Below are 113,247 nucleotides of genomic sequence, written 5' to 3' on the forward strand. Positions count from 1 at the left end.
TGAATAAAAATATAAATGCAACATGCAACAATTTCAAAGATTTGACTGAGTTACAGTTCATATAAGGAAATCAATCAATCTAAAATAAATGTATTAGGCCCTAATCTATGGATTTCACATGACTGAGAATACAAAAATGCATCTGTTGGTCACAGATACTTTTTTTTTTTTTAAAGGTAGGGGCATAGATCATAAAACCAGTCAGTATCTGGTGTGACCACCATTTGCCTCATGCAACGCGACACATGTCCTTTGCATAGAGTTGATCAAGCTGGTGATTGTGGCCTGTGGAATATTGTCCCACTCCTCTTCAATGGCTGTGCAAAGTTGCTGGATATTGGCGGGAACTGCAACACGCTGTTTTACACTTCGATCCAGAGCATCCCAAACATGTCTGGTGAGTATGCATGCTATGGAAGAACTGGGACACATTCAGCATCCAAGAATTGTGTACAGATCCTTGAGATCCATGAGGTGATGGCGGCAGATGAATTGCACGACCATGGGCATCAGGATCTCGTCACGGTATCTCTGTGCATTCAAATTGCCATCGATAAAATACAATTGTGTTTGTTATCCGTAGCGTATGCCTGCCCATACCATAACCCCATAGCTACCTACCTGGGGCGGCATGTGCCTAGTGGTTAGAGTGTTGGGCCAGTAACCGAAAGGTTGCTAGATCAAATCCCTGAGCTGACAAGGTAAAAAATATGTTGATCTGCCCCTGAACAAGGTAGTTAACCCACTGTTCCTAGGCTGCCATTGTAAACAGACTCACCCCATCGCGACGTCCCCCAAAGGCTAACTCTCTAGCCCTTGCTATCTCCCTGCTTGCTAATTCGGCCTGCTAACTGCTAGCTTGTCTAGCTCCGGTCCGCTAACTGCTACCTTGTTTAGCCCGGGCCTACGAACTGTTAGCTTGTTAGCACAGGCCTGCTAACCGTCTGAATCGCCGCGTCCCAAACACTCACTGGACCCATATTTACTTTCTATCTATTTTTAATTTTTTAATTTGTTTATACCTTCGGGAAACCTGCCTCACCCAATGTGATACGTAATCGCTATTATTTTTAATTTTTAGAACACACTCAAGAACCTCCAGAAGCTAACCAGCTAACTAGCTACAAGCTATTTAGTCATTGTTATTTTATTTTTTTAACACTCGCCAGTCCAGCTTCCCTGCCCCATCCACCGCTGCCCCCTGGACACTGATCTCTTGGCTACATAGCTGATGCACGCTGGACTGTCCATTAATCACGGTACTCCACCTCTGACCTCAGGCCACCTCTGGCCTGCTCGCCTCCCTACCACTGAGGAAGTACAGTTCCCGCTCAGCCCAGTCAAAACTGTTCGCTGCTCTGGCCCCCCAATGGTGGAACAAACTCCCTCACGACGCCAGGACAGCGGAGTCAATCACCACCTTCCGGAGACACCTGAAACCCCACCTCTTTAAGGAATACCTAGGATAGGATAAAGTAATCCTTCTCACCCCCCCCCCCTTAAAAGACTTAGATGCACTATTGTAAAGTGGCTGTTCCACTGGATGTCATAAGGTGAAAGCACCAATTTGTAAGTCGCTCTGGATAAGAGCGTCTGCTAAATGACTTAAATGTAATGTAAATGTAATCTGTTGGCCCCGTTGCCTAGTCAACGCCATTTTACCTGCTGTTGTTGTGCTAGCTGATTAGCTGTTGTTGTCTCACCAACTGTTTTAGCTAGCTTTCCCAATTGAACACCTGTGATTACTGTATGCCTCGCTGTATGTCTCTCTCAAATGTCAATATGCCTTGTATACTGTTGTTCAGGTTAGTTATCATTGTTTTAGTTCACAATTGAGCCCCTAGTTCCACTCTTCATACCCCTGATAACTCCTTTGTCCCACTTCCCACACATGCGGTGACCTCACCCATTACAACCAGCATGTCCAGAGATACAACCTCTCTCATCATCACCCAGTGCCTGGGCTTACCTCCGCTGTACCCGCACCCCACCATACCCCTGTCTGCGCATTATGCCCTGAATATATTCTACCATGCCCAGAAACCTGCTCCTCTTATTCTCTGTCCCCAACGCTCTAGGCGACCAGTTTTGATAGCCTTTAGCCGCACCCTCATACTACTCCTTCTCTGTTCCGCGGGTGATGTGGAGGTAAACCCAGGCCCTGCATGTCCCCAGGCACCCTCATTTGTTGACTTCTGTGATCGAAAAAGCCTTGGTTTCATGCATGTCAACATCAGAAGCCTCCTCCCTAAGTTTGTTTTACTCACTGCTTTAGCACACTCTGCTAACCCTGATGTCCTTGCTGTGTCTGAATCCTGGCTCAGGAAGGCCACCAAAAATTCTGAGATTTCCATACCCAACTATAACATCTTCCGTCAAGATAGAACTGCCAAAGGGGGAGGAGTTGCAGTCTACTGCAGAGATAGCCTGAAAAGTAATGTCATACATTCCATGTCCATACCCAAACAGTTCGAACTACTAATTTTGAAAATTACTCTCTCCAGAAATAAGTCTCTCACTGTTGCCGCCTGCTACCGACCCCCCTCAGCTCCCAGCTGTGCCCTGGACACCATTTGTGAATTGATCGCCCCCCATCTAGCTTCAGAGTTTGTTCTGTTAGGTGACCTAAACTGGGATATGCTTAACACCCCGGCAGTCCTACAATCTAAGCTAGATGCCCTCAATCTCACACAAATCATCAAGGAACCCACCAGGTACAACCCTAACTCTGTAAACAAGGGCACCCTCATAGATGTCATCCTGACCAACTGGCCCTCCAAATACACCTCCGCTGTCTTCAACCAGGATCTCAGCGATCACTGCCTCATTGCCTGTATCCGCTACGGAGCCGCAGTCAAACGACCACCCCTCATCACTGTCAAACGCTCCCTAAAACACTTCTGTGAGCAGGCCTTTCTAATCGACCTGGACCGGGTATCCTGGAAGGACATTGACCTCATCCCGTCAGTTGAGGATGCCTGGTCATTCTTTAAAAGTAACTTCCTTACCATTTTAGATAAGCATGCTCCGTTCAAAAAATGCAGAACTAAGAACAGATACAGCCCTTGGTTCACTCCAGAGCTGACTGCCCTCGACCAGCACAAAAACATCCTGTGGCGGACTGCAATAGCATCGAATAGTCCCCGTGATATGCAACTGTTCAGGGAAGTCAGGAACCAATACACGCAGTCAGTCAGGAAAGCTAAGGCCAGCTTCTTCAGGCAGAAGTTTGCATCCTGTAGCTCCAACTCCAAAAAGTTCTGGGACACTGTGAAGTCCATGGAGAACAAGAGCACCTCCTCCCAGCTGCCCACTGCACTGAGGCTAGGTAACACGGTCACCACCGATAAATCCATGATTATCGAAAACTTCAATAAGCATTTCTCAACGGCTGGCCATGCCTTCCGCCTGGCTACTCCAACCTCGGCCAACAGCTCCACCCCCCCGCAGCTCCTCGCCCAAGCCTCTCCAGGTTCTCCTTTACCCAAATCCAGATAGCAGATGTTCTGAAAGAGCTGCAAAACCTGGACCTGTACAAATCAGCTGGGCTTGACAATCTGGACCCACTATTTCTGAAACTATCCGCCGCCATTGTCGCAACCCCTATTACCAGCCTGTTCAACCTCTCATATCGTCTGAGATCCCCAAGGATTGGAAAGCTTCCGCAGTCATCCCCCTCTTCAAAGGGGGAGACACCCTGGACCCAAACTGTTACAGACCTATATCCATCCTGCCCTGCCTATCTAAGGTCTTCGAAAGCCAGGTCAACAAACAGGTCACTGACCATCTCGAATCCCACCGTACCTTCTCCGCTGTGCAATCTGGTTTCCGAGCCGGTCACGGGTGCACCTCAGCCACACTCAAGGAACTAAACGATATCATAACCGCCATCGATAAAAGACAGTACTGTGCAGCAGTCTTCATCGACCTTGCCAAGGCTTTCGACTCTGTCAATCACCATATTCTTAACGGCAGACTCAGTAGCCTCGGTTTTTCGGATGACTGCCTTGCCTGGTTCACCAATTACTTTGCAGACAGAGTTCAGTGTGTCAAATCGGAGGGCATGCTGTCCGGTCCTCTGGCAGTCTCTATGGGGGTGCCACAGGGTTCAATTCTCGGGCCGACTCTTTTCTCTGTATATATCAATGATGTTGCTCTTGCTGCGGGCGATTCCCTGATCCACCTCTACGCAGACGACACCATTCTATATACTTTCGGCCCGTCATTGGACACTGTGCTATCTAACCTCCAAACGAGCTTCAATGCCATACAACACTCCTTCCGTGGCCTCCAACTGCTCTTAAACGCTAGGAAAACCAAATGCATGCTTTTCAACCGATCGCTGCCTGCACCCGCATGCCCGACTAGCATCACCACCCTGGATGGTTCCGACCTTGAATATGTGGACATCTATAAGTACCTAGGTGTCTGGCTAGACTGCAAACTCTCCTTCCAAACTCACATCAAACATCTCCAATCGAAAATCAAATCAAGAGTCGGCTTTCTATTCCGCAACAAAGCCTCCTTCACTCACGCCGCCAAGCTTACCCTAGTAAAACTGACTATCCTACCGATCCTCGACTTTGGCGATGTCATCTACAAAATGGCTTCCAACACTCTACTCAGCAAACTGGATGCAGTCTATCACAGTGCCATCCGTTTTGTCACTAAAGCACCTTATACCACCCACCACTGCGACTTGTATGCTCTAGTCGGCTGGCCCTCGATACATATTCGTCGCCAGACCCACTGGCTCCAGGTCATCTACAAGTCCATGCTAGGTAAAGCTCCGCCTTATCTCAGTTCACTGGTCACGATGGCAACACCCATCCGTAGCACGCGCTCCAGCAGGTGTATCTCACTGATCATCCCTAAAGCCAACACCTCATTTGGCCGTCTTTCGTTCCAGTACTCTGCTGCCTGTGACTGGAACGAATTGCAAAAATCGCTGAAGTTGGAGACTTTTATCTCCCTCACCAACTTCAAACATCAGCTATCTGAGCAGCTAACCGATCGCTGCAGCTGTACATAGTCTATTGGTAAATAGCCCACCCATTTTCACCTACCTCATCCCCATACTGTTTTTATTTATTTACTTTTCTGCTCTTTTGCACACCAATATCTCTACCTGTACATGATCATCTGATCATTTATCACTCCAGTGTTAATCTGCAAAATTGTAATTATTCGCCTACCTCCTCATGCCTTTTGCACACATTGTATATAGACTCCCCCTTTTTTTCTACTGTGTTATTGACTTGTTAATTGTTTACTCCATGTGTAACTCTGTGTTGTCTGTTCACACTGCTATGCTTTATCTTGGCCAGGTCGCAGTTGCAAATGAGAACTTGTTCTCAACTAGCCTACCTGGTTAAATAAAGGTGAAATATATATATATATTTTTAAATAAGAATTTGTTCTTAACTGACTTGCCTAGTTAAACAAAGGTAAAATAAAAATATATATAATAATACACAGGGTCTGCGGGTTGTGAGGCCGGTTGGACGTACTGTCATCATTTTCTAAAACGACGTTGGAGGCGGCTTTTGGTCGAGAAAATAACATGAAATTCTCTGGCAACAGCTCTGGTGGACAGTCCTGCAGTCAGCATGCCAATTGTACCCTCAAAACGTGAGACATCTGTGGCATTGTGTTGTGTGACAAAGCTGCACATTATAGAGTGGCCTTTTATTGTCCCCAGCACCAGGTAGACCTGTGTAATGATCGTGCTGTTTAATCAGCTTCTAGATATGCCCGATCTGTCAGGTAGCTGGATTATCTTGGCAAAGTAGTAATGCTCACTAACAGGGATGTAAACACATTTGTGTCAACATTTTTGAATAATAACCTTTTTGTGCACTTTACATGTTGTCTTTATATTTTTGCTGAGTGTATATAGCCTTATCACCTGACAACTGGCAGTTCCAACCAATCAAACTGTCTTATCATGTTGCTGGGTAAAAAACATTTTCTCAGGTGTGCAATCAATGGAACTTGTCAGCGGCAACAAAGAAGCATCACAATATAAGGGCTGACAGAACTAGCCTACCATTAAACAGAAAGTTGGAGTCGTCATCAATAACATGAACATAACATTAAAAAACATTTATATTTTGAAAGTCGGTGAATAATCCTATTTTTTATATTTAAGGTGCAGCATATCAAAACATGAACTTCAGTCCACTAATATAATAGGCTAGTCACTGAAAATGGCTTTTTAAGTTTATTATTGATTTGATAAATAATGTAGGCTATATACGGCTTTGCCAAGAGCTTTTACTTTAACTTGTGACACATTTTCTAGAAGTAAAATCATTCTTACCACTGTTCACCGTTGAAAGTGTCCCAAACAAGAGCAAAACTACGACAAAATACATTTTGAATCCTCACGTATTGTAAATTACCCTAAAATATATAAATATCTTAAATTCTGTGTCAAATTCAGATTCCCCCACAGTGCTATGACTGCGCACTCTTAGCTTTTTCTAACAAGGAAACTCCTGTGTTGAGCCTGATCATAAAGTGGAACAGGTGTTGGTACAAAGTCCAAAGTCTTTTCTTTGATATGACTGTACTTCATAAGCAATTGTCAGCCATATCCTTCACTTTTTCCACATTTTGTTACGTTATAGCCTTATTCTAAAATGGATGAAATCATTCCCCCCATGACTCTACACACAATAACCGATAATGACAAACTGATTTAAAAATATATATATATATTGTTGCAAATGTTTTAAAAAATTGAAACAGAAAATACCTTATGTACGTAAGTATTCAGACCCTTCGCTATGAGACTCGAAATTGAGCTCATGTGCTATTGATCATCCTTGAGATGTTTCTACAACTTGATTGGATTCCACCTGTGGTAAATTCAATTGATTGGACAGGATTTGGAAAGGCACACACCTTTCTATATAAGGTCTCAAAGTTGACAGTGCATGTCAGATAAAAAACCAAGCCATGAGGTCGAAGGAATTGTCCGTAGAGCTCCAAGACAGGACTATGTCGAGGCACAGATTACATTTTTATTTAACCTTTATTTAACTAGGCAAGTCAGTTAAGAACAAATTCTTATTTACAATGACAGCCTACCACGGCCAAACCCGGACGATGCTGGGCCAATAGTGTGCCGCCTATTGGACTCCCAATCACGGCCGGATTGTGATACAGATCTGGGGAAGGGTACCAAAACATTTCTGCAGCATTGAAGGTCCCCAATAACACAGTAGCCTCCATTGGCCGCCCTGCCAAACTGAGCAATCAGTGGAGAAGGGCACCAGAGTTCCTCTATGGAGATGGTAGAACCTTCCAGAAGGACAACCCATCTCTGCATCACTCCACCAGTCAGGCCTTTATGGTAGAGTGGTCAGACAGAAGCTACTTCTCAGTAAAAGGCACATGACAGTTCACTTGGGGGTTTGCCAAAAGGCACCTAAAGGCTAAAAGGCTCCGGGACAAGTCTCTGAATGTCCTTGAGTGGCCCAGCCAAACCCCAACTTGAACCCGATTGAGCATCTCTGTAGAGACCTGAAAATAGCTGTGCAGTGACAGAGCTTGGGAGAATCTGCAGAGAAAAAGCATATACCATCCAGCAGCTTACCACCCTGCATACCACTGCTGGCTTGCTTTTGAAGCTAAGCAAGGTTGGTCCTGGTCAGTCCCTGGATGGAGACCAGATGCTGCTGGAAGAGGTGTTGGAGGGCCAGTAGGAGGCACTCTTTCCTCTGGTCTAAAAAAAATCCCAATTCCCCAGGGCAGTGATTGGGGACAGTGCCCTGTGTAAGGGTGCTGTCTTTCGGATGGGATGTTAAACGGGTGTCCTGACTCTCTGAGGTGGTTAAAGATCCCATGGCACTTATTGTAATAGTAGGGGTGTTAACCCTGGTGTCCTGGCTAAATTCCCAATCTGGCCCTCAAACCATCATGGTCACCTAATAATCCCCAGTTTACAATTGGCTCATTCATCCCCCTCCTCTCCCCTGTAACTATTCCCCAGGTTGTTGCTGTAAATGAGAACGTGTTCTGTCAATTTACCTGGTAAAATAATGGAAGAAACTCCCCAAATACAGGTGTGCCAAGTTTGCAGCATCATACCCAAGACTCAAGGCTGTAATCACTGCCAAAGGGGCTTCAACAAAGTACTGATTAAAGGGTCTGAATACTTATGTAAATGTGCTATTTCAGTTTTTTATTTGTGATTCATCATTATGGGGTATTGTGTGTAGATTGATGAGGGGGAAAAAACAATTTAATCCATTTTAAAATAAGGCTGTAAAGTAACAAAATGTGGAAAAAGTGAAGGGGTCTAAATATTTTCCAAATCCACTGCACATATATATGGTAGACCCTATTTTGAATGATAGAATGTTAAAAAAATAAGGTATTTTATCATAATTATTTTTATTTTTCTGTCATAAAAAAAATAAATCATACAGGATATTTCAAAAGCATTTACAGGTTATAACCATTGTGTGTGTGTGTGTTTCTGCGTGCATCCGTGGGCATGTAATAAGTGATGTAACATACGGGTTAGTACATAGTAACAGAGCAATGCCATGCAAAATTATTGAAATAACACAACAGGCCCTATTAAAAAAAAACACTGACCAGGTTTCTGTGATAAGAGAAACTATTTAAGTCCTGCACTTCAAGACTGCATGTTGGGATTATTTATGTCCTCGATAAAACAATGTTTACAATGTGATATTAACAGATATTCCACTACGTATTAATTCAAGAGTGTAGATTTGTCTTATCTTAGCAGCCCAGTGAAAGGTTTTGAAATGGCCCTAAGTTTAAAAAAACAATCTTAAAATATTATATTGCAAATACCCAAAGTATTAACAATACGTTACAATATTAAAGATCATATTTTTATATATATATTTGCAGGAACTTAAAAAAAGATATACAATATGGTAAAAACAGTCATGAAACACATACAGTAAATATGTTGTAGAGCTTTTTTGTTACTCAAAATATTACTGAAGATGTTTGTCTAGAACTCTTTTGAAATGTTCCTTAAAAGAAGAGTTTGTCACCGATTGGGCAGAGACCAGAGGTATGAAAATATACAAACATACAGTATACTTCTCAGCCTATATAACCCTGATCTAGTACAGGTCTAGTTATAATCCCTGAAGACTGATACAAATACTGTAAAGATGCCTTTTCATTGTGTGTTAACCTCTCTCCATACAGTAACATCCAGTGTAACAGTAAAACATGAAATGTACGACAGAATAAATTCATTGAAGAGAAATGTACACATCGACCCGACCCCGGTACCTAACCACCAACTATTGAGTGTATTTGGAAGTACAGAACCTTACCTAAGAACAGCAAACACTATTAAATGCAGCACTTTTCAGCACATACTAACTGTAACTATAAGTAACTATCATTTCCATCACAAGCTTATAAGAATTGAGCAGTGTAACTGAATAACAAGCATTATCAATAGCCATAATATGAAATGAATTGACCGGTCCGGTCAGGATGTTTTCCCACCAAGTCATCTAGCCACCTGCACATAAATACACAACATGGAACAGATGTGCATTATTAGATTGAACACATACGTTACAGCGCAATGTTGTAAAATATTTTCTTATGTATTACAATATGTGACATGAGTAACACATAAGTCCGCTCTAATTACAAATAGATGGTGTCAAATACTGCCGATGGCTTGGCCTCACATGAACCAGTTAGAATCTTTAACTTCCTCTTTTAGGTGATAAAACAAAAGTGTTCCCTGTTGACATTTTAAAACCGATGTTCCTTATGTTCAAAACTGTCAATTTATCGAACATGCCAACTTTGTAGAATAAACAGGGAATACATTTTGTACATAAAAGTAACCAATTCTATGGAGGCAAACTAAAGCAGCATGTAATTCCTAGTTATTTTATTCTATCTTCCTAATTACCTCAGTAAATCATTTCTGTAATAAACTTGGGACAGTTGGAGAAGAGGTGAAAGAAGGGTTGATATCCATCGACTTACTTCAATTAGGCAGCATTAACTTCCTCCTCACTGGCTCCATCTGAAGACCTTTCCTTCTGGCTGCCTTTACCTGAAATAGTGTCAGAGGGAAACGGTCTTTCTAATGTCTCAAAATCATTTGTAAACAAATAGAATCTACGTTTTTGATTGATATTATGTATGCACACGACTGTATGTCGCTTTGGATAAAAGCACCTGTCTGCTAAATGTATTTATATTTGTTATTTATTATTATGGGTCAAGGGAATATTAGATTACCAGAGTCTGATGAGTTGATGCTTCCACCGTCTTTGCCTAATAAAAAGGCAAAAACACAGTCAATAATTTCACTCTAAACATTACATAATCATAAAAAAGAAATAGAAAAGCTAACAAAGACAACCATAAACAAGATATGCCATTCTTCCATATTGTTGTTCATAGTGCCGCATACAACATACTGTATGTGTGCCTTTACATAGCATGTGATGTGTCTTTGTACTGTCTTATTTATTTATCTTCTCTGGCATACTGAAACTAACAGATCTGTTGCCCTGCATGTTAATTTTCACAATGCATCAGACACACAGCTCATAAAAGAGACTACAATCACACTAAAAGGGCTTGTGTCTGAGAGTAAAGAAATAAATCTTTAGACCTTTGTGTTTGGCCCATGGCCCTCTTTCTATCCGATTCTCCCTGAGAATCTTGTCGCTTGAACATTTATCGCACTGTTCTAATTTGTGTGCCGGCAGCGTGGGGAAAAATTTGAAGGTATCACGAGCTGGGACAAAAGCAAAAGCAACATAACTGTGGATATATGTTGCCCTTACCGAGTTGTACAAAGTGATAGAATCTTATTTAAAATGATTCACATCTGTAATGGCTGCCAAGTATTAAATCAGGGGTGTGAAGACATATGCAATCATGACATCTTCGTTTTAAATGTTTAATTAATTAAGACCAATCTAGAAGAAAAAGAAACGCACAGCTATTTAGGCGAGGTGCTGGCTAGCGGAGTAGAAAACTTGAAAATAAAAGAGAGCCGCACACTCTAGGAGCTCAGATGCAAAAATATAATTACCAACGTTTCCACAGCCAAGCTGTTTTCATCAGGGTAATTAATTAAGACCCCCCCAAAAATTGAATTGAAAATGTGGAGTACCGCTAGTTTGTGTAGGAAATAAATCCAGTTGAATCCCTTTTTAGATTCAATTTAAGGCAGAAAAATGTGAAAACGGTGCAAGGGGTATGTAAAGTTTCACTAGACACTGTATATGGTATGTACTGTCAATGGGCAGGCACCAGTAGCCTAGTTGGATGCAGGATGTTATGGCTGCTGGCACCAAATCCGTTAAGTGCTCAGATGCATAATAATACACTCAACAACAATTAACACCAGAAAAAAAATGTACTTTGAAGAATGAGACTGGGAGGACATGGAGTTTGCCAAAAGGCACCTAAAGGACTCTCAGACCATGAGAAACAAGATTCTCTGGTCTGATGAAACCAAGATTGAATTCTTTGGCCTGAATGCCACGCGTCATGTCTGGAGCAAACCTGGCACCATCTCTACGGTGAAGCATGGTGGTGGCAGCATCATGCTGTTGGGATGTTTTTCAGCGGCAGGGACTGGGAGACTAGTCCGAATCGAGGGAAAGATGAACGGAGCAAAATACAGAGAGATCGTTGATGAAAACCTGCTCCATAGCGCTCAGGACCTCAAGCCAAGACAGCGCAGGAGTGGCTTCGGGACAAAACTCTGAATGTCCTTGAGTGGCCCAGCCAGAGCCCGGACTTGAACCCAATCTAACATCTCTGGAGAGACTTGAAAATAGCTGTGCAGCAACGCTCCCCATCCAACCTGACAGAGCTTGAGAAGATCTGCAGAGAAGAATGGGAGAAACTCCCAAATACAGGTAAAGGGTCTGAATAATGATGTAAATGTGATATTTCTGGGGGTGTGGGAGGGTGTTTATACATTTGCAAAAAGTATTTTAAAAAACTGTTTATGCTCTGTCATTATGGGGTTTTGTGATTATATTGATGACGGGAAAAAAACTATTTAATCAATTTTAAAATAAGGCTTTAACGTAACAAAATGTGGAAAAAGTCAATGGAGTATGAATACTTTCCGAATGTACTTTGTAAGATAAAATAACTGGCAATACTTTTGAATAACATTACCTGAGTCAGAGGAAGTGCCTCTAGCGCCATTCATTGTCACTGGAAAAAGATAATCAATCTTTAGTTAGATACAGCTATATAGTGATGATCATTGGTCCTCTATAGGAATGCATATTCCCAATTGAAATTCAATTCATGAACTGAAAAATCCTCATCGCAAACAATGGCCAGTTTCCATATGATTCATTTAATTCACTTCCTGAATTGAAAAGTAAATATGTTACATTTACTTTTTCCCCTTTTTACATTTGACTTCAGTGTTATAATAATCATACTCAGAACTGATAATTTATTTAAAATTAATTTGTCATGTTGTTCCCCACTAGGTTGTTGACAGTGTGTAAGAGCTTTTGACACTAGAACTGCCTGGCCTTTCAGCATATAAGTACCCAATAGAGAACATTGCCAGGAGTCCCGTTGAACATATGCACAAGATGCATTTCAACCTGCAAGGTGCGCAAAAACATGCTCGATAAATAAATGCTTGATAAATAGTGCATTAACTTTTGTAAAGGATTAATTGCATGAAGAAGTATTCATGGAAATATATATTTAAAAAATAACAATAGTTTTGTTTGGGTAGAGTCAAGGATATATTTTGTATAATTCTATAAAGTCATAGAAAAACAACATAGGCCTATCGTCTATTTTTGTTTCCCTTACAATAAAACATTACAGTGTAATCCATTTGATCACCTTTATTTGTAGATTTGATTAGTAATAAAGGCCAGTTACAGCTTCTTTTGACAAAGTAGAAACTAAAAATATAATAATAATAATATAACCAGCCAGGTGTGGAGGTGAATTATTTGCTGTATTCCTAAAACAAAAGCACCAGGGAATGAACAATAGTAAAGGATTAATTGCATAAATAAATATTAGTGGAAATATATTCATGACAAGATATAAAAACAGTAATTGGTTGATTGTAGCAGACACTGTATTGTGCCCTTATATCTGTGCCTTTATACACAAATCAATTGTGTCTTCTCTTTATGCATTGGGTCCACAGTCAGCACACAGCTTCGGGGCTTTGTGTGAGCTAGCCCCACAAACAAATCGGTTGCACTGCACAGTTTTCATGGGCCTTGTTTCGTGTGCACCTGACGACTTGACATTGTGTCTTATTCTTCCCGAGTGGGAACTGTGGTGCTGGGGGAAAAGAGAGAGCAGGACTTGTTGCCTTGGCGGCCTGCTTGGCTGCTGTAGCTTCTATCTTGCCGTTTATATGGTTCTCACAAAACTCACATGCCAGATCCAGTGGGATGCATGGTGCTGAGGATGCAAACACTCTTATTACATTGTGAGTGTTGCTTTACCACTCTCCATCACAGAGGTGGACTACAGCTCTGCTGGTAGGTTGTTTTGCGCAGAGGGGGGGCAGCTCCCACCTTTGTTTGTTCACTGTTCCGAGCAGGCTAGTCTTCTTTGCAATCAACTTGTCTGCCAGGGAAATTGATGTGAACATGGTCACATTTCTGCCTTTGCCCATGTTAAGGCTCCATGAGTCTCAAAACCACAGTCTCAGACAGTCGCTCACCTGCTAGCCTGGTTTCATATTTCCTCAGATATGAAAAGCCATTGAGCAAGGACTTGGTTTTGACATTGGTGGCTAACCAGAACTTAACTGAAGTCAAATGCACCATTATCACTTTCTACCGGGTTTCTATCACCCATTGATGACAGAATAGCATATTTTAATTTTATGTTAATTATGTTATTAGTTTTTGCTTCGTAGCCAGGGGAATGCTGCCAGACAAGTGGTCATGTGCTGAATGCATGGACACCACAGATATTCTTGTAAAAAGTGACATTTGGAAAAAGAGTTGCACCTCTTGAATTTTGAGAGTTATTTGAAAAAGGTAAGTGTCATAGAAACGACAGAATATGCTCTTTCAGATACTATATAAAAAAATCAAAATGTTTACCTGCATGTGACTCTGAAGGACAATTTGATAAAGCGATGCTCCGTTCCCTGCATCTGTCAATTACAAGATGCGCCCATCTCTTCATGTACAATTTGACAGGCCTAATATTCTCTCTCCTCAAGTTATTGTCAACTGAATCTTGTCCGTAGGCTAACTCTTATTATGTATGAAATTAGTTTTGGTATAGTTTAGGTGTAGTTTCGATCGGCTGACTGGTATTGTTTGTTTCCTGCTCATCAACCTGGATAATAGTCAAGGATATGTTTTACATTATTCTAAAGGCTGCAACATGTAGCATGTTTTACTTTCCCTTACAATACATTTGATTAGTAATAGAGTTATAGTAAATAAAACAGTCCCATAAGAGCCTATTTATAACTAAAATGTAAACGAGAATGGGATCAATTTAGGCCAAATTTGAATTAGATTGTGAAGTGACTTGTACAATTATCGCCAATTCATCCATTTGTCATTCATTCAGTGAGAAGAGAGCATTAGCTGGCTGCAGCACATTGTCTTGGCAGATTAAGTCAGGAATAGTTGTGAAAAAACAGGTAAAACGGCTCTAAATACTTTTCTGTTTGTAATTTCTAAATTCTGACAAATGAGCAGTGTGAAGTACAAACATTTAGGTAGAGTCAGGAAGGAGCAGGCCTTTTTGGGGGGCAGAATTTTCTAAACTTACAAAATCAAATGTCAGTGGCCGTTGGCCTATGGCAGTTCTAGTGTTAACTCCTAGTTCTTGATTATGACTTATAGTCCTTCCATTTTAGGTACACACTCTTAGAAAAAAACCCTCTAGAATCTAAAAGGGTTCTTTGCCTGTCCCCAGGAGAAGCCTTTGAAGAACCATTTTTGGTTCCATGTAGAACCATTTCCGCAGAGGGTTCTACATGGAACTGATGGGTTCTGACCTATAAACTTCAAACATCCTTAATCATGTCACAGAGGGAGAGAGAGGAAGGCAGGATGTGTAAATACTGTCTGAACATGTTATTGTTAGATATCAGGGATCCGATGGGAAGGAGGGGGGCCACAGACTGGTACAAGTCAACAGGACAGCTATGAGTGAGGAGAATTGAGGAATGCGGGCTGAGGCAGGTCCGATGAAGTGAGAAAGAACAGCCATCACTGCTGTTCTGCCTAGCAACAAAGATGCATTGGCTGACCATATGTGTGAGGAGACTCTGCGTAGGAAGGGTTAAATACCAGTGCTTGTGTGAATATGTTTTTTGTTTTATGCATCTGTGACCCAGTGGGTGAATGCACTTGGTTGGAGCTTCACTAATCGTCCGTGAGTTTTACTCGGTTAATTTAGAACCTAACAAACTCAAAAGGGTTCTATCTGGAACCAAAAAGGATTCTACATGGAACTCAAAAGGGTTCTACCTGGAACCAAAAAGGGTTCTCCTATGGGGACTGTTGAATAACCTATTTTTCTAAGAGTGTAACACATGATTTGTGATAAAGGTGATAAAAGCAAATATGACAGGTCTTATTGTATGGTTCCTTAACCTGCCTTTGGAAAACACCTTGAAGCCGTATTTGCTTAAATGCCAGGAATTCATGTTAGAAGTCAATCATTCTTATTTGTAATTATAATCTTCTCAGAAAATAAAGAAATGGAACCTTTTCTGCTTTTAGCAACTATTATAACAGTAAAACATAATATGTCCTCTACAAGTTTTGAAATAATGTCTTACTTGGTGTGGTGGTCAAGTTCGAATTGGTCGCTCCAATCCCACTGCCTGAAAGTAACAGAGTCATATGAGCAGAATAACTTTGTAAGTACATGGTTAAGTCTGATTCATTGATGATGTGCTATATACTGATCGGTATTGTCCAGAAAAGCATGTAGACAATATGGGGCTATTAATCAGTATGGGAACATGATTGATGTGTAAAAACATGGATTGGATGGGCTGTCATTAATTTAATCCTCTCAAGATGTTATTAAATCAATGCAAATGACAATCATGAGATGGACCATTATTAAACACATCCCAACCAGATCATTGGTATTGCTGTGCTACTGCTATACATGTCAGACTGCTAGGGGTAAAACACATGATATTGTATCAACAGTACCATTTAGAGGGGCCTGGATCCCAGTAGGTGGTAGAGCTCCTGTATTACCAGCACCTAAAACAATGGAGTAAGGTGTTAAAACCAATTATGAGAGTGGACAAAAACAGTGGAAACACACGGGTAGGAAAAATAATTATTCAATACTTCAGTTTGTTTAACCTCCTGACTTGAGATTTACTAAAGTCATGCACTAATGCCAAAAAGGGCACTGACAACCCTACTCTGTACAGAAATGACCATAATCGCTCCAGTTTCTCTCATACACAATATAAGAAACGTACATATTTTGCCCTTCTTCCAAAGAAACAGCACGATAATTATGCCAATGGCAGCAGCGCCACCAATGATGATGATAGCAATGATAGCAACTGTGGATTGGCTACAATCACGGCATGTTCCATCTGTATGGAAGACAAGAGGACATATTAAGCATTCACTAAGTACAGAACACACCTTCAACATAGTAGTTTGAAATTTGAAATGTCATTGTAATGGAATGGGGGGGTAGTTGAGGTAGTGAAGAGGGAGCGTGACGCTCGAGGTAGGTAGAGGTTTGTCTGTCCGTAGAAACAATAACAAAGTGGTCACACCACCTGTATTTTGGTAAAAAGCTGTGCGATGGGCTTGGAGAAATGTAACCACTCCCAAGTTCATAGACAGAGCTATGGATGCAAGGACCGACCATCCACGTTATACAAATTATAGTTTTAACCATGTTCTGAGGCCATATAGTGTTTGTTTACATTTACATTGTTTACAAAACACTGGAATAAAACAAGCCTGTATCTTGGGATTTGATGGAGAAGGACACTATAGAACTAAGCTCATGAGGCATTCATAAGTTATATTCTTCAAGATGCAATGGGTATATATCATTAATTTAAGTCCAAAAATGGATGTAGCAACTAAGGAGTCCAGCTTTAAGAAAGAAATCCTAGACATTGAGCTTGAAACAACTGTTGATTCACATTTAAATAATCTTAATTTGTGACCTTACAACAGACTCAAACATTTTACTAATTGATTTTTATCATAATTTCTAACCATGATAATAACTGGTTTGTTGAAAATATATAAAGTATATTAAATACTAGGACAACCTTACCCCATTTTTCCACAATTGACTCGTTCAACGTTATATGGTTGACAAAGCATTCATAAGTTTGCTTGTCTGCCTCTGGGATCTGCACACTAATCCTGATCTGGTAGGTGTCATCATTATTGGGTCGGGCTCCTGTAGACAGCACTCCATCGTTTTTGTTCAGTTGGATACCATTCTTCTTAAAATTAATTATCACATCTTTGGGATAGAAACCTGTCGCCATGCAGGTCAGGCGGACATTTCCAGCAGTTTTGACCTTATTAGCAAAAACATAGATATTTGGTGGGGCTAGAGGGGGAATAAACAGAGAACATGAGTGCTTTATTTCTTATCTCATAGGTCCTTTTCTGTTAACCAATCGTTACGCTACACTATAAGGAGATGAATAATCATAAGTACTCACAGTCAGCTTTACTGAATTCTTTGTCCCCATATGCCATGAATTTGGACAGCCAGTCCACACACTCCTTCTCCAGGTAGCCCTTGGTGTACTGGTTGAGGATCTGCACCCCGTCCCACTTCCTCTTAGTTGGCAGAGCTTGATCATCTGGGGCCACCCACTGCATAGTGGCATCGTCAAAGGCCAGGAAGTCATCACCATCGTAGCTGTATTGGTCAGTGCCCTTTATGAATTTCAATATGCCGCCTGGCTGTTTGTCAATCTCACAGCCATGCCTCCACTGAAGGATATGGACATCTGAAACAAAAAACTAATAATGAAAAAGAAGGTCGACAACTAATTACCCACAATTTAAGAAAAATATCAATGTTGAGCGGAGGACAAAATGCAGGTGTGGTTTCTCACCAGTGTTGTTGTGCCTCATGCGGTTAATCAGGATGTCGACGTTGACTTTGAACCACTGCTCCTTGCTCTTGCGTGACTGAGTGCCTTTTTCCCAGTAGTCTGCTGGCAGCTTCTCCCTCATCCAGTCCTGTTTGGGAATCTTCTTTTTATCCACACTGTCATAGTAATCGATTTGTCTGTTATTCATCAAACCCATGGCAGTGAACTCATGGATACCAGGTAATTCAACTGGCTTTGAGAGGGCAGTGTAGATGTAATTCAACGAGTAGATCTCTGTCGGGGAAAAAAATTCAGATTGAGATAATTTGTCTCAATTTGCCTTCTCTCCATGTTAATCAGCAGTGCTGTAAAACATTCAAATTGCAGTACGCATAAATAGCTTTGCATTTCCTGGTTGTTAAAACTCTAATAGTTAACCTAATTTCAGTTTGTGCAAAAATAAGCTAGTATAGTGTGTAGAGAATCATTGTACCATATAAACGGCTGTTAAATATATTTTCCATAACCAAAAATAATGTATTTTCAGCTGCTTGCCTTGTGTACAAAAACAAAAATAAAAGACGCAAAAACAAAACTTAAGAACAGGAAGCATAGAAATAGAGTACATTGAACATATCTACTGCTTCTTAGAAGTGCTTTCAATTAGAATGATAGATCTATAACTGACATTTCTATGGGAATTTGGTCGTGTAGCCCAGAAAGTTACATATTGCCACTAGGAAATAATTGTCAAATACTTAGGTCTATCATCTCTGTAAGGGGCCAACTTGTCAAAAAAATAAATGTCTATGAAATATCATAGCAGAGAAGTCATACTATGGCCTTGCGTCATGATGTCTAAATGGTAGTTTAGGTTACATTGATGTAGCCCTTATAACGTTAGGCCTATTAAAATTCAAATCAAATGTCATTTGTCACATATAACAAGTGTAGACCATACCGTGAAATGCTTACTTACAAGTTAGGTCTACACCTGTTGTATTCGGCGCATGTGACAAATACAATTTGATTAGATTTTTAATAGGCCTATAAGGACTACATCAATGTAACCTAAACTACCATTTAGAAGTCATGATGCAAGGCCATAGTATGACTTCCCTCTGCTATTACATGCATTGCCTATTGAAGTAGAACACATTCTGCAATTTATCAAAAACAATGGTATTAACCAAATTATTAATTAATTAACACTATTGATTAAGTTAAACTATTGTCGGAACTTCATTAGGCATGAGTCGTCAAACTATTAAGAAAACAATGCATTTCCTGTGTGAGCGTTTCATATTTTTGTTAAACAGCAGGTCATTTAGCTACAATGTAAAATGTCAAACATATCAGCTAACAACATGATGTGGCAGCATATGTGTTTTACGAAAGGTTGATCATGGGGGATTTCATAAACCTAAACAAAGTAGCTGTATCATCTTGCCTTATGGCTGGCATGTAAGTGCGCATTAGCGAGTAACGGTAATCAATAAAATGGAATAACGCAGGTTGACTACATAGCCTATAAAACGCAATAAATCAAATATATTGTATACCATGCTACAACAGACCGCTCAGATCAGTTGGAAAACCATTTTTATTATGCGTTTTATTTTTATCCAGCAGTCAACTTTTACTTTCACTTTTGACAACTTACCGCTTTGGCTCTGAAAAATACATTCTGTCGAGAAATAAAAAACAAATAATATAAACGTATACATTTTGTGAACTACGTTTTTACAGTTTCCTTGAGAGGTACAGCATGTGTTCGAGGTACAGCAACGGAATACACCCAACCTCCACAAAATCCGGTCTGTTACAACCGATTACCCTTCGCGTTCAAGTACTAGTCGAAATGGGACATTTCTACCTTGCTAACTGGTTGTAGTTATAAACGTGCCGTGTACAAACGTTAGCAAATTGGACATTTCAGTTTCCTAGTTACCAACTAGCGGTTGAACGCGGCATAAATCGTTGCCTAAAGTGCTTTTATTCATCCAATGATTTTTGAGGACTGAAAAACCTAAACTGTTGTCAAGTGAAATAGACGAATATACGTTTCAGTGGCTGTGAAGCCTATTTGTTTCCCTTATTGGTATCAAATCAAACTTTGCCACATGCGCCGAATACAAGTGTATACAATACCTTTAAATTCTTACTTACAAGCTCGTAACCCACAGTTCAGTTCAAGAGTTTAGTTTATTTGGAAAATATTAAAAAATAATAAAAAGTAACACAATAAAATAACAATAATGACGTAATATACAGGGGGTGCCAGTACCGACTCAATGTGCGCCGAGGGTACAGGTTAGTCGAGGTAATTTGTACATATGAGTGAAGTGACTATGCATAGATAATAAACAGCAAGTAGCAGCAGTGTACAAAACCAACGGGGGTCAATGTAAATAGGTAGAAGCTGTTAAGGAGCCTTTTGGTCCAAGACTTGGTGCTCTGGTACCACTTGCCATGTGGTAGCAGAGAAATCAGTCTATGACTTGAGTGACTGGAGTCTCTGACAATCTTTTGGACTTTCCTCTGACACGCCTAGTATATAGGTCCTGGATGGCAGGAAGCTTGGCCCCAAGTGATGTACTGAGCCCTACGCACCACCCTCTGTAGTGCTATATGTTCTATTCCCATTCATTAATTGTGCAGACCTGGAGAAAATAAACACTATGACAATACTGTTTTCACTGTAGGCTTGCATTGATAACTTCAATCATATTCATTCACATACCCTCAATAATTTTATTATGTAACAATTATGATAGACTGGATTTGACATTTTGTTTAACGGTTTGGAAGTCTCTATTTCATGATACAGATCTAATCATAATCTCACAATTGATTGCTCTGACATCTCATCCCTCTGACTCACTCATTTCCTAGTTCCCCACACTCACAATTCTAAGCTCCTCCTTTTTTACTTCCTTCCAAAACCTCCCTTCTCTCTGCTGAAAGCCTGAAGCCCAACGGTGATGTAGGAGCCTTATTCCCGTTTCCTCCTCTCTCTTGGTAGTGCAGAGTGTCCATGGGGTGGCCGGGGAAGGGACCCAGATCCCCCCTCTGGTCCCTCCTCATGCCCTCCTGTCTCCAGCTGTTCTCAGCCACCAGCTCCCTGAGCAGGCCCGGGCATGGGTCCTCTGACCTAAACTCCCGGAGTGGACCCCTGGGGCGGAGGCCCGCCGCAGCTACAGCCCTCGGGGACATCCAGGAGTCCTGGAGCTGGAGTAAGGCCACCAGGGTTATCCAACATGGGCAGGATGGCAAGGGGGAAGTGGGATGGCCCGTGTGCCCCCGGGATGGGAACCAGACAGTGGTGGGCCGTCAGGGCCAGCAAGGCCTTCTCTGCTGGCCTAAACATCATCAGAATATATATATTTTTTAAAATATATTTTCCCACAAATATGTATTAAATTATTCCCCAGAGTAAGAGTTATGCTCTTCATTTCATAGCTTTCCTCTTGGTTGCACTGCTTCCAGCCCCAGGTTGAGATTTGGAGGGCTGGTCTTTATGTTAGATCTTTTATCCAATCATATTCAGCCATCATGTGTTGCCAGGGGTCTAAAATCTGCCCTCAGGCCTTCAGAATCAACAGTGCCCCAATCAGCTTTAGAGTTGGCTATTGTACGCCTGCTGGCTGGCTCCAGTGTTACACAGGAGCCAGCTAGCAGGCGTAGTGCGTGTACGTCTTTTGATTGGATTACCAATATTGAGAGGCAGGTCCTATATGGGCAGGTATATGCAAACCTCAGAACTAGGAAACTGAATTTGATAAACTAATTAATTTGCGTACTACTAAGCTGTTTTTTTAACCCACAATACATTTTGGTTGTTTAGCAGACGCACTTATTCAGAGTGACTTACAGTTGTGAGTGCGTACATTTTCATAATTTTACGTACTTGTCCCCCCTGGGAATCGAACCCACAATCCTGGCGTTGCAAGTGTCATGCGCTAACAACTGAGCCACATAGGACCTCGTCCTATCCATCCTTAACCTGGTCTGTTAAAACCAATATATAGGGTGCCTCTTGAATGGCGATAAGAAACCCTGCCTCCCGAGTGGTGCAGTGGTCCAAGGCATTGCATCGCAGTGCTAGCTGTGCCACTTGAGATCCTGGTTTGAGTCCAGGCTCTGTCGCAGCCAGCCGTGACCGGGAGACCCATGGGGCGGAGCGCAATTGGCCCAGCATCGTTAGGTTTGACACATTAGTGCGGCTGGCTTCCAGGTCAGGCGGGCATTTTGTCAAGAAGCAGTGCGGCTTGGCTGGGTTTCAGAGGATGCACGGCTCTCGAACTTCACCTCTCCTGAGTCCGTACAGGAGTTGCAGCGATGGGACAAGACTAACTACCAATTGGATACCACGAAATTGAGGAGATAATGGGGTTAAAAATAATCTAGTAAAGTATGAATTATCAGATTTGACCGACTGATTGCTGAAGAACTGTATTACCTTATCGGTTGAAAAATGCTTTTAGACAATGAGTAAACAGACAACCTATACTTCCATCAGTTAATACAGCCCATTTATTAAAGTACAAAGAGCTCGTAGTCATATTTGTGGTGGGATTCAGATACATGATCTTACACACATTCCCTGACACTCAGTGTGTACAATATCATAACAAACACAAGCATCTATACATCTCTAAACTACTTGCACATATTGATATCATAACAGCCATGACAAACCGTGGAACAAAACAAAGAGCGAGGAATAATCATAAAATGCTTAATTTACCATAGCATTATTATAACTATCAGTTCACGGAGCTGTACCGTCAACATGCCTAACATTGACCACGTTTACATGCACACAAATATCCACTTATTATTCGGGGATACTCAAGTATTCTGTTTTTGAGTTGATCCATATAAACATCCTATCCCGATTACAATAACCTGAAAAAGTTTCCCGGTTATGAGACACCCGGATAAGAAGGCTGGGACATGCTGATCTTCGACGGGATACTGTAGCATGTAAACATCAAATTCAGTTTACTGTTGTTTTTCGCGGTCTGCGCAGGCTCAGTTTCGCATAGTATGGGTGATGTTTTTATCTGATTGTCAAACTCACTTGAAAAAAATAGGCCAACTGTGCAGTTCGATCCATCATAATTCCATAGTAATTTGTTTTGCTGATACTCTGTACCGGACTGCATAGCCTACTGGCTTAGGCTACTTTCCCCCATAATTTAGATACATTTCTGCAGGCCATATTACAATTTTTGACATTTGGTAGGCCATTTGTTTGTCAATTATAGTTAGACACTTGTACCTTCTCTTCTGTCATAACTTGTTGTCCTGGTAGATTAAATAGCGTAGTGCTCACCAGAATAATGTAAACATGGTCAATAATATGGTTGAAGTACCGTGTCAGAATCGCCTTCTCTCCCCAATCCAGACTCCCCAAAATCATAGGTCATCAAAGGGGAGAGCCTTGGTGCTCCCTGGGAATTGTAGTCCAGGAAGAACGAGTCTTTAAAGCCTGCTGATTGGTCGGCGGGGCTTTGGGGCGGGTCACTGAGAGGGGCGGTGAGCAGAGAGAGCTCCAGTTGGTCGATGGTGCTGGTCTGGAAGGACTGGTGGGAGGTCACTAGGGACGGGGAGGCTGTAGCCATGGTGTCGAACCTCTGGGGGGCGGGTGAGTTGCTCTGCGACTCGTCGGCTGAGAGGGAACGCCTCAGCTTGGCCCTTGCATTCTGGAACCACACCTGAGAGCGTGTGTGTGTGTGAATGTATAAGAGAGAGATAGAGATGAGAAATCACAATAATTTTAAGCATGACCTTAATGTCCATTGGTGACAGTTTGTCTGTCTGTACTGATTTTTTTTTTTTTGGGGGGGGATCTACTCCGGTCAAAATTTGTTCACAGTTAAAATCCTATGTTCTATGTCTCAAACCTGAAGCACTCTCTTGGGCAGACCGGTCCTGTGAGACAGACAGCTCCAATCCTTGCCATCAGGGTTGTGTTTCAGGGCAAAATAGGACTCCATGGCTCTCAACTGTTCGCTGCGGAAACATGTTCTTATTCGCTTAGTCCGCCTGCGGGCCCGGCCACCTGTAACACCATCCTCCAGTCGTGGCTCAGGGCTGCTGACAGACTCCTCCCCTTCTCCTGTATCAAGGTAGGTTGATATAGCAGACTGTCCATTTGTAAATGTGAATATCATCGGTCATCTTCGAATAACTCACCTTCTCTCTGCTTGAGGTGGAGCTTGTGAGAGGGTGGCACACTGCTGTCATCATGGTAATGTGATTGACAGTACAGGCTCTGCCCGTGTTGACTGTATAGGTTTCCAGGCATCAAAGTGACATCACACTCCTATGAAATATAGAATTACCACCATTGATGTAATTAAAACCGGTGCCTGGAGAGAGACTTCAATAGCCTCCTGTTATGTTCCTATTAAAGTGTATTCAAGCTTACGTTTGGGCCTCTTGCCTTCGTCAGAGCTTTTAAAAGTGAAAGTGTACCCAGATTGACTAATACAGAATTATTTGATTTGATGCATTTCACGTCACCATTACCACAGGTTTCAGTAATAAACAAGAATTCTCCCCCCTAGCTTACGGTGGGGGTAATTGCTCCACCTTATACTCTGAAAGGCTAGGGCAGGGTTTCTTTATTTTCTTTACCCCTTTTTCTCCCCAATTTCGTGGTATCCAATTGGTAGTTACAGTCCTGTCTCATCGCTGCAACTCCCGTACGGACTCGGGAGAGGCGAAGGTCAAGAGCCATGCGTCCTTTGAAAACACAACCCAGCCAAGCCACACTGCTTCTTGACAATGCCCGCTTAACCCGGAAGCCAGCCGCACCAATGCGTCAGAGGAAACGCCGTACACCTGGCAACCGTGTCAGCGTGCATTGCGCCTGGTCCGCCATAGGAGTCCCTAGTGCGCGATGGGGCAAGAACATCCCTGCCGGCCAAACCCTCCCCTAACCCGGACGACGCTGGGTCAATTGTGCACCGCCCCATGGGTCTCCTGGTCGCAGCCGAGCTGTGACAGAGCCTGGACTCGAACCGGGATCTCTAGTGGCGCAGCTAGCCCTGCGATGCTGTGCCGTATAGACCACTGCACCACAGAGGTGGATCACGAGTTATGAAAAGACATCCAAAATCTCACACCATTTCTTCTTAATTTGAGTCATTGGAGGATGCAAATTTCTAATTTGGGCCTCGAGCTGAAAAAGTTATACAGAAGTGTCTAGGAGGTAGGGTAGGGGTTAGTGGTCAAAGTAGAATTGGACAGGTACTGCAAGTGCCAATTATAGATCCAAAATAGCTAACCTGGCAGGAAAAGCATTCAGGGTGAAACGTCAGATCACCAGACCTCATGACCATAGCTGACGACGGGATTGGCTGGGAGCAGCGGGCACATCGTCCCACACTGAATAACCTGGCCAGTTAGAGAAATAAGATCTCGGTTAGCACTCATCATTCTTGAACAATATGAGGACTGAGCATGTCTTTTACAACATTAACATGCTCCACTAAAGGAAATCCTCTTAGACAGAAGAGAAAAGTGTACAAATAGAAGACTGTCGTCAGTAGCCTGCAGAGTATTACCGTACAAGAAAATTAAGACGGGACCAAAACAACCAAATGAGTAGTCTGGTGCAGATAAGTAGGTAGAATCAAAGCAACCAGGACACAAGTGTCTAAAATGGGTGAAGACTGGAGTCACCTGCAGTAGTCCTGCTGACAGTAGATGCTGCCGTCACGGCAGTAGAGTGTGAGGTGCGTCTGGAGCTCACACTGGCATTGGCTACAGCGGAGACACGCCTCGTGCCATGCCCGCCCTGCAGCCAATAGGACAAAGCGGTCGCAAACACGTCCCTCGCAGCCGGCACACACCAACGGCTCCTCTACTAAGCCCGTAGCTGGAGACTGCAAAGCAAGAATAGAAAAAGGTCGTTCCAGGTCACAAGGGCTCCGTTGTAATACTTTACAAATGCATCCCTCCTTCCGACGTTACTTGAGGTAATCACTGATTTGACATGACCGGAAAGGTGTAAACAGACTCATGTCAGATCAATGATTAACACTAGATAATTTAACAGGGTCATGAAGACACATTTTAGGGGATCGTGGAGGCCACTGTGTATAAAAATAGAGCCACATTTCCTGGTTTCCCTGCGATCACCATTACTTCCATCAAACAAGACAACTCAGAATGTAGGTCATGGATTTCCTGCTTACTTTATGTACAGTGGCTGTGTGGTCTATCAAACAAACTGAAGCGTGTACATGTACGTTCATTATGTTGAACCCAGTTTATACCGGGAACCGTTTTCAGACATGCGCTACTGGAGCGGTGCAAAAAAGGAGCAAAGCTTCTCTTTATGGGAAGTCATGAACTATTCATAAAAACCCATAGAAGACAAATGGAGTGTAGGGCCCTTAGACATGCATTGAGACTGTTCTCACATGACTACATTGTAAAAATACGGTCAAAATGTTAATATATTTAGTCAAGAATTTATCCAATTCCATATTATTATTATTTGTTTTACAGATACAATGTTGTTAACATTCCTTGACAGGCAAAAAAAATGGGGTATATGCTATTATATAGTCCACATATACAGTACTGTATGGGTTTTTAGACAACTCCTCTATTGTTGTTATAACATGCATGTATGGACGTCAGAATAGTCTGGGACCAGGCTACAGACATGCATAATTCTTATCATTGGTTCAGGCTGGCTGGGGCTTACACTGGCTTTTGAATGATCCTCTCCTAATTGTCTGCTCCCCTGGTTCACTGACTCCTCCCCCTCGTCACCATGGAGGCTGCCATACAATAAGCCCTCCAGGGTGCTGCTGTCCTCTGGTGACATCATGATTGCCCTTGTGACAAGAGGGAAAAAGGATGGATATGGATCACATCAAATAACAGACATTTAAGAGTGCTTGCTTATTCATTACACGACTTCATTATGTTTATTTCTAACACTATCCTTGCAGTTGATACTTCCATCTCCAATCCTAAAATGCACCTTTTACAAACATTTACAATAGATGCAAGTAGACAATGTGGAATTAGAACGGATTTAGACCATCTTGGCAAACAAATGCATTGCTCTTAACATAACTATTCAATGAATTGGCTTGACTTGACCCATGAGCATAAAATGATCTTACCTGACGTGTTGATGTCCTGAAAGAATGCACTTCTTTTGGTTCCCTGAACAATATCCCCTTTAAAATGACAACTTAATGTGCATTATGGCACTTGAATAAACAGTACTATTCTCTGTCCAACCCCTTCTCTTTGACTCCAAAAATCCTCATGTCCACACCATTATTGTGATAATACGCTAAAACAGTGTTCCCGCTCCTCTGTAGTCGTTCAACTGGTGTGCCGTTAACTTTAAACATCGAACTCCCTAAATGTTGCCTGGTGTGATTCTCGGTCCCAAGCGAAGCCTCAGCACACCTGTAAACAGGACCATCAGGAGCTGTTTCAGGCAGGTGTGAGAAGATTGGATTGGCTGCGCTGCCTGCTGGGAAAGCGGGTAGATCAGGGGCCAGGAGGCAGCAGAAAGCTGTCCCAAGAGACCAATTAAAAAAAAAAAGAGAGCCAAAAGGGGCATCTTGGAACACCACACCATAGGCTGAAAATACAATGCGACAAAGGCAGTGGATAAAACCACATGCACACAAACACCACAGATGCATGTTAAATTTGGGCATGAAATATAACATGAATAAAATGAATTTCCGGGTTCTAAGTATAGATCTGTAATCCTACAATAGCTGTATGGGAACAGGTATGCAAATGTGAGGCATTTCTAATTGTTTATCCTACTGAATAAAAACATTTATTCAAATCCCAAATTACAACATTATTTACAGTAAATCTCATATTTGACCACTATACTAACTTGTCTTTGGTGGCATGAGGGCCCAAAACACAGATGAACTAAAGCAGTATACCCAAAAGTGTTTTTCCTTCAACGTACAAAAACACCTTTTTCTAAAATCAAAACATTGGTCAACAGTCCTTGCCTGGGTGAGCATTTTGTCATAGAATATACTGAGTTTATAACTGGCATGAACGTAATGCATGTGTATTTGGGGCAAATTAGATCCACTGACGCTTTGCATCAAAACATAGCATTGTTAGAGGTCCTCAGCACCCAATGGTCAGTAGTTTAAAAAAATATATATTAAAAAGAGGCTATAACAGGCCCACTCCAAGCCACACTGCTCGCTCCTCAATGGCTCATCTGAGTGTTCTCAGAGATGATCCACTCCTCGAATTCGCCGGGCAAGCTGAATGTCACGGGGGAATAGCGTTACACGCTTGGCGTGGATGGTACACAGGTAGGCATCGGAAAACAGTAAAACGAGGAAAGCCTCTGCAGCCTGGAAGAGAAAGAATGGTGTCAAAAAATTATGACCAGGAAACAATGACAATAGTTAATAAGGATACCATTTTTTTTATATTGCAGATATGTAAATAAAAACGTTTTCAAAATAAGTGTACTATGATGTTATTATAATCAAACATTTTAAAACTGTAAGAGAAGGGTTTAGAGTATTGATATAACAGTTCTTCAAATAAGCACAGGAGTGGGAACCAACCTACCTCCTGCAACGCCAGAAGAGCATACACCTGCCATCTCATGAAGTCCCTGCTATACGTCTGGCACACCTCCCGAACCTGAGTAGACAACCTGAGTAAACAACCTTGAAATTCACTAAATAATCACTAATAGGAAATATTAACTCAGGGTAGCAACTTTAATTGTAAAAACAAGCACTTTAGTTCATAATGCCCTGATGTGTGTCTTCATTGGTCTAAATAGCAAGCCCCCTTTTTGAAGTACGTGATTGGTCATTTTCATGTGATAATATTGAGATGATTTGACTATTGTATGCAGTAATAGTGACGTGATAGGTCAAATATGCAAGCTCTCGCATATTATGTGGGGAATTGTCGATTTTGCAAAGAAATATGGAATCCTGGAGAGACTTGTTTACCCACATACACAGCAGAGTTCACAGGGCTTTACAGGATTAACTATTCATCATCAACAACAGGTAATGTATTGTTAGAGAGTGGCAGCATCCATCTAAGAATGTAAGGTGGTTGTAAAATCGGTCCACAGGAGCCATGTGCTAATCAACCTCTACTATGCAAGACAGTGATGCGACAAAGCCAGTGGTATTGTACCAGGCGTGCAAACGGTCCCTTGCGCAAAAGCAAGTCCGTGCTCTTCTGGTACTTGCGAATTTCCATCAGAGCTCGGGTGCCAGGGCGAAACCTCCTCCTCTTTTGCAGGGAGGGAGCTACACCTGCAGGGGCTAGAGAGATCCAAATCATCTTTAAAACAATGAGAACCTTATAATAATAATAACATATTTATTATATTGCAACACTTTCAACTAGTGGTCACATACATAGCAGAGAGTAATAGGATACGGCATGTGTCAAAATTGATTGATTGCTGACCTTATGACCTGATGACGTGTACTGAATATGTGCCCCCGCCCCGCCCCCCCTGTTCGTGTGGTCATGTGTTAGAGGGTGTTTGAACTTTTGGGGCCCAGGAGTTGACAGTAGGTCAATGAGATGTATAAAGGCAAATTGACATAACGGACCTCAAAGACCAACAGCCTACTTAATAATATAGAATGCAGGGGCTGTGGGTTTGCGCTAAAGCTGTGGTAACAGTGTTAAAGTATATGCTCCACGTTCTGTCCCCAACTATGTGTGTGTTTCGAGACATTTTTTTTATATTTTTTTTAGTTTTATAATGGTTACATGTTCATTACACACCCCTGCATTCTATATTATTAAGTAGGCTGTTGGTCTTTGAGGTCCGTTATGTCAATTTGCCTTTATACATCTCATTGACCTACTGTCAACTCCCTCAGTTGTAAACATCTACAATAATCAATGGTGGAACAAACTCCCTCACGACGCCAGGACAGCGGAGTCAATCACCACCTTCCGGAGACACCTGAAACCCCACCTCTTTAAGGAATACCTAGGATAGGATAAAGTAATCCCTCTCACCCCCCCCCCCCCCCCTTTAAAAGATTTAGATGCACTACTGTTCCACTGGATGTCATAAGGTGAATGCACCAATTTGTAAGTCGCTCTGGATAAGAGCGTCTGCTAAATGACTTAAATGTAAATTAGACGTACGCGTCAGTTATCATACCCCGTGTCGGGGTTTGACAGAGTTGGTTAAATCCGCTCTTTTGCTCCCCGCTTACATGGCTAATAATCTCCAAGCTGCTCTAAGCGGTGTTGTTTGTGTGAATATTGTTTTCCATAAAGTTAATAACCCCCCCCTAAAACGAAATATGAAATGACCTCTTCCCCTATCGTTAAAGCGTGAGATACATTTTTAAAACCAGTGATTTAATTCAAAATATTTAGTACCTACATTTTAACACATGTTATAATTCCAAAATGTTTACTATTTCTTACAGATAAAGGGTCCTGTTAGCCCCGACCTGTAACTGACAGTTAGACTTACAGGTTATGTCGTTGTCTTTTGTTTGTATTGTTTATGTGTCCGCTGTGCGGGGAAAATGATAATACAAGCGGAACTACGTAGCTAATACTGTTGTAACTGGGGATCCTTATTGTAGCAACACACTTTTGTAGGGAAGGCAATCCTGCGCTGCGTTAGCTAAGTTTTCATGTCATCGGGTGTAGTTCATAAAGGTTGAAGAGTGTATGTTAGGATGAAGTGTGAATTCATGCCAGGAATAATAAGTGTGAAGTTTGATTTCCTCCCTTCTGTAATAAGCAGCCAATGAGGTATTTTTTCCTTTATTCATGTGTTTAATCTGAACCCGTTATAACGCCGGTTAAACTGTTATGTATGTAAGCACTTCAGAGTTATACCAAGCTAATAAGTCACTCCTAAGATAATGTTGTAAGAGTGTGCTTAACTGTATTTTTAATTTACTTTATAGTTCTCACTGAAGGGGATAATTCTCACTGAAACTACAGAATAAAGCCGCCAGTTAAAATCATGGAACGGTTGTGCTCGTGGTTACTGAAGGGAGCTACAAGACCATTATTCGTTTCGAATTCACCAACTCAAAGACGCTTGCCCGCTCCATCATAACTCCGTAAGTTTTCCCTCCCTGTGTAGATCAAACGTCCTGCCTGTAAATCCTGGGTATGCCCACATCATTAATGAATAAGATGTGTAGAAAACTGTTTAGCCATAGTTAAAGGCCTTTCATAAAGAGCCTGTCATGATTGCATGTCCCTTATGTTTAACACGTATTGCTTGTTACAGAATACTACTGTTGTACATTTAATATCCCCTAGCAGATTTCGTTGTTTCACATTTTCCAGACCTTTGCACAAATTCTGTCATGTTACTGTGGTCTTTTTAAAAGTCAATAAATATGTGTGTAGAGTGTACATGTTTGTTTCACTGTAGATCTGTTTAAGACCTCCTAGAAACACCTAATTTCATCCCACAGCATTAATTAATAAGCTGTGTAGAAGCTGTTTAGCCATAAGTAAAGGCCTTTCATAAAGCAGCTGTCATGATTGCATGTCCCTTATGTTTAACACGTATTGCTTGTTACAGAATACTACTGTTGTACATTTAATATCCCCTAGCAGATTTTGTTACAGAATTGCCTTTGCACAAATTCTGTCATGTTACTGTGGTCTTTTTAAAAGTCAATAAAAATGTGTGTAAAGTGTCCATGTTTGTTTCACTGTATATTTGTTTAAGCCCTCCTAGAAACACCTAATTAAAGGCCTTTCATAAAGAGGCGGTCATGATTGCATGTGCCTCATGTTTAACACGTATTGCTTGTTACAGAATACTACTGTTGTACATTTAATATCCCCTAGCAGATTTCGTTGCCTTTGCACAAATTCTGTCATGTTACTGTGGTCTTTTTAAAAGTCAATAAATGTGTGTAAAGTGTACATGTTTGTTTCACTGTAGATCTGTTTAAGACCTCCTAGAAACACCTAATTTCATCCCACAGCATTAATTAATAAACTGTGTAGAAGCTGTTTAGCCATAAGTAAATGCCTTTCATAAAGCGGCTGTCATGATAAACCTGAATCTGAAAGTACCTTTAGGATCTTTTCTTTGGGGTTCTAATCTCCCCGTGTGTACATGCACTGAAAATCCTTAGGCTGGAGCCATCTGGAAGCTCTGTGCCTGTACATATAAAGAGAACTCAATAGGAAACTAGGCTGAGAAACATTATTTAGATGGCTGTTTAATTGTTGTTTAAAGCCTGAAATGGACACAATGCCCAAGGGACCTTGTTTCTAACACACACACACACATTCCTTGTTTCTCACACACACCCACACACACATATTCAGGTCTTAAAAATGGCTTGTTCTGGACATTTATAATGCCTATGTCCCAGCGCTATCTATAGCCCCAGACATTCCTGCTTCATAGATAACAACCATAAGGGAGATAAAACTGGGGGGTGGAGGGGGGGCATGGGCCCCAAAAGTTCAAACACCCTCTAACACATGACCACACGAACAGGGGGGGCGGGGGCACATATTCAGTACACGTCATCAGGTCATAAGGTCAGCAATCAATCAATTTTGACACATGCCGTATCCTATTACTCGCTCTCATAGCTAAACAAAAAGTTTGCTTCAGTGTCAGGATTGAGAAGGCATGAGTCAACCGACATTTCCCCTCCTCCCCATCTTCCTCACCTGATGGTCCGCTCAGCCGTGCTGCCGGTGATGTTGAAGCAGGCGCGGTTGGGGCTGGAGGCCGACGCTTGGGTGTTGCACCCTTGCGCCGGCTTGCAGAAGAGCTGTCAGGATCGCGACGAGGCATGCTCCAATACTAGTTCACAACACTGAGTTAAAGCCACACCTTTGCCTGATGGCGAAGAGAATATGGAGAAAAGATGCATTTAGTGACTTGATCCAGTATTGACCATATAAGTTCTTGGACTTCATCATTAATCTTGCATGTCATCATCACACACCTGACCTGTAAGCCAATAAGTAAAAAGGTTTGGACTCAGACTGGATAAAAAATAAAAAGCATAATTTATGTCTTTATGACAAGGGTAATCAAACTCATTCCATGGAGGGCCTGAGTGTCTGCTGGTTTTTGTTACTTCCTTTCAAAATTGTATCAAATTAAGACCTAGACAACCAGGTGAGGGGAGTTCCTAACTAATTAATGATATTAAATTGCTTAATCAGGTACAAGGAAGGAGTGAAAACCTGCAGACACTCGGCCCTCCATGGAATGAGTGAGGGGTTTCGATTAATCTCGGGCGAGTGCAAGTGTAGGTGTGTTTTGCACTGGCTGAAAGTTGATTGCATTCGATCTGAAGTGAGCCAGGTGCCCCACTCAGGGCGAAGTCAGTACAAAATTAAAAGTTACATAAGTAAGCACTTGTAGTAATGAATAGGATTTCACATGATTTCAAGTGATTGATTTGATAAAGGTTTTCTATCTGCATTCCCAAAAAAAAAAAAGTTTTGGGATGGAAAAACACTTTCAGTGTAAACTTAAAACTAAAACCAAATATAAAGTACTTGGAACAAAAATATTTGACCGACTTACAGAAATCAATTGATTTTTAATTTAATTAGCCAGGCCCACCCAATCAGAATGAGTTTTTCCCGACAAAAGGTCTTTATTACAGTCAATACTCCTCAGTAACCCCCGCACCCTCAGATGATACCGCAAGGTAAAAGAAGCTGGATGTGGAAGTCCTGGGCTGGCGTGGTTGCACGTGGTCTGCGGTTGTGAGGCCAGTTGCACGCGTTGCCAAATTCTTTAAAACGACGTTGGCGGCAGATTATGGTTGCTCTGGTGGACATTCCTGCAGTCAGCATGACAACCCAACTTGAAACATCTGACATTGTGTTAGAAAACTGCACATTTTAAAGTGGCCTTTAAATTCGAGAAAAATACGTTTTTTTGTGCATATGGAAAGTTTGAGATTTTTTTTAAATTTTAGGTCATGAAACTTGGGACCAACACTTTACATGTTTATATTTTTGTTCAATGTATGTAGAAAAGATACACAAAATACATTTTTCTTATACTATAATCGTTGAGAACTAACAATCACCGAAATAAATGCCAAACGGTCACGGGAAATAAATTCCAATGGATTGAACAGTATTGATTTTATTTGTTAAATTCGGAGCAAGAACACAGCCTTAGCCATGGAAAAAGGCATAGAATTGCAGGAAATTCTTGGCAACTGCTAAATGTGGTCTCAGTTACATGGCAGAATCCCTGGAAATGAGCTCAATTGTGAAATTCTGAGAATTGCAGGAAATGTTCTTACAAATGCTAAAATGGCGCACAAAAAAATACAAAGATTGGGGCGTCTGGACGATGCACCATGCTGCCTTGTTGACAAAGAGGCGCAGATTACTGTTCTATTTGAGACCCCAAGCCTCTCCCCCCAATTTTCGCTCGATAACGTGACCGCCATAGTCCGGTGTACCCACAGGCCAGATTAACCGAGCCCCCTCAGTGACACATGCTATCTTTGAGTGAATGTTGTTATGCTGGGGGAAACCTGGAAACAATGCAAAACAACATTCACTCAAAGATAGCAGATAGCTAGCGAACTGGCCACACAACAAGCTAACTAGTAAACGGGCATCGGTATGAAAGCAAAGAATTTGTCAAATCAAGAATAACAAAAGTTGGCTAACTGACAAATTCATTTAAGGGAGGAAAGAAAGCTAGCGATAGTTCTTCAGAGAGCGTTGGGCAGCTAACGTTATATTGAGCAAGCATGCCATATCTAACATTGCAAAAAATGCAGGGCTAGCATAACTTTATAACGTGCAAAAATTACACACTTACCAGCCGACACTCATATTTTCCGTGACCAAAAGACCAGCTCAAAATTCAAACGACGCACGTTTGGTGTCCTTTTCTTTGCAGAGCCAATGAGATTCATGATTGGCTTGTAAAAACGCCCTGTTTATCGTTACTCCAATGGGTGGTGTTGGAGAAAGTGAAGCTGTTCTTTTGTGGACAAGTAATCACCCGTTTTATCGAGCATCTGCTTTTCCATGAGGTAAACGCATGTATGGTCACTCAGCTGTCTGTTTTGGCCATACAGCATTTACTGCGATCCGGGCCTCTGCAGAAGTCAGGGCATTCATACTTCTTGAGCTTCGCTCAGCAGCGCAGAGCCATCAACCAATTATGTCAATGCGGAGCTATACAGAGCCCTCTGCATTGTAAACGTTTTTTGGGGGAAGCAATGACGATGTGGTATGGAGCTTGATTTGGCCTATGCCAGCCTTCTGAGCCTCCGACACTGCGTGTCACACGGGGCTTCCGGTACACATTGCCAGATCAAGCATAAATCGGTTTCAAAGAACAGTAGTAACCGCATATATAGCAGTAATATGTAATAACTCTAGTAATACAAATTATAGAGACAGAAATATTCAACATGATTAGATTCAGATGTGTGTATGGTTTGGGGTGGGGGTTATCACAGTGAGTGCGGATACGTGCTAATATAATAGTTTGATGAAAACGTTTACATGCTTTGCAAGAAGAACGATTTCCCTAATAAACCTGTTTACATGGACACACCTGAATTCAGGTTACCTGATGGAACTCTGATAAATGCAGAAAATCGCCAATCAAAAATAAACATTCTACCACTTTATTTTTGGGAAGAATATTTGATTCGGGGGTTTGGACATATATAGGATATAATGTGAAAATTCTAAGCAGGGGTGAAGGCATGGGTGGGCCCACTGGGGAGCCAGGCACTGCAAGGCCCACCCAATCAGATTGAGCAAAAACAAAAAACAAAAATTTATTTTTTATTCTCCTCTGCATAAATCGACGTTTAGAAGTAGTTTTCACTTTAAAACGTTATATGTCCGAACTCAGAATCAAATATTCTTCCCAAAAAATAACATGGTAGAACATTTATTTTGATTGCCAATTTTTTCGCATTTATCAGAGTTCCGTCAGCTAGCCTGATTTCAAATGTGTCCAAATCGTTCTTCTTGCAAAGCGTGTGAACGTTTTAATCAAACTATTACATTAATCTGACAAGCCACAATAGTCGCATTATTGAGTGCATGGAACCGTACTCAGTGATGTACTATTGCATGCATGTTCTTGTAGAACCTGCTAATACATGTAGGTCTAATAAAAATGTCTAAATGCATTCATTGTATTTTGGTATTAAGTACCAGTAAGGCGATCGCAATGCAAATTACCAATGCTTGTTAATGATACTTAATGCCATTATCGCATGTAAGAAATATTTTATTGCCTTTTAATGTTTCATACACTGCAATACTGTTTTGAAAGTAAATGATTGAATTAAAAAAGCTGCCAAGTATGTATAATAAGCTATGCAAAACCCAATGCCATTATCAATTCACAAGTTCATCTTGGCTATTTAGAATTAATGTAGATACTTTTGCTAATGAGTGTTGGAATTCACAAGTGTGTTTGATGATTCCTGCAGCAGCATACATTTCACTGAGTGTCCATGAGCTGAATTGATTCATCAACAACATCCAGAGGCAGGGGTGTGACAGTCTTTGTCAAAACTGCAGTGGTGCCAGGCTTGTACTTGTACTGCCCTTCTCTGGAAACAGACAGAGAAAGGAAAGAGAGAGAGAGTATATTGTAAATTCCCGTTATGAATAATCAAGTAATATTCACAAAATGTTGTTGGTTGTAGCCCAGTAGAAACTTGTATAGCTCACCTTTTCCCCTTCTGGGCAGGCTGGTCATAGCCCCTAAGGTACTGAACCCCTGCCTGGGTGATGACACACAGGTCCACGTTGCTGCCAGAGCCCAGGTCACAGAAAATCCCAGCAGTAATGGCATCCCGCACCAGCTTTTTAGCCTCTTCCAGCTGAGCAAGATAGACAATTAAGACAGGTGAGCAATACATTTTATGAAATGAACAACTGTTCAATGAGAATAACTGCATCTCACCTCCATGTTTGGTCTGTATCGGTCCTCAAATATTGAAATAGCTGCCCCTGCTCCTGATCCTGCAAAAACAATGGCAGTAATGTTACCTTATCTAATGTTTCAGTATTCAATACAACTTCATACCATTAGAAGCTCTTCACACGGCCCAGATTAATTATTTGATGGCAATAGACAATGACCAAAGACAAACAATACAGACAACACTATCTGTGATTACGATGAACTGAAACGCATGGACAGATGGTGCAAAAAAAAATCTACAATGACAGAGAGTCAAGAATTGATGAGATAAACTAATGGGAGAGCATACCCATGGTAAGGAATGGTAGTTTGTCGTAGGAGCCGTGTGGGTAGACGCTATAGAGGTGAGCGCCAGTCACATCCACACCTCCAACAATCAGAGAGGAGCCAATATGTCCCTGGTACCTGGAGTGGAAGTCACAATTCAGGTGTAGAGCGCTACAATGTAACAGCATCATCAAAATGTTCTTGATAAAAACTGGTTGTTGTAATCAAATGAGGGATGTGCTATCATTGACGAAGGCACTGCTGTGTCTGTTATTTTATATTATGGTCTGGAAAGTAACTGGATTGTCAGCATTCAAACCGTGTTATGAGAGTGGCCACTGTAGTGGTCTTATTTTGCCATCGTCACAGACTCATTCATGCTCTCGCTCACCTGAAGAGCATCTGTTTTAGTTGTCGGGTAACCGTGACAACAAGGGGAGGGCGTCCTGTGCTGAGTGAGTGCAGCTCCACATTGGATGACATCATCTGAGTGGTGACTTCTGCATCTGCAGCCACACCTGCTCCACAACAGCTACAATAAAAACTGAGATTAGTGGGTGAAGCATGGTGACTCAAATAGACTTCAACAAAAGCCCCAGTCTTTACCTACCATTGTGCAGGGGCTGATGCTGATCTACATAGGGGTTACACAAGCTACACTATTATACTGTACGAGGTGTATTCTTTGTGGCACTTACTAAATGTTAGGTGCAATGTAGTGGATCTTCATGCAATTCTTGTCAGCTACTACCATGTCATCAGTGGCTCTTGTGTCAGCTCCAAGTATCACCCCATCCTGTGGAGGGAGGAAACCCAAAGTATAATCATACTTAGGGTATTGATTGTGCTGAGCTCAACCCTGAAACAGCTACATCACAGGAAGCGGAAAATGTGTCATGACTGATTCTCACCTTGAAGACTATGCCAGCGATGGTGGTTCCAGTCTTCCTTGCCTTAGGAGAACTGTAACCAAGCTCAGACAAATTCCCTTCCAACACAGCATTCCTGCAAAGTGAGCACTTTTTATGCAATGTTGGGTATATTTAGAGGAACTGGCATTGTGTTAGCCTATGTAGAGCCAGGCCGATATATATCGATTCACTGATATTATCTGCCGATATTGGCCTTTTAACGCTATATCGGTCTATAACCCCACTGATGTGTCATTATTGTCACAAAGTATGAAATCAACATTTGAAGCAGTTATTGGATAATTGCTCGTTTGGATGGCAATTTATGAAACTTTGAAACGTTTTAATTTCCCTGCTGTAAAATAGTATGCCAGGAGATATATTGGTATCATGTTTGCCCCCCCACACAAAAAAAAACAATCTGAATCGGACCCCAAAAAACATATCGGTCAGGCTCTAAACCTAAGCCTATTAAAAGCAGAGATTATTCAGGAAAGCTTCCTCTACAGTCTCTGCTAAAACTATGCATTTACATGGTAACAATATGTAGGCTTGCAGTAATTAACCGGTTTTAAACTGTGCTATATTCTTAGTAATGTCTGTAGGTTCACAATTTTACAAAAATGAGTCATTCAGAAGAAATAACATATTTTATCAGTTTCTTTAACAATTTCAGACCGGCACAGTAATTAAAGGACAATTCTGCCACTTTCCAACCTCATTCATCTCCTGCACCAAACCAGTGTCTACATACAGTACCAGTCAAAAGTTTAGACACACCTACTCATTCAAGGGTTTTTCTTTATTTGTACATTTTTTTTTACATTGTAGAATAATAGTGAAGACATCAAAACTATGAAATAACACATATGGAATCATGTAGTAACCAAAAAAGTGTTAAATCAAAATATATTTTATATTTGAGATTCTTCAAAGTATCCACCCTTTGCCTTGATGACAGCTTTGCACACTTCTCTCAACCAGCTTCATGAGGTAGTCACTGTATGTGAAAACAGCACGTTTCTATGATATGTGGTTAAAAAAATAAGGTCCTGAAACATTGCTAATCACAGGGCAGGGTTAAAAGTAAAAAAGTGAATTTTCAAAACCTGCAATGAGTTTCTAGCCCAAGGGAGGGTATTCTTGCTCCACACGTCACCGTGAATCTCTGTTTTATCTTTTGATGTCATTGGGTAGAACTTTAACGTTATATTTTTTTCAGACAAAACTTATAAATGTGCTGTTTTCACATATGTTGACAATCCAGAGGCGGCTGGTGGGAGAAGCTATAGGAGGACGGGTTCATTGTAATGTCTGGAACAGACTAAATGGAACTGGGTCAATCATGTGGTTGAGATATGTTTGATACAGTTCTATTCATGCCATTCCAGCCATTACAATGAGCCAATAGTCGCCTCCCACTAGCCTCCTCTGGTTGACACTTGTATTGTGCTGGAGAGAATGAACATTTGGTTGAAAAGTGGTGGAGTTGCCCTTTAATTGTGCATGAATTGGGTCTTGACTCGAGCCCCTCACATCCACCTCAAGACCTCGAGATCTTTCACAACACTGTGGTACAAACATAACATCTTATTAAACAGAGCTGCCAACTCTCAAGCACTGGCCGTGAGACACATTTGACCCTCTCATGCTCAGACGCCGCACCTCACGCATTGAAAAGTACTGCTTTTATTTTTATAGTCACGTCCTGACTAGTTAGTGCCTAGTCAGTGCGTTGACTTTTCAACTGTGCTCCGAATCGTTTTTAAATCGGAGCATCTGCGTCTGCAATTTAACATCACGAGCGGAACCTCTATCATTGTCCTATCACAGCACTGTGAGCCACGGCACCTTGAAGCAGATGAGTCTAGTTATGTAAGGGACCAAGAGGATTAATCAAGATCAGAGTGGAGCTGGATGGAGAGAGCAGCACAGTAGCACTGTTTTATGTACAATGCCAACAAAATTAGGTTGCTGTTACACCTCGATCACACCGACAGCGTCATTGCGCTAAATGGTACGCAGCATCATCTGGATATGTGTGCAACAAAAGTTTAACATTCACCTTTTACTACCTTTTCTGTCAAGCCGTCTATGCATACAGTTATATGTATATGTTCAATATATCCAACGTATGCACCACAGAATGCACCGCAACTGCCTCTGCAACTTAATGTTGCAAGGCAAACACAGCATTCCATTGGAAATAAAGGTACTTCTGGTGTACCAAAATGCAATAACGCTATCGGTGTAATCGAGGCGTTACTCCCATGCCTATTGCAGAATGCATCTGTTTGACAGTGTTTACTAAAGTCGATTTAATCCACACTTGCATTTGTCCCCTCGTTTGGTGATTGGCATTAAGACTGTGCTTCTACACCTGCATTGCTTGCTGTTTGGGGTTTTAGGCTGGGTATCTGTACAGCACTTTGAGATATCAGCTGATGTACGAAGGGCTATATAAATACATTTGATTTGACTGTGACAATGATAGGGCAGTAGACAGAGACCTACAGTATGTTTTAGCAGGGAAGGTTTGGTAGCGGGACCTGATGTGTAACTATGCCAGTGTAATCACATATTTGAAATCTGATATGCCTACTTGAGTGTTTGAAAATGAAGTATATGAGGCTATGTATTTTGCAGCCATTCATGGACAGTTTTGAATAAGTCTTACAAATAAGCATTGGATATAAAATGCTCCAGGCCTCAAATATAATTTGACATTTTAATATTGTGCGCATGCTAAGCAGAGATGGTAGGGGGACTCACAACACAAACACATCATATTATGTCTATGTAGAGTACGATGATGGCAAGGATTTTAAACTAGTGCGCATAAACCACCTGAATAGTGATATTCATTAGATCTTTCTTGAAGGTTTGTGATTGATAATTTAGTTGTTGTTATAATAATAACTTCTTTTTTTTTTTTTTAAACGGCACTTGGGAAACATAGATTGTTGGGGTGGCGAACCCTCCTGGAGACCAAGCAGGATTTTCTTCCAGACCTGTTTTTAAAGAAAGTTCACCCAAATTACAAAATGTATGTCCTTAGCTTGAAAGCAGTCTATTGACAAGGAGACTGAAATCTATGATTTGGTTACCCACTGCCATCAACCATTAATATTTCCTGTGCAGAGCCTTGGTGTAGTGCAGGAATAACCAACTAGATGCAGCCGCAGGCCGATTTTTTGTCTGGAGCGGATGGTCAGAAAATAATTACAAATCATTTGTAGACTGCGAATTGGCAGCAAGAAGCCCAAACAGATATGTTTGACTAAAACATAAGAATTTCAAACCGTGCTTACATTTATATACGATCACGCGTCTCTCTATTATGCGTGGGAATACTTGGGAACAGACTTCTTAAATTAAGATCACTTGGAGATGATTTCCTGATGATTTTAGTCTTTTATGTCCTACAATGGAAATTCCACACAAATGTTGTATTTATGTTTGCACCGAAAACTTGGGGGGCCAAATAAAACCACCCCCGGGCCAAATTTAGCCCTTGGCACATGTCACGTACTTTCCACCTGAGAGCGAACAGTCCCTGCTTCCAACCTTCCCACGGTTTCTCCCATTTGCCTGTTTCCTCATCTCATTTCTTTACTGTCTGAATAATGTGTCAAACCACCTCAAAAAAACATATTAGCATACTTTAAATGTAATCCCAAAGATCTCAAAGTTGTACAATTGAGTGTTTATTTAATGTTCAAAGCATCTTGAATACACCTGACCTGTGGTTTTATTTTATTTTACAGCCTGGTCATACAGTAGGCCTAAGCCCTGTCAAAATACGTAGAATTGCAGGACATTAACTTTAAAACGGTAAAATCTGTCTAGGGGTTGTGCCAGAGGACAATGAAAGTCACTCCAAGCTTTCTTACAAAGCTGACGGCCCTGATTATTCTAAAGATTTTTTCGTCGTTGCTGTAAATGTTTCTCAAATTACCATGTGAGCCTCAGAGAAATGAACTCACCTGCGAGTGTTTTCGAAGGAAAAACCAGCGCTTTGAGGTTGGCAAGGTCGAAAATTACTGAGCATCTTCAATCAAGATGGGCGAACGAATCCACAAACCGAGACCCCTTGTGAAAGGTGAGACAGCTTACTGCACTTTACTTTTCTACCCCTATTACTTTGTTAAACGCTGTCAAGGTAAACTGTCTTAGCTGAATGTGTCAGCGTTTAGTGGGGAGAACTCTTTCACTTTCAATTTTAACACATCATAGCCTCAGACGAATCAAAATACCATACAGGCCAGGGAGAACAAAAGGGTCATGGCAAGAAGGGATACAGCTTTTGTTAAGTTAACGTCAAAGGTAGTTTTTTTGTTGCATTTTTGCAACCCATTTCCTAACATTAACCTAATTCCCCTAACCTGCTGCGTAAATTCTAACCTGCTACGAAAAGTCAAATCTGACAAACTGTTTACCATCTTGTCAAAACCGAACAAAATGGATTCTCAATGGCTGGTTGGCTGATAGGAACGGGATCCTTGGGCCGTCCCAACTCGGATGTTTTAAAATGGTTAAGGTTAACTAAGGGTTAAGGATAGGTAAGGGTTACGACTAGGGTACGGCTGAAGTTTAGAGATGTCCGAAGGATAACACTAACGTTGTTGGATCACAACCAGCACTAACGTTGTAGGATCATAACCAGCTGTTTGGAAAATTAACAGCTGTATAATTGGTGCAAAAAGGTATTGAATTATAGAAAATAAAACGAAAGAAGCAATGAAGACGTGTGAATAGGCCTACTTTTATATGCATGTATATGGCGTGTAAAAAAAAGTCATGTCTTCTATGGTCATACTATCAGTAGACTATCAATGGCATATCCTAGGCCATTTGCACCATTATCAGTTTGTGGAGTGTGGAACATGTTATGGAAATGACAAGGCCAGTGTAAATATGCTGTATGTTTAGTATTAGTTTAAAATACAAAACAGTTCCTTAACATAATTATATGTAGGGTAAAGGGAACTTTCATTCTATTTTCTTGCACTTGGTCTTTGTTGCTCAGGGGAGAATGGACATCAGTTCTCCTGCTTGGTAGCAGAAACACATGGGAAACAACATCCTGCGCAGGGAGAAGTCCAAGGAGAAAGCCCCATATTTCAGGAGACTTGGATTCATAGCAGGTATACAGTCCCTTCAGAAAATATTCACACCCCTTGACTTTTTCCACATTTTGTTGTGTTACAGCCTGATTTAAAATGGATTAAATTGAGATTTTTTTCCTCACTTGCCTCACTCTGTGCAATAAGAGTTTAACATGATTTTTGAATGATTACCTCTTCTCTATACCCCATTCATACAATAATCTGTAAGGTCCCTCAGTCAAGCAGTGAATTTCAAACAGATTCAACCACAAAAACCAAGGAGGTTTTCCAATGCCTCGTGTAACAGTATAACTTTAGACCGTCCCCTCGCCCATACCCGGGCGCGAACCAGGGACCCTCTGCACACATCAACAACAGTCACCCCTCGAAGCATCGTTACCCATCGCTCCACAAAAGCTGCGGCCCTTGCAGAGCAAGGGGAACTACTACTTCAAGGTCTCAGAGCAAGTGACGTCACCGATTGAAACGCTATTTAGCGCGAACACCGCTAACTAGCTAGCCATTTCACATCCGTTACACTCGCAAAGAGTATGTATTGCTAGATGGGTTCAAAAATTACAAAAGTAAACATTGAATAACCCTTTCAGCATGGTGAAGTTATTAATTATCTTTTGGATGGTGTATCAATACACCCAGTCATTACAAATATACAGGTGTCCTTCTGAACTCAGTTCCCAGAGAGGAAGGAAACCGCTCAGGCTACCTTGGTTAGCGCGCACTGCGCCCGACCCGTCACAGGAGTCGCTAGTGCGCGATGAGACAAGGATATCCCTACCGGCCAAACCCTCCCTAACCCGGACGACGCTAGGCCAACTGTGCATCGCCCCATGGACCTCCCGGTCATGGCCGGTTGCGACAGAGCCTGGGCTCGAACCCAGAGTCTCTGGTGGCACAGCGACCACTGCGCCACCCGGGAGGCCCCACATACAGAGTTTAATGGCTGTGGTGAGACAAAACTGAGGATGGATCAACCACATTGTAGTTATCCTCTACCCAAGATGGCGTAGCAGTCGGACGTGTGTTTTGTCTTGTCCCGTCCTGTATAGTGTAAATATAGTTTTTCCTCGTTTTTTTTTTCTGTATATATTTCGTACATATTTTAATCTCACTTTCCAACTACAGGCTGAATATACTCTCCTGCAACCCGCATCACCCAATGTGGTACGGATCTGCTTTTTCTATACTTTAGAATCGGAACCCTCATCAGAAGCTAGCCGCTAACTAGCGGTCTTCAACGCTAACTAGGACACCAGCGCGACATCTACCCAAAGCATATCAGACTGCTTTTTCTCTACCACATCTCCGGATTCCTACCGCAAGCTCTGAACCTTTTATACCGGATCATCGTAAATAGCTAGCTGCAATCCGAGTGGCTACTCCTGGCTAACGTCTCTGTCCCAGAGCAAGCACCAGTTAGCCTGGAGCTAGCCTCGAGCTAAGCCCATCTCCCGACTAGCCGAAGAGGTCCAAAAATACCTAATTTGCCAATTGGCCTGGACCCTCTACTGACCCTCTACTGCCGACACGGAGCCCCGCCGATCCATCACGACTGGTCCGCCGACATAATCGTCCGAGGGGGTTTCAACAGGCTTTTCCGCTGCGACATCGCCAAAGATCCATCTGCTGGCCAAGGCCCGCGAGCTTTCTGAATCGCTGTATCTCCAGCTCACCGCATGAAGAGGAATAAACAGACTCACCCCATCGCGACGTCCCCCAAAGGTTAACTCTCTAGCCCTCGCTATCTCCCTGCTTGCTAATTCGGCCTGCTAACGGCTAGCTTGTCAAGCTCCGGTCCGCTAACTGCTACCTTGTCTAGCTCGGGCCTACGAACTGCTAGCTTGTTAGCACAGGCCTGCTAACCGTCTGAACCACCGCGTCCCAATCACTCTCTGACCCCATTTACTTTCTATCTCTTTTTGATTTTTAATTTGTTTATACCTTCCGGAAAGCTGCCTCACCCAATGTGATACGGAATCGCTATTACTTTTACTCTTATTTTTATTTTTATGACACACTCAAGAACCTCCAGACGCTAACCAGCTAACTAGCTACAAGCTAGTTAGTCATTGTTAGTTTTTTTTTTTTAAACCTGGATAACACTCGCCAGCCCAGCCCCCCTGCCCATCCACCGCTGCCCCCTGGACACTGATCTCTTGGCTACATAGCTGACGCACGCTGGACTGTCCATTAATCATGGTACTCCTTTCTGCTTGTTTGTCTTACCTGTCGGCCCCGTTGCCTAGTCAACGCCATTTTACCTGCTGTTTGTTGTGCTAGCGGATTAGCCTCGCCTACTGTTTTTAGCTAGCTTTCCAAATTCAACACCTGTGATTACTGTATGCCTCGCTGTATGTCTCTCTCAGATGTCAATATGCCTTGTATACTGTTGTTCAGGTTAGTTATAATTGTTTTAGTTCACAATGGAGCCCCTAGACCCACTCTGCATACCCCTGTTACCTCCTTTGTCCCACCTCCCACACATGCGGTGACCTCACCCATTACAACCAGCATGTCCAGAGATACAACCTGTCTCATCATCACCCAGTGCCTGGGCTTACCTCCGCTGTACCCGCACCCCACCATACCCCTGTCTGCGCATTATGCCCTGAATATATTCTACCATGCCCAGAAACCTGCTCCTCTTATCCTCTGCCCCCAACGCTCTAGGCGACCAGTTTTGATAGCCTTTAGCCGCACCCTCATACTACTCCTTCTCTGTTCCGCGGGTGATGTGGAGGTAAACCCAGGCCCTGCATGTCCCCAGGCACCCTCATTTGTTGACTTCTGTGATCGAAAAAGCCTTGGTTTTATGCATGTCAACATCAGAAGCCTCCTCCCTAAGTTTGTTTTACTCACTGCTTTAGCACACTCTGCTAACCCTGATGTCCTTGCCGTGTCTGAATCCTGGCTCAGGAAGGCCACCAAAAATTCAGAGATTTCCATACCCAACTATAACATCTTCCGTCAAGATAGAACTACCAAAGGGGGCGGAGTTGCAGTCTACTGCAGAGATAGCCTGCAAAGTAATGTCATACTTTCCAGGTCCATACCCAAACAGTTCGAACTACTAATTTTGAAAATTACCCTCTCCAGAAATAAGTCTCTCACTGTTGCCGCCTGCTACCGGCCACCCTCAGCTCCCAGCTGTGCCCTGGACACCATTTGTGAATTGATCGCCCCCATCTAGCTTCAGAGTTTGTTCTGTTAGGTGACCTAAACTGGGATATGCTTAACACCCCGGCAGTCCTACAATGTAAGCTAGATGCCCTCAATCTCACTCAAATCATCAAGGAACCCACCAGGTACAACCCTAACTCTGTAAACAAGGGCACCCTCATAGACGTCATACTGACCAACTGGCCCTCCAAATACACCTCCGCTGTCTTCAACCAGGATCTCAGCGATCACTGCCTCATTGCCTGTATCCGCCACGGAGCCGCAGTCAAACGACCACCCCTCATCACTGTCAAACGCTCCCTAAAACACTTCTGTGAGCAGGCCTTTCTAATCGACCTGGCCCGGGTATCCTGGAAGGACATTGACCTCATCCCGTCAGTTGAGGATGCCTGGTCATTCTTTAAAAGTAACTTCCTCACCATTTTAGATAAGCATGCTCCGTTCAAAAAATGCAGAACCAAGAACAGATACAGCCCTTGGTTCACTCCAGACCTGACTGCCCTCGACCAGCACAAAAACATCCTGTGGCGGACTGCAATAGCATCGAATAGCCCCGTGATATGCAACTGTTCAGGGAAGTCAGGAACCAATACACGCAGTCAGTCAGGAAAGCTAAGGCCAGCTTCTTCAGGCAGAAGTTTGCATCCTGTAGCTCCAACTCCAAAAAGTTCTGGGACACTGTGAAGTCCATGGAGAACAAGAGCACCTCCTCCCAGCTGCCCACTGCACTGAGGCTAGGTAACACGGTCTCCACCGATAAATCCACGATTATCGAAAGCTTCAATAAGCACTTCTCAACGGCTGGCCATGCCTTCCGCCTGGCTACTCCAACCTCGGCCAACAGCTCCGCCCCCGCAGCTCCTCGCCCAAGCCTCTCCAGGTTCTCCTTTACCCAAATCCAGATAGCAGATGTTCTGAAAGAGCTGCAAAACCTAGACCCGTACAAATCAGCTGGGCTTGACAATCTGGACCCTCTATTTCTGAAACTATCTGCCGCCATTGTCGCAACCCCTATTACCAGCCTGTTCAACCTCTCTTTCATATCGTCTGAGATCCCCAAGGATTGGAAAGCTGCCGCAGTCATCCCCCTCTTCAAAGGGGGAGACACCCTGAACCCAAACTGCTATAGACCTATATCCATCCTGCCCTGCCTATCTAAGGTCTTCGAAAGCCAAGTCAACAAACAGGTCACTGACCATCTCGAATCCCACCGTACCTTCTCCGCTGTGCAATCTGGTTTCCGAGCCGGTCACGGGTGCGCCTCAGCCACGCTCAAGGTACTAAATGATATCATAACCGCCATCAATAAAAGACAGTACTGTGCAGGCATCTTCATCGACCTCGCCAAGGCTTTCGACTCTGTCAATCACCATATTCTTATCGGCAGACTCAGTAGCCTCGGTTTTTCGGATGACTGCCTTGCCTGGTTCACCAATTACTTTGCAGACAGAGTTCAGTGTGTCAAATCGGAGGGCATGCTGTCCGGTCCTCTGGCAGTCTCTATGGGGGTGCCACAGGGTTCAATACTCGGGCCGACTCTTTTCTCTGTATATATCAATGATGTTGCTCTTGCTGCGGGCGATTCCCTGATCCACCTCTACGCAGACGACACCATTCTATATACTTTCGGCCCGTCATTGGACACTGTGCTATCTAACCTCCAAACGAGCTTCAATGCCATACAGCACTCCTTCCGTGGCCTCCAACTGCTCTTAAACGCGAGTAAAACCAAATGCATGCTTTTCAACCGATCGCTGCCTGCACCCGCATGCCCGACTAGCATCACCACCCTGGATGGTTCCGACCTTGAATATGTGGACATCTATAAGTACCTAGGTGTCTGGCTAGACTGCAAACTCTCCTTCCAGACTCACATCAAACATCTCCAATCGAAAATCAAATCAAGAGTCGGCTTTCTATTCCGCAACAAAGCCTCCTTCACTCACGCCGCCAAGCTTACCCTAGTAAAACTGACTATCCTACCGATCCTCGATTTCGGCGATGTCATCTACAAAATGGCTTCCAACACTCTACTCAGCAAACTGGATGCAGTCTATCATAGTGCCATCCGTTTTGTCACCAAAGCACCTTATACCACCCACCACTGCGACTTGTATGCTCTAGTCGGCTGGCCCTCGCTACATATTCGTCGCCAGACCCACTGGCTCCAGGTCATCTACAAGTCCATGCTAGGTAAAGCTCCGCCTTATCTCAGTTCACTGGTCACGATGGCAACACCCATCCGTAGCACACGCTCCAGCAGGTGTATCTCACTGATCATCCCTAAAGCCAACACCTCATTTGGCCGCCTTTCGTTCCAGTACTCTGCTGCCTGTGACTGGAACGAACTGCAAAAATCGCTGAAGTTGGAGACTTTTATCTCCCTCACCAACTTCAAACATCAGCTATCCGAGCAGCTAACCGATCGCTGCAGCTGTACATAGTCTATTGGTAAATAGCCCACCCATTTTCACCTACCTCATTCCCATACTGTTTTTATACTGTTTTAAAAAAAAAAATTATTTACTTTTCTGCTCTTTTGCACACCAATATCTCTACCTGTACATGACCATCTGATCATTTATCACCCCAGTGTTAATCTGCAAAATTGTATTATTCGCCTACCTCCTCATGCCTTTTGCACACATTGTATATAGACTGCCCATTTTTTTTTCTACTGTGTTATTGACTTGTTAATTGTTTACTCCATGTGTAACTCTGTGTTGTCTGTTCACACTGCTATGCTTTATCTTGGCCAGGTCGCAGTTGCAAATGAGAACTTGTTCTCAACTAGCCTACCTGGTTAAATAAAGGTTAAATAAAAAATTAAAACATTTACAAAATTAACAGAGTGAAAAGGAGGAAGTCTGTACAGAATAAAACATATTCCAAAACATGCATCCTGTTTGCAACAAGGCACTAAAGTAATACTGCATAAAAAATGGCATGTTTTGGCCGCGTCCGGGAGGTCCGTGGGGCGACGCACAATTGGCCTAGCGTCGTCCGGGTTAGGGAGGGCTTGGCCGGTAGGGATATCCTTGTCTCATTGCACACCAGCGACTCCTGTGGCGGGCCGGGCGCAGTGCATGCTAACCAAGGTTGCCAGGTGCACGGTGTTTCCTCCGACACATTGGTGCGGCTGGCTTCCGGGTGGATGCGCGCTGTGTTAAGAAGCAGTGCGGCTTGGTTGGGTTGTGTATCGGAGGACGCATGACTTTCAACCTTCGTCTCTCCCGAGCCCGTACGGGAGTTGTAGCGATGAGACAAAATAGTAGCTACTAAAACAATTGGATACCACGAAATTGGGGAGAAAAAGGGGTAAAATTCAAACAAAAAACAAACAAAAATTGAATGTTTGGAGAAAATTCAATACAACACATTAGAGTACCATTCTCCATATTTTCATGCATAGTGGTGGCTTCATCATGGGAAAGGGTGATGCCTAGTCAGTTGTACAACTGAATGCACTCAAGTGAAATGTGTCTTCCGCATTTAACCCAACCCCCCTGAATCTGTTATGGGTGAGCTTGTAATCATTAAGGACTAGAGAGTTCTTCAAGCTAAAAAAAGAAACAGAATGGAGCTAATCACAGGCAAAATCCTAGAGGACAATCTGGTTCAGTCTTCTTTCCACCAGACACTGGGAGAAAAATTCACCCGTCAGCAGGACAAGAACCTCAAACACAACACTGGATTTGCTTACCAAGAAGACGGTGAATGTCCCGGAGTGGCCATGTTACAGTTTTGATTTAAATCTATGGCAAGACTTGAAAATGGTTGTCTAGCAATGATCAACCAATTTGACAGCACTTTAAGAATTTTGAAAAAGAATGGGAAAATATTGTACAATCCATGTGTGCAAAGCTCTTAGAGACTTCCCCAGAAAGACTATGCCAAAGGTGATTCTAACATGTATTGACTCAGGGGTGTGAATACTTATGTAAATTAGATATCTGTATTTCATTTTCAATACATTTACAAACATATGGGGTATTGTGTGTAGATGCTTGAGAAAAAAATCTATTTAATCCATTTTGAATTCTGTCTGTAACACGTGTAATAAGTCAAGGGCTATGAACACTTTCTGAAAGCACTGTATGTGTAGCTAGGGTGTGGTTTATTTGGGACAATACCCCACTACTGGTCAAATTGGAAATTGTGTCCCCCTCTGGCTGCGTAACCAAATGCTGATATTTTTCCACAAATTGATCTTTTGACCAATCACATCAGATCTTATTCAGAGCTGATCTGATTGGTCAAAAGACCAATTGGTGAAAAAAAGATCAGAATTGTCTGGCTGTGCTTTGAGAGGCTAGTCAAAGACTACATCACCTTCTCCATCCCTGACACACTAGACCTTCTCCAATTCGCCTACTGCACCGACAGATCCACGGTATCGCCATTGTACTGCACACTACCGTCACCCACCTGGAAAAAAAGGAATGCATGTGAGGATGCTGTTCATAAACTACGTCTTGGCCTTCAATACAATTATGCCTTCTAAGCTCACCACAAAGCTTGCGGGTCTGAACTTCTACCTATGCAACTGGGTCCTAGACTTCATGACGGGCCGTCCCCAGGTGGTGAAGGTAGGCAACATTACCTCCTCGACACTGATCCTCAAAACGGGGGCCCTACAGGGGTGCATCCTCAGTCCCCTCCTGTATATCCATGACTCCATGGCCTCACACAGTTCCAACTCCATCATCAAGTTCGCTGATGACACAACAGTAGTAGGCCTGATTACCAACGAGATGGCCTACAGAGAAGTGGTAGGCACTGATGGCGTGATGCCAGGAAAACAACCCCTCCCTCAACGACTGCAAATCAAAGGAGCTGATTGTGGACTTCAGGAGGAACCAGGCTGGGCGCGGTAAAGTTCCTCAGCGTACACATCAGCTGGGAGCTGAAATGTGAAGGCACGACAGCGCGACTCTTCAACCTCAGGAAGCTGAAGAAATTCAGCCTGTCCCCTAAGGTTCCACAGGACGTACCACAGCGCCGATAAAGGCCGATATCCATCCAGACATTTGCCACCTAGGAAATGTGTATCACTGAACCTTCTCAAATAGTAGTTGAGTACCCCTGCTCTAGTGGCTTGATAAGGAACGTGAAGCAGAAGACACCACACTGATGTATGTCTCTTTATGTTCAGTTCCTTCCCCTGCTCCAGAATTACAATTAGTAGCTCATTAATGTTGAAGCAGGCCTACATTTTGAGTTTGGCAATTCAGCACTGAGAGCTGTCCATGTGCAACAGTGTCAACAGTATTCATAGGCTACTGTTTAGTTGAAAAACATGTGAAAGAGGGATTCCACTAGGCCATTGTGCAACTACATTGAGGGCAACCGTTTCCAATCAACACAAAATACCACATTTTTCTAATGTAGTAATATAACAGTAGCATGACAAAAAAGACTGCAAATCTTAACACCCATACTGTTACGGGACTAATTGGTAATGGAACCATAAACCTGTGATCTCTTTCTGTCCCTGCTGCAGTTTGGGGCATCTCTGTGTGCTACTGGCTACCTGACTGTGGCTCTTGGAGACTAAGGGCCCCAAGGACTCCTCTAAACCTCTTTGTGGATGTGAGAGCACTCTCAGGCGACGGCATTGGTCGTCGATGGTGCTTTGGCCAACAGGCAGTGGTCCCGGAGTGCGACTGATCTCCTGCCCGTTTACTACGGTCATGCTAACTACAAAATTCGCCCATCCACAAAGAAAATTGCAATCGTCCATGTTGACACCCAGGTCTGTCAGACACTCGTGCTTACTGATGTCCCCCTGCACTCCTTCATGAAATTATTCATGATGTTATTGAGGACGAGCCCAGTCAGACAGCCAACAATCAAGGTAAACTCATCCGTTGTGTTGTCCTCCCACTGCTTAAAGCCTCTCTGATCGCCAGCATCTTGAATTGAAGCGAAATGAGAGAGATCTACAGGGATCCTTTTAGACTTGTAATCCTGCATACATCATTGATGAATCTATCTGCCACATTGAGCCAGAAGGGTGTTATGCTGGTTACTTGTTCAAATTTGTTCACGTTGTAGCCTTGTCGCCTAGCAGCTTCTAATGGTTTGGCAACGGCTTGCTGCAATTAATTAAATAACTGACAGGGATTTTGAAAGTAATTGTCATTTGCTATACAAATGAATATCCTATGTCACTCTGTTAACATATTATTCTTATGTAACACATTAGACTCTTAAATGACCTAGTACGATACGTTACAGACTTATTCTAAAATGGATTAAATAGTTTGTTTTTCACTCCTCAATCTCCACACAATGCCCCATAATTACAATGAAAAAACAGGTATATAAAAAAACAGAAATCACATTTACATAAGTATTCAGACCCTTTACTCAATACTTTGTTGAAGCACCTTTGGCAGCGATTACATCCTAGAGTCTTCTTGGACAGGACGCTACAAACTTGGCACACCTGTATTTGGGAAGTTTCTCCCATTCTTCTCTGCAGATCCTCTCAAGGTCTGTCAGGTTGGATGGGGAGCATCACTGCACAGCTATTTTCAGGTCTCTCCAGAGTTGTTCGCTCGGGTTCAAGTCCGGGCTCTGGCTGGGCCATCCAAACTATTTAATCTGATCTGAAACGTGATCAGAAACCTGGTTTGATACAGGAACCTCCACCTGGTGTGTTACAGCATCCCTGTGAAGAGTTGACCATATAACCAGGTAAGATGGACTCCCAGGTCATTACCTGGGAGTCTCAGTAGATTTAGCCGGGATTCTTGTTCTCTTCTGTGTATTGTGAGAAATGTGTACACGTTAACACAGTTTATCGTATTTACATTAGCAGTACATAAATAAACGATGAAAGTTTAAGAATAATCTGTAATGTCAATGTTTTCTACAATTTTCTTATTTGATAATTCTACAACCTAAAAATCATACCTTTCTCCCCCTCCTCAGCATGGTGGATCTGAAGGAAATGTGTACCTGTTTGAGGAAATGTGTGTGCTTGGAACATTGCATGTAGTGATACATGAAGTGAACCTTGGAAGGTCAGAGAGTAATAGGATACGGCATGTGTCAAAATTGATTGATTGCTGACAGGTGTCAAAATTGATTGATTGCTGACCTTATGACCTGATGACATGTACTGAGTATGTGCCCCCGCCCCGCCCCCCCTGTTCGTGTGGTCATGTGTTAGAGGGTGTTTGAACTTTTGGGGCCCATGCCCCCCTCCACCCCCCAGTTTTATCTCCCTTATGGTTGTTATCTATGAAGCAGGAATGTCTGGGGGTATAGATAGCGCTGGGACCTCAGCATTATAAATGTCCAGAACAAGCCATTTTTTAAGACCTGAATATTAAGCATCTAAAATATGTCTACAAGGGGAATTCTCGGAGTGCTCTGTAGCTCATGTCACGAACCCAACGCCAAAAGCTTGGAGGATATTTTGGTAGAGGCTCCCGAATGTTTTAACGGATTTCTGTGTACAAGCGAGGGCCATATTTCGTACATATTCAACCCGGAGGAATCTACGGTTAAGATATTCACAGACAGCGTGTCCCAACCCTTTTATCGTGCAGAACCCGAGCCTTTTTCTCTAGCGCTAAGGATGCGAGAATGGCTTAAAATAAGGCTAGCTTTGTGTCAAATGGAACGTGCCCTGAGTGCTTCAAGGCTGCCAGGATATGCGTTGGAAGAACAAGTCTGTGGACGCCAGGATCTAATGGCCATGGGGTATACCCCAGACTACCCCCTACGTCATGATGACGTGTACTGAATATGTGCCCCCGCCCCGTCCCCCCCTGTTCGTGTGGTCATGTGTTAGAGGGTGTTTGAACTTTTGGGGCCCATGCCCCCTCCACCCCCAGTTTTATCTCCTTATGGTTGTTATCTATGAAGCAGGAATGTCTGGGGCTATAGATAGCGCTGGGGCCTCAGCATTATAAATGTCCAGAACAAGCCATTTTTTAAGACCTGAATATGTGTGTGTGTGTGGGTGTGTGTGGGTGTGTGTGAGAAACAAGGAATGTGTGTGGGTGTGTGTGTGTGTTAGAAACAAGGTCCCTTGGGCATTGTGTCCATTTCAGGCTTTAAACAACAATTAAACAGCCATCTAAATAATGTTTCTCAGCCTAGTTTCCTATTGAGTTCTCTTTATATGTACAGGCACAGAGCTTCCAGATGGCTCCAGCCTAAGGATTTTCAGTGCATGTACACACGGGGAGATTAGAACCCCAAAGAAAAGATCCTAAAGGTACTTTCAGATTCAGGTTTATCATGACAGCCGCTTTATGAAAGGCATTTACTTATGGCTAAACAGCTTCTACACAGTTTATTAATTAATGCTGTGGGATGAAATTAGGTGTTTCTAGGAGGTCTTAAACAGATCTACAGTGAAACAAACATGTACACTTTACACACATTTTTATTGACTTTTAAAAAGACCACAGTAACATGACAGAATTTGTGCAAAGGCAATGAAATCTGCTAGGGGATATTAAATGTACAACAGTAGTATTCTGTAACAAGCAATACGTGTTAAACATAAGGGACATGCAATCATGACAGCTGCTTTATGAAAGGCCTTTACTTATGGCTAAACAGCTTCTACACAGCTTATTAATTAATGCTGTGGGATGAAATTAGGTGTTTCTAGGAGGGCTTAAACAAATATACAGTGAAACAAACATGGCCACTTTACACACATTTTTATTGACTTTTAAAAAGACCACAGTAACATGACAGAATTTGTGCAAAGGCAACGAAATCTGCTAGGGGATATTAAATGTACAACAGTAGTATTCTGTAACAAGCAATACGTGTTAAACATAAGGGACATGCAATCATGACAGGCTCTTTATGAAAGGCCTTTAACTATGGCTAAACAGTTTTCTACACATCTTATTCATTAATGATGTGGGCATACCCAGGATTTACAGGCAGGACGTTTGATCTACACAGGGAGGAAAACTTACGGAGTTATGATGGAGCGGGCAAGCGTCTTTGAGTTGGTGAATTGAAACGAATAATGGTCTTGTAGCTCCCTTCAGTAACCACGAGCACAACCGTTCCATGATTTTAACTGGCGGCTTTATTCTGTAGTTTCAGTGAGAATTATCCCCTTCAGTGAGAACTATAAAGTAAATTAAAAATACAGTTAAGCACACTCTTACAACATTATCTTAGGAGTGACTTATTAGCTTGGTATAACTCTGAAGTGCTTACATACATAACAGTTTAACCGGCGTTATAACGGGTTCAGATTAAACACATGAATAAAGGAAAAAATACCTCATTGGCTGCTTATTACAGAAGGGAGGAAATCAAACTTCACACTTATTATTCCTGGCATGAATTCACACTTCATCCTAACATACACTCTTCAACCTTTATGAACTACACCCGATGACATGAAAACTTAGCTAGCGCAGCGCAGGATTGCCTTCCCTACAAAAGTGTGTTGCTACAATAAGGATCCCCAGTTACAACAGTATTAGCTACGTAGTTCCGCTTGTATTATCATTTTCCCCGCACAGCGGACACATAAACAATACAAACAAAAGACAACGATATAACCTGTAAGTCTAACTGTCAGTTACAGGTCGGGGCTAACAGGACCCTTTATCTGTAAGAAATAGTAAACATTTTGGAATTATAACATGTGTTAAAATGTAGGTACTAAATATTTTGAATTAAATCACTGGTTTTAAAAATGTATCTCACGCTTTAACGATAGGGGAAGAGGTCATTTCATATTTCATTTTAGGGGGGGTTATTAACTTTATGGAAAACAATATTCACACAAACAACACCGCTTAGAGCAGCTTGGAGATTATTAGCCATGTAAGCGGGGAGCAAAAGAGCGGATTTAACCAACTCTGTCAAACCCCGACACGGGGTATGATAACTCTGACGCGTACGTCTAATGATTATTGTAGATGTTTACAACTGAGGGAGTTGACAGTAGGTCAATGAGATGTATAAAGGCAAATTGACATAACGGACCTCAAAGACCAACAGCCTACTTAATAATATAGAATGCAGGGGTGTGTAATGAACATGTAACAATTATAAAACTAAAACAAAAACAAAAAATGTCTCGAAACACACACATAGTTAGGGACAGAACGTGGAGCATATACTTTAACACTGTTACCACAGCTTTAGCGCAAACCCACAGCCCCGAATATTTAGCTGCCAGGACAGATTAAAAAAGAGATGTGAATAAGGGAATCCCTCCTAATAGATATTTCTGAAGGCTACTGGACATAGGTGACTGGGAAGCGACTGTTAGACGTAGATTCTCAGAAGCAATTTATAGTCTTTCCTACAATGGTATGTTATAAAGTTTGTAATAATGTACAACTGTAGGTCTCCAATGTTTTTACATAAAAACACTAATGATGCATGTTTAAATAGTAGTACAATTTGGTAATTAATTCGAACATGTCTTTAAAAAGTTAGTACTATATATTTTGGGTCTTAAATCAATGGTTTTAAAACAGTATCTCACCCTTTAACGAAGGGAAAATGTCCTTTCCAGCCATCAACCACGTCTGTCACGAAGAAAAAAATACAGAAAATCCGGGTGCGTGCGTGCCAACATAGAACACAATAGTGTATATCATGGGTAACTCCCGTTTTCATGGTTAATTGATAGGTGTTCAATTCTGTGGCCTGAGAATCCAAAATACTTTGCACAACATATACATTAACCATGAAAACGGGAGTTACCCATGATATACACTATTGTGTTCTATGTTGGTAGGTCTAATAAACAGATACATTGTATACATTGATAATATTATTTTGTCAGAAATTCAAGCCGTTGATACAGTTGTGTACTCTATCGCCCGCCCTGCTGCTCGTGCTCTATCTGAACTACATTATGCATATTATTCTAATGATTGAAGTGTATCAAGCTATTAAGCTGACTTAAAAACATATTTATGATTTAGTTAATTCAGAAGCTGAATATAAAAAGTGTGGCTTCTTACATAGAAATGGGTCAGGCCTCTTGCTCAATAGCACAAAGCCGATCATTCACTCTATGTTCTTACTGGTTCTAGACTATGTTGAAATAATCTAAATGAATGCAGCGACCCCTTCATTAAAAACTATTGATGCATTTGACCGTAGAGGTAAATCAGCTCCGTAGAGGGAAAATGATAATACAAGCGGAACTACGTAGCTAATACTGTTGTAACTGGGGATCCTTATTGTAGCAACACACTTTTGTAGGGAAGGCAATCCTGCGCTGCGTTAGCTAAGTTTTCATGTCATCGGGTGTAGTTCATAAAGGTTGAAGAGTGTATGTTAGGATGAAGTGTGAATTCATGCCAGGAATAATAAGTGTGAAGTTTGATTTCCTCCCTTCTGTAATAAGCAGCCAATGAGGTATTTTTTCCTTTATTCATGTGTTTAATCTGAACCCGTTATAACGCCGGTTAAACTGTTATGTATGTAAGCACTTCAGAGTTATACCAAGCTAATAAGTCACTCCTAAGATAATGTTGTAAGAGTGTGCTTAACTGTATTTTTAATTTACTTTATAGTTCTCACTGAAGGGGATAATTCTCACTGAAACTACAGAATAAAGCCGCCAGTTAAAATCATGGAACGGTTGTGCTCGTGGTTACTGAAGGGAGCTACAAGACCATTATTCGTTTCGAATTCACCAACTCAAAGACGCTTGCCCGCTCCATCATAACTCCGTAAGTTTTCCCTCCCTGTGTAGATCAAACGTCCTGCCTGTAAATCCTGGGTATGCCCACATCATTAATGAATAAGATGTGTAGAAAACTGTTTAGCCATAGTTAAAGGCCTTTCATAAAGAGCCTGTCATGATTGCATGTCCCTTATGTTTAACACGTATTGCTTGTTACAGAATACTACTGTTGTACATTTAATATCCCCTAGCAGATTTCGTTGCCTTTGCACAAATTCTGTCATGTTACTGTGGTCTTTTTAAAAGTCAATAAAAATGTGTGTAAAGTGGCCATGTTTGTTTCACTGTATATTTGTTTAAGCCCTCCTAGAAACACCTAATTTCATCCCACAGCATTAATTAATAAGCTGTGTAGAAGCTGTTTAGCCATAAGTAAATGCCTTTCATAAAGCGGCTGTCATAATAAACCTGAATCTGAAAGTACCTTTAGGATCTTTTCTTTGGGGTTCTAATCTCCCCGTGTGTACATGCACTGAAAATCCTTAGGCTGGAGCCATCTGGAAGCTCTGTGCCTGTACATATAAAGAGAACTCAATAGGAAACTAGGCTGAGAAACATTATTTAGATGGCTGTTTAATTGTTGTTTAAAGCCTGAAATGGACACAATGCCCAAGGGACCTTGTTTCTAACACACACACACACCCACACACATTCCTTGTTTCTCACACACACTCACACACACACACATGTTCAGGTCTTAAAAAATGGCTTGTTCTGGACATTTATAATGCTGAGGCCCCAGCGCTATCTATAGCCCCAGACATTCCTGCTTCATAGATAACAACCATAAGGGAGATAAAACTGGGGGGTGGAGGGGGGCATGGGCCCCAAAAGTTCAAACACCCTCTAACACATGACCACACGAACAGGGGGGGACGGGGCGGGGGCACATATTCAGTACACGTCATCATGACGTAGGGGGTAGTCCGGGGTATACCCCATGGCCATTAGATCCTGGCGTCCACAGACTTGTTCTTCCAACGCATATCCTGGCAGCCTTGAAGCACTCAGGGCACGTTCCATTTGACACAAAGCTAGCCTTATTTTAAGCCATTCTCGCATCCTTAGCGCTAGAGAAAAAGGCTCGGGTTCTGCACGATAAAAGGGTTGGGACACGCTGTCTGTGAATATCTTAACCGTAGATTCCTCCGGGTTGAATATGTACGAAATATGGCCCTCGCTTGTACACAGAAATCCGTTAAAACATTCGGGAGCCTCTACCAAAATATCCTCCAAGCTTTTGGCGTTGGGTTCGTGACATGAGCTACAGAGCACTCCGAGAATTCCCCTTGTAGACATATTTTAGATGCTTAATATTCAGGTCTTAAAAAATGGCTTGTTCTGGACATTTATAATGCTGAGGCCCCAGCGCTATCTATACCCCCAGACATTCCTGCTTCATAGATAACAACCATAAGGGAGATAAAACTGGGGGGTGGAGGGGGGCATGGGCCCCAAAAGTTCAAACACCCTCTAACACATGACCACACGAACAGGGGGGGCGGGGCGGGGGCACATATTCAGTACATGTCATCAGGTCATAAGGTCAGCAATCAATCAATTTTGACACCTGTCAGCAATCAATCAATTTTGACACATGCCGTATCCTATTACTCTCTAAGGTCTAATGGTATCAATCCGATAGAATGAAATATTAAAACTCAGTCTACAGAATTAAATGGAACACAGTACATACAGTTGAAGTCGGATTTTTACATACACTTAGGTTGGAGTCATTAAAGCTCGTTTTTCAACTACTCCACAAATTACTTGTTAACAAACTACAGTTTTGGCAAGTCGGTTAGGACATCTACTTTGTGCATGACACAAGTAATTTTAACAACAATTGTTTACAGACAGATTATTTCTGTCACGACTCCCACTGAAGGTGGCTCCCCTGCCTGTTCGGGCGGCGCTCGGCGGTCGTCGGCGCCGGTCTACTAGCTGCCACCGATCCCCTTTTCTGTTTGTTTTGTCTTATTGGTTGCACCTGTCTCTTATTTTGTTTTTTGATTCAGTACTATTTAAGCCTGTTAGGCCCGCCTGTTTTTGTGCGGGCTTGTTTCCTGTTAGTCAGGTTGTGCGTGTAGTGTTCCTGTCCGTTTGTGCCCTGTGTTGGGTTGGACATTTTGTGATAATTTTCGCCTGTTGTTTTGGGCGTTCGCATTGGAAACCGAAATAAAGTCCGGTTTTCCCAGTATCCTCTGCTCTCTGCTTTTGACTCCGCACCCACCACTCCAGGCGTTGTGACAATTTCACTTATAATCCACTGTATCACAATTCCAGTGGGTCAGAAGTTTACATTCCAGAAAATTATGTCATGGCTTTAGAGGTTTCTAATAGGCTAATTGACAACATTTGAGTCAATTGGAGGTGTACCTGTGGATGTATTTCAAGGCCTACCTTCACACTCAGTGCTCTTTGCTTGACATCATGGGAAATTCGAAAGAAATCAGCTAAATCAGCTAAAATTGTAGACCTCCACAAGTCTTGTTCATCCTTGGGAGCAATTTCCAAATGCCTGAAGGTACCACGTTCATCTGTGCAAACAATAGTACGCAAGTATAAACACCATGGGACCACGCAGCCGTCATACCGCTCAGGAAGGAGATGCGTTCTGTCTCCTAGAGATGAATGTACTTCGGTGAAAAAAGTGCAAATCAATCCCAGAACAACAGCAATGGACCTTGTGAAGATGCTGGAGGAAACAGGTACAAAAGTATCTATATCCATAGTAAAACGAGTCCTATATCGACATAACCTGAAAGGCCAATCAGCAAGGAAGAAGCCACTGCTCCAAAACCACCATAAAAAAGCCAGACTATGGTTTGCAACTGCACATGGGGACAAAGATCGTACTCTTTGGAGGAAAAAGGGGGAGGCTTGCAACCTGAAGAACACCATCCCAACCGTGAAGCACGGGGGTGGCAGCATCATGTTGTGGAGGTGCTTTGCTGCAGGAGGGACTGGTGCACTTCACAAAGTAGATGACATCATGAGGTAGGAAAATTATGTGGATATATTGATGCAACATCTCAAGACATCAGTCAGGAAGTTAAAGCTGGGTCGCAAATGGGTCTTCCAAATGGACAATGACCCCAAGCATACTTCCAAAGTTGTGGCAAAATGGCTTAAGGACAACAAAGTCAAGGTATTGGAGTGGCCATGACAAAGCCCTGACCTCAAACCTATAGAAAATGTGTGGGCAGAACTGAAAAAGCGTGTGCGAGCAAGGAGGCCTACAAACCTGACTCAGTTACACCAGCTTTGTCAGGAGGAATGGGCCAAAATTCACCCAACTTATTGTGGGAAGCTTGTGGAAGGCTACCCAAAACGTTTGAACCAAGTTAAACAATTTAAAGGCAATGCTACCAAATACTAATTGAGTGTATGTAAACTTCTGACCTGCTGGGAATGTGATGAAAGAAATAAAAGCTGAAATAAATCATTCTCTCTACTATTATTCTGATATTTCACATTCTTAAAATAAAGTGGTGATCCTACAGTGGGGAGAACAGGTATTTGATACACTGCCGATTTTGCAGGTTTTCCTACATACATTCTTACTGGTTGGTAGGTGATCAAATACTTATGTCATGCAATAAAATGCAAATTCAGTACTTAAAAATCATACAATGTGATTTTCTGGATTTTTGTTTAAGATTCCGTCTCTCACAGTTGAAGTGTACCTATGATAAAAAAAAATACAGACCTCTACATGCTTTGTAAGTAGGAAAAAGTAGAAAAAGATGAGAGGCCGGTCATTTTCATCATAGGTACTCTTCAACTATGACAGACAAAATGAGAAAATAAATTCCAGAAAATCACATTGTAGGATTTTTAATGAATTTATTTGCAAATTATGGTGGAAAATAAGTATTTGGCCAATAACAATAGTTTATCTCAATACTTTGTTATATACCCTTTGTTGGCAATGACAGAGGTCAAACGTTTTCACAAGGTTTTCACACACTGTTGCTGGTATTTTGGCCCATTCCTCCATGCGGATCTCCTCTAGAGCAGTGATGTTTTGGGGCTGTTGCTGGGCAACATGGACTTTCAACTCCCTCCAAAGATTTTCTATGGGGTTGAGATCTGGAGACTGGCTAGGCCACTCCAGGACCTTGAAATGCTTCTTACGAAGCCACTCCTTCGTTGCCCGGGCGGTGTGTTTGGGATCATTGTCATGCTGAAAGACCCAGCCACGTTTCATCTTCAATGCCCTTGCTGATGGAAGGAGGTTTTCACTCAAAATCTCACGATACATGGCCCCATTCATTCTTTCCTTTACAGGGATCAGTCGTCCTGGTCCCTTTGCAGAAAAACAGCCCCAAAGCATGATGTTTCCACCCCCATGCTTCACAGTAGGTATGGTGTTCTTTGGATGCAACTCAGCATTCTTTGTCCTCCAAACACGACGAGTTGAGTTTTTACCCAAAAGTTATATTTTGGTTTCATCTGACCAAATGACATTCTCCCAATCTTCTTCTGGATCATCCAAATGCTCTCTAGCAAACTTCAGACGGGCCTGGACATGAACTGGCTTAAGCAGGGGGACACGTCTGGTACTGCAGGATTTGAGTCCCTGGCGGCGTAGTGTGTTACTGATGGTAGGCTTTGTTACTTTGGTCCCAGCTCTCTGCAGGTCATTCACTAGGTCCTCCTGTGTGGTTCTGGGATTTTTGCTCACCGTTCTTGTGATCATTTTGACCCCACGGGGTGAGATCTTGCGTGGAGCCCCAGATCCAGGGAGATTATCAGTGGTCTTGTACATCTTCCATTTCCTAATAATTGCTCCCACAGTTGATTTCTTCAAACCAAGCTGCTTACCTATTGCAGATTCAGTCTTCACAGCCTGGTGCAGGTCTACAATTTTGTTTCTGGTGTCCTTTGACAGCTCTTTGGTCTTGGCCATATTGGAGTTTGGAGTGTGACTGTTTGAGGTTGTGGACAGGTGTCTTTTATACTGATAACAAGTTCAAACAGGTGCCATTAATATAGGTAACGAGTGGAGGACAGAGGAGCCTCTTAAAGAAGAAGTTACAGGTCTGTGAGAGCCAGAAATCTATTTGGGGAGTTTGGTAGAGTGTTGGGTATTCAACGTCAAAAATAACTCTGTATTGTCACTCCATGTCACTGCACAGTTTATCTTCAAGGCCTCCAAATCTATCACCTAGCTTATATCAGTGAAAACCTCACTCACGTACATGTACTTGCTCATACAACGGAACACCCAGAGCTTCTGCCGCCCATGTTCCACCATTATTTTATTATTGTAGCAACTACAATTTGAGAATTGGGGCAACCGAAAATACAGGACATATAACCACAAATAAGACAAACAAAGGACAAACACCAAAACTCGATAATTGCCAGTCAAGTACAAACAGAAATCTCCGTTATTCACCGCTCATTTCCACGCTTGTACCTCATAGACAGGGGACAGTGCATACATTTTTACAGCTTACGCAAGGAGTGCCACAACACTTAGAGTAAAAAAAGAAAAGGGAAATCTCAAAGATAATCTAGGAACTGTACAATATAACATACAGATAACTGTCCTCTATACATTTGAAAAAATCGAATGGCTTTAGTCTGGAGAGCAAGGCATTGGGAGATTTTCAAACTGTAGCTAATAGGTGCATGTACTGTGTATGCATGCATGACTGGGCGTGGGTTTGCGTTTGTGCTTATGTACAGGTAACTACCAAAATAAAGCAAACGCTTGAGTAAATGAGGGATACAAAGTATATTGAAAGTAAGTACTTCCACACAGGTATGGTTCCTGAGTTAATTAAGCAATTAACATCCCATCATGCTTAGGGTCATGTATGAAAATAGCCTGTTGCCCATTATTTTGGCGACCATTGCTAGAAGAAGAGATCTCAGTGACTCAGTGAGGGGTCTCAAAGGACAATAGTGGGTTTAAAGGGTGTGTGTGTGTCTCAGTCACCAGATCTCAACCCAATTGAACACTTGGGGAGATGGGAGATTCCACCACCATCAACAAAACACCAAATTATGGAATTTATCATGGAAGAATGGTGTCGCCTCCCTCCAATAGAGTTTCAGACACATGTAGAATCTACGCGAAGGTGCATTGAAGCTGTTCTGGCTCGTGGTGACCCAACGCCCTATCGAGACACTTTATGTTGGTGTTTCCTTTATTTCAGCAGTTACCTGGATGTGTGTGTGTGTGTTCATAAACTGTGCCTCTCCCCCTTTCTCATTTTCCATCCACCACTTTGTCGTTATCCCTGAGTTGGAGGGGTGAAAGATGTTGGTCGGAGCTTCATCTCGGTGAAAGGGATGGACAAGTCCTTGCCTTTCCAGGCAGTCCAGATCACACCCTGAGACACAGAGACGATTCAGTTAGCAAACCACCCCGAACATGTAATTGATTGTTCTGGAAAAGTTGCCTTGGATTACTTTGGTGATATAGACTCTGAAATAGTGAAATGAGGCATGAAGTCTGCTGGTATTACCTGGTGATTGACACTGGTGTCGTAGAGGCCATTAAGGTTGGCCTCGTGGCAGTTCTTGTACCACCAACCCCCCCTATAGGACATGGCGCAGCGGGTGATGAAAGGCGTGGGGTCTCTGTCTCTGGTAGAGAACATGCGCGCGTTGTGGTAACTCATAGAGTCACCTACCGGGACGAAAAATACAAGAGGGAAGGGGAAAAGGGAAGTAGAGTGGAAAGACAGATGGCAGGCGTGAGGAGGGAAACAGTAGGTGTGGAATAGAGGGATAATGAGAAAACAATAAGCGACGGGTTTAATGATTATGTGGAAGTATGCACTATAAGAGGTCCATCATTTTCAGTGGACAGAATCTGTTCATACCTGCTGTACCGCTGTACCCAGACACTTTGAGAGCATAGTTCCTTCTAACAGTGTCCACTGTGAATGCAGAGTACTTGGCAAACACTGATTCGTCCCCTGCACGGAGGTCCACACGTAGGGTCATTGGTGCCATGCTGGTTAGATTGTGTAGGTTCTCATTACCTATATATGGACAGAGATGAGTGGGAAACAAGGTGTTATAGCACACAAAAAACTGCTTACTGCCGAGCTCCTGAAGTAAACTATATGTACTGGCTCTAGGGGGCGCTGAAGACTTATTTTCACCAGATCTACACAGTAGAAATGAGCATGATGCGCCTCGATGTTAGAATGAATAGTGGATAGTGCGCTACTGGCGTTAATGCTCAGCCAATCGCTCCAAAAAAGTTAAAGGGTTTTGAAGAGTGATAGGCCCTCTGCTACTGCTCTTGGTTGTCCTTCTGTTTGTGCACCAATAGTGCCAGTAGTCACTTTTTTTCTACCGTCTTGCCATAAATTTCCACATTAAATTGATCCTTCTCATCTGGCGTTATACTGTTTAATTTATCTGCCCAGCAACGTGTCTATTTACAGAGTTGATCTGTCACGAGGGCTTGCACTGTTTACGTAAAAGTGACATAGTTTAGCTTTTGTGTCGTCAATATAGCAGTTCTGTTTGATGTAATGCTGGTGCACTGCTGCTGAAGTGGTTGAAAACAAACTTAGCGTGACGAATGACTCTCACCCAGCCAAAATTCCCCACTCAGTTCTCCAAAACCTTTGCTGTAGTTTTTCCAGCCTCTGAAGAAGTCCGTTTTCCCATCCATCCTTCTCTGGAAAACCTGTAAAGCACACACGCTCATACAGCGGTCATATACCATCCTTAATCAACTGTTAACTCCCTCTCATGTCAGTTAAAGGAAAATACCACTCCAAAACTATTTTGGTATTTGGTATTTGATTAGTCCAATGTTGATCCAGTCCCAAAATGTTTTGCATGTCAGCAATCATGTCTTCAAGATAAACTTATTTTGAAAGTTCCATATGTTGAAAACTTGATTGCTGACATGCAAAACATTTTGGGTCTGTATCAACTGTTGACTAATGAAATACCAAATAGCAAAAGATAGTTTTTGAGTGGTATTTTCCTTTAAGGGACATAGTTATTATGCAGTCAAATGTATTACATTTGTCACTACTTATGCTAAATCTATTCTCTACATCTGAATACATTTTAAATGGCAATCTCTCTCTTCACCAACAGTATAGACACATGGTCCCTCACACAGTCATCTTCTCTTACCGTCCAGCCACCTCCATCAGTCACCTGGTCGCAGTAGACCAACACTGGTTTCCCCTGCCTTCCCCTGGGGAAGATCTCCACCTCTCCAGACTCGTGTATCCCGTTTAGCAGCTCCTGGGAACAGTCACTTGGGAAGGGGTATCGGAGATTCCCTGACAGACAAAATCAAAGAGAGAGCCTAACTTTATGAAACTGTGCTTTCGATGTATGTATTTCGTTTTGTTAAGTTTCTTTATAAAGTCAAATATATTTGACCACTTACCTGTGGTGAACTCAGTGGAAATTGTAGCAGTATAGCTCCCTCCCCTCTCCCCCTGTAGATGCACAGTGTACTTGGACATGGGATGCAGCCTGGTCAATTTGAACTCTGTTACTGTGGAGTCAATGGTAACCTCCTGTTGAGAAGAAATAGGTCATCTGTCTAGACCAGAGTTTGTTGCATTTTGTCCGAATTTACTGTCCTGAATAAAATAGAATGTGTGTCTGTCTCCACCTTTTTAATCAGTGTTCCTCACCTTTATCTCCTGTCCCTCCGTTTGATAGGTCAGCTTGTAGCTTCCCACGGCGGCAGAGGGTGCTTTCCACGTCAACAGCGCTGAGCGAGGAGTCACCTGACTGGCCTTCAGGTCACGCGGAACTTCCCCGTCTCCCCTGGATCCTGCCAGATGGACATGGACACAACTCACAAGAAGCTCAGTTGTAAAATTAAATGAAAACATCTGCCTTTCTTTTCTGCTCGGTCTCGGGTGAGTTGATTGGTTTAAGCATTCAGGTAGTTTGAGAAGGTGTCTGTGCGGACTGACCACCGGTGGTGGTGAAGACGGTGACGGCGGCAGAGCTGTCCAGGTTGCCCAGCTGACTGGTGACTGTGACGGTGTACCTAGTGGAGCCCTGTAGGCCTTTCAGCTGCTGCTCCGCCGCATTGCCCGATACAGTGATCTTGGCATCATCTGACCCTTGGTTGACACAGAAACAAGTATGCAGCGGAAGGAGAGAGCAGGTGATTGGCAGTGGAGAGAGGTAGGCAGCAGGATTTAATTTATTTCTCAGTGTTTATATTGTAATGCTGTTGGGGTGGTCATAAACTGACTGTCCAATACAAATACTATGATCTCATCTTGCCTGTGGCCTGTGTGAAAGCTCCAACTGGAAAGGAAAAGCTCTAATACGGCTCGGGCTTTTAAAAGCCCCACGGGGTATTGTTGTAATGGATATCCAACTTCTGATACCCCTTTACCTTTTTCAGAGCCATAAACTATGACGTAACGGTCGACTGTTGCCAGTGCTGGTCGCCATAGCAGCAAGGCCTTGGTGTCTGTGACATTAATGGCCCGGAGATCCCTCGGAGGGTCAGGGACTGAGATCGGTTTGGGTTTGAAAAAAATGAAGGCAAGAGAAAGGGAGCATTAGTTATCACAACGTGAAATCAAATCCTTTCGAAACATCATTAGATTTGAATCTCATTCTTGCTAAAAAAAATTGAAGTTGAAACAGCTCCAGAATAGACCCTTTGAGAAAATTTGAAAATGCACAGATCTTTCCCAGATCCTGCACCTGCTAGAACAATTATGAACACAGAACCCATATAAATGCAGAGAAAACACTATACACACGACAGTAAGAAACAAAACAAAAAATACATGTGGTTTTGAATGCTTAACTTAATTTCGTTGACCAAGACACCACCAAGGACCAAAAAAAAGGGTCTGTTGATAGTCTAACTTCCTATAATTTACAATCTGACAACTTCCTGTAAATTAGTATTCATCCTAAAACTGAAAGTCAACAGTATGACTGAAGTAAACGTACGTGTCATAACCAGGTCTTTGATTGCATCGCTCTCGTCCAGTCCAAGGACGGATATCACACTGACTTCATAGGAGGACCCTGGAGAGAGCTTTGACAGTGCCAGAGTGGAATCCCCAGAGTCCACCGTTGCGGAGAGAGGCTCCCCTGGAATAGAACGGGCAACTTGCGATGTGAATGCACAATGAACTGACGTGACTCTACAGCCAGGATTTTGACCCCCAGAACCTTAGTGTAAGCACCTACCTTCCTGTGTGTTAGTGTAGGTGACCTTGAAGCCACTCACGGGACCTTTTGGCTTGGTCCAGGACACAGAGAAAGACGTCTCAGTCACTTCACTGAAGACAAGACCCGAGGGAGGCTCTGGACCTGGGCATGACACGGGAATATTATGTGTGATTGAGAGCGAAAAAGAGAAACAAAAGATGGAAAGACGAACATAGACTGAAAGACGCATGAAAACAAATAAAAACTGTAAGAAAGAAAGAAAAAAGTATCAAGAGAGAAAAATGATGGACATGGAAACAGAGCTAGAATATATTTGAGAAAGAGAAAATGGAGACTTGAGGTAAGTCATACTACATGTGAGGAGAAGAAAGATCAATATACCTTCAAATGTAGGTGCACTCATACTTTTCTTGTTTACTCACGCTGTTATTATTAGTGCTCCCATTGAGTTTGGGTATATATGTACAGTGCAACCATATATACAGTATACACAGTACAGCATATACTGAAACAGACAAAGGTGTCACTGTTAAATGCAGATGTTGGACCCTGGAAAGCAGCAAGGGAAAAGGATGAGATATTAATGTTGAGCTGGTCTTTTGATCCTGAAAAAAAAAGGTTGGCAGGAAAGAGAAACGTTTAAATGGTTATAACAGAAGACAGGAAAAACCGAAGAGATGTTGATAACAAATACATACCCCAAATAATTTTAATACAAGAATAGGAGAGATAAAGCAAGAGAAAGATCATTTCTAAGGAATAAGAAATGTGTTGACCAACAGATTTTCAACCATGAGTGAGCAGAATCGTGCCATAATGATTCCAAATACCATTTGAGACCTCGCCCTCTGTAAAAAATAAAATAATAAAAACTAGCTAATCGTTAAAACCTTGTAGAATTATTGTTCTTTATTTTTTTTTTACAAATACATTTAAAAAAGTCTCATAGGATTAAAATCTGTACATTTCACGCTTAAGATCAGGAAAAACCATAGGGACCAACCGTGGTCTTACCCTGGGATTTGTGAGTGATGAAGGGAGCCAATGAAGGTTGCTGACTTAAAGCTTACCCTAAGTGAGAGAAGATCAGACCAGCAGTGAATGGCGGTTGTAGCTGAATGGTCTCATGAATATCAGAGTAAATTTCATGAGTACAGCGCCTTCAGAAAGTTTTCATACCCCTTTACTTTTTCCACATTTTGTTGTGTTACAGCGTGGATTTGTATTGATTTAAATTGAGATTTTGTGTCACTGATCTACACACAATAATGTCAAAGTGGAATTTTGTTTGTAGAAAATCTTTGAAATTGATAAAATAATAAATCATCTGAAATGTCTTGAGTTAATAAGTATTCAACCCCGTTGTGATGGCAAGCTTAAATAAGTTCAGGAGTAAAAATGTGCTTAACACATCACATAAAAAGTTGCATGGACTCATTCCGTGTTCAATTGCTGTACTCCACACATATAATTATCTATAAGGTCCCTCAATCAAGTAGTGAATTTTAAGCACAGATTCAACCACACAAAGCAGGGCACCGATTGGTAGATGTGTAAAAAAATATATCTTTGGAAAGTATTTGACTTTTTCCACATTTTGTTACGTTACAGCCTTATTCTAAAATTGATTAAATAAAAAAATGATTATCAGCAATCTATGACAAAGCAAAAACAGGTTTTTAGAAATGTTTGTAAATGTATAAAAAATATATATATATATATAATATTTACATAAGTTTTCAGACCCTTTATTATGAGACTCAAAATTGAGCTCAGATGCATCCTGTTTCCATTGATCATCCTTGAGATGTTTCTACAACTTGATTGGAGTACACCTGTGGTAAATTCAATTGATTGGACATGATTTGGAAAGGCACACACCTGTCTATATAAGGTCCCACAGTTGACAGTGCACGTCAGAGCAAAATCCAAGCAATGAGGTCAAAGGAATTGTCCGTAGAGCTCCAAGACAGGATTGTGTCGAGGCACAGATATGGGAAAGGGTACCAAAACATTTCTGCAGCACTGAAGGTCCCCAAGAACACAGTGGCCTCCATCATTCTTAAATGGAAGAAGTTTGGAACCACCAAGACCCTTCCTAGAGCTGGCCACCCGGCCAAACTGAGCAATTGGGGGAGAAGGGCCTTTGTCAAGAACACAATGGTTACTCTGACAGAGCTCTAGAGTTCCTCTGTGGAGATGGGAGAACCTTCCAGAAGGACAACAATCTCTGCAGCATTCCACCAATCGGGCCTTTATGATAGAGTGGCCAGACAGAAGACACTCCTCAGTAAAAGGCACATGACAGCTCGCTTGGAATTTGCCAAAAATGCACCTAAAGACTCTCAGACCATGAGAAACAAGATTCTCTGGTCTGATGAAACCAAGATTAAACTCCTTGGCCTGAATGCCAAGCATCATGTCTGGAGGAAACATGGCGGCAGCATCATGCTGTGGGGATGTTTTTCAGCGGCAGGGACTGGGAAAAGTCAGGATAGAGGGAAAGATGAACGTAGCAAAGTAAGGGAGATCCTTGATGAAAACCTGCTCCAGAGCTCAGACTGGGGTGAAGGTTCACCTTCCAACAGGACAATGACCCTAAGCACACAGCCAAGACAACACAGGAGTGGCTTCGGGACAAGTCTCTGAATGTCCTTGAGTGGCCCAGTCAGAGCCCGGACTTAAACTTGATCGAACATCTCTGGAGAGACCTGAAAATAGCTGCGCAACAACGCTCTCCATCCAATCTGACAGAGCTTGAGAGGATCTGCTGAGAAGAATGGGAGAAACTCCCCAAATACAGGTGTGCCAAGCTTGTAGTGTCATACCCAAGAAGACTCGGCTGTAATCACTGCCGAAGGTACTTCAACAAAGTACTGAATAGAGGGTCTGAATAGTTATGTACATTTTATATTTCAGTTTAAATTTTTAATAAATTAGAAAAAATTCTAAAAACCTGTTTTTGCTTTGTCATTATGGGGTATTGTGTGTTGATTGACGAGGGACAAAAATGATTTCATCCATTTTAGAATAAGGCTGTAACCTAACAAAATGTGGAAAAGGTCAAGCGGTCTGAATACATTCCAAAGGCACTGTATATATCCCTTTGTGCATGGTGGCATTATTAATTAGGCTTTGGATGGAGTATCAATACACCCAGTCACCACAAAGATACAGGCGTCCTTCCTAACTCAGTTGCCGGAGAGGAAGGGATTTGATCATGAGGCCAATGGTGATTTTAAAACAGTTAGAGGTTAATGGTTGCGATATGAGAAAACTGAGGTTGGATCAACAACATTGTAGTTACTCCACAATACTAACCTAAATGACAGAGTGAAAAGAAGGAAGCCTGTACAAATTCCAAAACATGCATCCTGTTTGCAACAAAAATGTGGCAAAGATAGGAACAGGCAAAATCCTAGAGGAAAACCTGGTTGTCTGCTTTCCAACAGACATTTTGAGACAATCACCTTTCAGTAGGACAATAACCGAAAACACAAGGCCAAATGTACACTAGAGTTGCTTACCAAGATGAATTATTTTGACTAAAATCAGTTTGAAAATCTATGGCAAGACTTGAAAATGTCAGTCTACTGTAGCAATGATCAACAATCAACTTGACAGAGCTTGATTCATTTTTTAAAGAATAATGGGCAAATATTGTACAATCCAGGTGCTGGACAAAAAGACTGTTTCGCCGCCAAAGGTTCTTCTACAAAGTATTGATTTGACTGATGTAAAATAGATATTTCTGAATTTCATTTCCAATAAATTTGGTCAAATTTCTAAAAACATATATTGAATCCATTTTGAATTCAGGCTGTAACACAACATGTGGAATGAGTCAAGGGGTAGGAATACTTTCTGAAGGCACTGTACGTGCTTAACACATGGATGTGTTTGGGTTGACATGTCCATGTACAAAATGGAAAACACAGGCTGTATATGACATGTCGTATATAGACCAGGGAGGCTATGTAATCCCGGGTTTATTGTGTAAGATTTAGTACTGTAATGATTATATATTAGAGAGTATCCCTCAGCATAACCTACATTTTGAAGATGATGAACTCATGCTCACATTTCGTTGATGGGATGCGCTTCAGATAGTTTCCCAGTTAGCAACAGCCCATTTTCTCTGGGTGTTTTGGCAATCATACCTGTTTTTCCACAATGCACCCAGTATGAACAACACACATCACAGTTGCACTAATCACTGCATAGCATGGTATAAGCAAGGGGTTAACACGAAATACAAATGATTAGCACAGATCCATGTTTATTTGATCATTGTATATTTAAGCAATAAGGCTCGAGGAGGTGTGGTGCATATGGCCAATATACTACAGCTAAGGGCTGTTCTTTGGCACGACGCAACGCAGAGTGTCTGGATACAGCCATTAGCCGTGGTATATTGGCCATATACCACAAACCCTAGAGGTGCCTTATTGCTATTATAAACGGGTTACCAACATAATTACAACAGTAAAAATCTATATTTTGTCATACCCATGGTATACGGTCTGATATACCGCGGCTTTCAGCCAATCAGCATTCAGGGCTCAAACCACCCAGTTTATAATTTGTAATTAAAGTTTTGGATTTATTTACCATTTATTTTAATTAAAAGCTCTTGGTTGTCAAGGACAAACCAAAAGAAACACGGCTCACGGTATCAATAAGCAGATGAGGCAAATTAACGACAGACATGATGAAGTACTGTAATTCAGGAAGTTACCGTATCAAGAGTGTGACGGCTCTTGAAATGGACATGGATCAAGCAGCTGTGCAAGTATACCTCACCTAAAATGGTGTGAGGATGTATCGGCATCTAACTGGGTGTCTGGAATAACTTGCATAGTTCAAGAAAAGAGAAGCCCTGTGCTTGAACAATGAGCCAATGAACCCTTGTAGTAGTTGGTAGAGATTTAACTATGGCCAGTACCTGTGCTGATGATGAGTCTGTCAATTTTGGAGTGTAGTTCCGGGACCCTTCCCAAATATGGACAGGGAATAGCGTGTCTGTGGATGAAGATTCTGGAATGGGAATGAGCGAGCCGACCCTGAAAGAACTTTGGAGAACGAGATTGTACCCCCGTCACCAACTTTAGCCGTAGTATTACTGTTGCTGTTCTGTCTCTGGTCTGTCTCTGGTTTGCTATTGGTAACAGGGTTCTCCTCCCCTCCCTCCCTACCTTGACTCACCCCCATTACATTTTCCTCCTCACTATCCTCCTCTGACTCACTCTCCCCTCCTCCACTTCTTCTTCCTCCTCTTCCTCCGCCTCGTTCTTACTTCCATGCTCTTCCCGGGTTACTATGACATTTCTGTACATCCCCTCTGGCGCTCCCCAAACAAGTACGAACCCTCCCGAGGTTATGCTCTGAACCCCAATGAGTTTAGAGGCTGGCCTGTTTTTCCAGTAGTAGTGGCATCTGATCCATTTATCTGGTTTGCTCTGTCTGTTGAATCAGCAGTCTTACTCACTTGGCTCCCTTTGTCACGATGACCTGTTTTTGAATCTTGGCTCCTTTGGCTCAAGCTACCGTTATTTCTAATATATGCATGACCTCCTGCTATTTTACTAGCTGTGGTATTTGTTCTCTTGATGAGAGTTTCGGGCTTAAGGTCTGTGTTTGTGTCATTCTGGCTGGTGCTGTAGGTGCCCTGCTCCTCCGGTTGAGTGGTGTGAACGACGATGCCGTTGTCCCTGTTTGTCAGTTTAGGTTGGAAAGGTCTGCGTATGGGACCTCTTGATGGATGCCGAGGGGGTCTCAGGTTGGTTTGTGTCCTGTTTTGGAATGGCCCCATATTTGGGTGTGAGCGGCGTTGTTGGGTGCCTTTTGGAGGTAGACGGCGAAAGGGTGGTGTGCTGCCCACTGTCCGAGTCTTTGACTTGTTTCGTTCAGTTCCAGACGACACCACGTCAGTGGCCCTGTCTGCGTCTGTGCTCATACCGTCCACTGTTACTGTAATACCATTCTCTGCTACTGCAGCATTTTCTTTAGTAGAGTCTGATTCCTCTGAAGTGGAGGACGAGGATGAATAGCCTTCTTTGCCACTCTGTTCTGATTCAATGGATGATTTTGGTGCCCTCTCTGGCTCAGCATCTGGATGGAGGGTTGAGGATTGGGAAACAGGCAATGTCTTTGCAAACACCACTTGTTTGTCAGTTATGGTTTGACCCATACCGGTCTTTGATTCATTTAGTTTTGTGGGAGCTGAAGAAGGTGAACGTGTCCTGTTTAGGAATGGTCTCATATTTAGGTATGGGCGGTGTTGGTTAGGGGCCCTTTGGAGTGAGGCGGCAAAGAGGTGGTGAGCCGCCCACTCTCAGTCTTTGTCTCGTTTTGTTTGGTTCCAAACAATCCCACATCAGTTGTTTTCTCTCCATCTCTGTTGATACCCACTTCTGCAACATTATCTTTATCTGAGTATGAGTATGCTGTTTTTGAATGTCCTGTTTCAGACACTTTTAGGGCACTGTCCTCATTTTCAGCAAAACCCTGCCCTGTTGTGGGTTTACTTTGAACTATTGTGCCATTCACCCTCCCCCCAATGACTCTCTCTCTACAGGTCACATTGACTTTCCTGTGTGTCAATTTAATCTTGTTGACACATGTCTTCGCGTTCAGGTGAACAGTAGTATTTGTTTCTGATGTGGTTGTAGGCGCCAAGCCATCAGTCCCTTGCCCTGGCTCATTTGTTTCAGTCTCTGTACCCATTTTTCTATCAGGTAGGTCCTTTAAGCCGGGAATCACTTTTGGTTGTTCAGAACCAGAACTCGGAGTGGCATTTTCAGGAAGGATTCCAACAGGATATGTCTTTGTCGAAGTTCTATCTTTTTCTCCAAGAGGACATGTCTTCAGTTTAGTGTTTTTCACAGTTATAACTATAGTCCAGTCCCCAACAATGGGATTTTCTGTTTTAGTGTCAGTTTTTAAGGCATCCGTGACCTTTGGCCCCACCAATGGGTTTCTGCTTGAAGGCTTTTTAAGAAGACTGTGACCCCCTCTGCTCCCACCCTGACTTACACTTGTACCATTACAACGGATAGAGTCTCCAATGTATGGCTTCCTGGGCAAGGTTATTCTATCACCTGGTTTATATACAACCCTGTATTTTGTGTTGACAAGTGGTCTTGTACTGGTTGTGACAAATGGGTCCTCTTTGGTTCCATTGGAGCCTTTGACTGTTACAGAGCCCGGTCCACTCCTATTCTTTCCACTCTCTGGTTCTTCACCCTTGGCTTTTGAGTAGTAGATGGCCTTCACAGCCTTTGTATTCCCTGCTGGGTCTTCATGGCTTGCTACTCCTGGTGCTACCTGCATGGTCACAGTGTCCATGGTCACCCTGGATATTGTCTGTGTGGATTTTCCTAAAGGCATGAAGCGATCATTTGGAACCAAAGAAAACAATATGTTTTTTTGATCTGACTACAAGAGGGAAGCACTGTTAGATCCAAATGGGAAAATCAACAAATATTATCTTTGAACTGAACACTTTGAATTATCCTGTTTTCCAACAACACCTGCATTGACATTAGTGCAATAAATAGTTGCCCTATGTGCTGTCCAAACCTGCAGGGAGAAGTGGAAAGAGTATTACATTTGGTCATCAAAACAACCTTTCCATTCTTTGTTCGGGTGCTGAAATATTCAATGTTGTGAGTTAAGTGTGTGCCGCTACTGTCGAGAAAGAGAGAATGAAAAATGAAAATGAAAATATATTTTACAAATAGAGATCAGGTTAGCTCCAGGAGCAGTTTTTATACGGTACCTCGATTCATTTCAAGCTATTTTAATTTCACTTCCAATGACCTGCTCTATTGAATAATGACGTGTCTAGACATGTTAACTTTAGTGGGATAACAGTTCACAGGAGCAGGGCTGGCCTCTCTTGCATATTCATTCACATTGCCAGGGAATCCAATTTGTTTCAGAGATTTCTCTCTCTTTTAAACATAATGATGACTTTCTCTTTCTCCCCTGCTTCTTCTGCTTAGTTCACCATTTATTGGTTGTTTCATGACTGTATAACTCTTATCTTAAAATATTTTACTATTTTTATGGTCTTCATTTCCAAATAAACGAATAAAGAATATGGCCTAACGAATCAAGATTGCTTCTTATACAATCTAGTCCCTGGATTTTGTAGTAACTAAAGTAAGCCATCCAATTAAACTCACCAGGAGTGACTTGGACTGTTGCTGGCTTGCTCTTGATCCCGCCCTTTTCAGCCACTAGTGTGATGTCATACAAATGTCCCGGGTCCAAACCGTCAATCTGGGCAGAGTCCCTCTCAGGGGGCAGGGTCAGGTCTTGTCTTCCCTTGGCTGTTCCGTCTGTCTGATTGGGTGCAACAGTTAAGCGATACCTGTCGACGTGTCCTTGCGATTGTTCCCATTGGACAACTGCAGATGTTGTGGTTGTCTTCACAACTCGAAGGTTTGTGGGTCCAGAGATAACTGGGTGGTGGGTCGGGGAAAAGCAATGGGGGAAAAACTTAGCATTTATATCTATTGATAACCAAAGTAACCTATGTTAATAAGGGGATACAAAATGTGGTTTCCTGACTCACGGGTTGTGAATTCTACTGTGCTCTCAGTGCCCATTCTCCTATTTATTTCTCCCTTGATTGTCACCGTGTACTCCTGCCCGGCCGCCAGTCCTGTTTGGGTGTAGGTCGTGAGCTTCCCTCCAACTTGAGATGTTATCTGTTGATCGCCCTCTTTCTGTGTGGCACAGAAAACGATAAAGTTAATGTTAGAACGGACATCAGGAGGATTATCAATAATTATGATGAAATGGCCTACTGGTATTTCAGTTCATTTTCTAAAGTAATGGTAGTCAGAACCTGTGTTAAATATTATTTTGAATGGGTGCATGTACCGTATGCTTACCAGCAGGGGGAGTAGTAATTTACATATTCTGTCATGCCGAAGCCTATATTCAGATATTTTGGAAACATCAACCAAGCCAACTCTAAATTAGCAACTGGACTCAAATGTATTGTCCACAATGGGGCCTCACAATCACATTACTACAGAACTCAACAGCTATGCAGTACAACATCATCAGACAAAATAGAATGATGTCTCTGTTGGGAATTATAACTTGGTTGGGCAGCTTTTCTTTATATTATTATTTTCTTGGCAATGAGATAAACAGCCTCATATTCCAATGATGTAATAGTAGTATTGTGAAACTATTTCATTATTAACATATATGGGAAATCCAGTAGCTCACAAAGCATCTGGCAACCCCACTCAACTATAGTCAACCGTTCCAACTTTCACAATATCCTTTATGGATGTGTGATCATTTGAAAAACCAACTTATAAAAGATGCTATTAAAACAAAAACAGTATCAGGTTGTTATTCTTCAATCTATGTATTGGAAAACGCCAGTATTTCCATTCATTTAAAAGCAGTAGTTTAAGGGTTTACCCAATTACTCCAATGTGGGGGTGTTCTCCAAGTTTTTCTCCATTGTGTAATATATTTTCTCATATGGGAAATCGGACCCAGCTGGGTTGCCAGGTTGCCCAGCATTGATCTTCAGTGTCTGTGTGTCATACGCCTCTAATTCTTTCAGCAGTTATTTCAAGAGATTCGTGTGTTGCTGTGCTTTACCTTGCACAATGTGGGGTTTGCTCCCCGTTTTGTGTACTTGTGTTGTTATCTGTAAACATGAGATGAATGTATATCTCCCTTATTCATTCTCTTCTGCTATGTGTCACAGCTGCCGACCAATGAAGTCATTTCTCTGGCCAGGGCCATGTTTTTGACAGTGTTTATGGCTGCCTTAGCAACAAGCATCCCCCATCTGCATCTTTTCTTCTTCCTTGCTGCCCACTCGCTCTTTCTCCCATTATCCTTCCCTTGACTTTCTCCTTTGCTCAATTGTCCTCATCCCTAATTTTCTCTCCTCTGTTCAGTTTTATGCGTTCCCTGTACAAGGATGTTCTCCCTAACGCCATATTTCTTCTGACACCTACCCCTGTCATTGTATGGAAAAATAGGCTGTTTCCCCTGTTGTTGTTTTGAGATGAGTTTAGGGAATGCGTCCTGGTGCTGATGCTGTGGCCAAACGTCACTCTACCAACCGACAATAGTCTCTCTTTACTGTTTTTCTTATGAAGAACAATAATCTCATTCACACATTGAAAGAATTACATTAAGTCGGAAAAGGCGGGGAGTGGGATTTGTGCTAGGTTGTTTAATCTTGTTACCGTTTCCCTACCTTTTCCCTCTGGTCCTTTTGGTTGCCATTAAGCTGTTTCTCTTTGTTACAGGGTTGTAGATTTGTCTTTTAATGACATAAACACTGCTTCTCGAGAGTGCTTGTGTCTGCTCTAATAGCAAGGTCCAACAACATGTGTATGATGAGTACCAATCCAGTTTGTCATTGTGTAAGTCTGACATCACCTCTCTGTGCAGATTGGGAGCATATGTTTTATTAAAGCTCCAATGCAGCCATTTTATTTTTTAAATCTCAAATCAAATCATTTCTGGGTATCAATTAAGTACCTTTCAGTGATTCTTTTCAATTTCCATGGTTAAAAATACAATTTCTCAAGCAAGAATTTGGCTAGGACTGTCTGAGGAGAACTAGCTGTTATTGCCAGAGAGGTTTGGACCTCTTTCTTATTGGTCTATTAACTAATTTACCGCCAGGTGATATCTCAAACTCCATCCCACATTTGAGTAATTTAGCAGACATTCTTACCCAGAGCGACTCACAGTAAGTAGTGAGCACATAATTTTTGTACTTTTTCACGCTGGTCCCCCGTGGGAATCAAACCCACGACCTTAGCATTGCAAGCACCATGCTCTACCAACTGAGCCACACAGGAGGACCAAAAACAGGTTGAAATTTAAGGCAGTTTTTTCAAACAGCTCTTACACTAAAATAGCATTATCATCATTATTATTATACCAACCTCATAGTGTGGAAATATACAGTATATAAAACTCAGGAATATCACGTTTTTGACTACACTAGGCCTTTAAGGGACAATTACAGTGGGACATTTGCACACATGTCCCGGATATTCTATTAGATCATAAGAATGTACGCTTTTTTTTAATACACAGTGTCCAGGCTACTGTCTGTTAACTGAACTGGAACTCAATAGGAAGTAAAGCGTTCAGTACTACATTACATCATTAATGTACTGCAAATCATTGAAACACTACAAACATCCTATACTCAAAATAAAGAGTACAAAGGCAGCTTTGAATACAATTGGTAGCACATGTCTCTGTGAATTCACTGGAATTCATTTACTTCATCCATGAGCTACCTATGATATTGGAAACTGGATTTCATCTCTTCAATCCACTTATTGATACCATGAGCTGCTGAACAAATTGAATACAACAACACACATAAAATATGATGTCCTCCATTCTCTGGTTACTATGGCTGTGAATCCAACCATGTACAGTTGAACCAATATATAATGATATATGCTGATCCAGTATATAATTATATAAGTTGAACCAGTAGAAGCAAACCAGTATTTACTGAGGTGACCGTTTGTTAACGCCAAACGTCATTAAGTAGAAACTGCCAAAAATCTCCACTGCTAATTCTTTTGTCAAAGTGTTTGAATATCTGCACATTTACAGCATCTATAAACCATGTTATGTACTCCAATAGTCCACTAATGGGTTTTGCTCTGTGAAACTCGTCTTTTGCCATTTGAAAGCCTTCAAAGGCTTAGTGAAATAAATGACTGAATTGAAATTGAAAAACATAATAATCTGTTTCTGACATGGCCTGAGGATCTCCTGCTGGTAAGTGTTGCGTATGGACTCACCTTTCATTTGTGTGATGGACCTCTGCTGCTCAGCTGTCAAACTGTGGTGTGCTACTGTTCTCAGGGTCAAACTTTTTGGATTGATTTATTCTGGCATGATTTCCCACTCTTTGGTATAGAAAATGAAGGGCTCTATTGAATCCGTATCGTGGAGGTTCAAGGTAACAACATGATTATAATTTCTGTGCAATGTTCCGCCATTAGCGGAGACTGCATTCACGGTAAACGCAGCACACACTGACATAGCTCTTTCCATGACATAGACTGACTAGGTGAATCCGGGTGAAAGCTATGATCCCTTATTGATGTCACTTGTTAAATCCCATTCAATCAGAGTAGATGAAGGGGAGGAGACAGGTTAAACAAATGAGACATGGATTGTGTATGTGTGCCATTCAGAGGGTGGATGGGCAAGACAAAAGTAGTGGCTTTGAGCGGGGTATGGTAGTAGGTACCAGGCACACCACTGGTTTGGATCAAGACCTGCAACAGTGCTGAGTTTTTCACGCTCAACAGTTTCCCGTGTGTATGAAGAATGGTCCACCATCCAGCCAACTTGACAACTGTGGGAAGCATTGGAGTCAACATGGACCAGCATCCCCGTGGAACACTTTCAACATCTTATAGAGTCCATGCCCCACTGAATTGGAAGGTGTATTCGGAAGGTGTTCTTAATGTTTTGTGCATTCGGAAAGTATTCAGACCCTTTGACTTTTTCAAGATTTTATGTTACAGCCTTATTCTAAAATTGATTAAATTGTTTGTTTTTCTCATCAATCTACACACAATACACCATAATGAAATATCACATTTACATAAGCATTCAGACCCTTTACTCTGTACTTTGTTGAAGCACCTTTGGCAGCGATTACAGCCTCAAGTCTTCTTGGGTATGATGCTATAAGCTCTGTCAGTTTGGATGGAGAGCGTCACTGCACAGCTATTTTTAGGTCTCTCCAGAGATGTTTGATCGGGTTCAAGTCCGGGCTCTGGCTGGGCCACTCAAGGACATTCAGGGACCTGTCCGGGAAGCCACTCCTGCTTTGTCTTAGTTGTGTGCTTAGGGTAATTGTCCTGTTGCACCATTCTGAGGTCCTGAGCACTCTGGAGCAGGTTTTTATCAAGGATCTCTCTGTACTTTGCTCCGCTCATCTTTCCCTCGATCCTGCCTAGTCTCCCAGTCCCTGCCGCTGAAAAACATCCCCACAGCATGATGCTGCTACCACCATGCTTCACTGTAGGGATGGTGCCAGGTTATCTCCAGACGTGACGCTTGGCAGTCAGGCCAATCTTGGTTTCATCAGACCAGAGAATCTTGTTTCTCATGATCTGAGTCCTTAGGGTGCCTTTTGGCAAAGTCCAAGTGGGCTGTCATGTGCCTTTTACTGAGGAGTGGCTTCCGTCTGTCCATTCTACCATAAAGACCTGATTGGTGGAGTGCTGCAGAGATGGTTGTCCTTCTGGAAGGTTCTCCCATCTCCAAAGAGGAACTCTGGAGCTCTGTCAGAGTGACCATTGGGTTCTTGCTCACCTCACTGACCAAGGCCCTTCTCCCCCGATTGCTCAGTTTGGTCGGGCAGTCAGCTCTAGGAAGGGTCTTGGTGGTTCCAAACTTCTTCCATTTTTCAGAATGATGGAAGCCACTGTGTTCTTGGGGACCTTCAATGCTACATAAATGTTTTGTTTCCCTTCCCCTGATCTGTGCCTTGACACAATCCTGTCTCGGAGCTCTATGAACAATTCCTTAGACGTCATGGCTTGGTTTTTGCTCTGATATGCTCTTTCAACTGTGGGACCTTATATAGACAGGTGTGTGCCTTTCCAAATAATGTCCAATCAATTGAATTTACAACAGGGGGACTCCAATCAAAATGTAGAAACATCTCAAGGATGATCAATAGAAACAGGATGCACCAGAGCTCAATTTCGAGTCTCATAGCAAAGGGTCTGAATACTTATGTAAATAAGTTTTTCTTTTATTTTTTACACTATATATTTTTTGCATGGTCATTATAGGGTATTGTGTGTAGATTGATGAGGAAAATGTTTTATTTAATATATTTTAGAATAAGGCTGTAATGTAACAAAATGTGGAAAAGTCAAGGGGTATGAATACTTTCCAAATGCCCTGTATATGTACATATCTACCTCAATTACCTCGTACCCCTGCACATCGACTCGGTACTGTTAGCCCATGTGTGTATATAGCAAAGTTAACATTACTCATTGTGTATTTATTCCTTGTGTTCTTTTTCCTATGATTTCTCTTTTTTTTTCTCTGCGTTGTTGGGAAGGCCGCACAGGTTAGCATTTCACTGTTAGTCGACACCTGTTGTTCATGAAGCATGTGACAAATACATTTGATTTGTTTTGAAGGCAAATGAGTCCATGTTTTTTTTACATGGCATGTTTTAATCTACTGTATGTCATCATTGAATTCCCTTGGGCTCTCAGGGAAATGTTAGGCAAACATTTTGGGGATTTGTAATGGAAATAACGCAGCACCATGACTTTTCAACATGACCTTAAATTTGCCCCCAAAACAAAAGTATTGGAACAATGACACATTTGTTGTTGTTTTGGCTCTGTACTTTTTGTACACAGTCCCCCCATTTTGGGGCAGTTGGGGTGGCAGGTAGCCTAATGGTTAGAGTGTTGGACCAGTAACTGTTGCTAGATCGAATTCCTGAGCTGACAAGGTAAAATTCTGTAATTCTGCCCCTGAACAAGGCAGTTAACCCACTGTTCCTAGGCCGTTGTAAATAAGATTTTCAGATTAATTCAGGACTATCCGCAATCATGGTAGCATCCACATTAATGTAGTAGTTCTTAAAAACATATTATATTCTTATTTACAATAAAATTGACTCCAAAATGACACACAATACATTATTTACCATTAATTTCTATTGGGCACAAAATCGTCTAAAACACATCCAAAAGAAACAGCAAATGGATCCAACAAGTTCGTAGAGTCACAAGCTTGATGTAATCATTGCGTGCTACGAATTTAAAAAAAATAACTATTAACTATTAATTAACTATTAACTTGTTATGGCTGGGGGCAGTATTGTTTAGCTTGAATGAATAAGGTTCCCAGAGTAATCTGCCTACTACTCAGGCCAAGTTGCTAATATATGCATAGTATTAGTTGATTTTGATAGAAAACACTCTGGTGGGAAATCTGAGGTTTGTAGTTTTCAACTCTTTGCCTATCGAAATACAGTTTCTATGGGGTCATATTGCACTTCCTAAGGCTTCCACTAGATGTCAACAGTCTTTAGAACCTTGTTTGATGCTTCTACTGTGAAGGAGGGGGTATTGAGAGCTGAATGAGTCAGAGGTTTGCCAGAGTGGCATGAGCTGGTCACGCGCGCTCACATGAGAGTTAGTTTTCGCCTGGACTTGCCCGCGCGTCGTGAGTTTGGATTGTGTACTAAACGCGCTAACCAAAAGGAGGTATTTGGACGTAAATGATGGACTTTATCGAACAAATCAAACATTTATTGTGGAACTGGGATTCCTGGGAGTGCATTCTGATGAAGATCATCAAAGGTAAGCAAATATTTATAATCCTATTTCTGACTTCTGTTGACTCCACAACATGGCGGATATCTGTATGGCTTGTTTTGTTGTCTGAGCGCTGTACTCAGATTATTGCATGGTGTGCTTTTTCGGTAAAGCTTTTATGAAATCTGACACAGCGGTTGCATTAAGGAGAAGTTTATCTAAAGTTCCATACATAACACTTGTATTTTCATCAACATTTGTGATGAGTATTTCTGTAAATTGATGTGGCTCTCTGCAAAATCACCGGATGTTTTGGAACTACTGAACATAACGAGCCAATGTAAACTCAGATGTTTGGATATAAATATGAACTTTATCAAACAAAACATACATGTATTGTGTAACATGAAGTCCTATGAGTGTCATCTGATGAAGATCATCAAAGCTTAGTGATTCATTTTATCTCTATTTCTGCTTTTGTGACTCCTCTCTTTGGCTGGAAAAATGGCTGTGTTCTTCTGTGACTAGGTGCAGACCTAACATAATTGTTTGGTGTGCTTTCGTCGTAAAGCCTTTTTGAAATCGGACACTGTGGTTGGATTAATAACAAGTTTATCTTTAAAATGGTGTAAAATACTTATATGTGTGAGGAATTGTAATTATGAGATTTCTGTTGTTTTGAATTTGGCGCCCTGCACTTTCACTGGCTGTTGCCATATCGATCCCGTTAGCGGGATCTCAGCCTTAAAGTAGTCAAAAGTTTAGTGTGTATATAAGTGAATTTGTCCCAATTCCTTTGATCCCCTAATATCGGGGGGACTATCTACAAAAAGTGCTGTCATTTCTAAACGGTTCACGCGATATGGATAACAGCTGACAGTCTGTACTTTAACCTCAATAGTCATTGTATCATTTCAAATCCAAAGTGCTTGAGAACAGAGCCAAAACCAACAAAACATATGTCACTGCCCCAATAATGTACATCTGTTGTCTAACAGTTGTTTCTCTAGTTCAGTTTACTTTGTGCTTTAGTTAGGACCCCGATTCACAACTCACAACCTCTTAAGAAATTGTGAGTAGGGTGTGTCGGGTGTTGTTACCTGGCTGGCAAAGGTGACGTGGTAGGTGTCATACTGGACTGGAGGTGGTGTCCAGTAGAGGGTAACAGAGGATTCAGTGATGTCCTTGGTGTTGAGCTGGGACACACCAGACATGGCTAGAGACAGGGGAGGGGTTTTGTGCTTAATTCCAGTCATTCGAGCCAGCAATGCCATACAATGTTTCCTTGCATTAGCTAAAGGGATTTACCCTTTTACCCAGCGTCTCAAGCTGCAACACATGGTAGTGGTCCACACACTGTAAGTCCATACGGTACTTGAAAGCATAGCGTGGCAAATATAACAGTATGTGGAATTGGATAGAAGGGAATACTATATTCCACACACTATGATATATTAACACTGCCCTGTGGCTAATACAGTACGCACTCTTTTTCACTGGACAATATAAAAGGCTATTGCAGCCTTGAGAGAGTTTTATAGAGAATATTTGGATGACTCACCGGTGCCACAGTCAGCTCCAGTGAACCCAGCTTCACACTGGCTGCAGTCCGGGGGGGCGAAACCACGGCGACACACACACCTCCCCTTCACGCAGCGCCCTTTGTTGCTGCAGTTATTGGGACAGCCCTTAGCGGCGCAGTCCTGTCCGCTGAAGCCCACTTCACACACGCACTTCCCGCTCACGCACCTTCCCTTGTTGCTGCAGTTATTGGGACATGCTTTGGCGGAACAGTCCGGCCCCGTAAAGCCGCTATCGCAGACACATTGGCCGTTCACACACTTTCCACGGTTGCTGCAGTTGCCAGGGCAGGACTTGGTGGAGCAGTCTGGGCCTGTAAAACTGCTATCACACACACACTTACCGTTCACACACTTCCCCCCGTTTTTGCAGTTTCCAGGACATGCCTTGGTGGAGCAGTCTGGCCCTGTGAAACCTGGGTCGCACACACACTGCCCGTTCACACATCGCCCCTTGTTGTTACAATTTCCAGGACAGGACTCTGAAGAGCAGTCTGGCCCCGTGAAACCTGAGTCGCACACACACTGCCCGTTCACACATCGCCCCTTGTTGTTACAGTTTCCAGGACAGGACTCTGAAGAGCAGTCTGGCCCCGTGAAACCTGAGTCGCACACACACTGCCCATTCACACATCGCCCCTTGTTGTTACAGTTTCCAGGACAGGACTCTGAAGAGCAGTCTGGCCCTGTGAAACCTGGGTCACACACACACTGGCCGTTCACACACTTCCCCTTGTCATTGCAGTTGCCGGGGCAGTCAGACAAACTGCAGTCGGGCCCACTGAACCCTGGGAAGCAGACACACTTGCCGTCTTCACAGCGTCCCTGGTCACTGCACTCATTAGGACACTCGTCTCCCTCCGGCTTGATGGAGCACTCTGCACCTAGAGAGGTGGTTCGGACAGACGCAGAGTAAAGTGGTAAGACACTACAGCGTATTGATATTTTGAACTGATTAGTGGATACACTATTGGTGCTGCCGCTGAAAGTGTCCCGCATTGAGAGGAGGGTGGAGAGCTAGATAAGGAGGATTGTCTGAGATCACATTGGGCAGCAAGTTAGAGCTGGACCTTGTCCTATACTTGCTTTGATTGGTTGAGCCTGTTAGCAGAGTCCTCATTACTCAGGTTAGTTAGATCAAATGAGCATGGAGGTAGTCTGCCAGTTCAAAATGTGATCATTATTGAGGCAAGTGATTGATAGTTTGTTATATTCACGTGAGAGCTGTGTGTGTGTGCAACCTGCGTATGTGTGTGTGCTCAAATGAGAAAAAGTTGGGTGATTCAGTGAGATGGGAGGAGCTATGAGGTGATGCCGTGTGATGCTCAAAACCAGACCCAGTTGATCAGTGAGTCACCTGGCAGCAGTACTACTGTACCTTTACTCTGCTGGGACGTGCAGCAGCCCCCCTCTGGGCCTCCACACTTCTCCCTCAATGATGACACCTCCTTCTCCAGCCTCTCCAGACGGTCTCGCAGGGCAGCAAACTCGGCCTCGCACCCGCCTGCGCACGACCCCGGAACCAGTCGGATCCGATGGGTAAGGACTAGAGCAGAACCAGGCTCAAGGTCCAGTTCCTTGCCCTGGGTCTGACTGGAGTCCCCCTGAACACACGCCTCAGAGATCACTACTTTGATTGGCTGCCCGCCACCCTCTGGCTTTGTGTCCCTGGGTGCCCTTTGACCCCCAGGCTGCAGGCCCTGGGAAGCTGATGGGGTCAGGAGGGCAGGGCAGGTGAGGAGCAGGATGAGGAAGGATGGGACAAGAGGCATTTTTGGCTGGAAGCTGCCTTCAGGTGGAGGGGGAGGGCAATTGTCTTTGTTGGTTAATGAGAAACTGAGAGTAGATCACTTCAGAAAATTACAGTTTTCAAGGAAAGGCCGGGGCAGACGGATGAACTCTCTGCTGTGGCGGTGCCTACAGGTCAAGGGGTTTTCTTATCAAGAGGTTGTCTTATTCATGGGAATCTGTAGAACCGTTGCCTCAAAGTGGAGGATATTCAAAGACTCAAAGAATTTCCCTAGGAAACAAGACAGTTAAGAATAAACATTCCCCTGAATTTATGTAAGAACAACAACTATCACAGTGGCTATAATGAGCTGGAATATAATGTAGTTGTTTATGGCCCTGTCAAAACATGTTTGTCTTGAAGACTAATTAAATATACTCTGCGACCAGCGTTCCTATTTTCCTACAGCAACGTGGTTGTGGCACGTGTCGAACCACGGACTGGTTCTGAACAGTTTGCCATTCACTAACAGCCCATTATAAGGATGGGATTCATCCCAAGGCCCAGTTGGTGTGGGTTAGGCTTGTGTTTGGACAATGTACAGCCATGCAGAATAATGTGGTTTACCGGTGGGACCCAATAAGGTCACTATCCTCATTCCAGTAGGGGGTTTGGATGCAATGGTCTGAACTGGAACCAGAGTCTCAATCCGTGCCACGTAGGCCAGAGGCAGTGTACCCACAATCCCTCCCTCTCTCACCTGCCTGAACCCTAACCAGCCTATCCTTAGTCCTCTCAGCAATGGCATTTTTCATACCTTCTGTGTATCACAATAAGGAAAGCCATGGCTGCCCTATCACCAGCCTAATGCCTCGACCTACTATATGCCCAGTAACCTTTACTATGTATTATGTCAATTCCCCAGAATTGATAAGCACAAAAGTGGATCTATGTGCACAAACAGTACAGCCCAAGTTACATTCCTCTCAATGCATAAACCAGGCCCTGCCTTTCTCAACCTGGAAATGCAGGACCATTCAAGAGCAGCATAACGTCATAGCACCTAGAGAGTTGAGTGAGGGATAAAGATAAATATATAGAGACAAAAAAATGAGGGGGTGAAATGGTAGTAAAGGAGAATAGGAAACAAAGTAGCAGCGGGAAACGACAACAGGTTATTCCATTTTCGGCAGCCTGCAAAAACCTCATAAATCGAGGCCCTCGGAGGGCAAGTATCTTGTCAGCATGAGGAGACTCACAGACACTCATCACTCAGGGATAGATTCACTCAGTCCCTCAGAGCTACACTGCCTCCAATCCCGCGAGGCTATGAATCTCAGGGTTTACAATCGTATAATATCTTTGGCACGGGAATACCAAAACTTCACAACAGCCTTACTCACGGTCACAACATATGGCTAACATCACAGAAGGAGGGAGGAAGGAAGGTAGGAAGAAGAGGATTAGGCAGAGGAAAAAACACTGAAGTGCACCTAGGTTCTACAGTGATGGTTGCTACTGCGCTAGTTGATTAAACTCAACTCCATGGTGAAGGAAGTTCTGATGAACTCCACCAACGGAGTTGAGCAGAGACCAGGCTTTGTGGAATTCAGCTCCGACTACATTGGCCCAAGGTCAATACTTCAAAACATTTCATTTATGAAACGCTTAACCTTGTATCTGTGTTTGTCCTCTGTAGTTTTGTGCCTTTCTTTGTTTGCTGAAATCCATACTTTTTCAATAAACGTTCATCAAATACAACCACAGACTGTTTGCTTGTTTCTGTTTATCGAAGATGGCAACTCAGCGCAAATGACAAGATCTCCAAATACCCATTGTCCAATCAAATCACACAATCTAGGCCTAAATCATCTGAGGTTAAATTGGCACATGCACATTCACACTGAGTTGCCATCTTCGAGAAACAGAAAGGAGCAAACAGTCTGTGGTTGTATTTGATGAACGTTTATTGAAAAACGATGGATTTCAGCAAACAAAGAAAGGCACAAAACTACAGAGGACAAACATAGATACAAGGTAAGCATTTCATCATTTTCAGAATTTGACGGTGGCGAATCGATGTAGCCGGAGCTGAATTCCATAATGCCTCGTCACTGCTCAACTCCATTGGTGGAGTTCATCAGAAATGTCCTTCACTATGGAGTTGAGTTTAGTCAGCTACTACTGCGCCTACTGCCATCTCTCTGAGTGATAGGTAGAATGGTGATTTTAACAGTGAAGCTGCTGTTTCCAACTCTCTGGGATTTCCATCCTGGTCTGAAACTCAGTAGTAGACTCAAAATCCTGACATCAGCCAACAGTTTCCTTATTAATACCTGTCACAGCTGGTAATAACACTATAGTCACAAAATAAAGCAATATATTTTATAGGACTTCTGTCTGCAGAAATCTTTGTCAAATGCACTGTCAAGTGTTTTCCAGTTGCTTTGCGTCCTTTTTGGGATTTTGCACCATCTTCCCACAACCCACCTCCCTCCCCTCTCTCACATTAAAGCACACTCATACACACATTAAAATGTACAATGAAATATATATTTTTAAATGCCTGTCAATACACCAGGGTATTGTATTGGTTTTGGATTGTATAATGGATGGGGATTGCATTATTTTGTATATTGGCACTAGTCCCGCATAATCTTCCATTGATGTCTACATAGAAACTGTGAAATCCAGTACATATATATAAAATGTTTACAGGCCAAGGTAATTTGGATTCTATCCTACCTATAACATATTTACAACCATTATTCAGTACTTACACGAATATGCATCGCTTACAACTGTACAAATGTACATATAGGATGATCAGATAATAATGTACTCTGCTCTACTTTTTATTAATATAACTTATTATTTATGGATTTATTCTTATTGATAGGCATTTATTGTCAATATTAATTTTAGAATTAAAGAACTGGCAATGAAAATACAAATGCATAAGGCTTACCTGGCTAGACTGTACCCCTCTCCCTGACCAATGTCTGTCAGTCAGTCCAAAGCTCCCTCTCCCTGCTCTTGGAAACCTCTGATTTGACTGACCAAGAGAAAGGGAGGGGGGATAGGAGAGTGGGAGAGAGAAGGAAAGAGAGAGAGAGAGAGAGAGAGAGAGGAGGAGAGCAAGTAACATTTTCTCATACTTCAAGAATTTTCCCTCTCTCTCTCTCTCACTTCTCTCTCTTTCTCTCCTCTACCTCTTTTTCTCTGATGTAATTCTATGTGCTTTACGGGTCCCTTTTGGGCGGTGGATTTCGATGGAAAACATCTGAATTGTTTGATGTTTTGAACGACTGGGACCAATCCTCAATATCGTTTGAACTCATCTTTGTCCTCTCCTTAGACGCTTTATGAGATGTTAGTGAGACGTTCCTCATTATCTTCCCTTTGTCCTTTTTTTGACAGTTGACAAACATACAGTTACATATCAGTCATATTTGTTTCTTCAGACACCACATTTGCACGTAGGGCTTGTGAGTGCATATTTTTCTCAGACTTTTGCAATATGCATCGTCGCTGTATTCTCTGTACCCTGTATGGCCGTAATAAAAACAGTAACAGTAATATATTACATTTGTGCTGTGGATGAAATGCGGTTTTAGGCTTTTGGGGTATTGAGGGATTCTGGGAAGTGAAAATATGGAATTGTCTGATATCTGTTGTGAGAAAAGGGGAAGCCATCTCTAACTTGATGTATTTTATAGATGCATTGTTAAATGTATGAAAAGCTCACGGGAAAGTCAAGTCAGATGGCATTTACAGATAGCACCATGAAGCGTCTATCTACCAACCCATAGCACATCCCCAACTTCCTTCTGTTATTCTCATAGTAAGCACTCTCGTCTTACAAAAGTATCTCACCCTAGCTGGGCTAGTATCCAGCCCTACCCTCGCATAGTAGACTACCCTCTTTTCTAACTCCGAAACCATTGAAACGCATTTTTAGTCCCACAATAGGCCTTACCGCCGCACTCACTTCTGTCATCATGAAGTGCTTTGAGAGGCAAGTTAAGGATCAGATTCACTCTACTTTACCTGGCAAACTAGACCCACTTCAATTTGCTTACCGCCCCAATAGATCTACAGATGATGCAATCGCACTGCACACTGCCCTATCCCAAGAGGAACACCTATGTAATAATGCTGGTCATTGACTATAGGTCAGCGTTCAATGCCATAGTACCCACCAAGCTCATCATTAAGCTCAGGGCCCTGGGTCTGAACCCCGCCCTGTGCAACTGGGTCCTGGACTTCCTGACGGGCTGCCCCCAGGTGGTGAAGGTAGGAAACAACACCTCCACTTCGCTAATCATCAACACAGGGGCCCCACAAGGGTGCGTGCTCAGCCCCCTCCTGTACTCCCTGTTCATGGCCACGCACGTCTCCAACTCAATCATCAAGTTCGCAGATGACACAACAGTGGTAGGCCTGATTACCAACAATGATGAGACAGCCTACAGGGAGGAGGTGAGGGCCATGGTGGAGTGGTGCCAGGAAAATAACCCTCCCTCAACGTCAACAAAACAAAGGAGCTGATCGTGGACCTCAGGAAACAGCAGAGGGAACACGCCCCTATCCACATCGATGGGACCACAATGGAGAAGGCAGAAAGCTTCAAGTTCCTCAGCGTACACATCACTGACGATCTGAAATGATCTGTCCACACAGACAGTGTGGTGAAGAAGGCGCAACAGGCTGAAGGAATTCGGCTTGGGCCCTAAGACCCTCACAAACTTTTACAGATGCAAAATTGAGAGCATCCTGTTAGACTGTATGGCCTGGTATGGTAACTGCCCTGCCCACAACCGCAGGGCTCTCCAGAGGGTGGCGTGGTCTGCCCAACGCATCACCGGGGGCACACTGCCTGCCTTCAAGGACACCTACAGCACCCGAAGTCACAGGAAGGACATCAACCACCCGAGCCACTACCTGTTCACCCCGCAATCATCCAGAAGGCGAGGTCAGTACTCTTTAATAAATGGAACACTAGTCACTTTAATAATGACACTTTAAGAATGTTTACATATCTCGCATCACTCATCTCATATGTATATACTGTATACAGTAAACTACACTATCTATTCTTTAATATCTATGGCATCTTAGCCGCTCTGTTACTGCTCATCCATATATTTATATTATTCTTATCCCATTCCTTTACTCGATTGTGTGTATTAGGTTTTGTTAGATATTAGTTTTTGGTCTAGATACTGCTGAACTGTCGGATCTAGAAGCATAAGCATAAGCATTTCGCTACACTCGCAATAACATCTGCTAACCATGTGTATGTGACCAATACCATTTGATTTGATTTGAGTACAGGTGCATCAAAGCTGGGACAGAGAGACTGAAAAACAGCTTCTATCTCAAGGCCATCAGACTGTTAAATAGTAATCACAAGCTGGCTACCATACGGATACTCAACCCAGCACCTTAGAGGCTGCTACCCTATATACATAGACATGGAATCTGGGCACTTTAATAATGGAACACTAGTCACTTTAATAATGTTTACATACTACTTTACTCATCTCATATGTATATACTGTATTCTATTCTACTGTATTTTAGTCAATGCTACTCCAACATTGCTTGTCCTAATATTTATATATTTCTTAATTCCATTCTTATACTTTTATATTTGTGTTTTTATTGTGAATTGTTAGATGCTACTGCGCTGTTGGAGCTAGGAACAGAAGCATTTCACTACACCCACAATAACATCTGCTAAATATGTGTATGTGACCAATCAAATTCGATTTGACAATAGTGCAACTCTTCATCCATCCATTCATCATTGTCCTCCATACTTTCCCACCTGCAGTATCGTCCACATTCTCACCCCAAAGTAGTTTCTAGTTTTTACAGATGCCGTTTTTCTCACTTGTTGTTACCACTCCCATGTGATAAATGTTCCCTTGCTATCTGAGTAGCCTACAATTGAAGATCTCCATTGGCAAGATATTCTGTTGTGGTTAAAACCATCTACCAGGGTAGGGGTCATTCCTTTTTAACATTTTTGAATTGTAGCAATCAATTGAATTGAATTAGAAATGTATTTGAGTGTTTGTCTCTTTCCCATCCTTCCTCCTCCTGCTCCCCGCCTGGCCCACCCTCCCCGCCTCGCCTGACCCATCAAGTTCACAGAGACTGAAGACTGGGGTCGAAGGGCACCCTGGGACACAAAACCAGAGAGGAAGAGGCAAAGCAAGAGGGTTTACTCCACCCAAAATCTGCTCATGAAAACAAGTGGAGTTCAATGAGAGCTTAGAATGTGGTCAACGAAAAAATGTAATTGCTAATTTGCTATATGAGGCTTATTTGAACAAATAGAAGTTTTGTAATGGTTAGGTTGTTATGAATGCACTGATATAAGTGGAAGCATATGGCATTTCGGATACTTAGAAAAAAACTACTTTATATCGGAGATGTGACTGTTGTTCACACGTGTATCTGCCCTCTCATTGGCTAGAATAGTCCCACCTGATCTGACCTCCTCCCGCCTGCCTTCCATCTTTGAGGACATGTATTTCTATTGTTAGAGCGGTCACTCGTCTATATAATCAATCATCTTTGACAACACCAGAGGGTGCCAGGCAGCCAATCAAAGTGGTTATGTCAGAGGTGTGTTCCAGTGGAACCTGTGGTGTTTCACCTCAATTTATGGTTGAGTTTGGGATGGAATGGACATGTAATTTAAATTTAATTTGGGTGTCCCACTCAGGTACAGTAGTCTAATTTGAGTCAATTGATATACTTTATGCAAGTATAGAACAGCTGATGGAAAAGCTCAACTTTGCAGGTGACATTTCTGTTGAATGATGAAAACAGCTCAATAGATGAGGCAAGAGATGAGGAATGAATGATAGTGAGTTGACAATGTTTGGGAAAACAACAACTTGTTGCCAGTGTGTTAGCATGTGACAAAAGCAAGAGCTACTGTAGCACAGCTAAATTGTGTTCGTTGTGACCTGTTCAACATTTCCTTAACAAAACACGTTTCTCAATTTGTCATCTATTCACCTTGTTCCATCATTTAGAAAAGAAAGTATTGTGGACATAGGCATAAACATATCTTCCCCTCAATATCATCATACAGTCTTTTTGTTGTTATCCTAATTATCAATATTATGCAATACCACCACTCATGATCATTATCAACATGATCATCCTCTGACAGTCATCCTTCACTTTCTAATTGGTCTCTGATGAATGACACCCATGTTTCTCATTTTCCATCTGGATACATTATACAGTATCATTCATGGGCTGCGTTTACACAAACAGCCCAATTCTGATATTTTTTTCCCCACTAATTGGTCGTTTGACCAATCGCATCAGATCTTTTCACATTTTCAGAGCTGATCTGATTGGTCAAAATGTATTACTGAAAAATGTGTATAAAAAAAAATCTAAACTGGACTGCCTGTCTAAACGCAGCCATGGTGGTCAGACCTTTCTTTCGTCTACATGGTCAGGCCTCTTCATCTTTCATCTGCTTTTCAATTGTTTCACTTCAGATCCCTTACCTCACATAATTCACCATCCTCTGTCATTTGAAGACCTTTTCAAATGCACAGGCATCAGTCTATTCCAAGGTATGCAGTGCCCTTTGTTCAAAAGCTTAGAACAGGCATACTGTGTCAAGTGTACCAGAAGAGTTACAGATGTTCCTTTGATATTCACGTCAGTTTTCTGGGGTCACCATGGCAACACTTTCACCAGCCATGTTTGTACATCGATAATGGGGACAAAGAGTGACAAGTAGTCACAAAAACACAATTTACATGGCACTAAGTCTATTTTGGTTCATAGTGTGCATATTCATTCCATTGGATCAAACTCAGTATGTGTCGAATTGGCACCTTTTAGTCCATGGATTATAAGTACTGAAGATGTTTACAGGCCACTGCATATTTGGCGTGGGATAGAAGTTTGAGTCGTTTCAGGCCTAGTGATACAGGCTTAGGGGCAATTAAGTTTATTATTGAGCTCAAACGGATGGTTGGTCCTCAACACTTCTTTATGGTCACTATCAATGACAAGACTGGATCTTTGAAATGTGTGAAAAAAGGAAACACGTGGCTTAAAAAAAAAAAACATGCAGTCTTTCTAATGGCATTTTTAAATCATCACTGTATGTGTAATAAATCAATATATGTTTGCTGTGATCTAGTGTACTATAAAATGTATGGCTCTCCTACTCTCGCCATTTTGCCCACTCCTATTCAAAACTAGTTTGTATTTTCTAATAGTTAGAAAACTTTTTATCTTAATATGCATTTTGATGACATATCTATTTAACTTCTGAATGTATGGTATTGTTTACTAGGTGTTGAACAATGAATATTGACTATTAACTATTCTGTAACCATTCCCTCTTCAATCAGGTTTGATTGGAAAATGCTTTGTTCAAAAAAATACATTGTATTATCGTATCTTTGTTCTCCCTGACGAAGGCCATGCAGCCAAAACTCATTGGAGTATTAAAATCTGTTCCATTGAACATGCCATACAAATAAAGGCATTTTAATGAATTATAATAAAAAGAGCCTTGGTCCTCTTTTCTTTTAACAAAGAGCACCTTCTATCTACAAAGACCCACTATTGCATCCTTGGAGCATTTCCCTTCCTTCTTTTTTGTAAATCAATGTATCAAATCAAATTGTATTTGTCACATGCACCGAATACAACAGGAGTAGTAGACCTTACAGTGAAATGCTTACTTACAAGCCCTTAACCAACAATGCGGTTTTAAGAAAAATACCTAAAAAATAAAGAAGAAATCAAGTAACAACTAATTAAAGAGCAGCAGTAAAATAACAATAGCGAGGCTATATACAGGGGGTATCGGTACAGAGTCGATGTGCGGGGGGCACCGGTTAGTCGAGGTAATTGAGGTAATATATACATGTGGGTAGAGTTATGAAAGTGACTATGCATAGATATTAAACAGAGAGTAGCAGCAGCGTAAAAGAGGGGTCTGGGTAGCGATTTGATTAAATGTTCAGGAGTCTTATGGCTTGGGGGTAGAAGCTGTTTAGAAGCCTCTTGGACCTAGACTTGGCACTCCGGTACCGCTTGCTGTGCGGTAGCAGAGGGAATAGTCTGCTAAGTCTTTAACAATTTTTCCTCTGACACCGCCTGGTATAGAGGTCCTGGATGACAGTAAGCTTGGCCCCAGTGATGTACTGGGCCGTACGCACTACCCTCTGTAGTGCCTTGCAGTCGGAGGCCGAGCAGTTGCCATACCAGGCAGTGATGCAACCAGTCAGGCTCTCAATGGTGCAGTTGTAGAACCTTTTGAGGATCTGAGGACCCATGCCAAATCTTTTCAGGCTCCTGAGGGGGAATAGGTTTTGTCGTGCCCTCTTCATGACTGTCTTGGTGTCCCTGGACCATGTTAGTTTTTTGATGATGTGAACACCATAGAACTTGAAGCTCTCAACCTGCTCCATTACAGCCGCGTCGATGAGAATGGGGGCGTGCTTGGTCCTCCTTTTCCTGTAGTCCACAATCATCTCCTTTGTCTTGATCACGTTGAGGGAGAGGTTGTTGTCCTGGCACCACACGGCCAGGTCTCTGACCTCTTCCCTATATGCTGTCTTGTTGTTGTTGGTGATCAGGCATACCACTGTTAAGTCATCGGCACAGGTGTTCCTTTTGGACGTACTTCCAAATTCTCTCAAATGAAGTTGGAGAATTATGATAGAGAAATTGACATTAAATTCTTTGACAACAGCTCTGGTGGACATTCCTGCAGTCAACATGCCAATTGCAATCGCTCCCTCAAAACTTGTTTATTTAATGAAAATAACTCCAAAATATATATTTTGTCATTTATTTCCCTGAGCTTCCTTTGGCCCTTCAAATGCTCAGTCTGATCATGTGGACATTAGGACACAAATTTGAAGATATTTACAAACACAGCCCTGATTGGTTGTTAGGATGGTCTAGAGCCCACTCCCTTACCCAGATGAACAGTCATTGGTCTATTATAATCAGATCACATTGTGATGTCATGATGTGGGAATTATCATAATTTTCTCATTTTCAAGGTGTCATTTCAACCTCATAGTGTGGAATTATCATTAAAAAAAGAAAAGGAAAATCACATTTTATAACTGCACCTTTAATTGTATCATGAATTTTCTTCTCAATGATTTGACCTACAAATGGCCAGCTGTGTGGCTGAGTGAAGGGACACAGGGATACATTCTGGTTCAGCTCAACTCTACTTCTAACTGAAGTATACTGAACAAAAATATAAACACAACATGTAAAGTGTTGGTCCCATGTTTCATGAGTTGAAAGAAAATATTCCAGAAAGGTTCCCATGTGCAAAAAAAGCTTACTTCTCTCAAATGTTTTGCACAAACGTGTTTACATCTCTGTTAGTGAGCATTTCTCCTTTGCCAAATGAATCCATCCACCTGACAGGTTTGGCATATCAAGAAGCTGATTAAACAGCAAATCTTTGAAACTGTTGCATGTTGCGTTCATATTTTTGTTCAGTGTAGTTTCCTCAACAGACTACCGTCACAAGCTGAAATCGTCCAGTTCAAGAGCCAGGGATCGGAGGAAGGAAGGAGAGGTGCTCCTGATGTTTTCCAGCAATGCGCAGAGATCCGCTCAGTGCTGCTCATAGTCAAAACAGGTCAGCAAATACACCACTAATGCACAGATGTAGTCCTCTTAAGTATTTTCAGCAGCCAAACGTATTTTCTTTTCTTTTTCACCCTCACTACCAGTCTGTTTCCTGTATTTTCAAAACATGTTTCCCTCCAGGCTATTTCCCCAGGGTCCTGTTAATGGCAAAAACCAAACCCTGCATGTTTTTACTTCGTCACAGAGAAGCAAAATTTAGGAGATGAGGGGTGGGTGGGGGTGGGTGGGGGGATCTGTTACGCTCGTTTCATGTTCAGCTGTCCAGGCCAGATTTTGACGAATGTACCGTATGTGTGAGCACCATTGGCGAGGGCTATCAATCAAGTGAAACGATTCGAACACATTGTAAACAGCCCCTCTGTTTAGACTCGAAGGGTTGGACCGTAAGACAAGGCGGCCGTGGTACATGTAAAGAGGGACTTAGGTTACTCACACTAATCGGGTGCATATCTTTTGAAGTTTTCAGCATGGCTTGTTGTGGGCAATGTGTCATTGAATGTTTTTGCTGTGGTTGACCACAGGGTGTGTCAATCGACTGCAGGTAAGGCACTGAAGACAGTATGCTCAGGAGGTTTGAGAAATCCTGAATCTCTGTGTCCTGGCTGGCCTGTATGAATGTGTCTGGCTGAGCTGTATGAATGTGTCCTGGCTGGCCTGTATGAATGTGTCCTGGCTGGCCTGTATGAATGTGTCCTGGCTGGCCTGTATGAATGTGTCTGGCTGAGCTGTATGAATGTGTCCTGGCTGGCCTGTATGAATGTGTCCTGGCTGGCCTGTATGAATGTGTCCTGGCTGGCCTGTATGAATGTGTCCTGGCTGGCCTGTATGAATGTGTCTGGCTGAGCTGTATGAATGTGTCCTGGCTGGCCTGTATGAATGTGTCCTGGCTGGCCTGTATGAATGTGTCCTGGCTGGCCTGTATGAATGTGTCTGGCTGGCCTGTATGAATGTGTCCTGGCTGGCCTGTATGAATGTGTCCTAGCTGGCCTGTATGAATGTGTCCTGGCTGGCCTGTATGAATGTGTCCTGGCTGGCCTGTATGAATGTGTCCTGGCTGGCCTGTATGAATGTGTCTGGCTGGCCTGTATGAATGTGTCCTGGCTGGCCTGTATGAATGTGTCCTGGCTGGCCTGTATGAATGTGTCCTGGCTGGCCTGTATGAATGTGTCCTGGCTGGCCTGTATGAATGTGTCCTGGCTGGCCTGTATGAATGTGTCCTGGCTGGCCTGTATGAATGTGTCCTGGCTGGCCTGTATGAATGTGTCCTGGCTGGCCTGTATGAATGTGTCCTGGCTGGCCTGTATGAATGTGTCCTGGCTGGCCTGTATGAATGTGTCCTGGCTGGCCTGTATGAATGTGTCCTGGCTGGCCTGTATGAATGTGTCCTGGCTGGCCTGTATGAATGTGTCCTGGCTGGCCTGTATGAATGTGTCCTGGCTGGCCTGTATGAATGTGTCCTGGCTGGCCTGTATGAATGTGTCCTGGCTGGCCTGTATGAATGTGTCCTGGCTGGCCTGTATGAATGTGTCTGGCTGAGCTGTATGAATGTGTCCTGGCTGGCCTGTATGAATGTGTCCTGGCTGGCCTGTATGAATGTGTCCTGGCTGGCCTGTATGAATGTGTCCTGGCTGGCCTGTATGAATGTGTCCTGGCTGGCCTGTATGAATGTGTCCTGGCTGGCCTGTATGAATGTGTCCTGGCTGGCCTGTATGAATGTGTCCTGGCTGGCCTGTATGAATGTGTCCTGGCTGGCCTGTATGAATGTGTCCTGGCTGGCCTGTATGAATGTGTCCTGGCTGGCCTGTATGAATGTGTCCTGGCTGGCCTGTATGAATGTGTCCTGGCTGGCCTGTATGAATGTGTCCTGGCTGGCCTGTATGAATGTGTCCTGGCTGGCCTGTATGAATGTGTCCTGGCTGGCCTGTATGAATGTGTCCTGGCTGGCCTGTATGAATGTGTCCTGGCTGGCCTGTATGAATGTGTCCTGGCTGGCCTGTATGAATGTGTCCTGGCTGGCCTGTATGAATGTGTCCTGGCTGGCCTGTATGAATGTGTCCTGGCTGGCCTGTATGAATGTGTCCTGGCTGGCCTGTATGAATGTGTCTGGCTGAGCTGTACAGAGCATCCTGTTGGTTTATCAGTGGTTGTCCGTCAACCGCTGCGTTCATGTCTATCACATCAATGACATCTGCATCTAGCATTTGTGCTCTTTATTCATAGTATATATTTTTTTACATCTTTTTTTTATTTCACCTTTATTTAACCAGGTAGGCTAGTTGAGAACAAGTTCTCATTTGCAACTGCGACCTGGCCAAGATAAAGCAAAGCAGTGTGACACAGACAACAACACAGTTACACATGGAATAAACAGTGAACAAGCCAATAACACAATAAACAAGTCAATGACACAGTAGAAAAAAAAGAAAGTATTATATACAGTGTGTGCAAAAGGCATGAGGAGGTAGGCTATAAATAGGCCAGAGGAGCGAATGATTACAATTTAGCAGATTAACACTGGAGTGATAAATGAGCAGATGATGATGTGCAAGTAGAGATACTGGTGTGCAAAAGAGCAGAAAAGTAAATCAAATAAAAACAGTATGGGGATGAGGTAGGTAGATTGGCTGGGCTATTTACAGATGGACTATGTGCAGCTGCAGCGATCGGTTAGCTGCTCAGATAGTTGATGTTTAAAGTTGGTTGAGGGAAATGAAAGTCTCCAACTTCAACGACCGTATTACTCCAAATAATCAGAGCATCTGTAATGGAACAGTTGCACAATTGGACCATGTGCTACGCTATCTGCATCCTTCCATTGCATACCCCTCGTGAATTTACAGTGAGTCTACCATGGACGGTGAACGGTTAGAGATTTAGAAATGAACGTCATGAAAAACATGGTCTTCTTTTGACATTAGCACAGATAAACGTATTGATCCTAGATCAGTGTCTCACTTCCATTCATCAGAATAGAGCTTGTGGCCTGAAAGCTCGTGGCCTAGTGTAACTGAAAGGCGACTCTGTGGCTGACTCTCTACAGTCCTAGACGTCTTGGGGGTGTCATAGATGTGCCTCTGTGACGTTGTTCACCTATGGCAGTGAGTCTCAGGCCACATGAAACTGCCACGTCCACCCGTCCCGCAAAACCACATCACAGAGCCTCCAGGTCAATGGTAAGTTAAGCTCACTCTGTTTTTACAGTTTTCCATGCTAATACATACAGGAGGAGCATGATGCCATTAGCATGATGCCCCATCAATGATTGTCAGGCACATTAACAGCATACATATTTATGCAATGGACATTGGGCCACACATACTGTACAGTCGTGGCCAAAAGTTTTGAGAATGACATAAATATTAATTTTCACAAAGTTTGCTGCTTCAGTGTCTTTAGATATTTACTATGTTATTTACTATGTACTATGGAATACTGAAGTATATACAAGCATTTCATAAGTGTCAACGGCTTTTATTGACAATTACATGAATTTGATGCAAAGAGTCAATATTTGCAGTGTTGACCCTTCTTTTTCAAGACCTCTGCAATCCGCCCTGGCATGCTGTCAATTAACTTCTGGGCCACATCCTGACTGATGGCAACCCATCCTTGAATAATCCATGCTTGGAGTTTGTCAGAATTTGTGGGTTTTTGTTTGTCCACCAGCCTCTTGAGGATTGACCTCAAGTTCTCAATGGGATTAAGGTCTGGGGAGTTTCCTGGCCATGGACCCAAATATCGATGTTTTGTTCCCCGAGCCACTTAGTTATCAGTTTTGCCTTATGGCAAGGTGCTGCATCATGCTGGAAAAGGCATTGTTCATCACCAAACTCTTCCTGGATGGTTGGGAGAAGTTGCTCTCGGAGGATGTGTTAGTACCATTCTTTATTCATGGCTGTATTCTTAGGCAAAATTCTGAGTGAGCCCACTCCCTTGGCTGAGAAGCAACTCCACACATGAATGGACTCAGGATGCTTTACTGTTGGCATGACACAGGACTGATGGTAGCGCTCACCTTGTCTTCCCCCGGACAAGCTTTTTTTCCGGTTCCCCCAAACAATAGGTGAAGGTGACTTTTTTTTCCTTCAGAAATCACTCAAATGTGAGGTGACCATGAAGGGAATGTAATAACGCCGGGTGTATCAGGCTTTACGAGTTTACCCATAGTTCAAAATGCATTATCACATACCATTTAAGGAATTTATAGTTGCAAGTTTCATATTCAGAAAGTTTACTGGTACCATCTGTTGAAGTAATCTCAGCACGTATCGCATAATGGCCATCCATGCTGTTTTCTGGATTGGGGTCTCATGTAAATAACAAGTGACTGGATGCCTTACGTCACAGAGGATTATATTTTTATACGTGTGTTACTTTTCTGTTTCACTGTACTATCAGGACTTGGCTGTCTGGTCTTGAGCCCATGTGAAACCCTTAATAGGACTCCTTTACCAGGCAAGCGCTCTCTACGCTCTCTCTACGCTCTCTCTACGCTCTCTCTACGCGCTCTCTACGCGCTCTCTACGCACTCTCTACTCACGGGCCGTAATATTGCTGAGTGACACAATGGCGGGTCAGTCCATTGACTTCATGGCCCACTGGACAATAGAGACCTCACTGGTCTCTGAGGCCGAGTCGAAATACTAGAGCTGGTCGTTTGGTACTTGTAGCACCACTTTGTATTTGCATTACTGGACACTCATTGTAGCACCCCTTTTCTGAAAGAAATGGGCTCCCACCTGTGCAAGCACTGACAAAACATCCACATATCCGTCTACACGTGCCATCCAGACGTGACCTGCCTGCCCTCTGTGATCCGATATACCCAGGCTCTTTTCAGGGGTCAGAGCTTACTGGCCACACATAGAGATGGAAGCGCCATCCGCTGTGTCCCGACTCAGACTTTCCACTGGCGCAATCCAAACTTGCACCGCTCCAGGTAGGTAAAACGGAATGTGAGTGCACATACACAAACACGCCTGCACACACATCCTGAAGCTTCAAGCAGCTGTGATGTGAGAGTCAATCGTAGAGCTTTGTGACTTCAAGTCACCATGAATTCTGATTGTTGTTCACAAATGGAGGACTTGCCTTGAATTATAATGATTGGCTGTTGCACAAGTAATACACTGTTGGATACAGAAACAGATGCACACAAGAAGTGCTGTATACATTTTACGGGGCAATCGGGATGCTCCCTACTATGGAAATCCAAACTGAACAGTGAATCCCATATGTTACACTAAGAGGGGGTTTGGTAGGAAAATTCTGTTTTGTCCATCTTCAGAAGTCAGAGCAGGGACTGGAAGAACATCAAGAAACGGAGACAGCTATCACTCCTCAGAGAGGGATCGAAGGGGGAGAGAGAGAAAGAGAGAGGGGGAGAGAGACATGGAGGCAGACTACAAGACAAGCCACTATCTCTCTCATTCAGAGTTTTTTTTAAAAATTGGCATATGGTGCTCTTTCTCCTATGAAAGCCTGGAGGACAGGGAACATGGAGTGAGCAGGAAAACATGGTCCTTTTACAAATAGAAGTGAGTCTTGAGACATTCACACTGTGGTGGGGTTACAACATCTCTATATTTAAGTCATAATCCGTGATTTTACAGATGTAGGATCTTAATTTGAGCCAGATTGCTACAGCAGGACATGTGAATTATTATGTGGATTATAATTAATGGAAAGTTTTTGTAGGTGTTGATAAAGAAAACAGCAAATCAAGTCAACAAAATGTATGTAGAAATGACCAACTTTCGAAGCTTTTTTAAACATGAAATACACTACAACTTTGCATTTCCTGCTGTGCAGTAAAATTCTCAGCAACAAAAGAGGGAAGAAACCAAGATCCTACATCTGTAAGAGAAAGAGCAGACAGTCTGAAAGGGGCCTAGCTCTTACACCAAGGCTACTCACTGAGTTTTAGAATGGTGTCAAGTGTGTTAAGTTTCCCTCTGACTGAATCCTTTTTACCAGTGATTTGTTTGCCATCATGTTCAACAGAACTAGAGTAACTACTGGATTTACTGGGTTTTTGCATTAATGTTCAACAGAACTAGAGACTGTGAGGTAACTACTGGATTTACTGGATTTTAGGCTTTGCCAGGCCTACTGAATATCATTTTCAAACATTTCTATTAGATACTATAATACCTTGCTTCAGATGTAGGACCTTAATTGGAGCCAGTTTGCTACAGCAGGAAAATAATCCTGCAATCCTGTAGGCCGTCATTGTAAATAAGAATTTGCTCTTCAATGACTTGCCTAGTTAAATCAAAAAAATTTAAAATATTATTTTGATTATAATTAACGGACATTTTTGTAAGGGTTGATACATTTTTAGTAGGGGAAAATCAAGTCAAATTTCAAAGTGGAAATTACAAACTTCTGAAGCCTTTGTAAACCTCAAATATACTACAAGTGTTACATTTCCTGCATTGCAGGAAAGTTCTCCTGTAACAGGGTGATCAAATTAAGATCCTGCATCTGTATCTGCTTCGCTAACCGGACACTAATATTGGTGTAGAAACCACATTATTAAGGCACCTATTCTATGACCTCACCGTAGGGATAGGGTTCGGATTTATGATTCAAATCCATGTCTTTGCCTAATAAACTCAAGATCTCTGGTAATTTCTCTCGTCTCTCCAAGCCACCCTGGAATTTGCAACTGGTCTAGCTCAGAGCATGGATTTGTCAGTGGACTGGCTCTTGAGGAAGCATTTCATTAGCATCTTAAAGGGTAAAAGTTTCCCATTGATTTAGGTGTGTCTTCGCAATTGGATGTAAGCCAGGAATGGAATATGTTTCAGCTGACTAAGACTCTGGGAAAGCTCACTAGATATTATTCACATGACATACAGTATGGGCAATAATTGGCGACTATCATTGTCATAAAACAGACAAGGTGGCAGAGGTTGGGCATTTTGGCGAAGGGAAATTTTGAAAAAATGTCCTTGAAAAATACATTTTTGTCTCTCCGGGACCTGAAAGGGCACCATTGTAACAAGGAATAGAGGAAAAGTGAGATTTTTTTCTTCACAAACTCAAAGCCGACCATTCAGAAAAAAGGAACTGAAGAATCTGAGTAATGCTGTGAGAGAGAGAGGGGAAATCAAGGGATGCAGAAACATTAAATAAATATCAGAGCTGGGGCAGGAAAAATGAGACAAGAGAGGGGGAGCGTTTATTTGAACTTTTTTGAACATCAGTGCTTTGGAGGAGGATGGTTTACCTGGCTGTTGACTCAGAGCTAATGACAGGGTTAACATGATGTTAGACACAGTAGGGCCATTGAAGCTGTGCTGTTGAACCATGCTTGTATTGGAGCCCCACTCCAACTCCCACTGGCATTAAAATAATATACAGTGGGGCAAAAAAGTATTTAGTCAGCCACCAATTGTGCAAGTTTTCCCACTTAAAAAGATGAGAGAGGCCTGTAATTTTCATCATAGGTACACTTCAACTATGACAAACAAAATGAGAAATAAAAATCCAGAAAATCACATTGTAGGATTTTTAATGAATTTATTTGCAAATTATGGTGGAAAATAAGTATTTGGTCACCTACAAACAAGCAAGATTTCTGGCTCTCACAGACCTGTAACTTCTTCTTTAAGAGGCTCCTCTGTCCTCCACTCGTTACCTGTATTAATGGCACCTGTTTGAACTTGATATCAGTATAAAAGACACTTGTCCATAACCTCAAACAGTCACACTCCAAACTCCACTATGGCCAAGACTAAAGAGCTGTCAAAGGACACCAGAAACAAAATTGTAGACCTACACCAGGCTGGGAAGACTGAATCTGCAATAGGTAAGCAGCTTGGTTTGAAGAAATCAACTGTGGGAGCAATTATTAGGAAATGGAAGACATACAAGACCACTGATAATCTCCCTCGATCTGGGGCTCCACGCAAGATCTCACCCCGTGGGGTCAAAATGATCACAAGAACGGTGAGCAAAAATCCCAGAACCACACGGGGGGACCTAGTGAATGACCTGCAGAGAGCCGGGACCAAAGTAACAAAGCCTAACATCAGTAACACACTACGCCGCCAGGGACTCAAATCCTGCAGTGCCAGACGTGTCCCCTTGCTTAAGCCAGTACATGTCCAGGCCCGTCTGAAGTTTGCTAGAGAGCATTTGGATGATCCAGAAGAAGATTGGGAGAATGTCATATGGTCAGATGAAACCAAAATAGAACTTTTTGGTAAAAACTCAACTCGTCGTGTTTGGAGGACAAAGAATGCTGAGTTGCATCCAAAGAACACCATACCTACTGTGAAGCATGGGGGTGGAAACATCATGCTTTGGGGCTGTTTTTCTGCAAAGGGACCAGGACGACTGATCCGTGTAAAGGAAAGAATAAATGGGGCCATGTATCGTGAGACTTTGAGTGAAAACCTCCTTCCATCAGCAAGGGCATTGAAGATGAAACGTGGCTGGGTCTTTCAGCATGACAATGATCCCAAATACACCGCCCGGGCAACGAAGGAGTGGCTTCGTAAGAAGCATTTCAAGGTCCTGGAGTGGCCTAGCCAGTCTCCAGATCTCAACCCCATAGAAAATCTTTGGAGGGAGTTGAAAGTCCGTGTTGCCCAGCAACAGCCCCAAAACATCACTGCTCTAGAGGAGATCTGCATGGAGGAATGGGTCAAAATACCAGCAACAGTGTGTGAAAACGTTGTGAAGACTTACAGAAAACGTTTGACCCCTGTCATTGCCAACAAAGGGTATCTAACAAAGTATTGAGATACACTTTTGTTATTGACCAAATACTTATTTTCCACCATAATTTGCAAATAAATTAATTAAAAATCATTTTTTTCCCTCATTTTGTCTGTCATAGTTGAAATGTACCTATGATGAAAATGACAGGCCTCTCCCATCTTTTTAAGTGGGAGAACTTGCACAATTGGTGGCTGACTAAATACTTTTTTTGCCCCACTGTAATTCACCCTTTCTCCCACCTGCACTCCTCTTCTACCTTCACTCCTCACCCTGTCTATGTTCATTATGCACCTACACCTAGTGTTTGTCCCACCAGTTACCTTGGTCCCAAAAACTTGAACATGCTAATTTCACTGAAGTAGTAACAGAACATAGAAAGGCCCTTAACAAGTCATTTCCTGTTCCTGACTGTTAGGGATGTTGCAACACACAGTGCTTGTATGTGAAGCTGATGAATTGAACCCAATCCGGTGAGTTACAGCAAGCTCCTTATAAGTAGCTCTATTGTGGCTACTGTAGGTAATTTGAATGAGCAAAACACAACCAATCTCTGTTGACACTTGCCGACCTCTATGCCACAACGATTTGCATCTGAGGGGGCGCATGAGTCAGTACTGGTACTTCAGTATCGTTGGCCAAAAAGTAAACGACAAAAATTACTAAAATAATTAACAGAAAATACACTCCTAAAGTTGGTCAAATTTTGATGAGCGACTTGACCAAAAAGGAATTTAGTCTCGTAAGAGACATAACAGAATGTGTCCTTGGAAAAGTGTTTCCGTGTGTGTTTCATTAATAAGCATTTAATAGCAAGCTAGAGAGCATGTAGCATTTGAGAATGTGTTTTGATCATGTATATATCTTTGTTCAAACTGTAAATGTGTTTGTGTTTTTATTGGCATATACATGTATTTGCGTTTCTGCGTGGCCTAGCTAGCATATATTATTGGTTAGTCACTGTAGTGGAGAGCAAAGGCTGCTGGATGCCACTGACCCAGAGGCAAAGTATTTCACTCCTGGTTTACTCCCTCTAACTGTGACATGCACCATCTCCTGAGACTATGTAGCCGTCACTCACAACAGAAACAACCCTGCCAAAGTATCGCCATCCAAGGACGTTTCCTTGGCCAAACACACTGTAGCTATCACGTAGCAGTGATTGAATTAAGAATATCGTTTTTTTTTTTTTACATTGTAATGGGTGTATGTGCCTACTTCATCTCTACATTGTAGTAGGTAAAACACCAAGTAATTTTCTTAGCATTTACCAGACACTCTTATCCAGAGCCACTTACAGTAGTGAGAGTATACATTTTCATACTGGTCCCCCGTGGGAATCAAACCCACAACCCTTGCATTGCAAATGCCATGCTCTACTAACTGAGCCACATGGGACCCTTTGCCAAGTAGGGAAAAGCTAGTTGCAATTATCCAATAACATCGATCCGTTTCAGATGTTTTGTATTTTCATTATGAGCTAATGATAAACCCTAGAAATCAGCATCGTAGAATGTGTTTGAGATATATCAATTAATATCCGTTGTCTGATTGTGAGCTCCCACACATTGTTTTTTAGCTAAGTGTGTGCCTGTGTTACATTATCGATGCATATTTCACAGCAGCTGTTAAACCCATCAGTGCAAAACATCTGGCCATGGAGGGAAACCTTTTTATTGGGGACACATGACTGCACGCATCCCCCAAAGTCCCTCCCCCTTGGAGACGCAGCTGTCAGGTTAATGGTTTCCAGGTGTGTCTCTTTCTCCCTCTCTTTTGCTTCCCGTCTCTCTGTGCGAGTGTTGAGTTTATAATGGGCCGCCTGAGCTTCTGTAGAAAAGGTGAAGGCGTCTATATTTATACACAGTCTCTTCCCGTCTCCTCCCCTGCTGGCGAGAGCGCCAGTTGCTAATTCATCACTCTGCAGTTCTCTCTGTAGTCCGATATGACACCGTCATTTCCACATTCGTTTGACATGTCATTTACATATGTCTCTCTCGGCGGTAGCCTTGTTGACATTGGAACCAGTCCGTCTTATCTCCACATTACCAGGCTGTGAATGGCCCCTGGGGGACCCAAGGTCCGGCAGGTTCCTCCATCCCAGACGCACTCAGCCGTGCATTGCTCTGTGGGTGACGGTGTAATGAGGCAAGGTAGCTATGAGACAGACGCACCACTAACCCTCGTCAGGTAGTTCTAGGATGAAGTTGCCCAATAGATGCACTCCGAAGGTTGAACGTCCCAGCTGATGATTCCCTATGGGGAAAACACCTCCAATAAGTCTACTATCTTACAGTGCGGACAGATTCACATCTAGAAGTTACAATAAGACAAGTGTGGTTTATAGTCAGCGTTCGGTGAACTGCCCGAGATCTTAATGACATCATCAACATTCCGTCCCGGCCCGATAAATCATTTGAAAGTTGGTCAACACAGAAGCAGAGAAGGTGACAATGAATAACAATGATGGATACAAAGCTATTCCCATTTAAGTTCTTAGCAACCTAGCAAAGAATCAATGTAGTACTTATATTTAATTCAGATAGATGCTTTTCAATAACTTAAAGGGAAACAGGCACTGGCAGAACAAAAAGATCCCAAAAGATGTTCAAATAAATATTAAGACAATACAGTAAAGTAACTATAGACAATTGTTTCATGTTTTTAAGGTGTTGTTCTTCTGCAAAATTGAGTTGCAAACTTTGCACTGTTGCATGAACACAAATTGCTATAAGATGAAAGCCACTCTTTGGGTTATGAATCCCGTCCCATGATGCAAAATAGTACTGAGATACTTTACCTTTACTCGGCCAGTCACCGAATTTCCATGAACACATCCATGGACACAGTCTATGAACGCATTTTGTTCCCATTGCAGTGAAGCTCAAACATTTTATTACTGGCAATATGGCACACTGAACCTGTAGAGTGCCCATGTTGCAGACCTGGAGTTCACATATTATGTTTTATGTCAATTGTTACTGACACTTTGGTCCCCTTCAGGCTGAGGATGTGGATATCTGATCAGACCATCCTTCTTGTCTAATATAACCTCAAAATCAACAGGGGCTCGTACAGAGTAACATTTGTTTTTCAATTGTAAAATATATTTTCTTAAATCTAATTACCATAAAGGCCAGCAATCTGAGGCGTTTTGATGTGCCATGGAGCTTTAGCCCCCTTTTTTTAACAGGTCATTGTCATAGGGAATTTTTTTGTAAAAAAATGTTTTACCCTTTTTTATTCAATTCTTTTTTTTTACCCTTTGACCTTCCTGCATTATGCTGAGGTTACGGCAGAGCAATGGAGTGACAGCAACGGTGAGATATGTAGCTCACCAATTCTTTCACTTCACTTCCTTTTCATCCTCCGTTCTCAGTTCCTCATGTACTTGTCCTAACTCTGGCAGGTGTGGGCCTTTCACACTTTCTCCATTCCAGAAAGTTAGCCATTTTGGCTACATGGTAGCAAAAATCTACAGATGGAATGTTGGCTTGTGGGACAGTTGATTTGCACATATCAGAAAATGATTATACCCGGAAGGCAAAGTTATGGAATCAATAAAGGCCTGGATGTTATGGTTTCAGATGGTGACATAGCTCTTTGTAGCCTACCAGCCAAATTCCTCCTCTCTTCCTCCCACCCAATGCTTTCCACAGAGTTGGTGGCACCCGCTGTCTGAAGCTTGAAAAACGACTGACCAGCAGAACGTAGATTGACGTTTATATTGTGTCCACTCGCACTGTCATTTTGTTATCCTTTTCTCTTTCCCTGCCTCTGCTCTTTTCAAAGCTCAAAAGCAACCGTCAATATTTTTAGGACCATGCTTCCAATGAAATGCCCTCATGGAGTGTAACATTTTGGATGAATTCAAAGGCTTGTTCCAGTTTCTTTATCATCTTGACTCGAGCACACGTTCAGTGTGCCGACTCTTTGCAGGCTCGTCTGCCCTCCACCCGCTCTCCCCGTTTTCTCCCTCCCACTACTCTCTCTCTCAAAAATTCAAAAAGTGACTTTATGGCTATAACAGCAATATTCCATCTTTGCCAAAACACTTAAAGGTCATAAATCAAGACCAACGCATTGACACACAGTTCCTATAAAAGAGCGCTCATCCTTTTCTTTCTCTATTTCCCTGTCTGGTTTACTGTCTCGCCATCACCATGACCATTTTGCTAATATTTTTCTGCAAATCTTCAAGTTAAAAAAAAAAGTCCCCCCAATAAGAAGGCTGAATAGTCTTGAGGTGGCATTGCCCTAGAAGTTGGGCTTGAATTGTCCAAACGGACAATTATAGTAACTCTCTCTTCCTCCCTGTGTCCCCTGCTCGCTCTTTTTCCACTGCAGGGAAAGACATAAAACACCCGTGAAGCGCTAGAGCCAAGATGGACACATGCCTACTGCCATAGTCCCCATGCAGAGCCATTTAAATAGAGCCAGCATGGTTCCTGGACCTGCCTAATTTCCAGCTCTCCAGATTCAGGTATATACATGCACACACACATTCTGTGAAACAGAACTGACGATGTCCGTCTCACTTTCAAAGCAGCCCCAGTTGACGGTTATTACTTTGGAGCCAAAATGGTGGCACGTAGTGTGTCTATCATTCAGGAAATAGAGAAAGAGGCAAAAAGGCCGGGACATGGACACCCAATGAAGGAAATGAATGGTTCTCGGAGGAGGACAGATCCAAACAGGCCAGAACAGATAAAAAAAAGTGAACAAAGTAAATCCAAGCCACATGTTTTGATTCGACTGATGAGAATAATGCTATAATATCTAACTCATTGCTTTGACGTTAAATAGCTTCTTGATGGTAAAATTGAATGACAGACAGAGACAGACGAAGAGACAATACCCAGACAGCGAGAGGAAGGCTCTCTCTTAATATTATCGGCTGCCTGTAGACCCGGGACTCCCGGGGGACCATTGGCGCCGGTCAATAACTTTTTTAAATCTGAGGTTTGAGTTAAGACACGAGGTGAATGAAGTACAAAGTAAAAGACATGAAACACACAAGCATGCCTAAATCCATTACATATATTTTGCATATTATTTTGCGCACGCACACACAAATATACATATTTGACGCTTGAATGCATGTACAACTGTAACCAAAACCCTTTTATGTCAATGATAAATTCAGATGCAGTCTTCGATCCAAGCTCCGATAGACTAGCGTCCTGTCCAGGGGGTGTACTTGCACATCAAGCTACCTCACGCCACAGAACAAGGAGATAGGCTCCAGTTCCTATGAGGCGTTTTGGCTCTCTCGCACAACGCTACCTTACTTCGATCCGAGCAGTATGTACTGTATGTAGTCTTAAGTCTTCTGCAGTCAGTTCCTACTGTACAAGCATTACGGAGTCAAGCCCTATCAAAAACACATTTACCACATCCACGGCAGATGCACACAACATGGATCTATGTACACACGTGTCAGAATACAGTTGCACTCTCTCGCTCCCTCCTAACTCGCAGTTAGGTAGTGGTCTTCACACTGCTTTGATTATGCGCAGACCTGTGGCTTGAAGTTAGAACATATACACAGATTTATGGGTCAAAGCTCGTCTGGGGCGGCTGATGCATCGGGCCCTCGGGCAAAGAGCTGATGTGAGGTAGCTTCCGTGAAGGCAGCATATTGGCCACAGAGTGTACATAAAACCCATTGCAGCCAAACCATTGCAAGATGAGCTTGCCTGAGTAACCAACTCTGATGAAAACAATGATCCTACACGTATTTCTCCATAACATCTCCCCAACACATACCAAACATGTTAAATAAACATTTATGGACGTTCATTTAACCGCATTGTTCCTGAGACCGTTGATGGCTTTTAGCCGGGAGCCGGTGACATGAATACAGTGCCAATGGTCTTATTGTGCAGGCGTGTTGCCACTGTATTCCAGTGTAGCGGGCTGGCTCAGATACAAGGTGTTATGTCGAGAAAATGACCTGAAATGTCAAAGTCAACAGAGGACACAAGCGGTAGCCTTGTTTCCACAGCCGCTGTGAACACGTAGAGACATTTAACAGCCATCTTAAACTCTGCTGTCCTTAAAATTGGTTATAACTGTCACATGTTCAAGTGAGAGATGATAAACCGCATTTAACAGGGGTCAGTGGAGAATTATACATCCAGCGGGGAGAAGGCTTGGCTATCCTTTACGCTCTGCATGTTCATTAGCACTCAATCTGTTATTGTGTGGAATATGTTCATTCCCACAAAGCGGTGTAGGCTCACGCAGGGCAGACATATGCCCAGGGCATGTGCTCAACACTTAACAACAAAGCAAGGACATATTCCCTGCCCATATAAACAGTGAGCACATGTGCTGTTTCAGTGCTCATACTACTGGCTCATGCACGCACAGCATAAATCACACTCACCAGCTCGGACAAGGTGGCGTAAATCTAGACTCTGCCTTTCAAGAGGTTTGTGTGTCCCCCCACACGTGGGCCCTGCACGCACACACACACACAGGGGGTCCGAAATGATTGACACCCTTGATGAAGACGAGCAATAATGACTGTATAAAATAAATCATTCAAATGCTGAGCTATATTGACTGCAAAAAATTACTTTATACTCATACAATTGCTCAGAGAAATAGATTTTGTTTAACAAGTCATCTTTTTTCTCTCAAAAAGGTAGGTGTCAAAATTAATGACACCCCTAAAGATTCTTATCAACAAAGTAGTCAAAAGTTTAGTATTTGGTCCCATATATTCCTAGCACGCAATGACTAGAAGACACTTGGATGCTACCA

At 42.5% G+C, this 113,247-nt stretch overlaps 7 protein-coding genes, 2 long non-coding RNA genes, 1 other non-coding gene and 1 pseudogene across 12 annotated transcripts in view; 1 reads left to right on the forward strand and 10 right to left on the reverse strand.

The window, feature by feature from the left end:
• Positions 1-6,504, reverse strand: part of LOC115131590 (class I histocompatibility antigen, F10 alpha chain-like) — a 14,924-nt gene extending 8,420 nt beyond the window's left edge. For both annotated transcript variants that reach the window (XM_065020477.1, XM_029663413.2), the window contains exon 1: positions 6,323-6,504. In XM_065020477.1, coding sequence (XP_064876549.1) covers positions 6,323-6,377 — 55 coding nt within the window. In that variant the 5' untranslated portion in view covers positions 6,378-6,504. The remainder of the gene's footprint in view (positions 1-6,322) is intronic.
• A 1,880-nt stretch (positions 6,505-8,384) lies between these two features.
• On the reverse strand, positions 8,385-19,966 carry LOC135559459 (H-2 class I histocompatibility antigen, L-D alpha chain-like). The gene is made up of 11 exons (XM_029663415.2): positions 19,743-19,966; positions 18,101-18,373; positions 17,699-17,992; positions 17,299-17,583; positions 16,475-16,594; positions 16,194-16,247; positions 15,809-15,853; positions 12,178-12,216; positions 10,270-10,305; positions 10,012-10,081; positions 8,385-9,529 (listed from the first exon to the last, which is right to left on the reverse strand). Exons 1-10 carry the CDS (start codon positions 19,804-19,806, stop codon positions 10,017-10,019), a joined length of 1,275 nt encoding a protein of 424 aa, XP_029519275.1. The 5' UTR covers positions 19,807-19,966; the 3' UTR covers positions 8,385-9,529; positions 10,012-10,016.
• Positions 19,967-22,597: 2,631 nt separating this feature from the next.
• LOC115131593 (LIM/homeobox protein Lhx9-like) lies at positions 22,598-27,782 on the reverse strand. 2 transcript variants are annotated; one of them, XM_029663419.2, is made up of 7 exons: positions 27,238-27,782; positions 26,811-26,943; positions 25,778-25,980; positions 25,381-25,489; positions 24,284-24,413; positions 23,992-24,206; positions 22,598-23,802 (listed from the first exon to the last, which is right to left on the reverse strand). In XM_029663419.2, exons 2-7 carry the CDS (start codon positions 26,934-26,936, stop codon positions 23,440-23,442), a joined length of 1,146 nt encoding a protein of 381 aa, XP_029519279.1. In that variant the 5' UTR covers positions 26,937-26,943; positions 27,238-27,782; the 3' UTR covers positions 22,598-23,439. The 2 variants fall into 2 exon arrangements, with proteins under 2 accessions (XP_029519279.1, XP_029519278.1); XM_029663418.2 differs by having other exon boundaries at positions 26,811-27,782.
• A 102-nt stretch (positions 27,783-27,884) lies between these two features.
• On the reverse strand, positions 27,885-35,247 carry LOC115131595 (histone H3-like centromeric protein A). Its single transcript, XM_029663421.2, has 5 exons — positions 34,920-35,247; positions 32,783-32,954; positions 29,276-29,406; positions 28,688-28,762; positions 27,885-28,464 (listed from the first exon to the last, which is right to left on the reverse strand). The coding sequence occupies exons 2-5, from the start codon at positions 32,907-32,909 to the stop codon at positions 28,336-28,338; spliced, it is 462 nt and encodes a 153-aa protein (XP_029519281.1). The 5' UTR covers positions 32,910-32,954; positions 34,920-35,247; the 3' UTR covers positions 27,885-28,335.
• Positions 35,248-36,335: 1,088 nt separating this feature from the next.
• Positions 36,336-42,506, reverse strand: LOC115131594 (proteasome subunit beta type-7-like). Its single transcript, XM_029663420.2, has 8 exons — positions 42,226-42,506; positions 38,240-38,333; positions 38,027-38,124; positions 37,720-37,860; positions 37,351-37,466; positions 37,041-37,099; positions 36,806-36,957; positions 36,336-36,684 (listed from the first exon to the last, which is right to left on the reverse strand). The coding sequence occupies exons 1-8, from the start codon at positions 42,288-42,290 to the stop codon at positions 36,573-36,575; spliced, it is 837 nt and encodes a 278-aa protein (XP_029519280.1). The 5' UTR covers positions 42,291-42,506; the 3' UTR covers positions 36,336-36,572.
• Positions 42,507-55,218: 12,712 nt separating this feature from the next.
• LOC135572332 (uncharacterized) lies at positions 55,219-57,124 on the reverse strand. Its single transcript, XR_010464216.1, has 2 exons — positions 57,041-57,124; positions 55,219-55,660 (listed from the first exon to the last, which is right to left on the reverse strand). It is a non-coding gene; the product is annotated as an uncharacterized LOC135572332 (long non-coding RNA).
• An 87-nt stretch (positions 57,125-57,211) lies between these two features.
• On the forward strand, positions 57,212-58,526 carry LOC135572333 (uncharacterized). The gene is made up of 2 exons (XR_010464217.1): positions 57,212-57,924; positions 58,083-58,526. It is a non-coding gene; the product is annotated as an uncharacterized LOC135572333 (long non-coding RNA).
• Positions 58,527-63,504: 4,978 nt separating this feature from the next.
• Positions 63,505-90,114, reverse strand: LOC115131596 (tenascin-X-like). Its single transcript, XM_029663422.2, has 17 exons — positions 90,032-90,114; positions 86,713-87,354; positions 85,316-86,218; positions 84,855-84,970; positions 76,998-77,151; positions 76,606-76,884; positions 68,435-68,557; positions 68,192-68,335; positions 67,620-67,739; positions 67,186-67,338; positions 66,898-67,040; positions 66,645-66,777; positions 66,383-66,534; positions 65,825-65,921; positions 65,101-65,262; positions 64,741-64,904; positions 63,505-64,605 (listed from the first exon to the last, which is right to left on the reverse strand). The coding sequence occupies exons 2-17, from the start codon at positions 87,104-87,106 to the stop codon at positions 64,507-64,509; spliced, it is 3,336 nt and encodes a 1,111-aa protein (XP_029519282.1). The 5' UTR covers positions 87,107-87,354; positions 90,032-90,114; the 3' UTR covers positions 63,505-64,506.
• LOC135572373 (uncharacterized) lies at positions 73,627-74,606 on the reverse strand (annotated as a pseudogene).
• LOC115131597 (uncharacterized) lies at positions 74,658-76,558 on the reverse strand. Its single transcript, XM_029663423.2, has one exon. It carries the CDS (start codon positions 75,803-75,805, stop codon positions 74,681-74,683), a length of 1,125 nt encoding a protein of 374 aa, XP_029519283.1. The 5' UTR covers positions 75,806-76,558; the 3' UTR covers positions 74,658-74,680.
• trnaa-ugc (transfer RNA alanine (anticodon UGC)) lies at positions 79,202-79,280 on the reverse strand. The gene has a single exon. It is a non-coding gene; the product is annotated as a tRNA-Ala (tRNA).
• Positions 90,115-113,247: the final 23,133 nt, after the last annotated feature.

The sequence above is a fragment of the Oncorhynchus nerka genome, linkage group LG7 (genome assembly GCF_034236695.1).
Source record: "Oncorhynchus nerka isolate Pitt River linkage group LG7, Oner_Uvic_2.0, whole genome shotgun sequence".
In the NCBI taxonomy this organism is placed as follows: domain Eukaryota; kingdom Metazoa; phylum Chordata; class Actinopteri; order Salmoniformes; family Salmonidae; genus Oncorhynchus; species Oncorhynchus nerka.

Bases quoted from the DNA above. Each gene is read 5' to 3' on its own strand.
- LOC115131596 (XM_029663422.2), bottom strand. From the start codon at position 87,106: ATGCCTCTTGTCCCATCCTTCCTCATCCTGCTCCTCACCTGCCCTGCC. The intron at 76,885-76,997 runs GTGAGTCAGGAA...CCCACCACCCAG, and splicing joins CACAGTAGAATTCACAACCC to TTATCTCTGGACCCACAAAC. The intron at 67,041-67,185 runs GTCAGTCCGCAC...TCCATCTGGCAG, and splicing joins CGTCTTCACCACCACCGGTG to GATCCAGGGGAGACGGGGAA.
- LOC135559459 (XM_029663415.2), bottom strand. From the start codon at position 19,806: ATGTATACGTTTATATTATTTGTTTTTTATTTCTCGACAGAATGTATT. The intron at 18,374-19,742 runs GTAAGTTGTCAA...TTTCCCCGACAG, and splicing joins TATTTTTCAGAGCCAAAGCG to AGATCTACTCGTTGAATTAC. The intron at 10,306-12,177 runs GTAATGTTATTC...CCTTTTTATTAG, and splicing joins AGGCACTTCCTCTGACTCAG to GCAAAGACGGTGGAAGCATC.
- LOC115131593 (XM_029663419.2), bottom strand. From the start codon at position 26,936: ATGATGTCACCAGAGGACAGCAGCACCCTGGAGGGCTTATTGTATGGC. The intron at 24,207-24,283 runs GTGAGTTATTCG...ACCTTGATACAG, and splicing joins CCACCTCAAGCAGAGAGAAG to GAGAAGGGGAGGAGTCTGTC. The intron at 23,803-23,991 runs GTTTGAGACATA...ACACGCTCTCAG, and splicing joins TGCCCAAGAGAGTGCTTCAG to GTGTGGTTCCAGAATGCAAG.
- LOC115131597 (XM_029663423.2), bottom strand. From the start codon at position 75,805: ATGCCTTTAGGAAAATCCACACAGACAATATCCAGGGTGACCATGGAC.
- LOC115131594 (XM_029663420.2), bottom strand. From the start codon at position 42,290: ATGCTCAGTAATTTTCGACCTTGCCAACCTCAAAGCGCTGGTTTTTCC. The intron at 37,100-37,350 runs GTATGCTCTCCC...TTGTTTTTGCAG, and splicing joins ACTACCATTCCTTACCATGG to GATCAGGAGCAGGGGCAGCT. The intron at 36,958-37,040 runs GTGAGATGCAGT...TATCTTGCTCAG, and splicing joins GATACAGACCAAACATGGAG to CTGGAAGAGGCTAAAAAGCT.
- LOC115131595 (XM_029663421.2), bottom strand. From the start codon at position 32,909: ATGCCTCGTCGCGATCCTGACAGCTCTTCTGCAAGCCGGCGCAAGGGT. The intron at 28,763-29,275 runs GTACAATACCAC...TTGTCTACTCAG, and splicing joins AGGGACCGTTTGCACGCCTG to GTTCGGGAGGTGTGCCAGAC. The intron at 28,465-28,687 runs GTAGGTTGGTTC...TTTCTCTTCCAG, and splicing joins CTCTTCTGGCGTTGCAGGAG to GCTGCAGAGGCTTTCCTCGT.